General features: G+C 32.8%; 11 protein-coding genes across 13 annotated transcripts in view; 6 read left to right on the forward strand and 5 right to left on the reverse strand.

The window, feature by feature from the left end:
- The first annotated feature begins 2575 nt into the window (after nucleotides 1-2575).
- LOC133173924 (uncharacterized) lies at nucleotides 2576-5574 on the forward strand. Its single transcript, XM_061308989.1, has 8 exons — nucleotides 2576-2595; nucleotides 2835-3077; nucleotides 3493-3710; nucleotides 3833-3906; nucleotides 4118-4225; nucleotides 4332-4380; nucleotides 4506-4750; nucleotides 4883-5574. The coding sequence occupies exons 2-8, from the start codon at nucleotides 2901-2903 to the stop codon at nucleotides 5200-5202; spliced, it is 1191 nt and encodes a 396-aa protein (XP_061164973.1). The 5' UTR covers nucleotides 2576-2595; nucleotides 2835-2900; the 3' UTR covers nucleotides 5203-5574.
- A 6995-nt stretch (nucleotides 5575-12569) lies between these two features.
- LOC133173925 (variant surface antigen F-like) lies at nucleotides 12570-19561 on the reverse strand. Its single transcript, XM_061308990.1, has 2 exons — nucleotides 19535-19561; nucleotides 12570-13067 (listed from the first exon to the last, which is right to left on the reverse strand). The coding sequence occupies exons 1-2, from the start codon at nucleotides 19559-19561 to the stop codon at nucleotides 12570-12572; spliced, it is 525 nt and encodes a 174-aa protein (XP_061164974.1).
- LOC133173163 (protocadherin alpha-1-like) lies at nucleotides 19276-61796 on the reverse strand. Of its 2 annotated transcripts, XM_061308107.1 has the most exons (8): nucleotides 61778-61796; nucleotides 61053-61142; nucleotides 37536-37660; nucleotides 24452-27286; nucleotides 22113-22157; nucleotides 20850-20970; nucleotides 19830-20537; nucleotides 19276-19729 (listed from the first exon to the last, which is right to left on the reverse strand). In XM_061308107.1, exons 4-7 carry the CDS (start codon nucleotides 27146-27148, stop codon nucleotides 20098-20100), a joined length of 3303 nt encoding a protein of 1100 aa, XP_061164091.1. In that variant the 5' UTR covers nucleotides 27149-27286; nucleotides 37536-37660; nucleotides 61053-61142; nucleotides 61778-61796; the 3' UTR covers nucleotides 19276-19729; nucleotides 19830-20097. The 2 variants fall into 2 exon arrangements, with proteins under 2 accessions (XP_061164091.1, XP_061164092.1); XM_061308108.1 differs by lacking the exons at nucleotides 61053-61142; nucleotides 61778-61796 and adding an exon at nucleotides 42758-42984.
- A 10794-nt stretch (nucleotides 61797-72590) lies between these two features.
- Nucleotides 72591-77165, reverse strand: LOC133173176 (COMM domain-containing protein 6-like). 2 transcript variants are annotated; one of them, XM_061308127.1, is made up of 4 exons: nucleotides 77131-77165; nucleotides 76406-76452; nucleotides 73464-73616; nucleotides 72591-73081 (listed from the first exon to the last, which is right to left on the reverse strand). In XM_061308127.1, the coding sequence occupies exons 2-4, from the start codon at nucleotides 76430-76432 to the stop codon at nucleotides 73031-73033; spliced, it is 231 nt and encodes a 76-aa protein (XP_061164111.1). In that variant the 5' UTR covers nucleotides 76433-76452; nucleotides 77131-77165; the 3' UTR covers nucleotides 72591-73030. The 2 variants fall into 2 exon arrangements, with proteins under 2 accessions (XP_061164111.1, XP_061164112.1); XM_061308128.1 differs by having other exon boundaries at nucleotides 77141-77159.
- Nucleotides 77166-77471: 306 nt separating this feature from the next.
- LOC133173174 (ceroid-lipofuscinosis neuronal protein 5-like) lies at nucleotides 77472-82957 on the forward strand. Its single transcript, XM_061308125.1, has 5 exons — nucleotides 77472-77573; nucleotides 78556-78733; nucleotides 79275-79494; nucleotides 80324-80413; nucleotides 81758-82957. Exons 1-5 carry the CDS (start codon nucleotides 77482-77484, stop codon nucleotides 82141-82143), a joined length of 966 nt encoding a protein of 321 aa, XP_061164109.1. The 5' UTR covers nucleotides 77472-77481; the 3' UTR covers nucleotides 82144-82957.
- Nucleotides 82958-87990: 5033 nt separating this feature from the next.
- On the reverse strand, nucleotides 87991-95075 carry LOC133173175 (uncharacterized). The gene is made up of 5 exons (XM_061308126.1): nucleotides 95010-95075; nucleotides 90113-90271; nucleotides 89790-89871; nucleotides 89323-89507; nucleotides 87991-88650 (listed from the first exon to the last, which is right to left on the reverse strand). Exons 1-5 carry the CDS (start codon nucleotides 95010-95012, stop codon nucleotides 88561-88563), a joined length of 519 nt encoding a protein of 172 aa, XP_061164110.1. The 5' UTR covers nucleotides 95013-95075; the 3' UTR covers nucleotides 87991-88560.
- A 760-nt stretch (nucleotides 95076-95835) lies between these two features.
- Nucleotides 95836-97909, forward strand: LOC133173172 (GTP-binding protein 4-like). The gene has a single exon (XM_061308122.1). It carries the CDS (start codon nucleotides 95889-95891, stop codon nucleotides 97797-97799), a length of 1911 nt encoding a protein of 636 aa, XP_061164106.1. The 5' UTR covers nucleotides 95836-95888; the 3' UTR covers nucleotides 97800-97909.
- Nucleotides 97910-104989: 7080 nt separating this feature from the next.
- LOC133173926 (leucine-rich repeat-containing protein 24-like) lies at nucleotides 104990-106558 on the reverse strand. The gene is given in 1 exon segment (XM_061308991.1): nucleotides 104990-106558. A coding segment is annotated over 1 exon segment (1569 nt).
- Nucleotides 106559-118679: 12121 nt separating this feature from the next.
- Nucleotides 118680-122310, forward strand: LOC133173927 (cytochrome P450 2B9-like). The gene is made up of 5 exons (XM_061308992.1): nucleotides 118680-118771; nucleotides 118935-119101; nucleotides 119226-119750; nucleotides 119956-120396; nucleotides 122129-122310. The coding sequence occupies exons 1-5, from the start codon at nucleotides 118680-118682 to the stop codon at nucleotides 122308-122310; spliced, it is 1407 nt and encodes a 468-aa protein (XP_061164976.1).
- Nucleotides 122311-134741: 12431 nt separating this feature from the next.
- Nucleotides 134742-136363, forward strand: LOC133173928 (immunoglobulin superfamily member 10-like). The gene has a single exon (XM_061308993.1). The coding sequence runs from the start codon at nucleotides 134765-134767 to the stop codon at nucleotides 136361-136363; it is 1599 nt and encodes a 532-aa protein (XP_061164977.1). The 5' UTR covers nucleotides 134742-134764.
- Nucleotides 136364-143375: 7012 nt separating this feature from the next.
- Nucleotides 143376-144179, forward strand: part of LOC133173173 (leucine-rich repeat-containing protein 24-like) — a 1614-nt gene continuing 810 nt past the window's right edge. Inside the window, exon 1 of the mRNA XM_061308123.1 lies at nucleotides 143376-144179. This exon is cut by the window's right edge and continues 810 nt beyond it. Within this exon, the coding sequence (XP_061164107.1) occupies nucleotides 143376-144179 (804 nt within the window).

A 144179-nucleotide genomic window follows, 5' to 3' on the forward strand; every position in this document is an offset into this window, starting at 1 on the left:
GAGGGAACCGGGGGAGGGAGGGGGGCTGTCCCCTACTTTTTTTCCATGCAAACATAAATTTTTACTATTGAAAATGGGATTGTTCATTGAATGAGCGGTTGCCCCCCTCCCCCACTTTTTGCTTCAGTATTATCAAATAAGGGTATATATAATATAGTAGTGTATGAATAAAAAAGGTACTGAAAGAAGATGGAACCTACCACCACCTCCACCTCACCCCAAACAAATTAGGATTTTCGAGTTTAGACAATTTTTTTTTCTCTCTCTCTCTCTCTCTCTTTTTTAATTTTTTCTTGTCAAGTATTTTTCAGTTGAATTCTTTTTTCTCTGGCTGCCCCCCCCCCCTCCCACTTTCAAAAACGATGCTACGCCCCCTGTCTTTGCCATTAATTATTATTCATAATCAAAGTAACATTACACTAAGAGAAAAAATAGTTATAACCAATATTGTAAGCACCGCAATCTATATTTATAAATACAGAAATCACTAGTCAAGATGTGTAAAATAAATTTAAAATAATGTCGAGTTTTACGATTAATAGAAATAATTGTCAATGTAGATCTGTTTTGGAGACCCTAAAACAATAGTAAAAGCTGAGATATGCACCTTAGCATAAAAAAAAAAATGAATAAATAAATAAATAAATAAATAAATAAATAAAAAAAAAAAATAAAAAATCGACATTTAGATACTAGTATATCGGCGACGTTTTATCAATTAACAATAGTTACATCCATTCATATGTCCACTCGATATATCCAAGTTAACTTGAAATAAAAAACACCACAGAGTCTGACACATTTGTTTCATATGGGATGTTTTACTCACGTTTGACGATAAAGGCCAACTAACAACTAAATTGTATGACAAACGAGATTACTTCAGCTTTTCCACTGTGTCAATTTTCCTTATTTATTTTTATGGAGAGAAATTTATTTTAAAAAAATAGGTAAAGGTATTTGCCAAGTCTTTAATGTTTCGAAAATTGTATTCTTCTCCATATTGTACAGCATATCATAAAATTAAGACATGTTTGAAAAATTGCATTAAAACTGAGAATAAAATAGAAAGGTATTGCTGATAGTTGACAGTTATAGTTTTTGATGCTTATGACACGCCAAATTCACAAAAATTAGAAGAAAAAAAATAGTGTAACAGTTGCTAGTTGAGCAACTGTTACACTATAATATTGACATACTATATATATATATATATATATATATATATATATATATATATATATATATATATATATATATATATATATATATATATATATATATATATATATATATATATATATATATACACACACACACACACACACACACACACATATATATATATATATATATATATATATATATATATATATATATATATATATTGAAACAGAAAAAAATCCACAGTGCTCGATAAATCACAGGTAAATTTTTTAAAAAAGAAACACGAAAACCTTTAGTAAAGCTTATTAATTTTTATTTATTTATTTTATTTATTTATTTTTTGACTAAAGGTTTTCGTGTTTCTTTTTAAAAAAAATTACCCATATATATATATATATATATATATATATATATATATATATATATATATATATATAATCCTGCTTCTTATAAACTGAATCACGGAAGTAATTTCTCGTCTTGCATGATAATCTTAAATCTATAAGTCAAGCTTTCAGCAACTCTTTAGATACCAGCGATGTTCAGTCATTTTTGTTTTGTCAATGCAAAAGGTTGGAAGGACGGCATGCAGGCATGATGAAGAGAATTTTGATTACAAACCGTCAACATGCATTTTTCATGCATAAAAAATAAACTATAATAAAGAATTGTCCCGTCATTTTTTCTTTTTATTTCCAAATAGATTTGCTTTCAAATGATAAAAAATTATTTTTAATGTCAACAAGAAATATATATATATATACATTTAACAACCAATGAAAATAATCCTTGCATAGCAAAATCTTATCATGCTGTAATTTGGATTAACCTATCAATAATTTACGGATAAAAGTATTGTTAACTGTAGTTTTGATTGTAAACTATACTTCAGAGTCGTAAAATATAGTTTTACATAAAATTTGCATTGATACTATCTAGTTGTTCCTCTGTCAATTTTATTTAAAAATTTTGACAGGTAACCATGCACATCATTATTTTTTATTTCTTGCGTACGACAGGCATGTGGTTAGATAAATGTACATGTAATAAATATTGTACCTTTCTAAAGGTTGTCTTATGGCCAGGAATTAAATGTTCTTGATGTTTCAATAAAATATTGTACATGAAATATACTAATTTGAAGAAATGTTAATAACGACTGAGTCAGATCATGTGATCTTAAACTAAACAGCGTTTAAAATCAAGTACTCTTCACATGTATCACTATTTATAATACATCCCAGGATTAAATCAACACAATGTGTCAAAGGATGCACTAAGTAATCTTTTCCATAGCGGGACAGTGCAGAGTCGTGTGACGTTACAGGGTATACGAGGAATTTTGGCATATATCCAGGGCGGATATGATTTTGATCGGTTAGTTCCTCGCTGACTGTGAAAGAGGATGGACGTCATATGTCTCAGAAAGTAAGAGAATTTTGAATTTATACAACAAATTACAATCGATCTGCAGGACGAATTTTAAAAATATATTTTGTATTTTGTTCTACATAAGGAAGGTTATCATCCCTTTACTAAGGCAATGTTTCATATGTATTTGAATGAAAATACTTGAAATTATAATATATGTGTTAATTTATAACCCTAAGTCCATTCATAATCAAAACATTCTTAAGATATGTAATGAATCAACAACTGATTTTCAGAAGGAGTGCCAGACGGGACAGTAAATATACAGGGGATTTCCCATTTTAAATGCTCGATAAGGCAAAATGAAATGGATTACAAGCATGTTGTTTACCCTGGCGTTTACGATCCATCCAAGTGAAACAAAAAGAGATGTATTCTGCAAACCTAGAAAACATGAGCAGTACATAGAGCAGTTTAAGGGATGTAAAAAGTGTGACAGGTGTCCAGCTGGGTGGGGATACGGATTAGATGGGAGTCAGGTAAGAAGTGTGACAGGTGTCCGGCTAGATGGTCATGCAGATTAGACTGATTGATTGATTGTGTGCTGTTTTACGTCCCGTTCGAGACTTTTTCACTCATATAGAGACGTCACCATATATACCGATGAAGGGCTTCAAATTTAGACCTTTACTCGGCACTCAGGGCCATTGAGCAGTGAGGGTTCTTTATCGTGCCAACTGCCAACGCCTGTACCTTGATACGGGGCCGCGGTTTTTAAGGTCCTATCCGAAAGACCCGCAACTTTCATTTTTAAGTGCCGAGCGCTTGTCGAAGGAACAGTTGTAAAATTTGTAAATGATAATTATTTGATATATTTATAAGTTTTGAATCGCAAACTTCTAAATTTATTTTAGTAAAGTTTTAGAGCCTTTTCTTTTCCCCATTTGTTCGTAGAATGAAGTGGAAATGGATCCTGTACATGGTGCGACATCTTGTCAGAAATGTATCAAATGTGTTAACGGGGTGACATTTAGTAAATATATCAATCATCGACCCTGCAGACTGTGTAAAAACTGCACAGCAATTGGAAAAGTAGAAGTCAGACCCTGCACTTTGATAGTAAATGCTAAATGTGGAGAGATTCCTCCACCCTCCAAAAGCAACCTGTATTCGTAAGTCGACTTCATTTGCTACAGAAATTATATTCTATTTTTGTTTCTTATAATCTAATATCAGAAATTGTTACAATGTATCATTTCTCCAATAGTCTTATTTTTAAAAAAATTAATTTTAGACGAGATGAGAAGGCATATACCAGACAGAAGGAACAAAAGGAGCGCGATCCCTACCAGTCTACTGCTACCAAAGGTTGGTGCTCTTCTGATGGGTAGTCACAGAACCCTTAAAGCCTGGATGTCATATTTTAAAGTTTTAAGTATAAGATAAAATAATAAAATATAAATAAAAAATAATATTGGGAAATACAAATTTTACAAGAGCCATCCTTTATTTTTATTTAATTATTTTTTTAGAACATGTTGATTTATTTATAAAACCCTGGACTTTTTTGTTGTTTTAGATTTGGTAAATTTCAGAAGTGTTTTTCTCTGGACTACGATTGTTCTTACTCTCATTGTGGGCCTTTTTGTTATGATGCTTTATGTAATGAGGAGAAATGCAAGAAAGAGTAAGCATAAGAGTGTTATTTTTAAAAATTCAAAATTAATTAGTGATTAGTAAGCTTGAATCATTGTCATTCGTTTCTTTACTTTTGTACCGTATATTTATAAAAGGAATCAGAGCCGTTAACAAGCTAGAAGAAGTGACACCAAAAACTAATGGGTATGTTGTCATTTTCAACAACTTCTTAACATTCTTCAGAATTAATGAATAACACTGTATTCTGTATACATTGTTTATGAATTTGTTATTTTCAAACATTGATAATATTTATCGCCATGTTATAGGGGTGAAGACAACGAAATAACGATAGAAACAACGACTTTGATGACTGAGGACAACAGGGAACAACATTCTGAAGAGCTTAGAAACTTTATAAGACAAGTGTCAAAGACTGACTCTGTTCCGTATCTGGAATCCAATTTTACCTACGAACTGGATACAATTCCATCTGTTGAGAAGGACATGGAATGCGATGGAAATAGACTACACTCTTTCAAACCTGCAGATTCTCATCTTCAACATCTTCAAGGTAATCCCCATTATTGGGTACTGGCTTAGAATACTGCTCTGTAAGGTGTAATATAGACATTTATTTAAATTATACCGAAATTGTGTATGAGTCGTAAAACTTAATTTTTCAATCAAAAGTAAGGTATAAAAGCTTATCTTCAATACACATACTGCAATTTCTATGTTTCAGAGTCAGAGTTGAAGAGTGAGATGTTGACAGATGCCCAGTTACAAGATCTTTGTCCAGAATTGGCCGCAAGCAACAACTATCGTAGGGTCGGACGCATGCTTGGTGTACGAGACAACGACATTGAAATTATCAATGAGCAGAATCGAGGAGATCCCAAGGAATCTGCCTTCCAAACATTAAAGAAATGGAGAGAACTGAAAGGTAAACAAGCAACAAAACAGCGACTCAGGGAAGCACTGTGCTCTACTGATCGTCAGGACCTTGCAGACAGAATCAAGTAAATAGACTTGCATGGAAAAGATTATCTTACAAGTGAAAGGTGTTAATCTTGAATTAGAGAGCTGATCATACGACTCCAGTATATCACTGAGTCCTCCTTGATAGAGGTTGCAGCTTAACAAATGCCTGAGCTCCGGTATGCTGCAATACTAACATTGTACGTGTTATCTGTCCATAGTGAATTGGTGAGCGAATAGATCATAAAATGCAGTATGAAAAACGCAAACAAACGATTTGCCAAACATTGTTACTATTTGATCTCTTGCTCATCGGTCGCACGAACTCATTTGAGGACTTTAAGGTTGAAAAAATTGCAACAAGAAAGCAATGAGTGCAGTACCTTGTTGTTCTGAAAAATAAAGTTTGGAAAAATATTGTTTAATTCTTATGTTTTAATTAAAAATTGTTTTGTATGTTGACCATTGTGATCTTATTTTACATTAAATGATTGCAAAAACAACAAACAAACAAAAAATGAGCAAGTGAAATGCATTTTTGACAAGCAAAAATTAAGGAATCACGAAGCTTGTGTTTAAAATTATTATTATACAATTAGAAGTATTTCATCTACAAATTCAACCAAAGTGTAAATTTTGTACAGCAATTAAAAAATTCACACGATAGAAAGTCCTTATCACAAAATGTTTTTCTTACTTAGTGAAACAGCGGCGATTTTTTTTAACTTATTAAGTTTAAGAACAATGTTAAAACATAGTCTCTAAATAATACCACATGTCAGTGACTTATAAATTGACAAATCCACCATAAAAGACAAACAAAAACAACGACCTAAATGACTGAAAACAACAGAGAGCAACCTTCAGCAGAGCTTAGAAGTTCTTTATTTCTTTGCGTCATACGACACATCAAATTACATATAGTAATAACTAAGCATATATAAAATATTATAAAATATAACAATATGAGAGTGAGCATCTGTAATAATAAAACACTAAAAAATTACAAATGTTTCATTCTTCTAGTGGAAGCTTGATATAAATATTTTCCAACAAAGTTCCTTTATATTTTGTACACTTAGAAGTTGAATTAATTTCCAAACACTGGATTTCTTATAATAATACTTTTTCAAATACTTCGATCTAAGGTCATGATAAAAAGAACATTGTAAAATAAAATGAAATTCGTCTTCGATAACATTCAAAGAGCACATTTTACATAATCTGTTTTTTTCCCCTAATTTTATTAACATAATTCTAACAGTTTCAACATTTAGATTATGGGCAGATAGTCTAATTATATAATATAACAGGCCCGTAGCAACGGTTTCAAAAGGGGGGGGGGTAAATTCCCCAAAAAGTTTGACAAGCCAAAAAAGGGGGGGAAAAAAAGAAAAAGAAAAACGTAATTCTAAACTGTCCAAGTCCTGGAATTTACCAGTGCTCGACCTTACTGCATCAAAAAGTGGGAGGCCAACCAGCATATAATTATTTTTTCTTTTTAAAATAAATGTTTTTGCCTGCTTCCTTCATAGTAATACACCTATTTTAATAGTTCACAAAGCCTCAATAAAAACTATATTATATGAAAATTAAATATGCAATACAATCAATGATGAACTTCACACTATATATATATATATATATATATATATATATATATATATATATATATATTAAAGTTTTCTTTTCACTCTGTGTCTGGTATTACGTTTAATCAAATAGTTCAATATACGTTAGTGAAGATTTATATTTTGATTTTTATGTCCCCGTATCGAAGATTCGGGGGTATATAGTTTTTGCCTTGTCCGTCCGTCTGTCTGTTTGTCTGCAAAAACTTTAACCTTGCCCATAACGTTTGATTGGTTGGAGTTATGGCTTTCATATTTCACATGTGTATTCCTTGTGACAAGACCTTTCTTTAGGTACCACCATATTTGACCTTTTGACCTTGACCTTGGATTTTTACCCAGTTTTGCAAAATTTTTCCAAACTTTAACCTTGGCCATAACTTTTGAACAATTGGTGCTAGGGCTTTCATACTTCATATGTGCGATCCTTGTAACAAGACCTTCCTGTGGATACCAACAACTTTGACCTTTTGACCTTGGATTTTGATCTACTTTTGGAAAACTTTAACCTTAGACATAACTCTTCAACGGTTGGTGCTAGGGCTTTCATACTTCACATATGTAATCCTGGTGACAAGACCTTCCTTTGGATACCAACAACTTTGATCCTTTGACCTTGGAGTTTGACCTACTTTTGGAAAACTTGAACTTTGCCATAACTTTTGAACGATTGGTGCTTCGGCTTTCATATTTCACCTGTGTATTTCTTGGGAGAAGGCCTTTCCTTGGGCACCATCAATTTTGACCATTTGATCTTGACCTTGATGTTTGACATACTTTTGAAAAAACTTTAATCTTTACCATATCTATTCAATAGTTGCTGCTAGGGCTTTCATATTTCACAGGTTTATTCCTCGAGACAAGACCTTACTTTGGGTACCAACATATTTGATTTGCACTTGAGAAAGTTTAACCTTTGCTATAAGTTGCCATACGGGGGCATCAGTGTTTCACAAACACATCTTGTTTTTCTTGAATAATGACCAAGTACCCGAGCACCCGATCGGAAAGGCTGGCGAGTAACCGGTTATTAAAAATTGATTGATTTTACAATCCTAGAATACAATTGTATACATATATATCTTTTATACTATTTATATTGTATATAAGAAATATACACCGATTTTAATAATTTGTAGGGGGCTACCTTGATGTTTATCGAATAAATACAACGTTATTGTTAGTGTTTGAGAAATTAAAGACATCAATAACAATTGAGGTGCGCAGGCACTTTAACACGTTGAATAAAATCTTTCAAATCTCTTTATTTATATCTATACGTGTTATATTTAGCTAACATAGGTCCCATTGACACATTGTGAGGCTGTCATGGTGACATCAGCTTACGTCATTGGAAATAACCGCCACCACACCCTGCACATATGAGCCTTGACCTTTTAAATAGATAAGTAAGGAGTGTTCTCGAGTACATTTATCAATGAATACAATGGTAAGCGATATATTCCGATATATTCCACATGCACTTGACGTTATATATCATATTTTTCTTATTAAAAAAGAAAAATATGTACGTCAAGTGCCTGCGATAAAATCATTTTAAATTAGATCACCGGAAAGAAAATACGCAACATTGAAAGGTAAAAACGATTATAAATATTGACAATTCCTCAAAAACCCTCAAGTATGGTAGAAGAAAAGTTTTTCCTTCTTTGATTTTATCCGGGTCGATTTACGAAAGCATGTCTCAGTTATATTTTCTATTCAATAAAGCATATTTAGTATGCCATGATGTGCATCATGTCTCGAGAAACCCGTATGCAAATTTTGATATCAACTGATCGAAGAAAATAATTTTAGGGATGTAAAATGCTATTAATTTTCTCTCTCTCTGTATATTGCAGATAGTACGGTAAAATCACAAGAAAAGATCATTTGATCTTTGTCTGTCTCTCTGTTAGTTATATGACTTTTTTATAGTTAAGTCGCACATTCATTGAATTACAAAGCTTAATTTTGTCGCACATTCATTGAATTACAAAGCTTAATTTTGCAGGAAAAAGATATGATATTTGTATGTTTATACAATTACGATGTGATGTACAAATAATTTAACCAAACCGATATCCACGTAATGATAGCTTTACTTATGTATATCTGGATTTTGCCCTGATCCCCATTTCTGTAAATTGGTACAGATGATTTTAAATTGCGTGTTCTGTTATGTTTAAGGTCAAGACATATTCTGGAATATGTAGCTATTGAATGAAAAATAATATTAATATTAGTCTAAATATATGCAGGAAAGCATGTGTTTATGAAAATGACTTTTAGCATACTTTATGTCCTTTTCATTACCTTGACACCAGTTGACTGGATAAAAAAAAACATGAAGATGGCGTAGAAAACAGTAAAGGTTGTTAGGACTACCCTTAAGAAGAAAATACCCACACTTACTTTTGTTGTATACTATACTGCGTCATCGGCTTTTTTTAAAATCTTTTTTATAACTTTTTATTCAAATAAAAGATTACATATCACTTGACTAAGTTCTGATCAGGTTCCACGATAGAAAGTTTTAAATCGAGTACTAAACGTCATTCAAAAGTTGTTTCTCTTGTAATTTAGCACAGGTTTATAAAACCCCAAAAGATCTACCTGTGATAAAATTTACCATGTTAAACCTATTTTTTAAAAGTCATAAAAACATAAACAAAACACATGAGGATCGATGGCCATTCCAGTCTCTATTATGCAACTATCACGAGTTTGGCAAAATGACAAACTGCCTATTGATGACATCGCACTTTATCCGACATAAAAGTAATTTTAAGCTGGTTATCTGAAAATGTATTTTTCGCTTTTTCGAAAGATTTAATGCAGGAACGTAGTTACTGTATCGTTTTTGAAAGGAGGGTAGCCCCCCAATATACATAATAGAGAGAGAGAGAGAGAGAAAGAGAGAGAGCCCATATATATTTTTCAAACAAAATGAAAAATAAATTAAAATAAATAAAGAAATTTAATTTAATTAATTAGTTAAAAAATATGAAACTTGAAATATTATAAATTTAGTCACGATCAAATGAAAAGGGAAGAGAAACCATTACATCGTAGTTCGGAGTAAACGCGATGGCTTAGTCCACTTTTTACATCAAAGTCTGATCGGAGACTATTGATCAGTGATCTTCCCAGTAGTTCTTTGAAATGTTTATAATAAACACCAAATGAATATCACTTATACATGTATTATAAATAAATTGATTTTATCTTACCTACAAAACAATTATTATTAAGATAAGTATGTCGCTTTGAAGTGTTTTAAAAATATATATTATAGCCTATAATTTATAGGTCATCAAAAAAGGAGGGAGATTTTTTTTTCCTTTGGACATCATCGCAGTAAGTTTGGTTCAAATCAAATAATCTTGATTTTAATCATTGTCACTTGGTATGGCTTCATTCACTAAAATGTATTTTCTTTTTGTTTTTGCAAGTTCTTGTAGGTGTACGCATTTTAGGAAGATATGACTTGGCTATGATTGTGATGGTGAAAGCATGAATATTGTGGGAAGTTCGGTAACTCGCGAGTCGTCGACAACCCAGCAGCAGAGACATGATGTATTTCAGCCATATTTCGGCGGTAAAGGTGCTAGAGCTTGACATTTCTTCAGTTTGATCATAGTTAGCTCAAATATATTTTATAAAATCAAGTTTTAATAAAAAAAAAATTTACAACGTGATCTCTTCATTAAATATCTTCCAGCTCTGACGAAGGATAATAATTTACTAAATAAATTAGTATAATTTGTTATGATGTTTTTTTTTCTTCAGAAGTGCAGAATGCCTATATAAAAATCATATTCAATTTGTGAATTTAGTATTAATTTAAGTTCTTACGATCGAAATTTATGAAATTATGACAAACAAAACTTTTCTGCGGAAAATTTTCTCGGCAAAAATTATTCTATTATTAAAAAAATAATATGGTATAATATAATATTCTTGGGGTTCGAACCCCCTGGCTTTATAAAAGTCCCGAGTATTATGTTCTTTTAATTTGATACTAAAATGCCGACAACTACTTATACTTGACAAACCATGGCATTTAAATAATGTTTGTGATATGACTCTTAACTAAATGGACCAAGTATTTCTCGGAAATATACGAATGTTGTGTCATAAAAATGTATTTTTAAGGTAGAGTGGGTCTTTGCTCCATGTTTTTGTTAACCAAAAAAAAAAGTATATTATTACGCATACTTTGAGGATAAACTTTCAAAAGAAAAAAAAAGAGCGAAGACCCAGTCATATGGAAAAATTGTGTTATAATATGAGAAAATGATTCTTTTTTCCCACTTTGGTGTGCGTATGCTATTTCATAGAAAAGTTATTTCAATCTTTGTGATATTTTGGCAAATTGTGGAGACTTTACATATAAAGTATACTTAAATGTTAGATGAAATATCAAAAGAAAATTTTGTTATAATTGAGATTTAAAATTTCACCGTAATATTTGTCGCATCATAAGCATTTCGCTTGCCATGTTCGTCCATCTTCTTTGATAATGGAAGCCTAGGGAAGCCTATCAAAAATATTTTTGAATTCGATATAAGGAATTGTCGAATCTGTTATAACAAATTTGTTGAAATCGTTATAACGATTCAAAAAATTGTTATAAATAAAGTCTATACCTGGGTATTGGCAGAGATTTGTGTTGCCTTTATTCTGATTGGGTATTGACTTGGGGTTGTTAGCTTCATTCTGATTGGGTATAGGCTGGGGATTGTGTTGCCTTTGTTCTGGTTGGGATTGAAGATTTCATTGCCTTTATTCTGATTAAGCATAGACTTTGTCGTTACCTTTAATTTGGGTATTGTTGTCTTCATTCTGATTGTGTATTGACTGAGGTTTGTTGTTGTCTTCATTTTGATCGGATATTCACTGACAGAGGTTGTTCCTGCCATTCTGATTGAGTATTGACTGATATTTTTTGTTGCCTTCGTTCTGATTGGGTATTGACTGAGGTTTGTTGTTGCCTTCGTTCTGGTTGGGTATTGACCGAGGTTTGTATTGCCTTCGTTCTGGTTGGGTATTGATTGTGGTTTGTTGTTGCATTTATTTTGATTAGGTATCGACCGAGGTTTGTATTGCCTTCATTCTGATTGGGTATTGACCGAGGTTTGTATTGCCTTCGTTCTGGTTGGGTATTGACTTGTGGTTTGTATTGCCTTCGTCTGGTTGGGTATTGAATGCGGTTTGTTGTTGCATTTATTTTGATTAGGTATTGACCTAGGTTTATAAATGCTTTCGTTCTGATTGGGTATTGACTGAGATTTGTTGTTGCCTTCTTTCTGGTGGAGATTAATAATGCTATTGTTGTCTTTATTCTGAGTATTGACTGAGGCTTGTTGTTACGTTTATTCTGTTTTGGGTATTATTTGTTGCCTTCATTCTTATTAGGCGTTGACTGAGGTTTGTTGTTGCCTTCATTCTGACTGGGTATAAACTGAAGATTTTTTTGCCTTCATTCTGATTAAGTATAAGCAGAAAATTGTGTTGCCTTTATTCTGATTGGGTTTTGCCTAGGTTTATTTTTAACTTCATTCTGATTGGGTATTGGCTGAAGTTTATTGTTGCCTGCATTCTGTTTGGATATTGGCTGAGGTTTATTGATGCCCTCAATCTAAATAGTTATTGGCTGAGGTTTGCCGTAGTCTTCACTCTGATTGCGTTGAGGCTGAGGTTGAGGTTTTTATTGCCTTTATTCTTATTAAGCATAGACTGCGGTTTGTTGTTACCTTCATTTTCGGAGTTTTGCGTTCATTCTGATTGTTTGTTGTTGCCTTCCTTCTGACTAGATATTGACCGAGGTTTGTTGTTGTCTTCCTTCTGACTAGATATTGACTGAAGTTTGTTGTTGCCTTCCTTCTGACTAGATATTGACCGAGGTTTGTTGTTGCCTTCCTTCTGACTAGATAGTGACTGAGGTTTGTTGTTGCCTTCCTTCGGACTAGATATTGACCGAGGTTTGTTGTTGCCTTCGTTCTGATTGTTTATTGACTGAGGTTTGCTGTTGCCTTCTTTCTGACTAGATATTGACCGAGGTTTGTTGTTGCCTTCCTTCGGACTAGATATTGACCGAGGTTTGTTGTTGTCTTCGTTCTGATTGTTTATTGACTGAGGTTTGCTGTTGCCTTCTTTCTGACTAGATATTGACCGAGGTTTGTTGTTGCCTTCGTTCTGATTGTTTATTGACTGAGGTTTGCTGTTGCCTTCTTTCTGGCTAGATATTGACCGAGGTTTGTTGTTGCCTTCGTTCTGATTGGGTATTCACTGAGTTTTTTTTTTCATTTGGATATTGAATGAGGTGTCTAGTTGCATTCACTCTGACAGGATTTTACCTGAGGTTTTTTGTTGTCCTTTTTTTGTTCGGATATGGATTAGATAGTGTTTATGGCACTGAGTTTTCATATATTTATCGAAAAATCTATATACACTGTACATATTTATTACATAATGATTCTTAAATTACTAAAAATTTATTTGAATAAAATACTCGTAATTATTTTGTAATATCACACGCTCTTTCATTATTTTTTTTTGCACCGGGTAAATGGAAAACTTATTTGGAAGAGTAAGACAATAATCATGTCATTTGACCTTTTCTTGTGTGTTTAATGATTTAAATTAAAATTGATAACATTGTGAAGCAATAAATATTCTATATAAAAAAAATTGCTTGTTATTTAATCATTTATTTATTTGTTTATTCTTAACATAGACCAAAAGATTTAGGTCTTTGATTTGAAGAGTATTGAGCGAGATTGTTATATCGAAAGAACAATTTATGGCACCCCAGTGATACGCTTAAATGCAGCTCGAGTTATCACGCTTTCGTTAACGATCCCTGTTTACCCTAGTTTTATCCCAATTATTCGGAAATAATTTTTCATTTGGCTCATATTTCACAAGATTAAGGCTTAGTCGGGTATTTTGCTTCCTTCACGTCAACATTATTACATTCACATTGATCTGACTGTCTGGAAATTATTTTTCGGGAAAAAAATTTCTTTTTCTTTTTCATTGTATAAAGATCAATTTCAATACAGTGTACATTTATTGACTGGGTTCGAGGGCAACAATGATTTTAATTGGACGGAAGAACCAAAATCGTTATGCCGAAGGCACATAGTTTAGCTTTTTTTGGGGGGGGGGGGGGTAACCTTGTGGTGGCTTCCATGATGTAAATTTTATTTACCTGCACTGCAGTTTAATCTTGGTCAAACTGTCGTACACTAACGAATGCATATAAGATTTAGCTGATCCTGCCTACAGTGTGACGTAAGCGGTCCAACATCTCATCAACAGGTCCAATATCTTATTTTTTATGCCCCCGTATCGAAGATTCGGGGGTAAATAGTTTTTGCCCTGTCCGTCCGTCTGTCTGTCTGTCTGTCTGTTTGTACGCAAAAACTTTAACCTTATCCATACCTTTTGATTGGTTGGAGCTATGGCTTTCATATTTCACATATGTATTCCTTGTGACAAGACCTTTCTTTGGGTACCATTAAATTTGACCTTTTGACCTTGGAGTTTGACCGAGTTTTGCAAAATTTTACCAAACTATAACCTTGGCCATAACTTTTGAACAATTGATGCTAAGGCGTTCATACTTCACATGTGTAATCCTTGTGACAAGACCTTCCTTTAGATATCAACAACTTTGACCTTTTGACCTTGACCTAGGAGTTTTTGCCTACTTTTGTAAAACTTTAACCTTGGCCATAACTTTTGAATTGTTGGTGCTAGGGCTTTCATGCTTCACAGGTCTAATCCATGTGACAAGAACTTCCTTTGGATACCAACAACTTTGACCCTTTTACCTTGACCTTGGAGTGTGACCTACTTTTGGAAAACTATAACCTTGCCATAACTTTTGAACGATTGGTGCTAGGGCTTTCATAATTCACATATGTAATCCTTGTGACAATACCTTCCTTTGGATACCAACAACTTTGGTCTTTTGACTTTGGAGTTTGGCCTACTTTTGGAAAACTTTAACCTTGAAGATAACTTTTGAACGTTTTGTGCTAGGGCTTTTATACTTTACATATGTTACATGTATCCTTGTGAGAAGCCCTTTCTTTGGATTTCAACAACTTTGACCTTTTGACCTTGGAGTTTGACCTTTTGAAAAAATTTAACCTTGGTCATACCTTTTGAACGATTGGTGCTTCGGCTTTAATATTTCATCTGTGTATTTCTTGGGAGAAGGTCTTTCCTTGGGCACCATTAATTTTGACCATTTGTCCTTGACCTTGATGTTTGACATACTTCTTAAAAAAAACTTTAACCTTTTCCATATATATTCAATGGTTGCTGCTAGGGCTCTCATATTTCACAGGTACATTTCTCTAGATAAGACCTTTGGGTACCAACATATTTGATTTGCATTTGAGAAAGTTTAACCTTTGCGATAAGTAGCCATACGGGGGCATCAGTGTTTCACAAACACACCTTGTTTTTTGTTGTTGTTGGTTGTGACCGTATTGAAAATGTTAGACTTTTTTCAGTATAGATTTATATTGTACGGCGTAATATTGGAAACAATTTTTCAAGGTAGATGAGCACGGCCAGAGGAAACCGTGTACTAATTATCGGGTGAACATAACATTGTTTTATTTAAGGTACATGTAATATTCACTCATACATGTATGATGTCATGCCTTCTTGCAAAATCTTTCATTAATTTAAGTTAGTGCCCAGTAACATATATCCTTTGGAAGGATTTTTCTAAAATAGGTGTATAAAAAATATTATTTGATAAAAGAAATAAAAAATAATATTTCCTAATGATCCGAGGGTGTGTCATGGTCTTGACCCAACGCCATTCCAGCAAGTCAAGACTTCAAGGTCACTGGAAAAAATAGCAAAGTTTTGTCCAAGCCATTTATTTGTAAAAGAGAATCACTGGGAGCGTTAAATTGATTATTTATTCTTTTTTTAAAAAAAGATTTACAGTGATTCTGATGTTATTTACCACAAATGAGGTTTTTTTAAATCTGTGTTTGACAAAAAAGTGGCAACCTATAATTTTTCATGATTATAAATTATTTTAAACTATATTCTGTGGAAATTAATGCAGTTTTTTTCAACCTTGAACCCATAAAAGTGTGAGTATAGAATCACCTTAATTAAGGGCATAACAATGGTTATATAAGTGCTGCTATTTTATCTTCAATGTTTGTAAAGTAAAATCTCGGAACAAAATTTTATAATGTTGATATCTGATTTTTTTTTAATGGAAGCAGCATGCAGTATCTTAATAATGAAGATCATGCAATAAAAAAAAATTATATGCAAGTTCAATACAAAGTCATATTTGACAACATAAATGTTGATACAACTATTTATAAATTGACTTTTTAAATGCAGTTCATTTACCCCCCCCCCCCATTCCTATCGTTTACGTCATTTCATTATGATAATATAGGCCCGTAGGAAGCAATTTCACTTTGAGGGGGTACAACCGTACATTTTCAGTTGGGGGGCACCATCCACTACCCAAATTCCTTGACAAGCAAAAAAAAAAAAAGAAGCTTATTAGACGTTATTATTGAGGGGGCACAAGCATATAGTAACTATGTTTTCCATAGTATTCTATATATCGGCAAATTATTGAGGGGGGGGGGGGGGCACGGCCATGTAATAACCATCCTTACAACGTCAGGGGTCCAGAGTCAACGCGTTGCCGTTTGACGTCGTGTATGGAACGCCAAATTAACATATATTCAAATATTTGTACCTATCTTCAAATAATTGTACATGTACCTATCTTCAAATAATTGTACCTATCTTCAAATGAATTAAAGATAGGTACAATTGAATTAAAGATAGGTACAATTGAATTGAAGATAGGTGTAAATAATTATACCTATCTCTAAATAGTTATACCTAGGTACAAATAAATTATACCTATCTTTAATGGAATTACACCTATCTTCAATTCAATTAAAGATAGGTTCAATTGAATTATACCTATCTCTAATTCATTTGAAGATAGGTATAATTGATTTAAAGATAGGTACAATTCATTTGAAGATAGGTACAATTGATTTGAAGATAGGTACAATTAGAACATATCCACAAAGGATTTGAAGATAGGTACAATTCAATTATACCTAGGTTCAATTCGTTTTGTGTTCTTGAAAATAATGAACGCTCCCTAGGAGACAATATTGAACATGGAGGGAAACATACAGAGCCACGACAACGAGGATTGAAAGGAGAAATAAAGGTATGTTAAAATGTGCAAAAAGCATTATATACTTATTAAAATACACATGTATGTCAATAAGTGAGCGAAAAAATATATACATGACAAGGAGCACACGGCGGGTGTGACCGGTCGGCAGGGGATGCTCACTCCTCCATGGCACCTGATCCCACCTCTGATGTTTAGAGGTCCGTGTTTGCTCTGCTCCTATTTTGTATTGTTTAATGGACTTTTGAGCTTGAATACTGTTCGTTATCTCCATATATTTCGTATACCCGAGTACCCCGGAAGTGTCGGAGATCGGTAGACGTAACGGAAATGACGTATAATGAAGGGAGTAGTTATTATTACCAATATCTTAGTAATTAAAGATAGGTTCAATTCAATGGTACCTATCTTTAAATCAATTATACCTATCTTCAATTCATTGCATTTGTACCTATCTTCAAATTTCAAATGAATTAAAGAAAGGTATAATTGAATTATACCTATCTCTAATTCATTTGAAGATAGGTACAATTGATTTAAAGATAGGTACAATTCATTTGAAGATAGGTACAATTGATTTGAAGATAGGTACAATTATTTGAAGATAGGTACAAATATTTGAATATATGTTAATTTGGCGTTCCATAGTCGTGTCGACTCTGGACCCCTGACGTTGTGAGGATGGATAATACCCGATAACTGTCACATATGGACTCAAATGGCGGAGTAGATACAGTAGTTGTAGACACCAGACTGAGAATTCTGGATATCGTACCTCAACTTGGGATGAAAGAGCACAATAGTTTATCCGATTAATTTTTTTTTCTGAAGGACTTCCTGTACTAATGGAAGATGTTATCTGCTGACCTCAAGACCATAAACCGAGAACAGTCTTAATACATGTCTGAAAAGTTGCAAGTTTGTCAAATATTCAGAAACAAACACTCAATGAAAAATTGGTTTGATTTTCTTGATCATTTCAAAAGTTACACAGAATTGAAATTTTGACTTTAAGTAGTCTGATCTCAGTTTATGGTTTCGGAGCCTGGACATTGAGAAAATTGTATTGTATAAAGGTGAAATACTTAGTTTACTTATTTAATTTTCAATACAGGGTACTAGCTATTTACGCCCAGGAAAAATGCTCTCAGACAAAAAACTACTGATCAACAGAAATCATTGTTGCTTATTTATGTGGGGAAAATACAGTACATGCAAATAAAGTGTTCAATTGATCTTGGCCTGACAAAATGCTAAGATTTCTTTAAATTATTTACAAATTGAGTAATATAACGTAGATTCCAATTTATTTCATTTTAATAGCTCTGACGTAACTGCACAAAGGATGAATTGTAACTCTATAGTGTAGTGCAAAAAAGGGTCCTTAAAAAGAAAAACCTTGAAATGGGGAGGTGGTGTGTGTGTTTTCTTCTTCTTTCTTTTTTTTTTATTCATCTCTTACAAATTATAAAGAGGAACTTCAACATGTTCAATGTTTTGTAGTTGGATATGGAATTTATTTCACGAGTAAAATAAAGTCCATATCCAACTACAAAACATTTAATTTTCTGTTTATTACATTTTCTTTGATATCCCTTTGTCTCTGTTTTTCTTACCACATGTCATAGGCTGAGACGTCATAGTTGAGCGGTTTAGACGTCATAGCTTAGCAATTGTGAGATTTAAAACATTTCAACATGGATTTTAGCAACAACTTTGCGAAAAAAATGGCAGTTTTAGTCTCTATCAAGATGGTTTAGTTTCTGTCTCTATCTATGACGGACAGAAATTAGTTTTACTTACGTTGATATCCTTTCACACAACAACAGAATATCACTTTGGTATCCTTTCACACTGTGACAGAATATCATCACTTTTATTCAATAAATAAATCACAATATTTCACTGTTGAAAATGTAATAAACTGGGTTACCTACAACAAACATATAATTCTAACTTTGTTCAAGATTCTTTTTACATACAACTATATACTTTTTATTTTCTGCTAAACACTAGATATTGCGAACATTAATGTGTGTACATTAATTTTGCGAATATTCTCTGCTCGTAAATTTGCCAATCAATTAAACTTTCAATCTCTCGCAGCTTCTCGAAAATTAAAAAAAAATCAAAATATATTTTCCACCTCAAAATTAAGAGCTAAATTTTGGTCAATATCTTTTGAAAAATTCACATAAATGTGTGCGTCCTTTTTCCAGTTAATTATAGTTGTAGTGGTATAGTATAAATCCAACACAGTAATAATTTCTCCGTTCTATTCATTTTATTATTTTGATCATTTTAATAACATTCAAACGCTGCCATTACTATTAACATTATGCATACGTTTTAAATAAAATACATAACAGGATTTCACAAGCTCGGCTCTCATCTCTATTAGGAACAAAAACAAGGAGAGATCAAGTCGAGGTTCAGTCAGCACGAACAAATTATATTGCTGAAGTTAAGAATATTGCAATAGGACACATTTGCTATACAAAGTTTATGAGATCTGACATACAAGTTCATTACTGGGGTTATTTTTCATTCCGTTATATATACAAATTGATATATAATGAACACAATTTTTATTTTCACTAACTTATGCATTTTTTTCTTATTTTTAACAATGTTTAATACTGGCATATTAGATGTCTGGTAATTATTTCTTGTGGCAGACCCTGTGTTTGTAATAGAACCACTATACTTCTCCAGCCTGAAACAGAACAAAAGATTTGTCAACAAAAATATTAATGTTTGATGTAGTCTAATTGTACAATGCAAAATTCACGGTGAATACAGTATAATAAACTCACCACTTTTGGCAATGTCCAAGTCTCACGGAGGTTCTACAGAATGGTGTGACTTAACCCTGGTCAGGAAATCGTCACCACAATCCACTGGATGGGTCTCGCAGTCTTTTTTATTTCTCTCTATAACTGTTCATGTGTATTGTCCACATTAAGTTATGAGCACTTTTGTTTCATTAGTATAACTTGTTCATCATAATGAAAAAAAATCTTTGGTTACACAATTATAAATAAAGTTAGTGATACATAAATTTTGATATTCAATGCAAACGCACTAAACAAACATATCTCTTGGCCTGTTATCAAAACTATCATCAATATCATCGTTAATTGTGTAACTTCCACTGGTTGTTGTACATTCATCGTCATCACGGCTGTGTGCACTATGACTTCCCAGTGTTGTGTCTTTGGAATAAAATAATAAACTGTCGTTCATTCTATCACTCGTATGATATCCCGTCCAAGCAGGAATTGTGGGTAACTTTTGCACATTGTTACTATTTTGTCTGTTAATTGTGTGGTTATTATCTGACCAAAGTGAATTAATACTAGAAGTTAATAAACTGTCATCCATGTATTTAGACACTGGCATGTTGGATGACACTGAATTTAAGCGTCTCTCATTTGGGAGAGTATTTGTCTGATTGCTATGGGCCTCTTGCATCACAAAGACTCCATTTTTCAAGAAAGTTGGTTGTAGGGGAAGTCTTTTATCTGTAAAGAAAATTAGTAAATATTTAATTCTTGAATTATTTCCAAAATTTCTCTAGAAAATTTTAAGAGATTTTTGTCTATCAATTTCCAAATTTTTTATAAGTTTATCAAAAAAATGTAATTAATTTATGAGAAATTTCAAGTCTTGCATAATTTTTCAAAAGTTTACACGTATACAAGTCTAGATGAATATGTTGAATTTTTCCATCTCACTACTTTTTCACATTTAACAAGGACTCATTACTTATATACTTTTTTTCAATTAAAATATTTTTTTCTGCTAAGATAAGAGAATAAGGAAAGGACACTAACCAATATTGTTATTGTGGTTATGACTAGTGAAGTCTTCCTCAGATCCCCCGTGCCCGCTATCTGATGGGATTGTCTCCCCTGACGTTTCACTTGGACTCTCCTCTGTGTGTGACTTGGGATTCTAAAGAGGAAATAAATATTTATATTTAGTGCATAATCAATTGCTTGTTACATTCCTTTTTTAAATTATTTCAATGTGTGTGCATGTGTGTGTTTTAATTTTTTTTATTTTACAATACTTTTCTTTCCCTTTCCTTTTTTTTTTTTTTTTTTGTTATGAAATTCACACTTCTACCTGGTAATATATTTATACCCTTTTCCTTTGAAAAAAAAAGTTCAAAGTAAAATGGTACAATTAATCCCTTTTAGCTTCATCATATATATTGTAAAATTACAGACAAATATTATTTATTTATCTCTACCTGTGAAGCTGTTGATTTATATCAATTATCCATTTTTTTAGTTCTACCCTATCAACTCTTTGCTATAGGTCTTCAAATTTCTATTGGGTTTTTGCATAAAAACTTAATGTGTGATATAAGGCACTAGTCTGTGTTGGCATTATCTCTCATAATATGGTGTTAAATTAAAGTTGGATTGCACATGGGATTTGAACTTCTCATCTTGTTCCAGTCACTGATACTGGTGCCAGAAATATGTTACAGAACAAAACAAACTGAAATATTAAAAGCTCTAAAATTGAATTTTTTAAATTTGATAATTGAATCTTAACCCATGTTATTCACTTTTCTTGGAATGCCTCTATGATTTTCTAAAGAGATCAAAATACCAAAAAAAAAAAAAATCTGATGGATAGATAATTTTCAATTTTATGACCAAGATTTCATAAATCAGAAAAAGTCATCAAATGCTTATACCATGTCTTTTTTTCCACTGATACCTGTATTTTTTATTCAATCTCAGTTGTCAAAAGGATGAGAAAATGCTAGAATGACTTTCACTTTTACTCTGAAAGGGCATTTTTTAGGGGCAGCACCTGCTATGACAACAATAAGCCTTTTCTTGAAATTCAAGAAAATGGACTGTATTTTCACATCTATCCAAGCATGTGATACCACCATTGAAAACCACTGAATTATATTCTAGTCATTTCTGATTTATTTTGGTGTTTGTGAAATCAATACTGCCCCCTTTCAAAACATCTGGTAATTTTTTTTTATCCAAGGCTTTATTAAAAAAAAAAAAAATGCAAAACACTGATTTAAACAATATTCATAAAATTGTAATCATTTCAAGATATACCTGTTGACTGTGACTCATATATTTTCCTGATTCTATTCTTCCATTCTGAAAAAAGAAATTTAAATATATATATATATATATATATATATATATATATATATATATATATATATATATATATATATATATATATATATATATATATATATATATATATATATTTTAAATTGGTATAGAAGTAGATGTCCTTCAGTTATCTTCACAATCTCAATATAATAGTTTTCAGTAATTTGAACTTGAATTATTTTGATGCATAATTTTACTTCATATCCAACATACTGTATTAATTAAAAGTTTAGTCAATCTTATAAAATCATAAATACGTAATGTCTAATTATCAATAAATTTCAGACTAAATGTTTTTAAAATTTCTGTGAATCTGTCATTCCAGCTTCTCCAAAGATTCCTAACTTAGCAAACATGTTCATCACTCCACACCTAATGTTTATCATTGAGCCGTTGGTTCAGAGAGCCTACCTATCTAATTAAGCAAACATCTAAGACAAGAGAGACTTTCTACACATCAACCAAAGTTGAGACCATTATAGCGTTACTTGTTGTTGTTGGTAAAATCGGTATTTTATGTCATTAATTTTGCGACATCTGTCTAAATGTGATGGTTTTCCGACTGTGAAGTTTTATCTGTCTGTTCGTGAATCAAGTGAACAAATAGAAACAGTAATATTCCATGTACAGGTGTTTCATTTTTCAAAAATTATATTTATCTATACCCACTTAACTTTTACTCAGTAAATAAAATGATGAACTTATTATTTCACCTTCCAGTGAGATTGCAATTTTGAAAAAAAAAGTACATGTATCTTTTCTGTTTGGTACTTGGAAATAAACAGATTTACAATGCAACAATTTATCAGATAAATTTAAAAGCTATCTTTTCTTTTCGTAACTGCGGTATAAAAAACACCATTAACCACGTAAATTTTATCTACTGCATTATCAGCGAGTGGAAAGGGATGTATTTCAGTGTTAAACAGAAAACTACCCAAAACGTGATACCAATGATAAACCCTTTGTTTCTCTTACCAAACTCAAAGAAATTTCTTTCAAAGAAATCAGTATCACATTTCTGGTAAAAGAAGAGCAGATGATTCTCTGATAAAATTAGTATACAAACTGTTTTGTCAAGTGATAGTTTCTTTTCAAAACTGTGAGTAACTCTGTTTTTTAAAGTTTGCATGACTGTGGTAACCTTAACAGTTAAATGATAATCTTCTTTGTTTCAACTTTTCAACAGATTTCAGATGATTATTTTTGTCTTAATTCTTCCGTGCAACATGGCTTGGGCAAGAAAATGCACATTCATAAACAAGAGTACTTTTTGCAATAAGTATTTGACGTATTGTTATGGTACTTAACAAATATTATAAACCACTTTTTTTACTTATATAAGAACTGAAGTATTTTTTATATATTAGATTAAATTTCCTTGCCTTAATTTACAATATATTATTTTTTTAAAACAGTCTACAAAACAGCTTTTTTTAAACTTGCCTATAATTAACTGGGCTAGTTACCTAATAAAATATGACTTTGTCCTTATCAAAATAAAACTCGTATAAAAAAAACCTAGTTTTACTAGGCCTTTGTGTTCATCTACTGATTGGAAAACCATTTTCTTAATAAGTCTCCCTTTCAAAAACCAAGCTTTGTTTCCGAGTGTTTTAAAATTTAAATTTAAACAAAACTGAATGTCATCTGGAAGTGGAAACTTTACAAAACTACAATGTCAGACAGTTGTGACCAAACACAAAGACCACGATTACGGAAAGAGATAGGCTGTGGGGGTCAAATGCTCCTTTGTCCCCCCATTTCACTGCAATCTTTGGAGGGATCTTGAAGTAAATGGGACACTGATTCACACGTTGTGATCTCTTAACAGGAGAAATGGTGTGATTTCAAAAATACAAAGCTAAAAAAACTTGTACCTTTTTCTTATTTAATAGTGACATTACAAATATCCATTTGAGGATTTAAAGTGATATTGTTTAGCATGCAGATAGGTGTAAACTTTTAATGAAAGTTTATTACAAAAAAGTATCACTTCATCAGTTTTCTTATTTATTTAAGCAATAAAATACTTAGTTTGTTTGTTAGTATGGGAATTAACACTGCAGCTTTTGCAGAAAAAATACATGACCTACATAAGCGGTTCTGTAAATTTCTTTTGCAATAGCTGCAACCATTATTTCCCATACTTATAATGAAAGACATTTTATTGCTTATGTTTATATCTCTATAAATAATCATATAAATACTAGTAATAATTTAGAAGCAGGTTCTCTTGACACATCTTTCACTGTTTGTTATATTAGACTTACCGCATGACCTGTCATTTTCTCCATCAGTTGCTGTTTGGTGAATGTGTCATTTTCTTTGGAGAAGCTGACCCGTGGTCTGGACTTGTCTCCCTGGGTCACATTCTGGTAGGCTGGGGGTCTGTCATAGAGAGTGGAGGTAGGAGAGCGTGAAGCCAAGAATGGAGGCCCATCTTCCTTCATCTTATCCTCATTCTTTCGCCGAAGCATGCAGATGACGGCAATGAGTGCCACAGACACAACAATGGTGACACAAACCACAATAACTACAATTAGAATGTTCTTGTCAGAGTCATCCTGGTTATGCAGAGGACCAGCAGTAGCGTTCATGTACTTTACAATAATGTCAAGATCTCGCCTTGCTTCCAGAGCCTCGTTACCATTATCACGGGCCCGTATTTTCAGGTGGAAGGTATAGTCTTCAGCCACACCAACAGGCTTTCTGTAGTGAAGACTGCCAGTATCATGATTCAAATAAAACACATCTCCTTCATTTCCACCATCAATGTAAAAAAGAACTTTCCCATTTCCATAACCATTAGAATCCTCATCCAAATCATAGGCCTGAATAGAAGCTATAATGGATTCAAGGGGAGTTGTGTTTGGAATGATTATGGTGTGGTTATCAGTGCTAGGGAAAATGAAAATGGGTGCATTGTCATTCTTGTCATTGATGTTGACTGTAACATGAGCCGATCCTTTTAAAGAGGGGTTTCCTTTATCCACAGCAATGACTTGGAAGTCATATCGGTTCAGCAACTCCCTGTCGAGAGGCTGATAGGTTTTTATCTCTCCTGAGGAAGACACAGTGAAAGGAATGGCAGACTTGTTGGCATAGTCCTCTGAAATGGCAAAGATGAATTCTCCATTTTTGCCTTCATCTTTGTCCACTGCTTGAACTGCTCCTACGAATGAATTTTCAGGTAGATTTTCATTCACAGAAAAGACAAAGTTGGCCTTCAGAAAATTAGGTGGATTGTCATTAACATCCTCTATATCCAACCAAATGTTGGCTGTTGTATTTTGAGGTGGAGTTCCATGGTCAGTAGCCCTTACAGTGAATGTGATATGCACAGATTGTTCCCTATCGAAGTCGACATTAGCTGTCACAATTCCTGTATCATGACCTATGGAGAATCTATTGTCTGTTGGAGGGTCGATAAAGTAAGAAATCTGTCCATTCTCTCCGATATCTTTATCAGTGGCTTGAACTTGAATGATCTGTTTCCCCCTGTTATTGTTTTCATCCACTTTGGCATTGTAGTAGAATTCGGAGAACTTTGGTGGATTATCGTTGGCATCCAGAACATTCACAGTAAACTGTTCCACACTCTCTAATACTGGAGTCCCCTTGTCTGCACAAGTGATCCTAATGGTATGTGTGCTCTGAGTTTCTCTATCCAAATAATGCTGCACGATGACTTTGTATCCATCATTCAAACTCTGTAGACCAAAAAAGGTGTTATAGGTGCGACAAGTCACTTCTCCATTAGGACCAGTGTCAGTGTCTTCTACATTAATCACAGCGATTGCCTGCTCCAAGATGGCTTCCTCTGAAACACTCACTGTATTGTTGCCAAGATCAGAGGATAAGAAGTTGATGTTTATTTTAGGGGCATTGTTCCCAGAATCCTTTACAGTCACATCAAGTTGAGCTGTAGCATATCTAGGTATATCCCCTTTGTCTATGGCTTCGACAACTATATGGTATACTTTTCCATGTTCATATTTTAAGTTACCAATGACTCTAACTGTGCCAGTGTCATTCTCAATGGAAAACAATGATGCAATTTCCTGGTACTGCTCTTGAAACTTTTTAAATCTAAATTCAATTTTACCATTATTTCCAGAATCTTTATCACTAGCATGGAAAACATAAAATGGTGTGTTAATAGAGGTGTTCTCCCCAATGGTCACATTTGCTCGAGATTTGACGAAAATAGGAGAATTATCATTTTCATCTATAACATTTATTTCTAGAGTAAAAGTTCCTGTTTTTTGTGGATTTCCACCATCTCTAGCAAGGATGTGATAAACATAAGACTTCTGCCGCTCGTAGTCCAGAGAAACATTCGTAAAGATGTTACGAGACAATCCTTCAGAGGAAGAGATGATTTCTTCCATTCTGAAATCCATAGATATGGAAGGTACTGGCACAACTTGAATGAACTGGTATGACTGCACTGAGTTATTACCTCCTTTGTCGAGATCTTGTGCTGGCTCAACTCTGTAAACACTCTTGTTAGCAGTGGTGGACTCTGGTAGATTGAGTTGGAAAAGATTTGGATCAAATGTTGGACTGTGATCATTAACATCAGTAACATTGACATGAACACGGATTGAACCAAAGTAGCTGGAAGCTGAACTAGTCACAACAACGTCAAAGTCGAACACACACTGTATTTTATACTGGCACACCTTTACATTTTCTCTATCAATCACTTGGTTGGTAAAAAGCTGACTAGATTCAGCAAGACGAAATAAAGAGATTATTGGCTCTTCTTTTTTCTTGAGATTGAATTTTAGATTGGCGAGTGATTCATTTATTTTCTTAGAGAGGCCGGTTTCCTCTTCCAGGCTTCCTATCAGAGTGTTATTTGGCTGATCTTCCATCAGATGGAAGGTAACATCAAAGCCCTGTGTCGAAATGCATGTGAAGAGGAACGTCAGTGAAAGCAATGAAAATACGATGCCCTGCATTTTTTTTCCTGAGGTATGAAATATAGATGCTGAATTTGGGAATGATTTTATTTTATGAAGATCTCCAATTGTCTTTTTTCCTCATTCTTGAAGACAGGTTGACCTAATTCAGCACCCGAAAGTTAGGAAAATTTTTACCTGCAAATAAAGAGAAAGAATTGCAATAAAACTTAATAAATTTATCTTTTAAATTCTGTCTTATCATCTCTAAATGATGGCAACAGATTACCTGCATTACCAATTCAGAACAGATTTTCTGACGAGGATTGAAAATACGATGTTTATCCACACAGGAGATATAAAGCTAACAGTTGGTCAAGTGATTCTGATAAAAACGAGGTCCATTTTTAACTAGGTATCTACCAGGTGACATGTTATATTGAACTAGACTTGTCAACAAACTCATCAATACAAGCTAGGACGGAGGATTACCTCTCACCAAAATAGAGAAACATTACACAGCATGGATATTAAATCTTCTACACGTTCCTGTCAGAAATTTGTATTTTTGCCTCTTTAGGAGGTACACTTGTGTATCGACTTTTTAACCACCTGGGATGGAATTGGAATACAACCAGTCCTGCCTACCAAACTATTGCACACTTTTAGGTTTTCAGACCGGATTCACTGATATCTATTTAACTGACTTGAAAAACCCACTTCAACAGAACAATTCAAAGTTCAGCAGAAAAATTGTCTCATTACAGAAAATCCTCTATCCCCAAAATGTATTACAATTTTTTGCTACACAAGTGCCGAGGATGTTTGTTCCTCTATTTGCGTACAGAAAGCAAACAAATCATTAGAAAAAATTGGACTCGGCAGAGTTTTGATCCTTTAATATGACATTGAGAAAAGTAAATAGATGCGAATTTTTTTAAGTGGAAACATTAACAAAAAAAGTAACAGAACAGAAAATGAATGATTAAACTTGGCCCAGTGTCAACAACAAAAAAATAATTAAAACCCACCCGAGTCATCAAAGGCAAATAAAACTAGTTATAATTGTAACGGGGACCGTTACAGATGTTCCCCAAACGCTCCCCAACACCCTTTTGGTGTCTCATTTCCTGTAAGCTTCATTAAATAAGGCAATGAAGTATATTGGTCGTTTTTCGCATTTCACGCGCACGCACGTGCATGCATGTGCAGGATGACCATGTCTTCCCCTCTATACTATTAATGCATCTTTACATTCTCAGTATCAAAACATTTCATCAAAAATATATAAGTTCCGGCTATATCAAGTATATTGGTCATCTTAGCATTGCGCGCATGCGCACCTACATGCATGTTCATAATGACCACGCCATCTTGTCTACACTTATAATTTGTCTGTTTATTCTTAGTATCAAAGCTTTTCATCAAAAAATATAAAAGTTACGGCTATATTAAGTATATTGGTCATTTAACATATTGCACACGCGCGCATGTGCATGCATGTGCGTGATGTCCATATTATCTTGTCTACACTTTTATTATATCTGTATATTCTTAATATCAAAGTTTTTCATCAAAAAATATAAAAATTACGGCTATATTAAGTATATTGGTCATTTAACACATTGCACGCGCGCGCACGTGCATGCATATGCATGCATGTGCATGATGACCATGTCATCTTGTCTACACTTCTAATATATATAAATATTTTGAATATCAAAGCATTTCATCAAAAAGTATAAAAGTTACGCTTATATCAAGTATATTGGTCATTTTACGCTTTGCGCGTGCGCGCACGTGCATGCATGTGCATGTTGACCATGTCATCTTGTTTACACTTTTAGTATATCCTTATATTCTGAGTATCAAAGCATTTCATCAAAAAATATAAAAGTTACAGCTATATCAAGTATATTGGTCATTTTACGCAATGCACGCGCACGCACGTGCATGCGCGTGCGCGCAAAATGACCTTCGTTCCGCAAATCTACATAACATTCCTATTAACCCTAAAAAGGTTTCACCTCAATCGGATGTGTAGTTTCGGAGATCACTCACGGACAAAAAAGTACCCAGGAAGAAAAATAATAATAATAATAATAATAAGAAACAGAGTAAAAACAATATGTTCCCAAACTTCGTTTGGGGAACATAACTATCCTACTTCATCAAGAAGCATGTTCTATGAATATATATGATAGCCATTCAACATTAAATGAGCTTGTTTATAATAGAAATAGTACTCAATAGCCATAATGATAAAAATGAACCTTGTTGAGATAAATTCAACACATCATAGTCAATTTCATCAATTCAACACAAAAATAAACCTAGCATTTTCTAACACAAGAAAAATACTTACAAGAATATTTAATAAACTTATTCTGGATTCCATAATGAAATTCAGATTCAAGACGCAGCTCTCTTTACTGTATCCAGCCATGTTATTGCAGTGCACTATTTACTGGGGGCCTACTAGTATTAAATGTTGTGCTACTCATCGCAAGGCTGGCCATGAATTAAAGGAGAGCATGACACCTCTGATAAAAAATTAACAGTGCATTCATCCCTAATGATCACAAACAAGGGACAAAGCATTCACAAAGAATTGTTGATAGCTCTTTAAATTTTCAACCAAGTGTTTGAAACAATGAAATAAAAAAAAAAATCATTTTTTTTTTAAAATTTATCTGTGAAATATCATAAAAACTTGTGTGCCATGTGAATTTGTCTTTTGATGGTCAAACCACTTTTTTTATTTCAAAATATATATATCTCATTTTTTTTAATGCTAATCTTGTTGAAAATTAGCTTTGATGATTTATTTCTTTCCAAACATAAAATAGATATTTGTTTTGCTTTATTTTTGGTGTATTTTTAAGTTTGTTGAAAAATCATTTAGAATGACCCTTTTCTTATATTTAAGATGAGCAGTTTATTTATCTGAAAAATTACACACTCCCATTTTCATTTTCTCTAAAAATTTATTTTTATTGAATAAATTATAATAAAACTTCCTCTTGACAGCTTGAAGTTAAACAAACTTGTCTGTTGATACTTGAATTGTGTAAATTTTGTGCTGGGATAGGAACACGAACTGCCACTTGAAAAGCCATCTGACAAACAGGTATATTGAGCCACCACTATTTCCCTGTATTTCAATGCTTCATTGGAAACGAAATGATAAGAAATTAATGTGAAAACAAAACAAAGAATCAATAGATATCTGTGCGATTCTGTGTCATCAAGGAATTGAAGTCTTCTTCATGCTAATGAATTTTGTTTTCCACCTTTTGCCTGGTTGAAATTGTCCTTTTAATTCTGTATAATGCATTTTTTTAAAACATAGAGAATAAAATTCAATCCATTTTTAAAACAAAATTTCTTAAAAATAAAAAATAACATTGGTCAAATGCTCTTGAATCTGTACAAAATTTTCAACAAAGAATTTTTGTATAGCTTTATGAAGTTAAAGCTGTATTTAATTAGAAGTAAAAATAATGTAGCGTAAAAAGACAAAAACGACGCAGGACAACTTTCCCTGACAGATCATAATTGCTGCACTCTACTGAATCCAGGGCAAGAACTATTTTGAAACCGGAGACATACATATATTAATTCAGAAATCACCAAACTTATAAAGGGTACTTGAAATTCTCAGACCTCCCTGTTTTGAAATCAAAATCAATATTTGTCAAGACTGTATACTAAATCTGTCATTTGTGACAACTTCTAGCTTTATGTACACTATGTGAAGAAGTTCCTACAAAATCAAAACTCATGCTATCAAAACTTTCTTGAAATATTATCTAATGACTGTTTATACTAACAAAACATTTAGGTTAAATTTTTTTTTGTATATTTGTTTTTTTTTCTTGTTCTCTCTTCTTTCTAGAGATTATTAATAAAAAAAAATTATATACACAAGCACTTAGAAAGTTCGTTATATTTCGTACTGTTGAACAATTATGAAAAACTGATCTCATATGAAATGCTACATGATGGTAATTCTCCAATATAAAAAAAAATTTAAAAAAATAAATTTATATCATAAGCAGGTGTAAAAGGATATAATTAAAATGTTTTTTTTTAAAGATAAATTAAAAAAAAAAAATTTTTTTCATGTCAAAAAATTGAATAATTTTTCTATCTCCCTGAATTATAAGATAATCCTACCTCTTAGTCAAGTTTAGAACCTGGAGAATCTTGGACCACTTAAGTTGTCTCGTTTGCTAAGAATGACTTTTGTGCTAGGATGCCCACTGATGTTATCCTACCCATAATCAGTTAACACTTTTCTATGCCATCCTTAGATAAACTAGAACAAAAGCCCAGCTATCTGATGACGATTTGACCCATCCCCCATTTTGTCCTCCAGGGGTTTTTTCGTAGTTTTTGACCTGTAACAGTTCTGCTCTGTCCACTTCATATAGTAGTATTATCAAACTTGCGGCAGACAGTGTAGCATTTCTGTAGCATTGATACTGGGGAAAAACAGGTTTTGTATTTGGGGCTCCCCAGGGATTTTCAAATATGTATAACCTTTTAAAATTCTTTAAAATACATGAAAGCATAGAAATATGGAAGTATGAATTATATCTTCCAAACTGAGTCATACATGTAAATTTTTTTCATGGTACTTCTAGAAGAGCTAGGACTTGCAATGTTCAAGATTTTTTTCCATGTTCGTTTTTAACATCCCTTAAAATCCCTCCTGGAACAAAGCAAGCTGAAAATATATTGTTTTTTTTTTTACAGAATGTAAAGATATAATAGTCAATGTTTTATCAGTTTTGGAAAATCTTAACCAACAATATATCATGTTTCTATAATGTGGTGACAGGCATTTCAAAAGACGTAGTACAGATACCAACACTTCTTTGTTTTGAAGAGTGTAACATTATTACAATTTTTTACCATGCTGAAAAGAAGCAAAGAGGACACATGCATCTTTTGATATTATCAAAACAATCAACTGACTCAGAACAAAGACCTGCTGAAGGCTCAACAAGGTGTTAACATGACTCCAAACCCAAGACAAAAAAAAGCAGAAGCTAGCTTACGTATTTTTATTTTATGAACTAAACATAACAACCTTGAAACAAAGCCCAAAACAAATAAGACAGTTTTTGGAAGTCATTGCTAGTGTGTTTAACAATATTAATAATTATGTACTAGTGTAACCTTTTAAAAAAATCACCATTAAATAAAAAAAAAATCCCTATTGCTCATTCTATAGTCATAAAATACTGGCACTCAAAATTCATACATCCAGAACATTTTATGAACCTGCTCTAAAAGGAATCTATTTACAGATGAAAAAAGAGGAAGTAAATATTCTAAAGACACTTACAGAAAAGTAACTTGTGACACCCACTTGTTGATTTCTTAATTCTGCTGGACAGCACCCGTTTAACTTTTTGACATGACCATTATAGCTCATCCATGAATGGGGATGGTCCTTCTAATGTTACAGACAATTTTTCCTCATGGCTGATTTAAATTATCCAAATTATATGTTATAATCCTGTCACTTCTTTTCATTTCCTGGCTGCAACCACTGCTTAAACTTAGTCTTAGATTGTCATGCTTTGGGGAAAAAAACCATTTCCTTTCAGATCTTCCAATGACCCATGCATGAAGATGACATTATGTTTTAACGAGTCAGTAACTTTCACTGGACATTGAGTTTAGGCATTGATCAAAACATGTTTCCCCAGTTAAAAAAAAATAAAGTTTCTCAGGAGGGTTATCATTTTTTCCCTTTTATCCTCTTACTTACAGCTGGTTTATTGAAATGGTTCTTAAAATACCTCCCATTACTAATTAGTAATCAAATGCATGGAAATATGTCTCCAATCACACAGTAAAAAGTAATGTATAGCTGCACAAGTAATACTATAAAAATAAATCCTGTTTTTGAAATTTAACTTTTACATTGGTTTAATGGCCGAAACAATGCAATGTTGCCAACAATACAACTGATTTCAAACAAGATTTAGATTACTGTTAAACTCTCTAAAACCCTTAATCTATCTCTTTCATTAATCCCATTACTTAAGTGGAACAAAACTAATTTCTTAGTGAAGAGGATTATTTATGTAACTCAACTTATACTTTGATAGTTTTCAATAGGGTGAGATTTTTTTATTCCCTCTACCAAAAGGGATTGTGTTTTTATTCCTAGTCAGAGTTAAAAGCAGAAAAGAAATATTAAAACTAAGTGCTAGTTAACTGTCAATTAAGGACAGATTAGAAATATGCCAGGAAGATTATGTCTATATTACAGCAGATGTCAACACTTTGGTGTGACAAGCCCAGGACACAGACTGGAGCTTGAAAATAACTTCATAATTTGTGATTACTCCTTAATTATGAATTTACATACAAAATAATAAATATAAATTTGTTGAAGTTAAAATATTTTATTTTTAAATTCATTTTGAAAAAAAAAAACATCCTTTATGATTTGGAAAATTTTTCACTTTTAGCTAAAAGCAAAGATCTTACTTTTCTAACAGACAAAATTTTTATTTCCAATTACCAGAATTTATAAGCATATATATTATCTTTTCATCCTGGTGAAAAATTTGTTTTACATTGATGAGATCACATTTCAACTACTGGAAATACAATATGACAAAAGAGGCCGCGACTCTTCGAACGGACTTCTCAAATATCCCAGCAATGGCACCACATTGTACCATGCCTCAATAAATAAACAAAGACACACTTAACAAATGATAATTTTGTCTGGATAAAAAGGGTCTTTTTTTGCACATTGATTTTCTCCAAAAAATCAAATTACAAACACAACATAATATTTACAGGGAAAATATTGGTTTTGAGGAATAATGCAGTTTAGAGCATATAAAACTTAATTAATAGTGAAACAAGGATTCAGTGAGAATGCTGATTGGTTGAAATGATTTATTTAATCAGCATCCCAGATATTTTACATATTCAAAGCTTCATGAATCATTTACTAACCCCTCCTACTTCCCATATGGTGTGAAACATATAGATTGCCATCTACGAGATAAAAAATTCTGCAAAGCAACTGCATGACTGTATTATTCCTGATGTTGACTAATTATTGATCTCAGTGTCCCCAACTTTATCAAACAGTACAATGTTTGGTTTAGCTTTTACACATCGCTGACTTTTATAAGATCTATTAAGCTCAAATTTCACAGTTTTCTGAAAGTTCTATAGGAACACATCTTGACCAGTTCCTTAAGCTCAGAATGGAACTCTTAGGATCCCTAGGTATATACAAAGAATCGGATATGAAACCCATTATCTATTCTACTACTATGGCACCTTGATCTCTAAATCTCCAAGTGTACCTACTGAATTATCAAATGACCAAACAGATGACCCAAATATAGTGAAAATTTCCATCAAAATCATGAGAAAATCATCTCAAGAAGTTGTGCATTTACCAAATAATTCAGATAAAATTTCTTAAAATGAAAGCAGTTCCTACAGAGTAAGTAAATGTATGTGGTTTACTATATAAGTAAAATGTATGTGGTATACTATATTTTAGTCTTATGACTTATAAGGTATTGAATATTTTGATACAGACATGCTAACTACTAATGAGGGAGGTATAAAACTTCTGGTATGTGGCCCTCTCAGTGAATAAGTGTACTTAGTACCCATAAACTGCAGCTATTAGTGATAAGAAATTTTCAGGCTTCCAGTTGAGCTACTGTTTCACAATTATAGTGTCTGAGGGAAAATTGTTATCTCTGAATAAATTTACAATCAGCCCATAACCCCCCCCCCTTTCCAAAAAAAAAAAAAAACAATTAACCAAGTCTAAAATTTTAGCATTAATGTAAAGATTACAAATAAAAAAAAATACTAATTAAAAAATGAAAATAATGAAGTGTACATATGTATATTGACCTAATTTAAACCCAGGGCTTAGTACGTACCTTGCCTTAGAAATTCCATTATGCTAATTGATAAGTACATGTGCAGGTAATTGGCTAAGTACTACATATATTAAAAGGCCTCAATGTTTCCACATGTTGTAAGATGAATAAATAAGTTCAAACCTCTTCATAATGATCCAGTGACATTTGCCAGTCAAATTTTGTAAATGAAAACACTATCAGCTACCCGTCATTATTTCAATGGTGGCTAATCAGCTGTTAGGTAATAGTTAATCTACTTTCACTTATAATCTCTGTTAGCAAAAGTTCCCATCAAAATCTGGGTGATTTGTGTGTTTGTTGAGGGGCTTTGTGGTGTATTAACATGATGAGTCTTTGAGACCGCCCAGTTTGTTAAGTATTCTCAGAAAATTACTATATCGGTAACTGTGTAAATGTAATTTTGGGAGTTTAGATAACATTTTAAAAAGTTCCATCTATGAGCAAATATAAACAAAAATGATTGACAGCATTCAATGAACAAAAAAAATCCTTAATTTGAAAATAGTTTTTAAAAAAATTAAACTTAAAATTGTCAAAAATCTGTAAACTTCATTCCAATTTATAAAAGAAATTCAAACAAATTATGAGATTAAAATAAATTACCAAAAAAAAAAAAAAATACTTTTAAAAAATATATACCTGATTGTAAGTCTTCTAAATCCTCAAAATTAACTTTTACAAATTTCCAAATTATTGTACATAGTAAATTCCATAATTCAGCTCCTATTAAAAATGTTGACAATATATAATTGCTGTTCCCGTAATTATAGGTTTATGTTTCCACAACTTTAACCTCTTTTTAAAAGTTAAACCAACTGAAAAAAAAAGAAATGCTACCATAAAATTGCTGAAAATTTATACCTTGACTGCCCTTAATTTGGACAGGTGTCTGTTGCCACTACTTTCTCTAGCAGAGGTGTTATGATTGAGATAATTAAAAATTAACAAACAATGTCCTGTAAATGCCATCTACCCAATTAAATAGTCAGTCATATGTACATAATTAAAACTGAAATATTTGGCAGATGAGCAATTTTCTAGAATAAAGGGTAAATGAATTAAATTTTCTGAATTAAAAAAACAAACAAACAAATAAACAAAACAAAGAAAAACAATTCAGTATAAAAAGTTCTTTCACATATGAAATAAGTAAGAAAAAGTAGCAAAATGATAAATTTAACAGTTCTTTGATTTTTTCTTATAATGGCATTACATTTTTTTTCTCCTAGATTAAAAAAAAAATCATTGCAATACTTTGCAACTTGATAATTAATTTTAACTAACCTGACTATAGATCTTGAATATTCCTGAAGTGAATTAAATTCTACGCTTAAAGCCATGATATAAGGATATGCTTTGTGAATTACTTTTTGAAGATTGCCCTAGGAATTATTCCCCTTGAATTTAAGGTGAAAGCTCCCCTTACAAGCTGTTGTAGACCATGCTGTGCCATGTAACAGTTCCTATTGATGATCACTGCAATATAGCTCCCCCATGTTTGTTTGTTTTCTATTCCAAATTTAATCCATTCATTATCAACCTTTGATCTAACTCTGCATTCTATCCATGTGCTTGGTCATACCATAATAACTAACTTTCCAAATTACCTATGCAATTAATGATCTGGCTGTTGAATATCTAAGTAGCCAACCTTTGTGAATAATCTTAATTGAGTAATGATGGTCAAGATTAGAGATCAGGTCATGTTGTTTGTGATCCAAAGGACCACATCTAAACAATGGGGTAGGTTATGCAGTCCTGGTAAATATTTGTAGAATCAGTACAAAGAAATGTTGACACAAGCTTTCTCTTCTATTTGCCTACATTATAACAACTTTGGGTTTTGGCCTGAAGGTGAGTAAGAAGTCCAACAAGCCTCGGTCCACTAATCTAAAAACATACAACAGGGTACCAGTATAAACAGTGTCCACCATCACTGCACTGAAAAGTTCTAAAGCCATCCGCTACACCAAAGGGTTGGGAACCAGAGTAACAAACATTAGCTAAAATCAGGGATTAGAACAGGGATTACAGAGAACTGTTGCAATTTTTACACAGTAACGTTAAGTCTTTGAGGATTCTGTTTGCAGTTCTTCCTTTAAATCTAAGACAAATTTGAGAAACTGAGTGACTTTCTTCCTACCAAACAGAGCATTTGTCTCCCTCTGAAAGGATTGTTTACTTTTTGAATCATGAGAAATTTACTTTGAGATTTTTACACCCTACATCTAGGATCTTAATGACTATTTTCATGTTAGAAATTGGAAAATCAAATTAAAACTGATCTATTAACCTCTACATCTAATAAGAGAAAAAAAGACATGCTTATCCCGACGTACATTGTCTGGGTACATGTATTTTGAAAGTGAGACTAAATCTGAGGAAGAAAATTAAAAAAAAAAATTACCATGTATACACTTAAACTCCTGATAGATGGAGACTAATATTTTCTTATTTTTCAGTAATAAAATGGAGGCATTAAATTAGTTACAAACCTGAGAGTGAGTAGAATTTTGTGGTGACAATTTTTCTTGCATGCAGATAATTTTGTCAGGGAGGAATTAATCTTGTCCTGTTGTGTGTCAAGGCCTGTCAGAAGATGTGGCACATGCGTGGCTACCTGAAAAATGGAGACAGCCTCAATTTAACCTATACACTTCACATTTACGCTTAGAAAATTGAGGACAGGGAAAATCTGACACATTATTAACGATGGAAGCAATAAAAATTAAAAGCAAGGAAAACTGTCATGTCATTTGCACATGAGTTGTTCATAGTCTTAATTTTTTAATGTAAATCGGCTAACATTCACTCCCCAACATTTCCGCAATATAAACCTTTAAAGGCTTCTTCTTTTAGAAGTTTAATGGACTCTTGACATAATATTGTTTCAAACCTTACGTATTCAAAGTTTATCCATTTCAATACTATTCTAAAGGATTTCCAAGTTTCTACATTTTTTTGAAATAGATGTATTTTACATACCAGATTTATTTATCTATTTTTACTCTATTCCATAAAGCAATTCCTTAACTAAGCATGTAATTAGTAATACACAAAATAATAAAAATATGAGCTGTCATTTTTATATACATGAATGAAATAATGTCATTTTTCATGTCCAGTGTATATAAAAATTCTTAGTTCTAACCAGGGCCTAATACAGAGAATAAACTAATAAATCAACAATGTGTTATTTACAGCATTTATTTATCTCAAACACTATAACTTGTTCTAGTTCTGTTCATATTCTAATTTAACTTTTAATTTCAAAGAAGTAAATAAATATATTGAACTCTACAAATATATTGATATATATACCTATTATGTTTCCTTTTAATAAATTTAAAATACACTGAATAATATATCACTGTCACCAAAAAAATACACAATCCATAACAGAAGTCAAAAGCTGAAACTCCTAAACATCCAAGAGCACACTGTACTTACTCTAAAAACAAACAAACAAACAAACAAAACAAACTTAAAATCCCTCTAGTTTAGCACTTCCAAATTATTTGTAATAAACAGCCACAGCTGCCCATAAATATTTGGGCATATAGCCCTTGAAACATATAGTGAGACTTGACCCAACATCATACACTGGTGACATTAGGAACACCTTTTGATCTTACCTAGGCCTGAGTTCACCCTGCCTTAACCATCACCAACATATTTGACTACTCATTTGTTTTACACAGACTTAGTGGTCATTTGAGACAGCCCTAAGGTCAACTATTGCTGGCCACTCAAAACTGGATATAATTGTTCATTTTACACAATTGAGTAATTGTTTCAAAGAAACTGTCAGAATCAATTATATACAGGTAATTCAATTTCCTTTAAAAAACATGTAGTACAAATGAGGTAAATTTTTAAAGAAGGGTTAAAAGAAGTTAGGCCAAAAAAAAAAAACATCCCGATGCTCAGGGACAAATAACAGGATAGTTTGACATTGTGGTAATGGTCTATTTATTGTTCCTGGTCTGTTAGGGCCCCACTGCAGGGGAGATAACAATAATTACAACATTTGTATTGTGGTCGGGAGATGTGAGGGTCAGTGGTGTAACTTAATGGGTAGGTGTCCATGAAAACACCACAGAACAAAGTAACCAAGATTAAAATCAGATAAAAACAGGCAATTTTACATGTTTCCACCAGCGAAAATTACACAGTAACATACAGTTATTGGTGTCAAGGACTCGCCCACTGATGTTCATAACAACCCCCCAAAATTCATCTTTTAAAGACAAACAAATTTATTAATTTTATTTCCAATCTGATGAATTTTTAATCAAATCCAAATTTATAATACTAATTATAATGTAACCTTTCCTTACATTTATATAAATGAATATTTTTTTTTTTTTAAATCTGAGTCACTCAGTGGTGTCCTGAAACACAATTACAGGTTGACTGAATGGACTCCCCATGAAGCGCAGTTTTTGGTCATCCAGCAAACACAAAAGTTAACAGAAACTGTAAATAGCTTTCAGAAATATACCCATTTCTCCTATTCACACACTGTCAAAACACTGATAGGTATCTTAATTAAGACATTTGCGATCCTTTGATATTTTTTTTTCACCTCCATTGGTCTCCTTCTAACTACAAGTTTGTTTATTAGTTGAAAATAAAATTAACTTTCAACAAAGTCTTTACCATTGCACTTTAACAGCTACCATATTAATTTATATGTACTCCAACAGGATTAATTTAAAAAAAAAAATATAGTAAACATCATATTTCTTTTTCTTCTATTTTAACATTGAAATCAACATAATCATTTTCCTTTTTTTTTCTGTTTTTCTTTTTTTAAAGAATTAGAAAAAATTATCTTTTCAAATCCTTCTACAGTCCTTGACTTAGCTGATAACCCCCTATAAGTTCTTGAGAAACTATTGAGGATAAGTGTTTTATAGGTTTAAATCTGTGGTCTGTTTTTATGTCATTACATATACTGATGTAATTCATGGCTAGCCGCTGGTCTCGACAGCCACTAGATAACAGATTCTATTTTGTCAAAATATTTAACTCATTATGAGTGGGAAATTCTTAAAGTCAAACAACAAATTAAATTGGGTAGTCAAATATTTTGTGAAAAGATTTTTGATTAAATGCACTATTCCTATCTGAGTAGATCACTGAAATCAAGTGGCATCGTTTCTATACACCACGTTAGAAAAAGTACTAAGATTAATAAAAAATAATTCCTTGCTTTGTTATTTAATAATCACTGTAAATTGACCATAATATTTTTCATTAATTTCATAAAAAGACCTTTATAAATCATCAAATACACCTATCTGAAGTTGAGCTGAATGGTTTTCTATCTGAAAACCACCAAGGATCAAAAGTTAGAAATATCCATATATGTTTCAACAATGTTTGCCTAATCTAATACCCAATATCTCACCATTATGAAACTATAGAAATCAAAGACAATAATTGAAGTATCTTGCAATGTCAAATTAAGGGCCAGGTGAATGGAGACATTGTACTCTGTTCATCATTTCCCCATTAATGAAAACCCAAACCAATTCTTTTCATAAAATTCCAGACTGAAGTGTTGAAATAATCCTTAAAATATTGCACCTGGGTTGTTGAAGAAGAAAAAATAAGTCTTGTTTCACATCTCGCTGAAGACATGTCAAAATGGAAATGATGAGTAAATCAAATATCCACTGAATACAAGTAAACACGTGGGCCTTCTTCAGAGAAGGAATCTGTATGACTTTCTTCTAATTGTGCAATGATCTAGTTTACTCTATACAGAGAAATACTCCTTGAACCTTGAAGAGGCAATGTTGCCGCTATTGTTCATAACTTCATTTTTTTCTCACTTGAACAAGAAAAGATATCCTAGTGGTTTAATATCCTTTTTGGTTCAGGAGGGCAAACTAATTAAAAATTTAATTAAAAGGACATAAAAACCTCATTATTCAGATTTCTTACTGTAAAATTACATGGGAAGTGTGACCCAACAAAAATCTCAAAATCCACCAAATGACATAACAATAAAATTTTCAGAGCCAAACATTCAGTAATATTTGACACTGAGCAGCAAATATATACTCAATCTCTTAAATCTCTGGGATCTAAAAGACATTATCAATATTTCTGACATAAAATTCATTTCTTTTATGAAGCGAAATAAGATGACTTACCCCTCAAAATTAAAAACCACAAGACGAAATTATTGTAATCCGACAATCCATTTAAATACAATTTCTGACATTTAACAAATAAGCAGCAGAAAACACAACATGGAATACTTATAAAGCGGAGAGATAGAGGAATGAAGGTTTAGGCTAAAGATTATTATCTCAAGCTTATTTCTCATCAGAAATGATCAATTTCATATCTCAACTCATCTCTCCATTGATTTTTAAAGTGAAAAACTTCTGATCCAATGAAAAGACCTCATGACAGGTGCATTGAGTTTGGTTCTATGAACTTCGTCCAGTTAATTATACGGCGTCCACCATTCTAGATACATTTTGTTCAATGTTTAGCAAGCACAAATATTGATGAAGAAGGCATTTTTTAAGAGCCTATTGTGTCACAATTCTGAATATTTACACAATCTTCCCCTGAAATGAACAACAATAAACAAGGACGAAAATCAATATGACAGTGTTGACAAAGTTTAGTTTATTTAGACCCTAAATTCTAAATGACCACTGAAAACTAAACGTTTAGTTAAATGCATGTGGATTTTTCTCAGACCTTAATTCAAATGAAAATATAATGAGTGCTTTTCAAATAAAAGAATTTATGTCTAACAAACAAGCAGGTGGGATTTTAGTCTGATGATGAAGTAAACATATAATTTTGTATGCTATATATCTTTAAGGTAGATAGCCTTTTATATATATTGATCAAATGTATACTTGTATTTCAAATGAAGGTAATGAAAAAGATTCCCTTAAGCACTAAGTGAAATGATACTGTTAACTAAATGAAACAAATCGGCAATTAAATGTTTTAGCATACTCACTAAAGAATTGAAAAGTTATATGGCAATTCTGTTTTCCTATTTGGTACAAAAAAAAAAAATCAGGAAAAAATAATACACCTTTCCAAAAAAAAAAACCCTATAATTTTCCATGTGACTTATGATGAAGGTCAAATATTAATATAAAATGAAGAATTTATTGTTTATCAAATTTGATTGTAAAATTTTTGACAGAAGTGATAAATTCACACATATTCAGTGATAAATCATAGTTATAGCAACTATATAAAATATTTAATAACAAATATTCCATATAAAAAATATCAAAGCGTTGACTCACCATACGATTCCTAATAAAACTGTCTTCATAAAAAATGCAAATAATGTTGGAATAAAACTAGGACTTCCATTTTCATGCCACGTTATCAAAAGGAAAAATCAATTTTGAATCAGAAAAATGATGTCAACGTCTGTCAAACTTTCAGACATTTAAAGAAGAGAGAAGTTTTGCAGTAGGCCTAATTACAGGGTAATTTTCCATTTGATATTGTGGATATCAAACTTCACATCAGCACAGTGGACAAAACTTACTTTATAGAGTTAAATGTATATCCTTCTAAACATTTCAATACATCAATGATCCACAAAAACTGTAAACACACACAAATCAAAATAAGAAACTGCGATAAGAGTTTGATAAAATCAAATCAGTCGGCATTTTGTGTTGACATGTTTTCAGTTAGTTTTTTTTAACCTTACCTTCTGACATCAAAGAACAAATGAAAAAAAATCCAAATCCAAATTTTAAATCATACTCATATACAAAGTCAAATTTCACTATCTCTGTAGATACTTTAGTGATTTTTTTTTTGGTCCATGCATGTACTTCACAGCTGCAAGTATGTCAGTTTAGTTATTTTAACTCAGCAATATACTGTTTTAACACACTTTTCATCAATTAATGAGCTAATGTAATTCATTTCCAAGTAAAACGTTTATGTTCTTTCCTCCACACTGACAACAATACATGATAGTAATAAGAATTACAATTTACTCTCTCTGACATTTGAATTGTCATCAGAGTGGAATAAGCTCCGCCTCTTCGACACACACCACTTGTTATCCGCCTATGGCCACAATGAGCTTTTCCCCTTACATTCAGGACTTTACTATGGAGAGTCCACCTTTCAAAAAAAAACTTCCAAGTCACCAGGGGGCAGAAACTCATCCATTGACCAACAGACACGAAGACTATCCCTGGGATCACATGTGACTTACAGGTCAAGCGGTAAGAGAGACATTCACTGAGTCGTGCAATGAAACCCTAGGATGACAGAGAGCAATAATAGTATCCTTCTTGTCCTGTCAAATTCCTAATCCCCCAATCTAATAGGATTTTGTTAACAAGACCAATCTAGATTGTGTGGCATCAAACGTCCGTTATAAGCCTTCCTTTTATTGGAGTCAGGGTTTTAATTTGACTTTCCGACATTCTAAAGTCACTTCTTCAACTAGAAAAACATAGAATTTAATGTCCTCTGACTTGAAATACTATGACGAATGTTTAGGACTCTGAAATTCTAGATGACCATCAACATCCAGATTAAGCTGTCAATATCTTACAGCAGAAAAGACAATCTGAATCTATGCATAAAAGTATCCAGCAAAATGATAAACAAATTATCTTTCTGGCAATAAACCTTAATATCAAACTTATCAATTGATATTTCAATCCAACATTTTTCTAGAAGACAACTGTTCTATTGTATGAATTTACAATATCAAAACATGACAAGTGACAATTAACCCTTCTCTCTCTCTCTCTCTCTCAAACACATACACAGACATGCACTGAAAAATCCATCTTGTCACCAAAGAAGCTATTTAACAATTCAGTCAGCTGTATAATTGCTGGGTATTAAAATATATCAGATTATCTTCTTAAATGTTGCCTCATAAATATCACTATTTTAAAGCAACAGATCATCAACATTTCTCCTTTTCTTACATAAATCAACCAATTTGTTATTTCATCATGAAATCAAGACATATTACTCCTATAATACAGGCTCCAAAAAGCAATTAACTGGTGCAGTCAAAATTAAAATGGCATATCTCAGAAAATACAGACATGCCTGAAATGCATGTACATGTACCTATATACATATACATGTATTTGGTAGGTAAAGAAAACATTTGTTCCTCAAAAATAAATAAATAAAAGTTTTTTAAAAGATAGGAAAAATAAATATATAAAAATCAAATTGATATATAGCCTCTGTTTCTATTATATTTCTTTATAGTGAGAGATTTGTCTAGATAATCTGACATTTCCCAAATTTTTATCAGTGATAAAACCTCACATGAAAGAAAAAATTACATGATTGTGTACACTCAATTATTCAATCAAAACAATGGCATTTAAAAACTACCTGCTGCTACAATATGTCAACAATAAACATTTTGTGTGTAGAAAACATCAAAAAGTCTTAAATTATGTAATGATGCTGATAAAAGATCTTCTTTACTTATATACAGTGAAAATTTTACTGATCAGGGGGCATTTAAAATTTTATGAACCAGACAAAATCCAAAGATGAAAAGAAGAACATGTTATGGGTAGAATTATCTCCCTTGGACAAAGGTAGATAACCATCTACAAGTCTGCTAGAGGAAAGGCCTATTCAATAAAAGATAAGTATGGACTAGAACTTTAAAACAAATCAACCTAGAGAAACCAGGACTACATTAAAACACTTCTCAGACAAAATGATTGATTTTTATCAATTCTAAGTCTTTTCATGCAATATTACATTAATGAGACATGAAAAACAGTGTTTTCCTCCCGACGTTATTGGTTTATGATTGGTTACGAGCAAATGTAGCTGAGTTGTGCCTTAATATGCTCACAAATTGAGAACTGGGCAAATAATGTCGTCTGAATGAAGCCTTTTTATGCCTTAGTAATGTGTGGTATAAACCCAGGTGGAGCAATCAAGACATTGCATGATAAGAACACCTCAGAGGACACTGGGCTCTTAGCATTTGGTTACCCTCAAAAAATGATTTGACAATGTTTAATGAAATCAATATGGATAGAAAAGACATATCTCCACTAACACATTTTTACACAATTATTAAAGTATTTCTTAATCTATAATATTTTTAGCTGAAACCAGTAAAAAAAAAAAAAAATAAAAGGACTGAAAAATGCAGGCATAATGATTTTTTTTTTATGTGAGCTTCTTTTAAATACCATTTCATATTTCAATTTCTCAACACATTATGTGTAGTCTGACAAAATCAAGCTAAATGAGCAAACGTTTAAAAATACAAAGAAAGGGGGAGTTTCTGTAAAAATATCTGCAAATAAAATAACAATATTCCACAAAAAGTAACTGGAGAGAGACCTCCACACATGCTCTCTTTGAGGTAAACTGGTTCATTTTATTATTGAGTGTTGACACAAGATACTTGCACCTCAGTGGCTAGCACTTCTCTTTCATTTTCAAACTATGACACATCTAACAGTGTATTTTTAATTGCGAGAAATTAAAATCAAATTTTTTTAATTGATAATGAAGAATGACAACTAATTTTGACCAAGTCAAGATTAATTTGAATTTTCTCTTATCAATCGCAATACAGCATAATCCTGCTCTCAAATTTTCTTTTCTTTTTGGCTTTTAAGATTTTTGAACAATTCAACAATAATAATGATATGGAGTTGTTCAATGAAAAAAATCAGTCATCTGATCTGAGAAATTGATGTGTCATTCATATTTTCTTAAAGTGTAATTTATATTGCATGGTCATTTTATAGTTTAATTTCTTCAAAATCTAGCTATATAAACTATCCATATCTCTTTGCAGTTACTTTGACAATTTGGTCTTTCAATATATTAATGTAACATACTAACAATTAATACAGGATGTTAGCCTTGAATCCAGGTATCTCCCAATGGAGCCATACTTATAAATGTCCAGTAGCCATCATTTAGAATCCCCTTCAGTAATGGCCATCAAGAAAACAGAGAAATCCCTATTTATTGTAATGTAGAAATGAAGCCAGCTGATTATAATGTCAATATGCAATCAGGGTAATGTGTTTGACACAGCAACTAAGGACATTTAGTCTCTGGTAGACAAATAGACACAGCAACATTAGTCACACTAGACAGGGCTGCTAAGTAGTTCACTCACTGCCTAATCTTCTGTGTTGTAATTGATTTAAAGTACCAATCTATTCTGTTACAGTATTCTTTGTTCATCGCAAGACTTTATTTTATTTTTATTTTTCTGAAGTCTAACTTTTATCAACCCAGTGTAAAACATAATATACTATTTGCTCAGAATTTCTACAATACATACAACTACTATATCTAAATAAAAGGAGTGTTGAAACAGATGTTGCTGTATCCAATAAAACAATACATGTATCTTAATAAAGCAGCAAAAAAAAAAAAATAATAGCATACATGTATGAGCGGAAAATATGAATCACATGTATTGGATCTCCCATAGTTTGTGGTTAGATATGACTTTTTTATCCAAAGGGTTGCATATTTTTATCCCCCAGCTTTGGCGACACAAACCATGGGAGATTCTTTTTATCACACATTTTACACATAGCTGTTCAATGTTTTACACTGTTTTATATATGTACGTCCAAAAATATTTGACTTGATCAAATTCGTGCATAAACCAATGCGACGTCACAACCGTGAATATGAAAACGATATCCTATGAGCTATATATATATATACCTACTGTATAAAGGAGTAAACGTGATTAAAATGTTTTTCCATCTTCAAGTACTAGATTAGAAAAGGTTTTACTTGTGTATAGAATTTGTTATCTTCACTGAAACAATTCAAACAAGTATAAATTACTGACTTTTTATTACTCTGCAAGTCTTAAAAATGTTTTTTTTTCATAAAATCTATGATTAATAAAATATATTTCCACCTACCAAATTCTTAAAACTTTAACTCCATCCATTTATGAAAACAAATTTCTGTTCATCGTTAAAAATCCAAATTTCCTAATCTTTAATTTTGTTAACTAAATGCATGATTGTTGAAGCTAAAAGAAATCCCACCTGACTCTGAGTAGAAATTTAGTTCCTTGAACACTTCCTCTTGTCAAGCAGTGATGGCCCATTGTAAAATTGTTCTGAAAACCTCTAAGGGACATAACAACCTCTGGCAAAGCTGGCTTTTATTTGTTACAAATATGTGAAGCTGATCTTGGTCAGATAGCACTGTTTTCATCATGGTGACACTATGTCAACAATTTAGGAGTTTTGTTTTCACATAAATATATATATAAAAAATTATCTTGTTATCAAGGAAATTCAACATTCTAGAACAATGCTGTTGACCAATTAATTATTAGTTCAACAAGTTTCAAATGAAAGAGTACAAACATTTCAATTTCAAGCCAGAAATGACACTAGTTTGGGGTTTCTTTTATGGACTTGAAAGTTGATTTGAGGCAGCTTAATATGTTGCAAATAAAAATGAAGAACATTCCTTTATCTTTCAACCCAAAAACTCAATTATACACGAATGCACAGTATGTGACACTGTGTTTGAATTGGCACCAAATGTTGTGTAACATACATGTTACATTGAGGAAATTGATAATTAATGTGAAATAAGGGACAATTTTATGTTCCTCTCACTTAAACCACTGTACAAAACACCCAGATTCATCAATTATCCTAACAAGGGTATACAACAAGTTTCAAATTAATGAACATAGCAATATCATTAGACAGTGAACCAGTGAAACTGTCCTGTAGATCAATTTATCTATGTATTCCGACAGTGACCAGTGTCCAGCTGATAAAAATCACTACCCTGGGGCTTGTCAAGTTTGACCATAGCAGGACTGGAGAGAATATACCTGTACACACTGTACCATCAGGGCCACTAATGACTTTGTAGACTTAAGAAATAAAAACCTATAATATAGAGTCATTCAGTGCTTAACTTGTGACACCTGCAAACCCAGTAGAGACTCATCGTTCCCAGGGAAAACATCACATTCATAAATGAGAATATATATACAGAGGCTTATATTACTTCATCATAAGGTCAAACTGACTAATGGAAAACTCCTTGATTTTGACTTTGATATGACAATCTTCTGAGAGGTATCAAGTAAAACACTTCAAACACCCCCTAAAGCAACTCGCCTATAAAACACACCATAACAAATCATAACAATACAGATAAGTTTTGGGTTTCACTTTGAATCAAAATATACCCCCCCCCCCAAAAAAAAATTAAAAAAACTATGATGTACCATGCAGTGTGTTAATTCATACAATGAATTTAAAGTCCACATCCAACCCTGTCTGTACTTGATTCAATGAAATATTGCAGATTAATAATGCAATATAATTATTGACAGAAGACCAGCATTAATTATCAATGATATTAAATCACATGAACTGATAATTTATTCCAATATAATCAAGAAATATTCAATTCCCCTTTAAAAACTTAATATTGTACTGCAAAATTATGTCTGAAATCCACAATATCTACAATATGCTAATTAAAAAATAAAAAAATGTCATACATGACCTTTTGAGGAGAATAATGTATAGATTCATTTTCAGCCCCCTTAGGCTGGTGGATGCAGGTTCTGCACCCTGCGTGAGGCACAGCAGCTGTTGCCCGAGGGCAGGGATCTATGGCACACTGTAACCCTCACTGATGACAAGATTACAAAGGTATGATCTGTTGCCTAGCAAGTCATATTTAATTAAAGGGCAAATCTATCAAGGTGATGTAATTAAAAACACACTGTGTCTGAGAATCAGAAAGTTTTATTTTTATACCACTGGAAAAAATCTTTCATATTTAGTTTTCACTTTGAAAAACAAGTTTGCACACTGACTGTGTACCATTAACATGCACCCTTCAAAGAGAAGGAAACAGAAAATATTTCAATTTTACTCAATCATAAGTAAGTTCAAAATGGACATAATTTGCAAGTCAAAGTGTTCCCATTAACCACAGCTCTTTATCAGATGAAAATCAGAATCAAATATGAAGCCCCTTGGTCAAAATTTCATTTACCACATGGTCAGATGGCCAAAGTCATGAATGTCATAGCAACCATAAACACAGTAAACCTAAAGATAAGCTAAACCTACACATTAGGTGACAGCAATGACCAATGGGCTGTTTACAATTATCATACAAAGTAGATTTTTTTAAATAAAGAGAAATATACATATATATTTGATGCATCCTTTCAGCCTGGGAACTTCAATATGATTGACCTACATAGCTTGGATGTTTGTATCAAAAAATCACATGACACTCAACTAAATGCTTTGATTTTCAACAAGATTATATGTATAGGTTTATATATATAAATTTAAAAGAAAAAAAAACAAATAAGACACCAGTAAAATATGAATCTCATCAAAATATAAACATATGTCATCAAACATAACCCAAAACAGTGAGCATCCATTGCAATGTTGATTTTGCTATTGACATTTTTTTTTTAAAGATTATCTTCATGCATTCCATCCTGCTGTTTTATTGCATCCATGATGTCTCTTCAACATAAACTTCTCAAAGCAGTCCTGTATTACCTTAATACCTGTCATCTCCTACAGCTGAATAGTTCAGTTGCTTCATTTACTAATTCACATTCTGCATTATTTACCTTGAAAAGCTTGACTCTAACACAATTCTATTATTAACCTGCTTTAATCCACATTTCCTCAGCAGGAGTTTCTTTGGCCTGTCAAAGACTCCCAGGAAACGTATGGAGATTGAAACACCAGGTAACCAGCTTCAACCAAGTCTCGCACCAGAATGAACCAACTGAGTATATGACAGAAATAATATGCACAGTAGGTGTTCAGAGCAATTCTCATAGATAGCTGTGGATGAAGGAAGCTTAATTTGGAGGCATCAGCTGGTTACAAGTTACCAGACCAACAAAAGGGGAAAAACAGTCACATGCTTATATCTGACATATTGCATTTATTAGGCTTAAGATTTCAGAGTATAAACCCTGTTCTATAAAGGCTTGTTACTGGCACAAAAGTGATTAATATTTAGAGACTCATAAATAATTAGTTTCACTGTAAAAAAAAAGTTTTTCTGCAAAACATAGATGATATCAATACAATATTACTTTTTATTGGATCCTAACAAATCATGGAATTACTAGTGGAGGTGCTTAATACGTAAATTGATCTTTTTTTTTCACCTGAAGCCCGAGTGACCCTGGTCAGTGAGCTGGAAGGCTAGGGAGGCAGGTAATGGCTATTACCTCAAGATTGATGTCTTTGTTTAGGTATTGATATCTCATCCCTGAACAATGGGTCAGTATTTAGATATAGGACACAGTAACCAGACCAAAACAATATCACATGGCTGTCCTCAAATTCACATTACATTTGTACATTGTAAGGGAAATGCATGTACCAGCAAAGATCGGAAATTGAAAATAAATCATCTTTTAAAACGCCTCTTACAATCAATTTTCACTAGAATTGATTTCTTATTTCAGGTTAATGTCTGTGCAACAGCTATGAAAGGAATACATTAATGTACAGCATAGAAATCATTCTTATAAACCCCAACTGCAGAAATTTTTCATCCAAAAAAAACCCATTTGAGAATGTTGAAAAACAGTCACACATTTAGACATAGACATATCCCATAAAATACCAAAAATTATTAAAGAAGAGAAAGTAAAAAAGAAGTAATGTGCCATGTGTTATGCCCAAATTGCTGGCCTTATGTTGGTAAATAAATGTAAACTTCAGCAAGTTGGCCATTTTCATTTGTCAAGAACACCTTTAAATGAAAAGATCAAAGTGGTAGTTCATCATTTTCTCCATTATTAGTTATGATAGATGGATATCTTATCAAAATCCTCACACAATTTGATGCTAATTTTAAGCTGCTCAAAAGGGGGGAAAGCTTGTCCCAAACAAGTCGAAATTTACATGAAAGTGAAAATAATTGAATGAAAAAGTCCCATGAAAAGAAAAAGGGAATTTATATAAACACTTTCATTGAAAATGCATCTGAATAATGAATCAGATAAATTTCATGGAATATCCTATCATTCAGATGGTAAGCTCAGATTGGGGTGATATTGGCCCTACACCTGAATGCCTCACAATGCCAGCTTTTGACTTCTGCAGATTTACACTGAGCTCCTGACTATAGGAGGAATTCAGTTCACTTAATGCTGGTCCAACACAAAATGATTCACTGTGCGTGTCTGACTGAAAAGATCTTGTTTGGTCTTCTCTTAATTTCAGTTTCTTCTAAATTCTAAAGATGAGGGATGAAGGACCAAGTGTGACAAAGCAAAAGACATGATCAATTTGAGGAACAATCCCTCTTCCCTTGTCCTTGAGTAACAAGTGTTTGCACAAGATAATCAAACCCTCTCTTTAATGTATGTGCAAGCCAGACCCTTTGTTCAAATGTAATGTATATTGTTCTTCAAAAACAGATCAAAAGATTCCCAATTTTTAAATTTCACAATCAATAATTGTATTTTGATTTGAAAAATCGGCAATGCTTGATAAAATCTAATTGGCCTTGATAAATTAGTGATGTTCTGATTATAGCAACACAAATAGAGGGGCCAAGATAAAGTTGAAAGAATTGCAGCTGACACCATATTAATCTTGTCATGACAAGAAAAGGTCAAATCGTTTTACTTCAAACCACCTAATAATGGTAATTATTCAATTTCACAGGAAAAACTACATCTCAACTGCTTTGTACAATGCATGTTTTGGGTGATACAAACAGCAGAGTTGTCAATGACAACAGGTTCCATTGTCAAACAGAACATCTTTAGTTGACAGACTTGTATTGCCCATCAGCAATCACTAAAAACAAGGATTTGTCATCAGTCTGCACATAAATTTAAATATTGTCACTGGGAAGCGTCAACCTTAAGGACTGGGTGTTTCTCTTGTCCATTAACAGAAATTATACACAATCTAATAACAATTAAAATTAGACCTTGACATTTTTCGATTGTTTAATAATGAACAACAGTTTCTACTTGTGAGCAAATGGGAAAGATGTTCTAATACTTTGTGTACTACATAATAAATTTACAATTCATCATGTCTCTATACAAATATCTGCTTTCATTCAGGATTGTTCATGACCCACAAAAATTTGACCTTAAATTACTAGAAATTCTTACTATTCCAACTTTATCCAAACACTAAGGAAGCATAGCAATAAAAAAGTAACAGAATTATTTATAATTCAAAACTGACCAGTCAAACAGAAAAACAAAAAATACCTCCCTCATCCAATTACCATACCACAGCCTTGAATAACTTTCTCCATTGTATATTTTTTGAAGACCAATTAGTGGATCTGATTTCCTGATAATGGTAAATATTTAGTGTGACAAAAGATATGTGTAAAATTGTTTGACCTCCCCCCACAGTGAACAAAGCCTGGGTTGGGACTATTGGTAACCCTGTATTAATGCCATGAATCTGGATGTCAGTGCACTCGACTGTAAATCGCTACAGAAATCTCCCTTAAGACAGATAGTTTACAGCGTGGCGTGCATCCCTCCGAACACCACTATCATGCCGTGACTACTACACAACATCGTACACCATTTCTTATTCTTATCTGACATTAATACTAACAAAAAACCGCAATGACACATGCTGGCTAATGTTAAACTATACCTTGTGCATATACTGTAATTATGTGAAAAAATGGAAATTTTGAACAGTAAAATTAGAATATGAAATAAGAGTCTTTAAATAAGTGTTCCTGATAAGAATAACATTCTGCTGGAATGACACTTCTTTTTATCCTATGCCATCAAACTGTCAGCCATTTCTTATTCTGAAGGAGGCTGGGTACACACTTTGTACAGTCACACAATGCATTCAGTGACAATTGCAAAGTGTCAAATTTTCATTAAGTCTTAATTACCTTAAGTTATTTTTAAATGTTGCCATCATAGCATTACTAAATATCTTATTTAATAAATAACATCTGTTTCTGATTTTTTAAAAAATAAAATTTCCTCATATAGCTAATAGAAGGCTTAACTTAGCTACATGAAAATATTTTCACTTTATTCTACCAGAGGACAAAACAATAAACTGCAGAGTAAATTCTGGATATCGAAAAAATAAGCACAATGCACATGGGTTTCAATTGCCAAATTGAAGCTCTACATTATTTTCTTAGGAATAATTTTTTCTCCTATAAAACTGTTTTGCTACTTTTGTTGTTGATCGATAGGATCCCAGTGCATGTTTAAATCAAATATGCAGTCCATGAAAGAAAAAAATTCTGAAAAATTTAGGAAATGTACCATTCTGGATTGAACTCTTATCCATCAATATGATTGATAAACATAACCTGGTGCCTGACTTCATTTACATTTCAAATTCAGTATTAAATTGTGATAAGTATCTTAGTTACTGCATAATTATAGAGATCATTAAATACATAACTTTTTCAGCTAGAATCATTATATTAAAATATTATCACTTGTGAAATCTTGTTTTTGCCCTGGTAGAGTATGGTTGGCTGCACTTTAATAAGAGTGTAAAATATTATCAACATCAAAATATAATTAACCCTTTAGTTATATTCCATAACATACTTTCTATTCTCTGAAGTACATTTACTGTTATAACCATGTGCTATCTAAAGCTTTAATCACAAAATCTTTCACACTTTTCTCACTTTATCAACCATATGCTACTGGTACTTTGTAATATCAGTCATGAATCCCAGCTCTCCAAAGCAAATTCCTAATTATGGATCGATCAATCAATATCTTCTACCAAAAGATTGTCGTAAAATTTGCATACAGATCAAACCTATATTTTTTAAAATTTTCTCTTGTCTATAAAAGGTAATCAATCAGAAATTATCAAAGACAAAAGGCCCACCATAACTTCTTCTGTAGCCACCAAAAGGTGTGTTTTTACGACCATGTAAATGAAGTAGTGAATCATAAACTACTCTGCCTGATGAAGGGGATTCCAGACTGACACTGCTAAATGTATTTTTCTTGACACGGATTTAATCAGTTTCGTTTCTTTGTGTTTACACATTTTTCTTTTTGTTAAAATTATGCAAATTTGGGGAAAAAATCCTTGTCTCAGCCTGTTTTTCTGTTGTGGCTACCATATACACGTCAAACCCAACTTAAAATGGACGACGGGCAATGTTCTTCGAATATAAGATAATCAAACATTGCTCTTGTACGTGATTTAACCTTTTTGTAATTTTTCAATAAATTTTACAAAATAATTTGAAGTGACTGCCAAAAACTTGATAAAAAAAAAATCACAATGACTTCCTCATTCAACATTCATAAGCCAAGTTTGCATTATATATACTATATATAAAGCCTTTTTTCTTTCTCTACCAAAAATTCTTATTCTTAAGAACTACCGGTAAATGTGCTTAAACAAACAGGAAAACAAATGTCATTATAATGTATTCAGATAAGATTTTCCAAATAATCTGGTTTGACTAATAAAAAATGGAAATGAAAAAGATTTCACATAAAGAATTCAATGATTTAAGCAGTGAAAAATGGTGAGAACAGATTTTTAATGTGTACCTAGGAGTTGTTCCAGCAGCAGATCCATACAAGTAACATACATCATCATAAAAATGCCAGTGCAACAAAATTTTATATTGAAATCCAAACCAATAGGACAATTCTCTAATGACACTGATATTTTGTAGCATCTGATTGATGTGTAGACCAGTCTGGGTCATTTATTATTACTTTTCCAATTTATATTTTGAACCTGGTTTAATTACTCTTCTTTATAGTAATAACAACTTTTAAGCAAAATTAGAGTGTAAACTGGAAAGTGAAATCATAAAGTAAGAATTTCAAACACTGGAAATGTGGGCCAAGTTATAGCCAGACTTTAAAAAGAAAACTAGCATAGAATATCTGCAACATTTCAATTGAAAGTGAAAATTTATGATCATAATTCTTCAAAAGATCACAAGTTAATCGACTTTTTATCCATGTAATCTTTTTTAAAGTTCACTAAATTTAACTACTATGCTTTGAAAAGTGTCAACTCAATCATGTGTCTGGTCAACCATTGAAAAAGTGTGGCGACAAAATACTCCAATGATATTTATCAACAAAAATGATTGCACCATTATACCAATAATTTGTCTGTAAATTTTAAATGACATTTTTTTCAATGGAATTTTATTTTTTTTCTTCGTTTTGCACCCTTGACAAATACCTAAATCAAATCCTGTCAAAAAATTGTTTTAAAGACAAACTGACGAACCTATGTGTTATATCCTGTGGCTGAAATGACCAATACCCCATTAGGTTTTAAGACGATATCTCCTTGAACACTGTCCTGTTTTTATCACTTTGATTTCATCTCTAACCACCACCATACTGTTCTCCAATCATCACCAAATTCACCATGATTCATAAAAAAATACATCTCTATTTCCTATACCTTTGAATTTGTAAATTGTTTGGACACCAATTTTTTTTTTTACCTTAACATGATTGTGTATTAAACTAAAAAAAATTTAACATGATTGATGAAAGTTAAATTGAATTTCTAACATGTTTACATTTTTCTGCAGATTGGATGTACACTTTGCAATTTTTTAAAGCCTACTTTCAATTCAATACAATACTAATGAGCAAACATCAACTCAATCCTCTTCAAAGTTAACTTTGAAAAAAAAAACATAGGTTTTTGAATTCAAATATAAGAAGTTAAGTGGGTAAACCATAACTTAACATTTTTTGTGTGAGAGAGGCAAATAGTTTGCTAAATCTACTTGTTCTATATGTACTTCTAATTGTCCTTTTTTCTAAAACTTTTAGAAACAAACATTTGCTTTTTTCTCATGAACTAAGACTCATAATTCAATGTAAAAAACAGGGAAAAAAAACTTGTTTATAACAGAAAATAGATTTCTTTTGAAATGGGAAAATCATAAATCAAAAGATTCACATAAACTTTTCTTAAAAACAAAATGTATGAGTTTCCCATTGCACAAAGATCAAAGCTTAGCCAAAGACAAATCTTAACTAAACTGTATAATGTATTAAAAGCCAAAAACAAAAAGCTACCTCTAAATACGAAAGAAAAATCTTACCAGCAATAATAAGCAAAATACAACTCCATTTAAGCGCGAAACTTGTGCTGTTAAACTGAGCCAATGACAAATCGTGTTTAATATCCCAGGGGACCTTCTATCTTTCGCTCATCACATTACATTGTAACGACAAGCCGTCACACATCAGTAAATACATTAATTCTTAACAAATTATGCTTTCAGAAATCAATATCATATCTGTATTATGAGATTAAATTAAACTGGAAAGAGATTATGAAAATTTGTGAGGGGACAAAACTCTCTCAAAACGTAAAACTAGGACCAATATGAGTGAATATCAAATCTAATTTCCTTGTCAATAAAAGAGAAATTTAGAACCATTTCAGAAGAAAATGAAATGCTTAATTTGTTTACTGCATCATCAAAAAGCCACGAAATTCCCTGCTGGTTCAATTTACCCAACAAAAATAGTGAAATTTGGTAATTGCATGGAAGCTAAACAATGTTTTTCCCCATTTGTCAGGCACATTGAATTATTATTGTCAAAAATTTGATATCTTTCCTGTGATTTAATGAAAACACTTTTTTCTTTACCCCATTACAAAGAAATTTCAGAGTTTTAGAGTGCATCACTGATTAAATATGTGTTAATTATGAAAATGAATTCAGATTAAATGGTTTTGGTCTGTAAGTTGATAGTCTGAAGCACTAGTAGAAGTCACACCTCTCTGAGACATAGTTCTGGTCACCATTATTTCAGATACTCAAAATAAATGTTTTAACACCTTAATATATATTTAATGATGTCTATTTATCAAGATAGCCTTTCCTCATCTTTTGCAAGGTTGGAATACAGAGGACTTTAAAAAAAGCCATTCTCAATGTGACATTTTCCATTATTCAATCATATGAAGCCTCTGTACCCAAAAGCTGAATTATTCATGGAGTGTTTTTTTTCCTCTTCAAATCACGGGGGCTAAATGATATTTTGTTTTGAAATCTTTTTGTAATGGACATGTAAGTATGATGAAATGTAACCCTAGATCAGAGGGAATAGGGTAGGACTTAAAACACAAAGGCTTACAAAACCTCCAACGGATTTACATCTCAATAAATCAGCAACACCAACACACAAAATATTTTGTTTCTTGTCTAGATATACATCACATATGGATAAAATTTCACCACAATGACTTTTGCAAAAACTGTCCAAATATGTCCTTAGTTAATCAGTTTATGAAGCCTACAATATAACAAGGTTGTGATTTACTATAAACTGACAAACACAGGTTGTTGGTAGGACAACGTTCTAGCAGACTGGATACATTTGTACCACATGGTGTCTAATGGCCACTTGGGTGTCAGAACTTTTTATGATGTTATGCTCTTCATAAGTGGGTTTTTAATTTTCCAGCTGTTAATAAGTCATGTCTACTAAAATTGGACATTAGGACTGTAAGACAAAAGGTTAAAAACCTCTGCTATGTACCACATTAAGGTAATCAAAGATCACCAGACTAACCTTTAACATAGCAAGATATATACACATGGGTTACATTTCTGAACATTTTTACTGAGGACAAAAATTCAATAGTCATCAATATACCAGCTAGTTTGAGGAGAAAAAAAAATTTTCTTGCCAACATTCATAACTATTTTAAATATTTCTTTGAAGAAAACTATATAACAAATAAGAAAAACTTTGTGCAAGAGTTAAGAGTGTGCATGTTTTGTTGCTGTTGTTGTTTTTTTTAAATTATTAAAGTAGGTCTGATGTAGTGAATAAATAAACGAACCATTTGTGGATATGAAAAGTTCTTGTGATATGTGATAGGGATGTATGTACATGAAGTTCAAAGATCCAACAATTTTCCAAAACTCCAACAGAAGATTCACAGCTTTAAACATTCATATTTTTGTTTGCTATGGTTCCTTTGGTACTTTGGCACCAGTAAAGTTAGAAAGACCGGAAAATTTTAATAAAATAAAAATCAATTCATATTCAACTCAAAACTACATTAACATTATCGGTTTATTATCTGTAGATGAGATTGCAAATTTACATCCCTAAAATGAATGTTCTCACAGTCAACAATAAAGTTAACAGTTAGCATCATAAATTATGTCCCTAGATATGGTAACTATACAGGTTTTCAAACACCTTGAAATTTGATGTGCAAAGCTTGTAAAGCCTAGTCCCAAATGATCTTATCTTCAAAGGGAACAAAATAAAACACGAATTCAATTATGAAAAAAATATATCCCCTACTGTCAAACTTACATCAAAGTTTTAAAACACACACACATCTTTCAGATGTGGTTATAAATCATGTCTTATTAATGTTTTTTTTTTATGTTCAATAACAAAGTTATCTATAAGGAAATTATATAAGCAGAATCTCATTAAGGAGACATTAATTAAAATGATTTTCTTTTAAATTTCACAAATCATTCTAAAAATACCCAAACAATGAACTTTTTTAAATTACATCTCCAGAATTTACTTTTAAACTAAATCCACTAAAAAGTTGACAATAAATGTCAAAATCAATCGGTCAAAATTAACTGCCAAAAAAAATTGAATGTCCCCCAGTCTCTCCTGTTTGCCAAAACTCAATTGAGCATGAAAATAGCCTTCTGCACCCCAAATCAGAAGCCTTCCTGACTAATCTAGCAGAAGATATTAGATCTTTATCGTCTGCTCCTATTGATTTGATGATTTGTCAATCTGATTAAATGACAGAGCCACCCAAATTAAAAATTTTTAAATTTAAGAATAATTGGAAGGCAGAAGAAACATCTAAAGCAAGGAGAGGAAGCCTGGAATAATATGACTGTCATATATGGCCATGAACAATAATGGAGGTCACACTCTCCAAGGCTGCCATGTGTAATATTAACCAGCTATAAAACCCACATAAACTACGGATACTGTCCTGTTGTCCATAAAATCAAACAGGTGGTCAATTTTAGACATAGACTGGACTCCAAATAAAGACTCAAGGGAAAAAATAGGGTTTCTGTAACATCATCTGCATTGAAGAGAATTATGGCAAAGTACCCTGAAATAGTACGAAATTTTATTAAAACGTGATGATTGGGTAATTAGAATATCAAGTTTCTTTTCTATGTTTACACTAATGGAAACATACCTATATTTCAATGAATAATTTACCGACTCTTTTTAGAGTTCTCTTAAAGATGATATAAATTATCCCAAGCAGAAAATATTTAGTAAACAATGTACAGAACCAAAATAAAATGTACCCACAGCAGTCGTAACATATTTTGGTGTCAATTTTTTATCCATTGGGCATATTTTGACGCTTTCTTAAAAATGTTACTTTTATCATGAATATTTACAATTCTTTATTCATACTTGCAAAAGAAATAGCATTCAAAACCAGAAATGAAGGACACAAATTAGAGAAACTGAATCTAACAAAGGCATCTCTCATCAATCATAGCCACAATGATTCCTAAGTATGTCTCAAATGACAACAAAGAAGATGAAGTAAGAAAAAGTGATGACGGCTTGATATTTTAATTCCCATCTATCACACAGTGTGTGCTTAATATGCCAGAATCTCCCACTGGGAAGTAATTAACACTGTTGTGTCATCATTACATGAGGACAAGCTCAGACAGTAATCTTGGATGATGACATTCAGGGAGAAAAAAAAATATAAAGTCTGATGTCTATCATACTTGGGAAACACAAAAAATCGAAAAGAAAAAAATATCTGGAAAAAATGGGTTTACTTCGACAACTGTTTACTCACAAGAGATGTGAATTTTCATAATTCTACCCAATGAATGTTCAACAAGAACCTCTGGTAAAGTTCTGCTTTACATCCCTTTTATTAAACATTAAGGAAATATATATACAGCAAATGCTGCATCCAAAGCAAGGCTGTTATAAGCATTCCTAAGTGCATCATTCATGCAAGTTTGGTCCTTGAAGGATTAAACCTACTTGTGAACGAACTGCTCCAAAAACTTTGACCTGAATTAATTAAGTCTAGTAGTATGCATACTTAGATAAAGCACCTGTGAATTTTGGTCCAGATAGGTATATATTATTTCTGAACTGAACATCCTTCAAACATTAACCTTGCCATTCATTTAGAAATTATAAGTGATACAGCATCTATAATAAATTTACTGCACTGAGAGTCACTTAGAAATCAACATGCTCAAAAAACTCTAATTCGGTACACTGACATGACTTCAAAGAGGGGAAACAATTAAGAAAGGTTTCTGATTCCAAAGAAGCATATATTTCAGGAAATACTTATTACCCTTAGTTACAACAGGATGCAGAGAACAAAAACAAGTTTCAGGTAACTGCAGAGCGGTGTAGTTTAAAATTTTTAATTGTCCATTGGCCAAAAGAGAGTTGTGAAATACAAACTATTCCCAAAATATAATGCTCATGGTGAATGTGATTTTTTTTGTCAGAAACATTCCAGTTTGACCACTTATCAATAAGTATAGCATTACTACAACTTCTCCATAGTCTCAATACTGTGTAGTTTTTGAAAGCCAAAATTTCTTGCATAAACAGACAAAACATTATTTACAGTATTAATGCAAAGGGTATCAGAAATTGATTTTTAGAGATATTTCTGTGAAGAAGTTGTTCTCTGAATACTTTTGTTACATCACATAAGCCTCATACTAACAAATTTTGATAACCTCAGTCTGTACATGTGCCAGCAATGAACAAAACCCAGGGAATCACAAACTTAAGGCTTTTCTGACATTAATGAACATGAGCTTATATGATGAAATGGTTCTTCATAAAATTGAATCAGTTACGAGTGTAATATACAATGAACTTCAAAATCAACTTATTTTTGACACTGGAAGATTTTTCAAACCTGAAAGTTAAAAAAAAAGTATCATATAACTATTCAACATACCAGGAATATCTGTTTCTGTGTTGCCAAGTCCCCTGTTTATTGTTGCTGTCTTTGCATGTTTAGGCCAAGCATGGTCCACTTCTCGCACACCTGAAATTAAACTAGAAATGCAGATCAAACCACTCAATTAACTTTCTAAATCACAATTTTGGTCAGTTTAATTGTAGGGCAGAGACAGGAAAGATTCAGCATTGCCAGCTTACTAACAAATTACTTGTGTATCAAATTCTTCAACACAAGGGCTGAAACATTTAGAGTGTTGAGGAGAAAGCTATCAGAGGATGAAATTTCATCACAATGACAGTTGACAGATTTCGAGTTGAGCTTCAGTCTAAATTTTCTTCTTTCTCAAATACATGTACATATGCAATGTGAATGCAATGGATGGCACACTGCTCAAGTGCTTCTCTAAATGTGTGCCATTTTTCATGCATTTAATTGCCTTTAATCATGAAATGTGCACCTACAATATGCCCAATCTTCCTTAAGTTCTATATAATTACACAAACTGAGTAGACATTCATTTTTAATGATTAAGCCTCAACTCAGATATATCAATTTAGTGCATTTCTAACAGAAAAGATGAAATAAATCCCACAAAGAAAAATACTTAATCATTGTATCAAATCATTTAATTTACTGAGATTGTCAATAGCTTCTTCATAAAATATTGAAATTTTCATATGAGCAACCATTCTGTTAACAGCATTTATTCAAATACAAACTGCAGAGACTAGGAACAAAATTTCCAACAATGCATCTGTTCTATGGCTTCCTGGGTACAACAGCCTCTTGACTGAGCAGCTTCCTGTACAGAGCACCCGCTTCCCTACAAAACAAGCCAGAGATTTATTCAATCTTGTCTTAAAAAGTTCTATACTGGCAGCTTAGTTCCTGCACACCTCATTAGCAATCAAATCTGTTGGAGCAATGGCAAACGTTACAAACATTGATTTTAGATTCATCATTTGTCAAAACTGACCACTAACAATGTTAACTTTCACTGATGGGACTAATCTTATGATTGTTTGTGACAAATCTCCCATGAACTTTTCCTGATTAGAATGATTTAAAATGAAAGATTGTATACATAATTTTGACTGTGCATGCATTGTTTTATTTCAAGCACTGCTATCTATTGGAACAATGAAAGAACCAAAAGAATATCAATACATTTTTTTTTTTTTTTTAAAAAAGCTACTGTAAGTTGAATTGTTTTGATATTGACCGATAATGGCTCTGCAGAGAAATAAAGTACTCTGTCATTTTCTTTTTCCTCCACTAATAAGAAATATACATATATTTCTTCAGCAAAAGTTTGACCTGTAAAAAAAAAATGGCAAAAAAGATGTCTTTGAAACACATATCACAAAAAAAAAGACATTAATGATTCTAAATTTAACCATTTCAGAAACACTATCATCAGATCAAAAGAAAATGCATATCAAAAGGCATAGAATTTATGGAAACTTTGGCAAAAAATTTGAACGTCCTTAAGTTAGAAAATTTTAAAAACAAACTGTGTAATAAATTTTGTTTAAAGTTCTTTTGATTTCTCTGAAGACTTTTAAAGTTAGTTGGTAATGTGATGATGGTATCTGTGTATACAATCTGGGGTGGGCCAATGTGACAATGTGCCAGGGCTTCTCTTCATTGCCCTCGGCATGCAACACCAACATTATCTGTAAACAGAGACTGTATCCAGAAAAGTAAGCCAAAATTTCCCACACATCCATAAAACCTTTATACAGGATGCTAGATTTGTGATCTTATTCATCTATGTCCCATCTTTCTTATATTTTAACAATTTTTTGTCATGTCAGTTTTCATGGATATGAGCAGTTACACCAATTTTGCAGCATACACTCATAACTTCTGTTTTATTGCATAATATCAGTAACTTGGAAATGACTTTAAAATTAAAAAAAAATATATGGAGATGGGCAAATCACTGATCAAATATTCCCCAGAAACTTAAGGTAATTGGATCAAAAATGAAGAAATTAATTTAAATCAAAATCTCTAATAAATGCAGCATATAGATTCATATGTATATTATCCAGCAAGCAAATTCTTGGCCTTTATAAAACAAGTGACAAATTCTACACCCTTTCATTTAAACAATAATTGAAATGTTACAGTCTATAATATGCATTTTTCCCTAACCTTTATATTGCTAAGATTTATGGCATATGACAAAATTATTCAGAAGACCACATCTCTACTGTTGACAACTAACTTTTCAAATGTCACTAAACTTGTGCACCTTGAGGTAAATTACTACCTTCCATATTAGGGTGGCAGTTTTTGTTACAAATTCAAAAAAAAAAAATTGTCTTTTAAAACCAAAATTGACTTTGACATATCAATTATCCTTCCTTTGGCTTTGTGAACTTCAGATAAGAGATATTTAATGTAATTGAAATTTTGAACAAAGATGGACCAGTAAACAACTGTTCAATACTGATGTGAACAAAGCGAGAGGTAGCCATCCAGTCCAAGAGTAGCCCCACAGAGCAGAAGGCCTCGCAGAGACTGGTGATTAAGTCCAAACCTTTCAAAAAGATAATCATCTTTGAATAATGTGAAGGGCCACCTTGAAATCAAAGGAAGGAAACATGCCACACATGCATGTCAACTTCTTGAAATTGGTCTTAAGACATGCCGCGAATTACCTCAAAAGACAGGTCGACTGCAGTTTATTAAGAGATAAGAATCTAATATCACTGGACGGATTTCATAAACAGGGCATGAGCTTTACATAATACTCCCTAGTTATGACTTAGATACTGATATACTCAATGATTCTTTAATAATACCACATAATTCTAATGCAATATCCTGTTCTCCTGCAGTTTTTTAAATTAACAAGCACACTTCAAATCAATAAATTTGTATTTAAAACCTTCACAACATCAATATTTTACTTCAATGTTCTGTATAAGTACAAGAGTAAACTAATACACTACAAAATGAATAACATCTGACCAAATGAACATGTCTTGCCTACTTTTTGATAATTCTGGAACAAATAAAGACACTGATTTTTTGAACAGGAATACTAACCATTTCAGATAAGGAAACTGATTTATGAAAATTGGAGACAGAAAAACACATAGGGCAGATTTAACACACCACTGTCAATGTCTCCAATCCAGACCCCTGGTGTTTTAAATACCTCCTGGCATCAGTACGGGTTCTCATCTCTGACTTCAGTAATGGGAATCACTGCCTCCACAAAATGAAAGGCTATAATTGAGGTCCCCATGTGAACTGACCCAAGCAAAAAGGGGGAGGAACCTCCCTGCAGGGGTGGGGGTATTTAATGCTTCACCAAAAGTAACTTATCTTAAAGACCAGGCACTTGATCAAAGGGGACCACAGTGGGGTAATTACATTTCAAGACATCGTTTCTCATTGCAATTCTTTTTAACTGAAATATTCTTGACTATATTTTAAATAAAATGCATTACAAGTCTCAGTTAAGTGTCTCCTATGCCTTTATCTCCATTTCATTGACTTGCATGTGTGATTTGCTCTTTTTGATGTTTCATCTTTGAAAGTTACCTTTTCTTCCTCTTTTAACACCCCTGAACCTCGATGGATGACAATGAATAGATAATTAGGTAATGTCATCTTCACATAAACGCCCTCCAAGACAGCCTCAGTTAGACTCCATCCAGGAACTGCAGGACCTGAAATTTAAATCGAAGGAAAATACTAACTCTCTTTAGGATAATAACAGTATTTTTCCTGTTTTACACTTCTTTAATTCTAGATCAATCTTTGTTCAAACATCTATCCAAATGTCCTCAGTGCAAAAAGCTTTAATGAAGGGAGGAAAAAAATCTTTACTGACAGCAAAAAAAGAGAGATTTTTTTCTGTAAAATGCCAGGTTTATGAAATATAAAACTGAAATTGGCAACACAAAAAATAAAAGTTTGAGGATGTATATTAACCTGATTTTTCTGTATGTTATGAAAATTCAAAAGGTAAAAGCCATGAATATATTCAACAGATGACTATCACAATCTACAAAAGATGGTACTTGGGGCATTTGGACCTCGCAGTCATGCTATAATGGGATGGTAACAAAGCTTTGTTTCTTTATCTATCATGTTTCTGCCCTTGCCAAATCCTGATAGAAAATACATTATGCTAAATAACCTGGACCCCTGCCCAAAGTAAAAGCATTATTTGTGTATTGTTTAATATTTTTTATGCTTTTAGATATATATTTTTTGTTTCTTGTACGTTTTTATGAGAAAAATGACACACACCTTGGACATATCTGGTCCTACGGCACAGAAAGAGAGGGTGTAATCAGTTCATATTTTGTTATTGCCAGCAAAATTTTATGGTGATATTCTTGTTTTATTAACCATAGATAAAATTACAGTCATGCACTTATTGTTTATGTCAAAAAGTAGAGATGATTTCATGCACTATTCACCTTCGGATTCACTACCAGGTAACTAAAACTGCCTATAGATATGTTTGACTAAACATATAACAGATATCATGCAATATCACTTTTATTTTCATCAATAGGATGAATTTTATCTTTAATATCCATTTCAACTTCCACTGATACTGTTTAACATCCGGCAATTCTAGGTTTAAGGACATACATAACCTTTTGTTAACTTTACCCCCTAAATTGACAAATCTATCAAACACTGACAAAAAAGAAATTCAAAAGTTCCTATCAATCAAAAAAATCTAACTTTGTGTCACAGTCTTTTCATCTTAATTTATTTATTTGCATTTAAACATTTCAAGCACTTAAGAATGGAAATATCTGATTAAATATAATTTCCCCAAAGGTATGGTAATGAATATAAAGAACTCCCTGCTAACAAGGCAAATCTCTCTTCTGTCAAGATGTCATGTTTTAAGAGTTCCAGTCATGTTCAGAATTAAATATGTTAATTTCTTTGTCTTAAAAAGGTTATATGCATTTCATCCATTAGGTAAAATTGTGCCATTTTTCTTCAGGAACATTTACTTGACAATTTTACATCAACATGATCTTTTTCTTTTCACTGTAATGGAGAAATTCTTATTTTGATAATACTGTTATTAATTCACAACATTTGTCTTTGTCAAAATGGACATGACACATATAAAAAATTCTAAGCAACACTTTAAATTGAAGTTTTAGGCAACACTTTATATTGAAGTTTCAAGCAACACTTTATTTTGAAGTTTTAAGCAACAGTTTTAATTGACGTTTTAAGCAACACTTCAGCTCTTTAGCATGACAATTTTGAAAAATTCAAAGGCTATCAATTCAGCACAAAATCTACTATCCACCAAAACCATACTCTGTTAAGCCTCATTATACAGACTGATAGAAGCTTAGAAAATGTTAAAGAGTCCAGATCCTGCCAAAATGTTCAAATTCACTGAGGGAGGAAAGCTTAATCTCCTTAAGAAAGCAAAACTGTTAATTAAAGCAGGAGAGAGCACGTCAAACAGAGCCAATGTGTACCAGACAAAGGAAAAGACTCTGGTCTTTGGTTCTAACTGGTTTCTGGCCGGTGCATAAATAAACTGATGGCAGATGATTTCCATCCTTAAGCCACAAAAAATTTCTACTGGGCTCTGCTCATCTGTGAAAAGACCAATACAAAACCGATCAAATTTAATAAACTGCTTATCATTATTTCAAGTAGTTTGGCCAAACAAGTGTGATTGTGATTTTTTTCCATTAACTTGACCATTTTAATACAGAGAGCTTGGTTTCCATTCTTGTTCTCTCCTCTTCTTCACAGGTGAATTAACATTTGCTTTGACCCAGTAATCAGCAAACTCTGACAGCAGAAATAAGAATTGGAAATTTTGAGAAAAAAAAATAATTATTTTTACAATGTATGGCATTAGAAAGGACTTTGTTTCAAGGTTTAATGTGACACAGCTTAGGGGACAGAAACCAACATATCTAATAATTCTAAAATAAAAATCAATAAAATACCCCAAAGGATAAAGAAACCTTTATTAAAATACAGATAAAACTTGTAATTGTGTCTTTGGAATAGTTTTCTACATCCGCTAATGCTCTGAGGTCTTTAGATCTGCATTCAATTAGCCTAGCTAAATGAACTATGCTAGGAGACCCTGGACTTTCTAATATCAAATTATCTGCTTTACTTAAAGACCAAATGTCCAGTCCCCTGTAGCCATTGATGACAAATAAAACAGTTTAATCCTTTGTTTCATTGGAGAATCATACCCTCTTCCATTCTATTTTAAAACTGATTTCCTGCTGGATCTAGTTTTCAAATTGTTCTACATTTAAAAACTTATTGCCAGCTTGACATATTAAAAAAAAAGCATTTTAAAATTTTCAAAATGACCTGCAGTAATAGTTAACATCAACTCCCTGTGACATTATGCAGTCAAATTTTGATTTTGCTACATGGAGGGTACAATTATATGCACAATCAATACATTTTGCAAAGCTAATAAATTTCATTCAAATTGTTTATCAGTTGTATTGTTTACCTTTCAGGAGAAATAACTGAAATACATGATGGTACTTAAAAATGTTTGCTTAGGACAGTGATAAATTTGTTTCGTGTGAAGTAACAGAACTTTTGAATATATCTTACAGATTTGTATAAAAAAAAAAGGACCATCCTTATTAGCAGAAGTTTTATGACACTGGGTACATTTAGGTAAAATCTGCACCAAATCCAACACATTAATACTACAAGGCTATCATTATCCAGTCAGTTTTACTGCAGTTTAATCCGAGTCCTTATTATGTTTAAATTCTATCTTTTATGACCATCATAAATCTTCATGTATCAGAAACAGACACCGCTAACAACAACAACCAAACAACTAAGATACAACTTGAAAGAAACTTGCCAAATATGAAGAGAAAGTGTAACACACGGTTATATACAAACACAGTGTGTCTAATTTTGTTGACCAAATTCTTATATTATTATCTACATATATATCATATTCTATTCCTTAAAAAATTTAAAACATTTAACACACACCATATGACGTTAATTTATTCAAATTACCAGACAATTTACTGCCATCAAATACAAGAATAATCATTAATGCTGAAGTTCATTATCGCATCAATTATACCCGCAAAAGAAGCCGGACAAGGATGGGCGAGTTTTATGGTATATGGTCCTTACACCCCAGTTTTGAGATTCAATTTCCCATGCAGATGTGTAAACTTTCACAATAGAAAACCGGGTGCAGAAAAACCGTATAAAACACCTTTATTGAATTAGCTCAAATTTCATCCTGAATTTATGAGGAAATATCGCAAGACCTGTCATTCGCTCTCTGATCAAATGAATTTAGATTCTGAACTTTAAGTCTAATTTTTTTTATTGTATTGAACCAGAGGTAATTGACCAATGACTTTGTTACCCTCTGTAATGTTGTAATGATAATTATAAATGTAGCTGTACGGTGACAATAACTTACCTGGGTTGTGGGGGTCATATGTGGGGGATGAGGAACGTACTAGAGAAAGTGAAGGAAGTGCTGAGGATGACAATATACAGTATCAAATTACCAACATTTATTTGTCATCACCCTGAAATGCACAAATAAAATTCTGCAAATTAAATTACACTCCCATCACAAATGTACCGTAGAGACAAGGTATGTATGTACATGCAATGTTTTCCTGGTTAATATTTGAAATTTCCTTAATTATTAGACTGATAAAATTGATGCTTATACCTTGTTCCTGTAGGTCTAGTAGATTAAAAAAGAAAGACCACCAGAACTGTATAAAATAATTTATCAGAAATTATCACAGGTTCACATCCTAGCCAGACACAGTCCTTCACAAGTGAACCCCAAACAACAACCTGTACCCAGTCTGTCACAAGTGAACCCCAAACAAAAGCCTTTACCCAGTCTGTCACAAATGAACCCCTAACAACAGCCAGTACCCAGTCTGATACAACTGAACCCTAAATAAGAGCTCATCCCCATTCTGCCACAGGGGAACCCTAAACAGGAGCCTTTATGTAATCTGTCACAGGTGAACCCAAAATAAGGGCCTGTACTCAGTCCCTCACAGGTGAATCCCAAACAAGATTCTATATGCAGTCTGACACAGGTGAAACCAAATCAAGAGATGTCACATGTGAACCCCAAATAAGGGCTCTGTGCCTTGTTTATAACAGGTGAACCTCAAATAAGTACCTGCAGTTTATCCCTCACAAGTGAACCACAAACAAGAGTCTGTACCAAGTTTGTCACAGTTGAACCCTAAACAAGGGCCCTATACCTAGTGTCACAGGTGAACCCAAACATGGACCTTCAATCACCCCATCAATCACAGGTGAACCACCGTTCACCAGCGAGAGCCTGTCACAATCATGGCAGGTTAATCCCTGCACCCATTCATTATCGATTAATCCCAGGCAATAGCAGTTGAGATAATACCAATCAAGTGACTTGTCTGAGAAACCAACATGAAGTGCTGAACATATCTGGGTTCAATCTGTTAGATACTGAACTGTCAGACCCTTGAGACCACTAAATCTTTCCTCTAGTAACAATTTTTTTTAGAGAAATATGACAATTAACCTACATTGTTATTATGTCTTATCCTAATCTGTATCTTCTGATTTTTTTAAATCTGCAACTGAAGTTCAGTGATAACTGCATGAATTTCTACAGTTTAACTTTATCAACCTCCACTAGTTTTTTTCCCCTTTAAAGTCTAAAATGAATGCATATAGTACAGTGTATGATAACCATTCAGTGATATGATAAACATTACAAATTAATTAATAGACCCAAAGTATGTTGACTAATTAAGGCTTTGTAGAATTGTTAAAAATATTCCATTCAAGGAGCTGATGATGACAGAAACAAAACTGATTGAAGAATAACCAAAATAGATTCTCTATAGCTAAAGCTAGAACCAAAAATTATCAATCCACTCACAGCACTGTTCTTGAAGAAAGGTATATCAATAATTAATTTAAAAATATTTAAATGAACAGGCGTAAAAACTGGCCACATCAATGGAAATAGGAAAGAGAGGCTGACTGTTGCTATGAGAGACACGTACTCATTAACTGAGAAGTTTGTTAGATGAGTGACATTTGAATAGTGCAGATCTAACAGATGAAGCTAATTTTTAAATCGATCCTGACAATGTGATTGGCAGGAACAAAGTCACATGAATAAAGAATCTAATTTCATTGGTCCTTGCATAGGATCCCCAGGTGCTTGTAATTGGGAAATGTTAATACTGTACAGTCAACTTTAATTCATCATGTGAAAGTAACATTATTTATTTATATGAACTTTCTCATATTTGAACACATTTGTTAAAATCTGCCTTTTTTATAGGCCTTTTTAATATCATGTGTAAATGTTTCATCAGAATCAAATTCAATGTCACTTAATTAAAACAACATTTTGAATACATTTCTCAGAACTGACTACAAGTCACTTTTTTTCCTTTAATTTCATATTTTTTTTTAGGGATTACCATACATTGGATTGCATGAAAAGGCCTCCTCTGCAAAAAAAACTTTTCTAAATCTTGATTGACAGATCTTTGTCCCATGTCAGTTTCATCTGCCTCACAATGGCATTAGGTTTCATCCTCACTTTCCACGGCACACAGGTGCAGCTGTTACGGAAATCAAACACCCTGTAAAATTTGTCATTTACAAGAAACATGACATTGTACAAGGAGAGACAAATTAAGACATGGACACTTTAACAAGGGAGAGTACTTCAAAGACATGAAACTTGTCAAAGTTAGTGAAATTGCTATGTCAATCATTTCAGCTTTGAAGCATTTCATCCATTTTTACTTCATCTGGTTCTACAACAGAGGGCTTTGATTTTCTTATATTGTAAAAATAAAAATCTCTACCATACTGGTTACTAGAATCTTGATCAGATCTTCAAATTGTCTCTCCCATAACTCATTGATTGGTGTCATCATTAGGAGAGATCAGTACCTTCAACAAAAATAATTATCAATATGCTCTTACATAGGGAAAAATGATATTACCATAGCAGAAACTAAATGTTACAGCAAAATCAAAATTAACACTTCTAACAAGCCAATCTAGAGATTTGGCTGTATAATATGGTATATTGACAGTACATGTACTGAACACCTCTCTCTTAGCCTAAAATCACTTTCAGCAAATGTATGGAGGATTCTGTTAAAATTTATCTTGGGATACATTTCTTTTTTACACTGCCAATCTTTTTCATATTTTAAGGGATTGTGTCTGTTTTTGGAGTTTTTGAGGATTCCATCCATGTTGGCAACATGAGTAATTTTTCATGTAAAAGGCAAAACAAATGATGCAAGGATTTTCTGTTGGTTATCATAATCATCAAATTCTCCATTCCTTATATTTACTATTTTACATTTTTAAGAATTCCTTTTTAATGTCTCCCACCTAGTCTTGCCTATGTGCAGAGTGACATCATGCAATCTTATTTCATGGATCTGTACTGGTGAGGTTTATACAGTGTATATAATGAAAAAAAGAATACAAAAAAATAAAGAAGATTGTGTGAATAATACCTGTATTACTAAAATAAAACTACAAAAGAAAAGGAGAGGCTCTGGTAGCAAACTATTATTACTATCTGAAATTTATATTAAAAAATTGAAAGTTTAAGACAGGACCACCTGTTTTTTTGAATGTCAGGAATATATGATTTCCCTGTCAATTTTAACACATTAACCCTTGGAAACAAATACCTAAAACAACAGGAAACATTAACCACCTCTTGTGGAATTGAATTATGCAGCAAGGCAAAAATGAAAAGAAATTTTAGTATGATAATATCTCTGTCCAAAAGAAATATGATAGGGAAGAAATACATATTTATTGACAAACTGTGCAACCATATCAAGATTAAAGATGCACACATTGTAACTGAATCTTTCACACTAAAGTTGATCGCTTGGAAGCGTCTTTATTTCTAGACAGTTTGGAGACGTGCCAATGTTATTAACTTCCATCCTTTTAACTTTAAATAACAGATAATCTATTAGGAAAAAAAGGAACAAAATAAATAAATTTTTCTCATAAAGAAAATACAGCATTAATCTAGTTCAAAATCCATGCGACTACTGGACTAAGGGAGACAATCCAAGAGTAAGAAAACTTTTTTTACAACTGTCAAAAGTTTTATTCAACATGTCAAGAGAACTAACTCAGTTAATGATTCTTAACATGCATTATTCATGCTAATTATGCCTTAACTCAAACAGTTAGTAAAACATAACAAATAAACTAAACAACATAAGTGCATGAACAGAACACAGACTTACAGCATGAGATGACAATTACCTGAAACTAGAATAATGTAAACTAGTAATTTAATTATTCATTAAGAAAATTTCAGAATGATAGAAATGTATTGCAAAGATATCCGAAGTATTTTTTTTTGTGGGGGGTTGATATATGCCAACTGTTGGTTAATTTAGGAACCAGTAATGACACAGAACGTCAGTGATATTTCTCCTCTCTTCTCCAAAATCAATCAAAAAAACATGAATTTATATAATTTAATAAATAAACATTTTAATATAGAAGTAAAGGAGGTAAAAGGCATTATATGCACTGTATGTCTTTCAGATCTATGATTAAATTTTAAAAAAATATGCACCAATAATTCTCAGAAATAACTGGAGTACATCCAAGAATTCATTATAAATTGCTAAAGAAGTGGAAGTCTTCAGAACATATACAATAGTATGAAGTAGTAGATAAGTCTTTTTCAGTTAGTTTGTATGGTTGATTCAATATGTTTTTGTGCAGATTTTGCTTCAGAAGAATTATTTATTTCAGTGTTCCTTTTTATTAATGCATGTAGTCCAATTTAGTGTTGTTTCTTTCCATTACATAAGAATGCATTAACACAGTCTTTTAAGTCTAAATCTCTCAGCCTTTATCTTCATCTCCTTGATCGCTAACTGCTACGTCTTGTTTTCTCAAACCATTTCCATCTTATTGGCCATTTCCTTCATTTGCTTTGAAAAATTCTACAAAATACAAATGATGCTGCAAAATAATCACTGAGTAACCCAACATCAGCTGTTGTGGTATGATTGTTTACATGTAAATCATGTACAGCTGAACTGCAGTATCTGGAACACTGATATTTCGAATGCCATGAATATGTCAAAGTGAATTGGAAGTCCCAACCACTTTTTCTATAAGTATTTAACGATCAATATCTAATATTTATTTCTCGGTCCCATTGAGTTCAAGATAATGAGATCTGACTGTAATCATTGTGTAAAACAGACACTGGTTTTAATTTTCAGTGATTTCTATTGATTTTGATAATGAAATCATAGGAATCAAAATAAGCACACTGATCAAAATTTAATTTTAATTGATCATCTCTATAACACAACAGACCTGAAACTGTGAAATTGTCATCTCCATAGAGTGAGTGGATATTTTTCCTGAGGAATCAGCAACTTTGAGTGTCATGGTAACACAAGGTGAATTCAATGATTTACATTCATCACTGCTTACAGCCACTCCTAGCTTCCACTTCATGTCAATGAGCTGTAAACAACAAACCAAACAATACTGTGGAATCATTTTAATTCATGGGGGTTGATGTTCATGGGTAACCAGAATTTTACTGGTTTTTGGTAGGGGTGAAACGATACACCTCCTTCACGGTTCAATACGTATTGTATAATTTTGTCTCGGTTCGGTTATTTTCGATACGATACATTTTGATAGAAGGAAACAAATTCTACGTTGTTTTATGCTTTCTTTTTCTAAATCTAGTCACATATTTTACAAATTTTATTTGCAAATTGACTAGAAGAAATTGATTAAAATCATTTGACTGTCAAAAATTATTTTACAAGCTATCAGTCATCAAAAATTTATGTTTTCTATACTTATTTATTCTGAGTAACGTGTTATACCTTATGCCAAACCCAACTGAATAACGATCCCGACCGAAAAATGAACCGAACCGAAGATTGGAGATTTTGCACCGTGTATCAAACCAAGAAAAAATACCGCGGTGCATCGATACCGCGGTGAACCGTTTCACTCCTAGTTTTTGGGGACATTATTTCATGAGTAAGCTGTATGTAAAGAAGATTAAATGAACAATACTTTGACAGTTATTTTTCGTAGGGATGTAAATTTGTGGATAAGTGTGACCCACAAAATCCATGAGCATTGGCCCCTCATGAACACTAATGACACTACAGTAAAAGAGATTCTAAAACTTTGAACAAACTTCAAATTCTTTCCTTTAGAATTTTAAAAACTCTGTTAACAGTAATAATTGAATAATCCAACAATATCCAGAGGTATCAAGTAATCTTGAAACCAGACCTACTTGTAACCATGCCAACTAAAACCCAAATTACCAACTCTTTATCTTCAGGTAAAAGTGCTACCATAATGGTGTTCAGTCGATTCGTACACAAACTGATTCGTACACAAGGGGTTAATTCATACATGAAACAGAGAAGTCAATTCGTACACAAGGCTTTCCTGTATACAAAGTGAGGAGTCAATTTGTACACAAAAGTTTTTCTTACAATATTTTGTACAAAAATGAGAAGTCCATTTTCTATTTTAGCTAGAGTAACTCATATCTAAGAATTGGATTAGATTAGAAAGAATTAGAAACAGATGGTGATGCATATTCAGTTACTAAGTTACCATATTTAATGAATAATTACTATGATGCATACTGATAGAAATAGCCGGAGTAATGGAAATTCATGATTTACATCTTTTGGGAATGGAGATGTTTTCCAAGCATGGAGTATCTCATAATTAGTGAAAAAAATTAGCGTTTGTCGCAGATTCAAGAAACCGCCATGTGTTGGTTTAACAATAATTATCTGAATTCCTAAAACCGAAAGATGTTTAACCATTAACCATAAATATTTCTGTTTTTCAATTTTTCTGCATTTTATTATATTTTTATTTAAATTTTTTACATTTACACAACCTTAAAAAAGCCCTGCGTACAAACTGACTTCATTTGTATCATGTTCACAAAACATTAAACCTTGTGTACAAATTGACTTCTGTGTTTCGTATATGAATTGACTCCTTGTGTACGAATCAGTTTGTGTATGAATTGATTGTAAATCGTCATAATCACCTATCAGAATTCTATCACTTGACCCCCTCTGTAATACAGTTGAGCCTTCGGTATCTTGAACACCAATATCTGGAAATTCATGGATATTGAAGCAAGCTGGAAGTCCAAACTCCTCTTTTTCTATGTATTTTAACCTTAACATCTTGAATCCTCTGATATTGCGAATTTTTTTCTCAGTCCCATTGAGTTTGAGATAATGAGGTTTGACTGTAGTTAACACAATATTAGTCATAATATAAGTTAATAGCTAGTGCAGCGAGCTCAATAGACCAATGTGAAAGAACACAGAAAATTCGATTTAAAATTTGTGTATTAGTCAAGCAAATTTTTCTGCGAAACATTTTTAGAATTCCTTCACTACCACGATTCCATATGATGATGGTGAATAAACAGTCCTGCAGTTGAGTTTTCAAGTATTAAGATTAAGTTCTTGCAGAGAGCTTAAAAAAATTAAATACATCTACCCTACAATGCCTTTCTTTGTCATGTGATATATATAGGATCTCCCATGATTTGTAGTTGGATATGATTTTTATCCAACGAGTTGTGTGTTTTTTATCCCCGAGCCTTGGCGAGGGGATAAAAACACACGAGTTGGATAAAAATCATATCCAACTACAAATCATGGGAGATTCTTTTTATCCCATGTTTAATACTTCTCAACCAATGTTTTACACCTTTATATAGGACTCAACTTTATTTTACTTCTTCACGCTAATGCAAAAACCATTGTGACGTCACAACTGCACTTAAATGTGGATTATGAAAAAATCATCCAATGAGTCATATCCATGGGATAAAGGGGTAAACATGGGATAACAAAGTCTAAACTGTCTCTCGTACGGTTTGAAGTTTGAAGAGGCGGATCAAAGTTTAAAGGTTTCATATGGTATAAAACTGCGCTCACCCAAACGGTGGCAACGTAAAACATATTTTAAGTTAAAATTTATTTAACATTTCATATTATGATTAAAATTTTGCCAATGGTAAACTTCACTTCTCCCCTCCAAAACAAATTTGTAACCATGGTAACAGGAGTCCTGGTTATGACTGAATCTCCATCTGTTGGTTACAAGTTAATAAGGGTTAGAGTTGACATGGTTATAGACCAGTCAGGTTATGGATTGTCCTCTTTATATAAGTGGACAGGCATTGAGATGACTAAAACCTTTCTAGGCTGAATATTTGACACCCCTGCTTAAGTTTTTACCTTTCCAGCAGTTAATGCACTGTCCATAGCTGGGCATTCTTCTTTCTCTAATAAAATGAAGTAACAATTGAAACAGCTGCATAATCTGACAATTACAATCTACATTAACTCGTTTTGCATATTATAAATAATGTAAGGGTATTCAGACGCGCTTCCTCTCGCCTTAGCAGTTCCCACATAAAACAGTAAAATGTATTTTAAAATATAATACAAAATACTGAAACTGCAAGCTTTCACCTCATATTGATTAGGCCAAAAAAAATAATTGTCTTGTTTCCTGCTACCCGACCTACCCTATTTTTTTGGCACCCGACCCTAAAGTTTTTTTTATGTTTTGGAAGAAAAAAAATCGTGAATTTCTGGAATTTCATCGTTCTGTCACCGTAATCGGTTTCCGTGTTAACACAAAACAAGCATTTCATCAAATTCTTGTTTTAAATATGGACTTTCATAAAATACCACTTGAGTTGTGCATAAAAAGACATGATCAACTTTAAAAGACAATATTGACCTGTGACATGTTTAATTTTTATCTTGTATTAGTTCATATCCAAAAAATGCTGTCGGAAAAAAATAAAATAAAAATATAAAATAATTTTCCTACCTACCTACCCTATTTTTTTCAGGCTGGTAGCAGCTAGGAAACAAGACTATTATTTTTTTTGGCCTTATTCTACTTTTTTCTATTTTTCATTTCATAAACTAAGTATAATCATTAATCATACAAGCATTAACAACTTCAAGATGTAAATTTGTCGACGCTAAATAGCAAATGATGAGAAATATAAAACCGTGTTATAGATCTAACATTGCTGTGTGCAAAATTCGAATTTCCTACCTTCCAAATTTTTATTAATGCTTACGTATTTTACTCTGAATTTGAATATATATATTTATTCAGTTCTTCTACATTTAAAATACATGATGATATTCTGGCTTTGGTATGAGAATACATTCAATGAACTGAAAATAATAAAAATGAACCACAATACCTATATATTCAATTATAATATGTAATAGATAGTGCGTACGTTGACTGGTCACATGACTGGACAAACTGATCACATGACTCTAACATGGCAGCTTCCGTGAACAGAAGCTTTTTCTTGCTTGTTTTATTTACATGTTTTTATCATACTGCACTGGGACAATGGCCAATTCCGTATCGGTGAGTTAATGACAGGGCTTGGATTGGTATTTTATCTATATTTTTGATAGATTTTTTTAAAACAAAAATTATTACAGCCTGACAAAAAATAAAGAGTCAAGATTTGGCAGTTTGTAAGAATGAGACTCAGTCCCCGAAAAAGAAAAAAAAATAATGCATAAAAATACGTCAACCCTTATAGAAATATTTCCTTGAATACTCAAATAAATTTGAAAGGTCATCATGCGAAAATTTCTATTCTACAACGTAAAAGTTGCACATGTATACAGGGAAGTTTTCGCTCCTGTTTTATTTTTGCCCCTTTCGCCCTTCTCACAGGTGGGCGATTTTCAAATGGGGCGATTTTAAAGAACACAGTACATGCTTCCTTAAACAGAACTGTAACTGGGTGAATTTAAAAATGGTGCAAATTGTTTGCAAGTGCGAAAGGGCGAAAACAAGATGGGACCAAAATAACCCTGTATACAGTATTGCATCTTCTCCATTTAGCACTGAATTTAATAGCAGCTAAAATTACACTGTTTAACCTGGGTTGGACGATTTTCATTTTAAACTGTACAAAATTTAAATATAAAATTTTGCACATTTATTTTTTCAAGGTGCGTTAATATGGATATTAACGCACTTTGAAAAGAAATATATTTTTTTTCAAGGTGTGTTAACTTGGTTCCAAATTTAATGCACTTCGAAAAAAAATTTCAAAGTGCGTAATTTTGCAAAGTGTGTTGTAACAGGGCATTTCTTTTTTTGTGATATGACTGTCAGGTACCTGAATTAAATATCTTAAGGAAAGAGAGAGAGAGAGAAAATTTTGCGACAGTAACATATTTCTCATATTGTTAGTCCTTGCTCCATGCTTTTGTCAACTAAAAGTTGTGTTATCGCCTTTAGAGAACTAGAAAATCTGCAGTTTCTGGTATAGTTTTCATGTGTATAAATTGATCAAAGTATGGTATGCATGTCTAATGATGACATGTTTCAGGCGTTTCAAATACAGACCAATATCAAGTACATACTGCAAGGCAGGAGTGATTCCATTTTGTCCAACAGGACAGTTACCAAATTCAATGCCCAAATTTAAGCCAGATGACAAAGTCCAGTTATATGCAATGAAAAAACCAGTATGGCAGTTCAAATTTGGAAATCTTCTTGGGAAATTTGTGAGTAAAATATTACTGCTACTTTAGAAAGGATTACTGATTTCTTACAGATTGATGCATGTCTTTAAAAAAATGGTGATTTCCAGCTAGATTGACATCATTTAAGAACTTAAGGAAGCTCTAAACACTGCTCACTGAAGAGTTCTTATTTCATGGTAGCTTTATGCAGTTAGATTGTATTGCCTTTTTATGCAACATGAAAAAATGGAGTCTACAGTAAATGATGCAATTTGAAATAGAGTAAAATATTCCTAACATTATATTAGACCAAGATCATGTAATTAAAAACATTATTTTCATTTATTTTCCCAATGTAAGTAAACGACAGTGATTTCTGTTCACTTATACTTCATTGTCTTTGAACATTTTTCCTGGAGAAATATATGGCAGTTACCCGATGTTGAAAATGTCTGTTCAATTAAATAAACTCAATACCCACACCTTTATATAATAAACTTTTCTTAAAGTAAAAAAAAAACATCTTTCATTCATGTTTAAACCTTCCTTAACTAACAACAGGAAACTACTTTACTGTTTGCAGCATATCATTCACGATGCTTTGGGAATCAGTAATCTGAACACAGGCCTGAATTATACCATGGAATGGTATGAGTTATTTCAGCTCTTTAACTGCACATTTCCCCATGTTGTAAATGAATCACTTCTCTGGTGTAATCAGGGAGCAACTTGTATCTATGATGGGATTGAAGACAGACTGTGGAAAGAAAACGGAACACTAAAACTCATAGCTACCACTAATGGTAATTCTTTTACTATAAATGTCCATTTATTGATAATTCCCTCTTGTGTCTGATTTGAGTGATTTATTGTAAGAGTAATTTTACTATCATTCCAATAATTGCATGTCAGTTCACTTGATCAAGTGTGCCAAACTTTCACATTGATTACTAGATTACTCATTGATTGGCTGTTTGGATTCAATAAAATACGTACTACTTTGCATATAAAACACAGAACCCCCAAATGTCACAAAAGTGACCAATCGCATCAAACATGTTGAATGATTGTTTACTGCAGCATTTGCAGAAAACAGCAACACATGGTCAGTCAAAGCTTGCTTTACTTCCAATCATACTCACTCATAATCATTAAATACGATTGGTCATGAGTGCTGTCAGGCCCGGCGTATTGCTGTTTCATATGCAAAGTAGAATTCAATTCAGTGAAATCAAACAGCTGATTGATGACCAATATAATGAACAACATATGAAACTTAAGCAGGCTTAATCAAGCAAAGTGACATGCTGTTATTGGAATGATAGTGATCTACTTCAGATTATTTTGCACTTGTTTTGGATGATTACAGTCATTTTATTTTGTGGTCTTTTTCCTGTTTAGTTCAGTATCAACTAATTCAATTCAACAATATTCAACTAATGAATTCCTTTGCAATTAGAAGTATAAATGGACACCTGATCACTACCCTATATGGATTAACGTGCCATCAATAATTGTAGGGAGCATATCAGCATATCTTTTAATTTATATTGTGCAGTATTTTTCATATCGCTCTCAGTGATGTGTCTTTTTTTGTGTATACTAATATGAGTTATTTTCCTTTGTTTTCAGGTGATGTGTTTAACCAATTTGCAGAATGGGTTTTGTGGGATAACACAACTGGACTTTATTATGAGACTTGGACAGTCAGAGACAAACCAGGTATTTTGTTTTAACAAAATTCATATACATGTTTAAATACTTTAGTAGTGAAAAAGAAAATGGAAATAAGAAGGGCTTCTTTATTGTTTTTTTTCAAATGTATTCAAACTCGAAGGGCAAGGTCATGAGGTCAAAAATGTTGGTACCCAAAGAAAGGTCTTGTCACAAGGAATATACATGAGGTATATGAAATTCCTAGCACCCACTTTTAAAAGTTATGGTCAGGGTTAAAGTTTTTCAAAAGTACATTAAACTCAAAGGTCATGGTCAAAAGGTCAAAGATGTTGGTACCTAAGGACACATGTGAAATATAAAACCTTAGCTCCAATCTTTCAAAAGTTATGGTCTGCAAGGCTGAAGTTTGGTAAATTTTTGCAAAAGTAGGCCAAACTCCAAGGTCAAAAGGTCAAATTTGTTGGTACTAAAAGAAAGGTTTTGTCACAAGGAATACACATGTGAAATCTGAGAGCCCTAGCATCAAGTATTTAAAAGTTATGGGCAAATATATTAACAGACAGACAGACAGATGGACAGACCAAAAACTACATGTCCCCGAATCTTCGATTACAGGGGCATAAAAAGGTTTTAAAAGCTTTGACAAAGAAGAAGGCATAAATGCATGTCTAATTGTGTATGATACCTTTTTTACCTACATGTAAAGTAAAAAATTCTCTATGAAAGAAAAATCTTCAACTCTCTTTGAAATGTTTCAGTACATGTGTATGCTCAATGATAACATTTAATCTACTGAGAACAGTTAAACATGTATAAAGATGTGATCAAACATTGAAATCAATAATGATTAGTCAGTGCAGATGGTAGATGCAATTTTTTAGTGTTCAAAGAGTTAACCTTGCCTATAACTTTTGAATGCATGGTTGCTGCAGAGACTTATAAGAGAATACATTGTATTTCACTTACGCACTTCTTGTAACAAGACTTTCCTTTCGTACCATTGTTTTTTGTCCTCATGACACTGAACTTGGAATATGACCTTCTTTTTGAAAAAAATGAATTTAACCTTGGCCATATTTATGAATGGATTGGTGCTAGGTCTATTATATTTTACATGTGTAAATCCTTTGACAAGACTTTTCTTTAGTCTTTTTTCCGCATGGTATTATTTTATGCTATGTAGACGTCACAAATTTTTTCCTTGAAAATTTGTCCCAGTGTACTTAAAGAATATAGGTAAGGCATATATAGTGTCTATCTAAGAAACCTGCATAATTTTCTACCAATGCATTAATTGTGATTCCACGGAATTATGACCCATTGGAAAAAGTTCATTTTAGTATACAAATTTGATCTATGTGTAATCAATATATGTATTGCTTATTACAGATGGGAAGTTGTGGTTTGATTCATTTGACTGTGCCAGTTGGGTTTTAAGGGCACTTCAAGAATTTGGAAAGCTGGGAGTCAAGTTTGACCAGAGTGTAAAACTAAATTACACCCGCATAAATTTGTTCTCAGATACCCCAAGGTATCTCGGAAATGTCTCTGTGGTGTTTGCCAACAAAACGCTGAAGACCGATATTATGAAATTCTACACCAAATTTCAAGCACACGTGGCCAGCCCACTACTGATAGAGCATCTGATATCTGCTTTAGAGGAGATATTTATTGACAACAAATTTTATTTCTTTTATAATGAGGAGTACTGGTTTTTGCCAATGAAATCTCCTCATGTAAAATTAACATATAATGAAATACCTCTGCCATCCTGAATGGTTTTACCAGGTTAATTTTATGTTGACCTTGTGTTCTATCATAAATGCTTGATATTGTCACTAAAGAACATTCCATACAATATACCGGTAAGATGTTCATGCAAGACGATTTATAATTTATTCAAAATATATTAATTTTATATATATTGCACAAGCTAGGATTCAGATGATTATAATAATACTCTGTTGATATTTTATTAACATGCAGCCAGACTTCATTTATTATCACTCAAAGGTAATCAGAATGTGAAATATTTATACACTTGTTATCAAATACAGTCATGCAGCAATATTTAAGTGATATGCTTGGTGAACTGGTCAATCAAAAAAAAAGCTCAATTTTTTTTCATATCAATCATTTGATACTCATGTTGAGTATACTCAGAGTGGGCATTTATAATGTAGCATATATTAATTTTTTTTTTAATTGAACCATGAATAATGCATGTGTATATGTAAATGTTAAACTGAATGTTACGGGTCAGTGACAGGTGACCATAAGATAACTCACCAAACGACAACTTGCCAACACTTTTTTCACCGACACTTTAAAACTTGTCAATACGACATGTCCCATAAGACAAATCATCGACAGAATATAATACACCGACATTTACAAAATCAAGAGAAAATTGTGTATGCGAATGTATGTTTTTATTTTTTTTTTTTTACATGAACAACTATCAAATTTTATAATTAAAGTTGTGTGCCAACATTAATTTCTGAAACAGTGTCTATATAATTAATTTGTACCATTATTTACTAATTGTTTAATCAACGAATCTGTGATACAAATGTTTACAATACTGGTGCTCCACTCTATTTATTATTTCTTCACTGATTATTGAAAATAAAATAATTTAGATAAATTAAATTTTAAAGAGTGCTTTGTTTATACATGTACTTGTTTTTATTAGCTCACCTGAAATGAAAGCTCAAGTGAGTTTTTCTGATCACCCATTGTCCATCGTCCGTCCATCTGTAAACTTTTCACATTTTCAACTTCTTCTTAAGAACCACTGGGCCAATTTTAACCAAAATTGGTACAAAGCATCCTTGGGTGAAGGGGAGTTTAAATTGTTACAATGAAGGTCCAAGCTCTCTTCCAAGGGAAGATGTAATCAAGAAAAGACAAAAATAGGATGGGGTTATTAAAAAATCTTCTCAAGAACCACTGGGTTAGAAAAGCTGAAACTTATGTGGAAGTATCATAGGGTAGTGTAGATTCTAAATTGTTCAAATCATGACCCCTTGGGGTAGGACGGGGCCACAATAGGTATTACAAGGGGGAAATCAGGTGAAAAACAGCAAGGCCAAAGTTACTCAGGTGAGTGTTGTGGACCATGGGCCTCTTGTATTTAAACATTTCAATACTGAAGTGACTACAGCTTTTTCCTAGCCAAAGTGCAGAGGTGAGCGATGTGACCACTGCGCCTCTTGTTCATTTTAACAAGGATGATTTTAATGTTGAATATCTCCATTGTTATTGTAGTTTTTAATACCAAAACATTTACATATTTAGACATATATATATTATATATTAGCACAGGAGTCTGAAGTTTTTATTGTAAAAAAAAAAATCGGGAAAAGATATCCCACCCTCAACTTGAAGTTGAGGGTGCGATATCTTTTTTCCGGATTTTTTTTTTTACAATAAAAACTTCAGACTCCTGTGCTTTAAATGAACCCATAGTAAAAATGTAAAAATAAACATTTCATAGATTGTGTTATTAATCAAAAGATATATTTCTCTCTCGGAGTCTATTGGTCACTTGGGTGACACACTGTTATCTGTGTCCATCTGTCGTCTTCCATGGCTATTATTGCTCTTTTAATAGACTTTGAATATTTTCAGCTTCATTTGGAAACATTTTGTGAAATGCCTGCATGAACCCTATCAGCTCATATTTATAAAACAGTTTGATAGATGTCGAGGAATAAGGAGAAGAATTTTGAAGTTTGGAAACATTTTGTGAAAAGACTAATCCCCGTGTGTTAGTTCAGTGAGCTAATACCTGCTTTGAAATCACGCTATCTGAATCCTCTAAATTTTACGTTTGTATCGGTATAATAAAACAGTTAAAAGTATATTATCATTGCGGGAGTTAGCAAGATTCCAGTTCCCCTCGACCAGGACTATTTCCATCGGCTTCGCCTTGGGAAATAGTCCTGGCCCTGGGGAACTGGAATCTTGCTAACTCCCAAAATGTTTCCAAATTCTTCTCCTTATTCCTTGACATCTATCGAACTGTTTTATGAATATGAGCAGATAGGGTTCATGCAGGCCTCGTCTGGAGAGGGGAAAGGGGGAAGAAGCTTAGTATAGAGTTAAAGTATATCATAGAGGGAGTTAGCAAGATTCCAGTTCCTCAAGGCCAGGACTACGAGGCAAAGCCAATGGAAATAGTGCTGGTCGAGGGGAACTGGAATCTTGCTAACTCCTGCAATGTTAAAATCTTTTTAACTGTTTTATTATACCGACACAAATGTAAAATTTAGAGGATTCAGATAGCGTGATTTCAAAGCAAGAATTAGCTCACTGAACTAACACACGGGGATTAGTCTTTTCACATATCATACCAATGTAAAAGTAAAATCTAGAGGATTACGGATAACCGGGAATTGGCTTTTGAAGCAGGGATTAGCTCACTTGACTAATGCACGGGGATAATAGTTCATTTATAATGATTTCTAGGGAATTAGTCACATCTAACGATCAAATGTTATATAGGGAAACATGCCCATGGGCCACAATGCTCACGTGAGTAACTTTGGCCCTGCTTTCTTCACGAGATTTTCCCCCTTGTAATACGTATTGTAGTCCCATCCTACCCCAGGGGGTCATGATTTGACGAATTTAGAATCTACACTACCCCTGGATGCTTCCATATAAGTTTCAGCTTTTCTGGCACAGTGGTTCTTGAGAAGAAGATTTTAAAAGATTTTTCCTAGTATATATCGGAATATTAACTTTGATTCCCAATTATACCCTACCCCCAAGGGTCATGATTTGAAGAATTAAAAATCTACACTAACTTCTTGAGAAGAAGTTTATTAAAGATTTTTCGTATATATTTCAATGTAAAACTTTGATTCCCCATTGTGGCCCCACCCTACCTCCAAGGGTCATGATTTGAAGAATTAAGAATCTACACTACCACAGAATGCTTCCATATATGTTTCAGCTTTTCTGGCCCAGTGGTTCTTGAGAAGAAGCCCGATTTTTAAAAATTTTTCCTAATCAATGTAAAACTTTGATTCCCCATTGTGGCCCCACCCTACCCCAGGGATTCACAATTTGAACAATTTAGAATCTACACTACCCCAGAATGCTTCCTTAAAAGTTTCAGCTTTTCTGGCACAGCGGTTCTTGAGAAGATTTTATAAGATTTTTCCTATATATTAGAATGTTAAACTTTGATTCCCCATTGTGGCCCTACCCTACACCCCGGGTCATGATTTGAGCAATTTAGAATCTACACTACCCAAGGATGCTTCCATATGAGTTTCAGCTTTTCTGGCCCAGTGGTTGTTGAGAAGATTTTTTAATAACCCCACCCTATTTTTGTCTTTTCTTGATTATCTCTCCTTGTAAGGGGGCTTCGTCCTTCATTTTAACAATTTAAACTCCCCGCTTTGTACCAACTTTGGTTAAAATTGGCCCAGTGGTTCTTGAGAAGAAGTTAAAAATGTGAAAAGTTTACAGACGGACGGATGACAGACAACTGGTGATCAGAAAAGCTCACTTTAGCTTTCAGCTCAGGTGAGCTAAAAATCAGTAGAGGTATAATAAATATAAATAACTCTATGTCAGTCGAAAGATCAACCTTTGGATACTTATCAATGACTATAGTTTTATACTTATGCTTAAAACATTGAACAAAAATAAATCTGCATGATATGAATGGGATATTACCATGCATGCAGTCACACGATTTCAGTAATGAGGTCAAAGAAACCTTAAAGGTGCTTGGACACAGATTTGAAGTTAATATTTTTTCAAATTTTCTGTATAATTTCATAACTTATATGTTGCTATAGCATTTCATACTAAAATAAAATAAAAATTTTATTTCATCCCGAATTTATTAAAACTTCAAATTTCTGGACGCGTTGGATTGACACATCCTTGCGCTTTCACATATTTTAATTTTATTCTTAATACCTAAGAAAAGTGGCAATTTTGTTGTGTATTAATGAAAAATATTAAAATTATAACCCAGAAAATTCAGAGTAGAAATGTTTGAAAGCAAAACCCACTCACAGTATTGTAAGTCCGTGCTCAGTGGTGTGTGCAGAGTTAAACAATTGAACACACCCGGTGAATCGTATACATAAACAATAACAAAGCTCGTGCCCTGTTTACAAAAACAGTTTACGTTTCACGGGTGTGTTCAATTTGTTAAACTCAGTACACATCACAGAGCACGGACTGACAATACTGGTCAGTTGGTTTTGCTTTCGAACAAATCTACTCTGAATTTTCTGGATTATAGATGTAATATTTTTCATTAATACATAACAAAATCGCTTCTTTTCTTAAATATTAAGGATAAAGTTAAAATTTGTGTAAGTGTAAAGATGTGTTAATCAAACGTGTCCCGGAATTCGAAGTTCCAATAATTTCCAAATAAAATAAGTTTTTAATTATATTTTCGTTTGAAATGCTATTGCAATATATAAGCCGTGATATTATACAGAAAATTTGAGAAAATATTAAGTTCAAATCTGTGTCTAAGCACCTTTAAATTAATAGATACTTTTGGGTCTTGGCATTACAGTTTACATGCAGGGTTATCTTCACCCTTTCACACTTGTAAAGAATATTTCACCATATCTTAAATTCCCCCAGGAAACAGTTGTGTTCCTCATCTGTAAGTGGAATTTAAATATATTATGATAACGTTTGATTACTATATCAGATTAAGAGTTTTGGAATCAAGTACCACAAACAATAATGAACTTTTAGTATCTGCCTTCAATGAGGACATTATGCAGATTTATATAGCTTTGAAAAAGAGCTTATATATGTACTTCATGGCAAAGTAGCTTTTCAATCTTCAACAAAAATTAAACCTGATCTAATTCAAATATTTCTCATAAAGAATTTAGACTAAAGTTAGATAAAAATTTTGAAGACATGATCAATAACAATTAAGCAACACTCATTGTCTAACTCAGGAAAACTTGGTTTCTATATCAAAGTCTTACATTGTACTGAATATGAATTGCAGGATTACTTCAACCTTTTCTTTAATTGAAATAGTGTGAATGATCACAGCTACAAAATTCAGAATGAGTGCACTATTTAGAGAAACAAGCAGATATTGTAAACCAATAATCCCAAAGGAAAATTGTACATGCCATACTCGTAATTTGTATGTTGAAAACAAAAAAAATTTGTACTTAGTCCTGTTTATGATGAACTTGGAATTGAATATTATATATTAATGATAAACTACATACTGTATTCTGTACTGATCCCATTAAACTGTTAACCCATGTGATTATTACAGTACATTCATGCAACTAATTTTAAAATTTATGCATAGAAGTCCATGGACTTCAAAAGAATCAAGTGAATTTTTCTTGCATGATGTAGCCATTATGTTATCATTCAGTTCAATGAATTAAATTGATTTCAATTCAAACTGATGCTGACTGGGCAATCTTGTTTATTGACAATTTCATAATCATTCAAGTAAAGATAAAAACACATTTTAATTTAAAAAATATAAAGGTTCAACAGAGTTACAGATTTGACTGGTAGAGTTAAAACAAGCACAAACGGACAATATCTGACAGTACTGTTACCCTTTACATCTCAAATCAAAACAAGATGGAGGCATTAAATAGTTTATTTTTATGGCAATATTAGATACTGTAAAAAAAAATTCTGAGGGTTCACAAAACAAACAACTACAACAGAAACAGGGATAAATGCTTGGAATCAGATCTATATATCATCAACACATAATTACATATGTAAACATCAAATACTAGTATTCTTAGAGTACGTCTTAATAGTACATTGAACAATTCAAGAAACATTCATCATTTACCAACAGTTTTACATTGAAAACTGTTTCTTTACCAAGGAAATGAAGACAAAACATTTATCATTATAAAGACTGGAATGAAGACAAGATACAAAGTTGGAAGAATTGAGGTATCATAATGATTTAACTATATTACAATTTTAGTCTTAATTTCATGAATGTCTCAATTTATCACAATACATAAATAATCTAAGAGTAATCTACCACTCTTCATCTTCATCCACTCACACAAACACCGTAGAATGTCTCGCTCATTCTTTTCTGTCAATCAAAAAAGCTCCACCTTTCTGTGGTCCCAGACAACCAATGAGAATGTGGTTTAAGAATGTTTGAGATTTGAACAGTCTAGTGGTGGTTAATAAAGACTTGTTTTCTTCATTATCTTCAAGAATTCTTGTTCATTGATTTCACCATCACCATCCCTATCTGCTTCATCAATCATTTCCTGTAAATCAAGAGTAAATTTGGAATTTTCAAGCAAGGATATTTTTCAGTGTTTTAGCATTTAGAAGAAATAACTATTTGACACAGATATTGCATTTATTAGTTACATTAATGCTCTGAGAACATACAATGTGTGTGCAAAGTTGGAATATTGTATGACAAATACATGTATTGTAAATCTGTTGCAGCTGAGGGTACAAAAAATGAAGATACACATGTACCTTTGCATGTGTCAGACTGTGATAAACACACACAGATGGACACAGAAACATAATTACTTTCAATAACAGTGTAAATATTTCATAGTTAATCAAAAATCCTGCATTTTGGATTAGACTAATTCATTCAGTACTATGAAAAAAAGACAGATTTGAGTGATTCCCAGAGGAACTGCAGGTGATACAAGTAAAACTATTGACCACTAAGGACACTTTGTGTAAATGGCCTAAAAATGTGAAATCAGTGTAAATGGCCTTAAAAATGTGAAATCAGTGTAAATGGCCTAAAAATGTGAATTCAGTATAAATGGCCTAAAAATGTGAAATCAGTGTAAATGGCCTAAAAATGTGAAATCAGTGTAAATGGCCTAAAAAAATGTGAAATCAGTGTAAATAGCCTAAAAATGACAATATTAAAAGGTGTTTTTTATTCCATGTTAGACTTAATGACAAACCTGAAGTTCTTCATCTGTTAGGTTTTCTCCTAATTCTTTTGACACCCTCTTTAAGTTCTTAAATGAGATTTTTCCAGTGTCATCATCATCGAACAGTCTGAATGCTTTCTGGATTTCTTCTTTCAAATCTTTTTCACTCATTTTCTGTGTCATGATATTTTGGAAGTCATTGTAGTCAATGGTACCTTAAAACATAAAAATGAGCTTATTCCTTACCAATCAATGGCAATCTATGCTTGTTGCCAATTTTAAGGGTAATTGCTGTCAATGACAATTATGAAATCTTGATACATACACACATTCAAAGAAAGACTAGTGTGGTATATCTTGCTGATACCATGATTTCAAAAGGACACCCATGTTTCCAATCTTAAAATACTTTCTGCTCAATTTTACAATCAGTGAATCACAATCGTACTCATAAATAATGTGGTAACTAGAAAGACATAATTCAGCAAAACAAATACCAGATCCTTCTTTATCAATATCAGCTATCATCTTTTTGATTTCCTCTTTCTTTGGTTCAAACCCAAGGGCCCTCATAGCTACCTATAAAATTAAACACAATGAATCAGCTTTGCTGGGTGGAAATATTAAAAATCAATATTTTGTGGTGTAGATTTCATTTTCACAATGATGGTACAGTTTAATGCTATTAATAAACTTGCGCACATCATCTTTTTAAACTAAAAAGTCCAGTACATTTATTATATTTGCATATGCCATGAGAAAAGGAAGATTTCAACATTAAATCCTCGACCTGTCTATTTTGAAATACTTATTTACATACTTTCAATTCCTTGGCATCTATGGTACCAGATCCATCTGTGTCAAACAAATCAAAAGCTTCTCTGATTTCCTGCCTCTGTTCATCTGTCAGTTCTGGTTTGGGACCTCCCTTCTTCCGAGCTCCACCCCCTGCTAATGTTGTCTTCTTTCCATAGGATGCCTAAATGATCAATGAATAAATGTAAAATTTGTTACATGCTCTAGAAAACATCTCTGTACTTTAAGTGGCATAAAATAAACAAGAGGCCCAAGGGCCTTAACGGTCACCTGAGTATGATACAATAATTTAAAGGATGCATAGAGTATAAAATGAACTGAAAGGTGAAACTTTGTTGCCCAAAAGAAAAAAAAAAATAGGGTGATCATGATCAACAAAATAATTGGTCTTAATATTCATTAACAGTTCATAAATTAGGTTCTAATCTGTTCCCCATTTATCACTATCACCATACAGTATATTAACAAATTATCAATGCTTCTGTACTATTTTAATCCCTTATTGAAATCTCTTACATTGGCCTCTCTTGGTCTTTGATGAACATTTAATAAGAAAAATTATTTTTGTCTCATTTTTATTTATCTACTACTTACAAGTCTATCTGATCATTAAAACAATGAAAGTACTTTTTGTATTATACAATAAGAGTTTTTGCATAATTCTGTTATTCTGTTTACCTTTCAAGTACATTATTTACAGTGATAAATTATCAAAAGTAAATGGCAAAGGGGAATAACTCCTCTCAGTAGAATACAAACTAATAGAGCCCTGGCCAGGACCGGAACACTTGACCAAATGGTCCAGATGTTCAAAAACCTGGTAAAAAATCCCTTCCTTATAAAAATTTTTACTCTATTTGCCTCAGATATGCCCAGGTGTGAAGAAGATTTTTAAAGAAATAATGCATTTTTACTACAGATTCACTATATTATCAATAGAGCCCCCCCCCAACACCAGAGCTTCTGACCCTGGAACCATAAGTTTGCTCATCATAACTAATCACTTTGTTTATCTGCTTAACACTAAGGAGCAAACAGGATTATTTAATAGAATTAATGCATTTTTACTATATTATCAAGAGCCCCACCCTCAGACCAGCACATCTGACCCAGGGGTCATGAAATTCACTACTCTAAAAGAAGCATTCTTGCTCATCATAACTATACACTTAGCTTCTTTGCTTTTTTAACCAGAAGCAGAAAAGAATATTTTCAAAGAAATTTTGCTTTTTCACTTTATAATCATTAGAAGCCCCCCCCCCCCCCCCCCCTCACCAGAACCCTTAAACCTGGGGTCATAAAATTCATAATTTTGGAAGAGGCATCCTTGCGTATCATAACAATGTACTTAGTCTGTTTAAACAATACCCAGGGGCCGAGAAGAAGATTTTCAAAGAAATAATTCACCTTCACTATAGGATCTATATAGCCCCACCCTAGCACCAGAACTCCTGTCCCCGGGGCCATGAATTTCATAATTTTGGAAGAGGCATCCTTGCTTATCATAACAATGTACTTAGTTTGTTTAAATAATACCCAGGTGCAGAGAAAAAGATTTTTAAAGAATTAAAACATTTTCACTTTATAATCAATAGAGCCCCGCCCTAACACCAGAACCCCTGATCCAGGGGCCACGAATTTCACAATTTTGGAAGAGGCATCCTTGATTATCATAACTATGTATTTAATGTGTTTCAATAATACCCAGGAGTAGAGAAGAAGATTTTCCAAGAATTAATGCATTTTCACTATATAATCAATAGAGCTCCACCCTAACACCAGAACACCTGACCCAGGGGCCATGAAATTCACAATTTTGGAAGAGGCACTCTTGCTCATCATAACTATGTACTTAGTTAGTTTATCTAATACCCAGGAGCAGAGAAGAAGATTTTCAATGAATTAATTCATTTTTACTATATAATCAATAGAGCCCAGCCCTAACACCAGAACCCCTGCCCCTGGGGCCATGAAATTCACAATTTTGGAAGAGGCACTCTTGCTCATCATAACTATGTACTTAGTTACTGAATTTAATAGCCAGGAGCAGAGAAGAAGATTTTCAAAGAATTAATGCATTTTCACTACCGTAAATCTGGAAATTTTTACGTCGATTTATTTTTGCGAATCTGGGTCAAAAAGCTGTTGATTAATTTTTTTGCGAATTGACATTCATGGTGCTTAAATTTAAAAGTGCTTAAAATTTTCATAGCAGTTTATAAGTTTCGCATACGCATGTACATTGTACATACAATATTAAACAATGCCAACATTCAATAATCGGATTATGTACTTTCAATAAATTACACGTGTACATACAATACTAAACAATACAAATGTTCAACAATCAGATAAAAATATTAGAATTTACGAGATAAAACATCTAAACTATTTAAAGTTTTCATAACATTTTAAAAAATCACGCATGTACATAAAATTATTATATAAAATGATGTCAGCTTTAACAAACCTTCAGATAAAAACATTTGTTCTTAAACAACTGGCCTCTCTTAGAGAAATAATTTAAAAGAGACATACTGCCTGTCAAACCAACGGTGAAGTGAAGGCACTCTCATGCAAGGATTATGACGGGTAATTAACTTGTTAGTATAAACAGGTTTCTTAAAATGACCACTGCTTACGAACACCTGTTCATCTTGTTAAAAATAGCAATTTTTTTTGTTTTTATTTTTTTTGTTGTTGATTTATTTTGAAGAAATATATTTTTGCGAATGCAATGCACGCGCAAATTTGCTAAAAATTTATCTACAGCAAAAATTTCCAGATTTACGGTATATAATCAATAGAGCCCCGCCCTAACACCAGAACCCCTGACCCAGGGTCCATGAAATTCACAATTTTGGAAGAGGCACTCTTGTTCATCATAACTATGTACTTAGTTACTGAATTTAATACCCAGGAGCCCCCTGACCCTGGGGCCATGAATTTCACAATTTTGGTAGACTCAATGCTTATTACAATCATGCCAATAGTTTGACTGCTTGACGTCCAGGAGTAAAGAAGAAGATTTTTAAAGATTGCATTAATTTTGGTGGTTTTAGCTCCACCCCTCAGGCCCCAGGGGGACAGGGACCATGAAATTCACAATTTTTGTTCCCCTTCACCCATAGATGCTATAAGCCAAATTTGGTTGAATTTGGTTGAGCGGTTTCAGAGAAGAAGCTAAAAATGTTCAAATGTTAACGCACATCACACGACGCCGGACAAAAACGGATAGCAATAGGTCACCTGAGTGACTCAGGTGACCTAAAAAGAAAAAAAAATTCTGGGAATAAGTGTTGTCAGTGAGAGCAACGTTTGAAATATACTTGTACATTCTAAGTAAAATCAGACTTCTTAGGTCTGTGCTGTATACACTCTGTAAACGATGCAGATCTAAGAAGTCTGATTTTAATTAGATTGGATGGGCATGCTTATAATTGCCACTGAATGGTCACATATGCACACTATCTGATGAATTAAGAAAAGAGATATTTTTTATTGGAAATTACAAATAATTAAGCATTTTATAGCATGCAATGATTAAACTGACTTACTTACCTCCTTGACCCCCCCCCCCCCAAAAAAAAACTTGAGCACTTGAGCCTATCATTTCCCAGATAAGTCAATGGCCATACCAACATTTAATTAACAGAGGTAATACGGTCTATTAATTAGCTGTAAAGCTGTGGAGTCATTATTGTATGCGAGTGCATTTTATGGCATGGGTCACCCTTACTCGGATACAAACAAATTTACAATTTTACATTTTATGGCATGGGTCACCCTTACTCGGATACAAACAAATTTACAATTTTACATCCCTACAAATGCTAACTTTGTCAAGTAAACAACAGTAAAGATTTATAGCTATTTCAGAGAGCAGTGCAAAGCGCCACCTGCACTGTGGGCTCTTAAGACATCTACGCAAAAATAAAATTTAGACAATAAGCACATTGCTCCATCAGAATTTTTTTCAAAGTAAACTTGGTACTCACAATCCTCTATAAATTACAAATGGCTGCCAAAACTATGTTCTTGCAATAACAAAACAAGTCACAAATATTTGAATAAAAGAGAAAGAAATTCACTTATCTTCAATGTAAATGGTATATAAAGAGTAGATTAAACACACTACATTAAAATTTGCACTTATTGCACTCTGTTATGGAAATAAAATTAACATGCCAACTCATGAACGGACTTACATAACAGAGACATGTATGTATTTCCACTTGGGAAGGAAACTGGACCTGTGACATGCCAGTTCAGTGCTCTGTCAATTGACTAAAGGGTTATCCCACTAGCCCAAGCTAACAGGAAGGCAAGAATCGGACACTACCACATCTACACTGAGTGTACCCAACCATCAACTTTCCAAATGATGATCGGGGTAGTTTGAACAATGCACTTGTCCAAACTATAACATCTTAGTTTATTTGACTATCAGAAACAGCTTAATTAATTCAGCAATTTTGACACCTTTTTTCTTAAATGTAATTTTTTTTAAAAAAATACCTGTATACAATGAATTGCAACTGTAATATTTTATAGTTTTCTTATTTCCATTAATAATGTTCTTAAAAATCATTTTTCAAATGTTTCTTTTACAATATCAAATAAAAAAGAGTTCTACTACTACAAAATGAAGTAATTATCTATGCAATTCATAATATCTGTATTTCGTTTTTTATTTCACGTGTTTCTGAAAATTTCCCTCAACGCAAGTGAAAACATGCACTTTCAAAGCTCTCTTTTGTTATTTTCTAACTGTCTGCATTATTATTTACTTGAAATGGTTTAACAATTGGCTGTACTTTCTATGATTTTGGGATATTCTTTTCCAAATTAGACTCACTGCATAAATTAATTAAAATAAGCATAATTATCAAGTTTTTTACCATGTCTGTTTTGTTGATCTTCGAGACGAACCGCTTAAAATGCCCGGATGAAAGCGCTGCAGTGATTGCGATGACTAACTACACCAAAAGAAAGACTACTCTTTTGAAACAAAAATCAGGGACCTATATACTAAGTTAGTATATAGGTCCCTGCAAAAATCCTTCATAAAAAAAATAATCTAATACTTTTCAAAGTACTTAACATAAATAATAGTTTCATCTATGGTAGAATCGTTTCAGTACATTGATATTGTTCACTAATAAAAATACCATATTTATTGTTTAAATCTTTTTATTAAAAAATTTTCCTTTTTCATTACTGTGATCTAACAATTTTAAAATATTAACAAATAGCCTATTAAAAAATAAATTTCACTTTTTCATATTATTATTAAGCCCCAAAATATTTTGTATTCAAAGTGAAATACTTTTTTTTATTTTTAATAAACAGGGACATAAATAAATGTAATGTATCTGATAAAATAATGAACAGCTTATATTATTCTCTAAACGTAAAAAACATTTATTTTATAAATTCATTTACTAAATTTTCGGCATATTGAGCCTTTAAACATAGCTGACTTGTGTATATGAAAGTGTGGTGTTATTACTACTTTTCTGGTAATTAGTGTCCTTCAATAAAAAATGAAGAAAAAATATTAAAAGTATTGTGAGGAATATGTCTCCATATTTCCTTACTATCATTTAAATTTTTCTGCGAATATATATATTTTTAAATTTTCATAATATAAAAATCATGAGTGCGCTTTGAACATTGTAATGTGTACTTTAGTAACACAAAAATTTTCAAGACCATGATGAAAACATTTCGTCACTTCCTTTTTACGTCCACATGTGATCGGGAGAACATCAGACAGAATGGCTCATTACAATTTTAAGAAAATAACTGTTGTTCCTCCTGCAAAGGATTTTGTGGACATCGTCTTGTCGAAGACGCAGAGGAAAACTCCAACTGTCGTGCATAAACATTACAAAATCAGCAGAATTCGGACGTTTTATATGCGGAAAGTGAAGTATACACAGCAAAATTTTCATGACAAGCTGACTCAAATCATAACAGATTTTCCCAAACTTGAAGATGTCCATCCCTTTTATGCGGATTTAATGAACGTACTGTATGACAAAGATCATTACAAGCTTGCTTTGGGTCAGATCAACACAGCCAGGCATTTGATTGACAATGTTTCGAAAGATTACTGCCGCCTACTCAAATATGGAGACTCGCTCTACAGGTGTAAACAACTTAAGAAAGCTGCCATGGGAAGAATGTGTACCATTATGAAACGTCAAAAGCAAAGTTTGGAGTATCTGGAACAGGTGCGTCAACATCTTTCCCGTCTGCCTTCAATTGATCCGAACACTCGTACCTTGTTGGTGTGTGGTTTCCCAAATGTTGGGAAGTCCAGTTTCATCAACAAGATCACTCGAGCTGATGTTGAAGTTCAGCCTTATGCCTTTACTACCAAATCATTATATGTGGGTCATACTGACTACAAGTATCTCCGGTGGCAAGTGCTTGATACACCAGGAATTCTAGATCATTCTTTGGAAGAGAGAAATACCATTGAAATGCAGGCTATTACTGCACTGGCTCATTTGCGAGCAGCTGTTTTGTATGTCATGGATCTTTCTGAACAGTGTGGATATTCAATTGAACAACAAATTGAACTATTTAATAACATAAAGCCTCTCTTTGTGAATAAACCGCTGATCATTTGTACCAACAAGATTGATGTAGTCCGCATAGATGATCTTCCAAAAGAAAAGGCAGAACTAATGAAAGAATTTGAAGAAAATGATATACCAGTTCTACCCATGAGCACATTGACAGAGGAAGGAGTTATGGATGTCAAAATACAAGCATGTGAAAAATTACTTCAATACAGAATTGACAGTAAAATTAAGGGGAAAAAAGTCAATGATGTTATGAATCGACTGCATGTTGCAATGCCAGCTAAGCGTGACAACAAAGAAAGACCCCCCTGCATCCCTGAAGCTATATTACATATGAAGAAAACCATGGACACTGATGTGAAACCCAAGCGTAAGCTTGAAAGAGACATTGAATTGGAAGAGGGAGATGATTATGTTGTTGATTTGAGAAAACACTGGGACCTCTCAAATGAAGAGGAGAAATATGATGTTATCCCAGAGATCTGGCAGGGACACAATGTCGCAGACTTCATCGATCCCGACATCATGAAGAAATTGGATGAGTTAGAAAAGGAAGAAGAAATGAGAGAACAAGCTGGTTACTATGACAATGAGAGTGAAGAAGAGGATGAAGAGATGAAAAACATAAGGAAGACAGCCAGAAAAATCAGAGAGAAAAGGAAAATAATTATGCTGGAGTCCAGAGAAAAGAGAAGGATAGAAAAACCTAGACTACCTAGAATGAAAATGAGTACAGAGAAAATGAGTAAAGAGCTAGGGGACCTCGGAATTGAAATGGATTCAGAGGAAGATACTCACCTAAACCAAATGCGATCAAGAAGCAAGAGCAGGAAGGCTCTGAAACGAAAGAGGGAAGAATCAATGGATGTAGACAAACCAAGGTCCAGGAGTCGATCCATGAGTAAAGCACCACGTGATCAGTCAGGAGTTAGAGATGCAAAGATGGCCAAGAAGGTGAAAACTATTGGCAGGAAAGCTCAAGTTCCTCGAAACCGTGAGGCCAAGAAAGGAGAGGGAGACCGTGTCATATTGAACATGAAACCTAAACATCTGTTTGCAGGAAAACGCAAGGGTGGAAAAACCGACAGGCGATAAATTAATTTGATTGATAAACTGAAGTTCAGCATTGTTCTTGAATTCTTAACATCAAGTTCTAGCATTATTGTGAAATTATTTACAGTAATATTAAATTGTTATGAGCCATTTCTTATAGTTTTTGTTTACACAGAGACAGTTAGTCAAGAAAATGTGATGTATGAATTGATTCTCTCTCACTTAAGATAAGATTTTATGGATGAAAGTACCATTAAATACATTGGCGTGAATATCTTTGACAACAACAATGCAGTATTATATACATGTAAAGAAGCAGGAAATAATATGGATATAATACTGTCATATTCTTTGCAATCAAGTAAAAAATGCTTCTCGTCTTCATTTGCATTGTTACAATTATAACAAAAATGTTTATCATGAGGAATAGTTGGCTTCTGATATTGACCAGTGTAAATTAATGTAGGATAAAAACTAATGCTCAGTTTTGTTAACTTTGAACTTGGATATTTATCATCAATCTCCTATGCAGAGTTGTCGTTTGTTCCTCTCTCAGACACGTGTGAGCCGATGGTAGAGAGTGATTTATCATTAGAAAATCTCAAGTATGGCTGAATTTATATTTACCATAAAGAAAACTAAAGAAACAGAGTTTACCCTCGTTAATTTACTCAAACTTGTTTAATAGCATAAAAAACTTTTTATTTTGACATGTAAGCCATTTGAGGAAATTTTCAACAAGTCAATTTGAAGCAAGTCCTTTAGTACAAACAAATTTGTGTACTATGTAACTATGTATTGATAGAACTTAATGATTTTGAAAGTATGCGATAAGTCCTTTTTAAATTAAATATTAATTCTCAGTTATGGATATGTACAAATTTCTTACCTAATGGCTGAATTAATTTATTGTGGTTTAATGTTTTTCAAGAATTTAGGATTTTTTTCAAAAGATCTTTAAGTCTTTAAAATCAGAGATCCCCTATTTCAATAGGAATTATTAAATCATATAATAAAACATAATGGTCAATGGTAAAAAGATACACATATGAATGCTAGTAGCAATTTTAAATTAAAACACGTTGAAATTATTCTAAATTGCCTCTAACACTGGAGATTAAGGGTAAAATGACAAATTGACAATATGTTACAATTTTTATTTTAGAAGGGGGGCAAGTATATTACGATGATAGTCCAAAATATCTGACGTTTTCCAGGCGTTTTTCACGATCTTGGAATTTTACGTGCCACGTTTCCACTTATCATAATGGCGCCGTTACTGACATTTTCCTATCAAGTCAAATATCAAAATCGTGAAAAACCCCTGGAAAACGTCAGATATTTTTGGACTAATTCTGATGAGAGATGAGAGTCAGTTTAATATCAGTTACGGTGACTTTCATTGTCTGTTGGCATGACCGTAGGAACCGGGGGGCCGAGGGGGGGGGAATAATTTTGCCGATATATAGATTACTATAGTTAACATAGATACTATATGCTTGTGCCCCCTTAATAAAAACGTCTGATGACTTTTTTTTTATTTGGTTAGGAAATTTTTGGCAATGCCCCCTCAACTGTCAACTGAAAATGTATGGCTGTGCCTCCCCCCCCCCCCCTAACTGAATTTTCTTCCTACGGGCCTGGTTGGTAATATGAAGTTTTAGCTTGGGAAGCTGATGATTAGGAGTTTGATCCAAACAGGGTTAATTTTTTTCTCTTTGTGATTTTGCTTTAAAAAGGCTTTTTTGTAACTAAGTAATGTGATAATTTAAATTTTTACTACCATGAATTATCATATATAATACACCCCATCACTTTACTTTCTCCTATTTTGATATATCTTTTCACGGAGGTGTAAACCACTATGAAGAACTAAAATTATAAATGGTTTAAGGTAGTACAAAACAAATAGGCCAAATTTCCCCTCAAATTCAGTTTGTTTGAAAATTTGATAAAATGCTGTAAGACGCAAAATAACTCTCTTTATGTGTAATTTGAACGAAAATCAACGATACAGTTTCTTTGCCCACATAGTTTGATTTATAGCCTACAAGACTCCTGTAAGGAGAGGGTGAAATTAGACATTCAACATTAGTTGTTTAGAAAGGTGACCTTTTTGTTACTAGTATATATTCATATACCAATATATTTGAATGCACTGTGATGTAAAAATGGAACACACATGGTCCAGATTATTGCAAATATGCTACACTTAGAAGATCTCTTAGAAGAAAATGTATAATTCAAATTAAAAAAAAATTAACAGATTGATTGAAATGAAACAAACTAAGATTAAATGTGTGAATTATGATGACGGAAATTGAACCGTGGGTTTCAGATAATTTGGAGATTTAATAATAAAAAAAAAAAAGATAAGGAACAGTGATTAATCTAAAAAAAAAACTACAATCAGTACAAATCTGTGAGCAGGGCATAAAATACGGATCCCCGGAAATTTCAGATGGGGGATCAGGTACCTATGAGTAGTAAGCATCCCCTAGCTGTCGACAAGTCACACCCGCCGTGAAACCTGTGTATTAATCAATTAGGCGGAATATTCCGTTGTCAGATTTACTAATGTCATTATAACGACCACAGAATGTACGAAATGCTGACTTTAAACTGAGTTGTTGAACTCCCTGTAACATCAACTTATTTGTCAGTAGCCTGCCTCGATTAAAAAAATGGTCGTACGCATGCAGAGCATGCGCATGAGTATCGATTAAGGTAGGAGACATAAACATCATACGCAGGTGATAGTAGAATATTACTACTTGAATCAGAAAAATTGACGATGGAAAAGCTGAAGTCATCTCGTTTGTCATACAATTTAATTGTTAGTTGGCCCTCATCGTCTATAGTCAGTAAAACATTAATTTCTAGTTCACTGGGTTATATCGAGTCGACATATGAATGCAAGTAAATATACACGTCGTCGATATATCAGAATGTCGAGTTGAAGGCCACAAAAAGTGCTTTCTTTTTCTCGTTTAGAAGTTTTTGAATGAATTCTACTTCACAGAAATATAAAAAAAAATTCAATGCAAAAAAAATTAAAAAAAAAAAAAAAAAAAGAATAAAAAAAAAAAAATTATAAATAAAAGAATCAGTAGATGCCATCATAATATTTGACGTATGGCCTCTAAATGTGGCGTTGAGCCTTAATGTACATAAATCATGGAGACTCTTTATATCAGGTCTCTACTATAAAGGAATTTAAAAAAAGCACTTTTAATTAATTAATTAATAATAGATAGCTAAATCGCGTATAGATGACATAAGCACAATCCTAAATGTAGCCTCAACAATGTCCAATATAAGGGATATCTCTTCTTTTTTTTTTAGAATACGTGTCACAGGTTGTATTTTTCCTTCCATAGATAATTGATCATTGACATTAGATTGATTTTTTTCCGGCGTGTTTTAGAAGAGATGAATTAAAACTGATTTCACGGGTGTTTTGTTCTACCTATATACAATTTTGGTTTGAAAAGTTAAAAGTATAATATATAATTTAGCAGAAAAGTCTTTTTCCAGCATGATTTAAAAATGAGAGATAAGTTATGAGCAATGAGCTCACAAAATGATAATCCCCGTTCCCATATAAGTATAATTGCAAAATACATTTCTTTACACCATGTGAATGAGATTCTTTGAAAGTTCCATTGAATTTCATTCAGGGGTTAAGGAGGAATTGCGTTTACAAAATGGTTACTATCTTTATCGAGTATAATGACAAAGTCCATATTTTGCTATGGGAAACCCCTAACATCTGTCCCATCAAAACATAGAACAGAAGGTCTACAGTGGCACTATGTAATAAAGGTTCTGTGAAAAAAATCTTTCAATTGCATTCAATGGCGTATGAGGAGTTGCAGATAAATTATAGAAACCCCCGAGTGTACCAAGGATGGCAAAGTCCTTAATATTTTTTACCGATCGAAACGTAATAGAAGGTGCACAATTGCATTATGTATAAAGATTCTGGGAAAGTCTCAAAAAATTTTACCCAGCGGTACACATGAAGGCGGAGTTGACGATAAGAGATGGGTAACCCCCCTCCCCATATTATATTCAGATTGGCAGTGCCATTGTTTTGCTATGGGAAACCCCAGATATTTATCCGATTAAAAGTAAAATGGGACCTGCACAATGCCACTATATATCATAAAGATTTCGTTAAAGTTTCACTAAATTGCATTCAGTCGTGGAAGAGGAGTTGCGGATAAGGGATAGCTATCCCCAAGTATAACGGGCGGATGTACGGAGACCCCCATCACTATATATCTCTTTTTATTAAGCGGGGAGATAAAAAAAATCTGAAAGTTACAACACAACATGTGAATGCTTTAAACATCTGAGTTAATCAGATACACAATACAATCTGGACAAGCTAGTAATTGTAAATTGACGAATCTTTCATTAAGGAGGGATTCTTGTCTGGTTTCTGACTAGATGAAATATTCAAAGTATATTTGCTTATATGTTTTATATATTTAGATGTAAGAGATTTAAAAGATCATATTTTCCCTTCCTCATCACAATTGTACAACTTTAAATAGAAATGGTAAACTGAGTTTGAAATCTAGCAGGGACTATATTTTTGGCGGAATGGCAGCGTATGAAAATTTCTTCTTTTCTGCCTCTCAAAATAATTATAGAACAATGAATTTAGTTATAATTTTTACACAATCAAAGACTTAAAGAAAATTTTTAAATGTAAGTTAAATTAATGATAAGGGACTAAAGTTTTAAAATATATCAAATAAATATGATTTTCCAAACAAACTACAATTATGTTAGCTTTTAAAAGCTTCCAATCTAAGTTCAGATTTGAGCCAAAAATCCGTAAAAAGTGTTTTTTCTCTCTTAGTAAACGGTCAAAACTTTTTGTTTTTACATCATTTTGTATCTTTATGTGACAACTTTACCATATGTGAAAATAAGAAAAATTTAAATATAGGAAGCATATAAAAATAACTAAAATATCTTGAAATTTTAAGAAAAATAGAGAAAATTCGGATTAACCAATATCCATTTTAGTTAAATTATTTATGTCAATTTGGTAATACCATCTTATAGACCCTATATGGTAATATCTCTTTATGCAAAAAGACAAACATTTAAGTTATTGAATTAGATGTAGGCATCGCATGATTGGCAACAGTGATTTTTTATTCTTAATGTTCAGGGAAAAGGTACTGACCTTGACCTGACCATGCCTCTAATATAAAACGGTCAAATTTATAATCTAACTGATACCATCACTTAGTGATATTGTCTTCTTGATTCTGTGAAAATTTCATTGATTTTTAAATATAAGAAAGAAGTGTTCTTATGAGAAGAATCCCTCCTTAAGCAAAGGAGATGGGTGAACAAGGCGTGCAGAATACCTATATCTTCAGATATATAAAAAAACATATTCACTTTGTGAATTTAGTATTTAGAGTAAAGTTCTCATTATTGAAATTTATGAAATTATGAAAGACAAAACTTTTTTGAGGAAAATTTTCTCCTTCCGGGTTCGAACCCTAGCAATAAAAGCCCTGGGTATCATTTTCCTTAGAGACCAAAACACTAACCACTGTGCTACAAACTCTTGATGAATAGAGGCATTTAAATCATCTTTGTGATTTGACCCTTGACTAAATGGACTTAAAGTATTTCTCGGAAAGATACGAATGTTGTGTCATAAAATTGTATTTTTAAGGTATAGTGGGTCATTGCTCCATGTATTTGTTAACCAAAAAATGTACATATTTACGCAAACTTTGAGAATAAACTTTTAAAAAAAAATGGAGCGAAGACCCACTCAGATCCAAAAAATTATTTTGTAGTATGAGAAAATGATCCTTTTTGCCCTCTTAAGTGCGTGTATGCTATTTCATAGGCAGTACAATTTCAACCTTTGTGAGATTTTTGCAAATTGTGGAGATTTAACATAAAGTATACTTTAATGTTAGGTGAAATATCGAAGAAAATTTGGTTATAATTGAGATTTAATTTTTCACCTTCATGTTTGTAGCACTATATGGATTTCGCTCGCCTTGTTCGCCCATCTTCTTTGTCTTTTCTGGTTGAGTGACTCTTGAGAAGATTTTAAAAGATTTTCTCAATATTTTCCCATGTTACAGGCTCATAGGAAGCAAATTCAGTGGGGGGGGGGGGGGGGGGTTACAGCCATACATTTTCAGTTGACAGTTGAGGGGGCACTACCAAATATTTCCTGACAAGCAAAAAAAAAGGTCATCAACTACCAAAAATTCCTTGACAAGCAAAAAAAAAAAAAAAAAAAAAAAAAAAAAAAAAAAAGGCATCAGACGTTTTTATTGAGGGGGCACAGGCATTTACATATAGTATCTATGTTTACTATAGTAATCTATATATCGGCAATATTATTGGGGGGCACCCCCCCCCCCCCGTGCCCCCGGTTCCTACAGCCATGTGTTAAACTCTGATGTCCTCACATGGCATCATCCTAACCACAGGGGCCAATTAAAATTTTTAAAAATAGAATCAGCCTTCAGCTCAATTAAGTATATCACTTTCATTTCCAGACTTTTGACCGATTACGTTTTATACACACCTAGTTTCTTAATTTCACATGGGTAGGGGGCGGATAGGATCCTCCGATCTCCATGCCTCAAGATCCACGCGTCCATATCAAGTGCCCCCTAGCTACGTGCTTGAAAAGGTAGAAGGAGATTGTATTGGGGTAGAACGAGGGAGAATAGCAAGAAGGAGAGGGAGAGAATAAACCCACTGTCTATACCTTCACGTCTTTATAAGTATAAAACTATGTACTTTATAAAATGCGTTTTGCCAACCCCTCAAACTAAATTGTTTGCCTGAGGCCTAACGGCATCAGGCAAGCAGTTCGGTTCTTGGATCCGACAAAAGGCATGTTGCCCTGGAACCCAGTCAATAAATGTAATAGTATATTAAGGTTACCTTCGAATTTAGTTAATGAATCAGTGATTTTATACTAGAGTAATCTCATTGCAAATTTTCCACATAAACAATTTTTTTAGATAGCTTTTTTTTTTTAATTTAAATATATACACTGTACTAGTACACGTAAATAAGCACATTTTGTTGCCATTCTATCCAAGATAAACACCCAAGTTTGTAGTTTTGAAAAACTACAAAATTAGAATCTCCTATGTAGTGATATTTTTGAGATTCATTGCTCAGTCCCTGTGCTGTTTGTTTTAAGCAAGCACAGACTTAATTCAATTTCCGGTGAAGTTAATGTTGTGTACTCTTTGAAACTTTCTGGAAATCCACATCCTGATATTTTCAACAAGGGTTTGATTTTCGTTAGATCTTTCTTTCTTTTTTGTGCAGTAGTACATTTTGAAACAGATTATCAGAATAAAAACAGAACATCCTAAGACCACTCCTATCAACCCGTAAATAATGTTATTTATATCCATCGGTTTAGTCTTGTTGACAGCTTCATTTTGTTGTCTTGTATTTGTTGCTGCAGAAAAGGTGGTTGTAGTTGTAATAGACGTAGACAGTTCTGTGGTGTTGGTAGGAGTGGCAAATGTGGTGGTAGGAGTGGTGGTTTTAGTAGTAGTGGTAGTTGTAGTGGTAGTGGTGGTCGTTGTAGGAGTGGTGGTGGTGGTGGTAGGAATGGTGGTAGTGGGAGTTGTTGTGGTTGTTGTGGTGGTTGTCGGGATGTCGGTCACAGTCACAGTCAGACTCACATCGTTCTCTTTTTTCACGTTATTGGCCTTTAGCGTCCATTTTCCATCGTCCACAACATCCAGAGACTTTATTGTAAGGACACCGGTTTCAGACACGACATAATTTGTTTCATTGTAGTTATAATATTTCAGTGCTGTTCCATCCGGTCTTGTAAAGATGATATCTGGAAAAGGATCCCCTCCAAATGTGCATGAAATCTCCAGCTGAGTGTGATATTTACCGGTAAACGAAGATGATGTACAGCTAACAGATGCAGGTACACATATTAACTGTGAAGATGGAGCATTCACAATTGAATAATACTGCAAAGACTTTGGTGAGGTACATACTACAGATTCTGGCATCGGACTTGGAAGTACTTTTACCCATTCTAAAGCTCAACTGCAATGCCATTCATTACTGTCTAAACGCAGAGTTTTAAGTTTAGGCAATGGTAACATGCTTGAATTTGATAGTTCGGTGAACAAATTCCCAGATATATCTATGTACGCTAGGTTATTACTGGTCGTGGTAAAACTCCAATCTATGCGTTTGATATTGTTTCCGTGAAGATCTAAAGTCTTCAACATACCTAAAGGATTAAGCAGGCGTTTATCCAGCTTTGTCAAACCCATTTCTGCGAGGTATAGTTCTGTCAGATGGGTCAAATCCTTGAAAGCCGAGAGAGCTATTTCAGTTCCGTTATTTCCAGACAAATGCAATGTTTTAAGCAATCTCAATCCTTTAAATGTGTTTTCCGAAATTTCACCAAGTTTATCGGAGGAAAGGTCCAGTGTAATCAATGATGACGGTAAAGAGCCATCTGCAATGGATTCCACATTGCTAAAAGCAATATAAAGCCTTTCCAAATTCAGTAAAGACGAAAACGAAGCACGTTCAATAGATGGTAAATTGTTTTTAGAGGTAAAAGTACCGCTTAGGTGTAAATTGTTAATTTCTGCTGGTAGAGCAGACGGGAATCTGCTTATTACTGGACGGCAGATAGCAGAAATATTGGAACACTGGCATTGAGACGGGCAAAAAGATTCAACACATACACATTTCACAAAAAATATACAAAAAATGGCCGTAATAATTTTACTTTCCATTATTGTCCATTACTGTTTGTTCAACTTTTGAAATCTCCAGCATCACATCACTTGCTACTTCTCAGTCTGGACAAACCATGCCAGCCTACAACTTCTTTTTCAAGAAAAATGTGTAACTTTCGTAAAAGTTTATTCACCCAATCACCATGCATGATGGTATTAAACGGAAGAAAGAAAGAAAAAGGGAATATAACCCTGGACCCTTAGTCCAGAGGTTTAATAGAATTCGATAATTCCTATATAAATTTCGACCAATACAACAGAGATATAAATAAGCAGTTATATGTATGTTTCTGATTAGAACTTGACATTTACCCAATACATGGATTGGCTATCCTTTTACTTCATGTCTTAAACTAAGATCACCCGAAAGAATTTCCTTCAAATCAGCTTTCATGACCACAGGAAATCTTATTAGAATAGTCATAACTCTTTGATTTCCGCGAGTTCTAAATTCCTTTAAAATCGTTACAGACTTGAGATATTGGATGGATAAGGCTTGTTTGCAGATCTATTAAAATGAGAACATTATTTCGACGTTTACTTAAAATAGGAAAATCAAGAAGAAAACTTCATAAAGGGCCACCTAATTCTCATATTACTACTCCATAAATATATGTAAGCACACCCCCTTTGTGCAAAGAAAGCATATAGGGAAAAAATCATGAATTATCCGTGAATATTACAAATTATGATTTATCAATCCTCACAGCTATTCCAGTATTAACGTCCCTATTTATTAAGCAGGGTTCATGTTTCTCAGCTGAGTCGGTATTCTGATGACGACCAATTTTCAGACCGAGGCTAACTACTAAAAAATAAGTTGCATTGATTTTACAGGGTTTTCACCCGTTTAAAGTCAGCATTTCTCTAATATAATGACCTTCTCTGCAAATACAGACTAGCATTGGGTTGCATTTTGACTGAAGATTTCATATCAATTGTTAGGCCATTTCATACAAATCTTGATTTCAGAATACTCCGTCAAGCTGATCAATACAGAGATATGGCAGGTGTGACAGATTGACAGGGACTTGCTTCGCTTATGCATCTGATCCCAGCTCCAGTGCGTATTACATTTCCGCAAAATTTGAAAAAAAAATCATTTTTACATTTCCGCAAAAAGTTTTGTTACGTTTTGGAAAAGTAATATAACTTTACTATTATATCTTTAAGCAATACGTTTCCGCAGTTATACCTGTGGTGTAAAGTGACAAATGCAAACTTGACATTTGTGTAAAAAAAAAAAATGAAAATAAACGAAGTACAGAGTTACCAGAACTGAATACTGACATTCTGGTACAAAATCGGTGCCTGAACATACATGTATATGCACTATGTTTTATAACAATAGTTGTAAAAAATAAAATCTTAGAGATGGATTTGGTCTACATTTGCCCCAATGCACTATACACATTTGAGATAACGTTAGCGCTATAAAATACGTTATATATTAACGTTATTTTTCTGTTATTGATACTTTTCTTTAAATACAATTTAATACTATTTTAAATCTTGAAAACTAGAAATGGAAGTAAATTTTATTACTTATCATGCTTATACATATACATTGACTGCTTTAGTCAGGCAAGCTTTTTGAAAACTATTACTTGTTGGGCTTATATACATGTACCATCTCTAAATGGAACGTATGTCGTGTACATTTGAACCTTTACTTATTTTTTTATGTTTACAAATTTAAGAAAAAGGGACCATAAAAAAACTAATTGGAAAAAATTATATTTAATTCGTTGGCATATTGTAGAAGGCCCTAGTAAGTTAAGTAAAGGTTCAAAAACGATGCTAGTCTCAAGCCTGTCATGATAGAGAAAAGTGCATACAATTTCCCTTGTTGAAGTGGATGACTATATTGAAAAAAAAATACTGTCCGTCTGAAGAAAGATGTCCATTTATTGTCTTAAAATCAAAAAAACTTTAAATCCAAATAATGCATTAAATATCTTCAGAGAAATGAATACGGAAATTATTTACAAGAAACACGTTAAATTGTTATGATACACACGCAAAATGTGTTTACACATCCATCACTACTGCAATGTATCAGAATTATCATGTATATATTTGGCCAGTTCTTCCTCTTCAGAAGTTTTTTTTTCTTACATTTTAATTATTTTAGATCTTTATATAGCATGTGATTTCTATCTACACACATTTTCGTTCCCGACATCACTTGTTGAATGGTGTTTTGTTAATGATTTACATGTGTAGTTAAAACTAATTGACTTGTCCACTTATGAGATAAACCGGGAAATAAAATAAGAAGGAAAACTTAGCAAATTCATTGCTTTAGTGTTACCTGCCCGTATACGACGTTATTTAAAAGAAAAAAAATAGATAATAAAAATTCCAAAACTCGGAAATTATGTTAAGAGAACAAACTTTATTTAAAACCAGTTATCAGATGCCCCCATTCAGAAGAACGTTCCAAGGAAAAGGCGCGAAGATTTACTCGTGACATTTGGCGCGAAATGATTGTGTCATCCCGACTGATCCAGTTGTCTCGTTCAACTAGACACTCGGCTGTTTAAGGAGACAGACGAGTGTCTGGTTGATCGAGACTACTGATCCAGTGGTATAGAACCCCCCTCCCCAAAAAAGGTTACACTGACATGTCCATTTATAGGGAATCGCATGGAATAAAGAGTTCCATTCAAAAAACGAAGTTTACACATCAAGATTTTTCATCAATAATATGATTAATTCTTCTGCTAACTGTTGTTGTTAAAAAGCAGGTAACAAATTCCGATTTAAATCAGCCTACACAAAATATAACTGGATAGCTGTTAACCCTTAGTTTCGCACCATGCAAAAATTGTTCCTTAACCTGCCTGACGTGGCGTAAGGCAATAACTGGAATTTTTTTGTTAATAGTACTAAAACAATGTTGAAGTTTATTACAAAGTGTAGCAAAGAGAAACAAAAACAAAAAATAATTCAGAGTAATGCGGTGTGTTTTCCGCTTATGGTGACGGAGTTTGGGATATGAAAATTTCAAAATGGCCAACGTTTCCATGGAAACAGCAATGAACTTCAAGTCTTGTCAAGTTTCTGCTCTTTTCTTGGCTTTAACATTGTTTCCTTTCTTAGTAAAGATGTTTTAGAGGCAAAGTATGACAGTTATTATGTAACCGCATCCTCCCCTACTCGTGTCGACACATAAGTTCATTTTTACACCGCTTTGAAGGGCCCCTTATATATACATATAACTTTTCATCACCGTGTCCTGAAGCAGGATCCTGCTTACAAAGTATATGGATAACATTTGAAAATGTTTTGTGGCGGTTTATTATATATTTGCTATATGTAGTTGTATGGGCATCCATTGTCTTAGTAGGATTTCAAAACCCAGGTGTTAATTTAGTAAGTATGAAATTTTTTACAATTATAATAAAACATATGATTTATTAATCAGATAAAAACAAAACGGAGAATTAAGCGGGTGCAATTTGGGTCAGTTTTGGTTGCAGGATACTAGTTAGTGAATTCGAATTCAGTACAACGCCCTTTTCGACTCTGTGGATCGTACCAGTTTTCAATTAATACAAAATGAAGGAAGAAAATAACAATATATCTCGGATATTTCTGACAGATCCATATGTCGAATTATTAAAAATGGTTTTGGATTATGTAGGGGAATACCTACAGTGTATTTGCATAGTCAGGGAATCCGGAAAGAATACAGGTACATTTTCGCTGCAAATATTATATTTTCGCCGGCGACAATGTGTACCCACTCGGCACACCTCGGCCGATTCGTACCTCATCAAACGAACGTTTGATGAAGGTGACGGAATCAGCCGAGGTTTGCCGAATGAATGTGTACCTACCCTCACTGCGCATATTGTCGTTCATCAGAACATGTCGCATGACAATGCACGGGAATGCTCCATATAAATATGGCCAGAGAAACCAAAAAACTTCAAAAATAGTCATATACATTTAATTTGATCGCCGAAATATGGCTGAAATATTGCCGACTTGGCCTTAAACAATAATAATCAATCAATCAATCCATATAAGTATGACTAATCATTGCTTTGCTGTTTTTGAGAAGATAATTTTTCGAAAATTTTCCCATATATTCCTATGTAAAACTTTGATCGCCCATTGTGGCCCCACCCTAGGCCCGGTTTGATTTGAAGATACTTGAGTCTGCGCTACCTGAGGATGCTTCCATATAAACATCAGTAATCACGGGCCTACTGCTGTTCTCAGCGGTGGATCCAGAAATTTCAGAACGGAAGGGGGGGGTTCAGAATTTTTTTTTGATAGGCAAAAAAATTTATAAATTGAGAGTATATACAGGTTAAACAAACAAAATTTACCAAAGCAGACAAAAAAAATCAAACCACGGGGGGGGGGGGCACCGGTGTCTGGTTTTTAAGATTTTTAAAGATTTTCTGCATATATTCCTATGTAAAACTTTGATCACCCATGACTTGAACAAAACTGATTTTGTTTTTTGTGTATTTGTTGTTATAATGTCTATCTGGAGAATTTTTCATTCGTATGTAGACATCACCACTTGCCGGTGGAGGGCTGCAAATTTAGACCTATACTTGGCACTCAGGGTCATTGAGCAGTGAGGGATCTTTTTCGTGCCGGCACCTCAAAACTGAACTTACCCAGTACTTTTTGAAAAAAAAAATTGAAAGAATTTTTTCTAAGTATTCTATGAAAAACTTTGATCACATATTGTAGCCACACTCTTCCCCCGGGGGACATGATCTGAATAAAACTGCATGAATCTACACTTCATAATGAAGCTTTCACATAAGTTTCAACTTTTTTGACACAGTGGTTGTTGAGAAGAATTCTTTACTACTTCCCTTTAAAGACGACATGGCCCTTCATTTGAACAAACTTGAATCCCCTTTATCCACGGATGCTTTGTGGCAAGTTTGTTTGAAATTGACCCAGTAGTTCTTGTATAGTGATATACATCAATCCTGGACACGATTTTACTGAGCAAAAAGTTTTCTCCCTATAGTATTGCGAGTAATCTGTCTGTCTCCCTCAGTGTGTGTGTGTGTTTGTCAATCTCCCTTTCCTTTCTCGAGTAAATATTTGTCAAAACAATATATCGATGACAATATATGCCGACCTTGATCCTTTTGTGAATCGCGATTTTCAGAGATAACTCTGAAGCAACGCTAAAGGAAGATAGTTGCTACGAAACATACATCTTATCTTAATCAGGATACATCCTGTTACACTGCACTTATACTTTGTGCGTGAATAAATAATCTAATTTGCTAATAAGAAGTTAACAAAATTTTGTTAGACGTAGAGTGTATTTACTACGAAAGAAAATAACGAACCTGATTTTTAAATGAACGGTATAATACAGAAACGCTAGCAAGGGATTCCGAATGCAAAAATAGGTCAGGTATGTTGCAGAAATAAAGTGTTCAATTTATTGTTTTATCTATAAATTAATGTAAACTAAATAAATATGTACATATGAATGAAAAAAAATTCACTTGCCCTATCGGACAAGTGCATCGACAATTTCACTTGCCCGAACTGATGATTTACTTGTCCCGGGCAATCGGGCAACCGTTAATGTCGATCCCAGACACCGTTAATGTCGATCCCTGACTTGTCGGTGTCTTCCCACTTAGCCAACATTTTGAAAAAATACAGGTAAAACAAAGGTAAATGTGTGTTGGCTAAGTGGGAATGGGGTGCAGATTGAGAAAAGAAATAAATTACAGGTAGGCTATAGTCTGTTTTAAGCTACATGTATAAGCCGAATAAAACATTTCTTTTTAATTTGTAGCATGTACATAAGAACACCATGATGAATGTAATATTTTTGTGATGAATTGAGTTTCAATGCAAGTACAAAAATATATTTTCTTACAAATATAATAATAATTGATATATTAATTACAGTGTGATTTAATTAATTATTTTCAATAATTAACAGTTTTATTCTTCTTTATTGCTGTGTTGTATCATAATTTGTCTTTTTGTTTATTTGTTTTTTTTTTTTAATTTTCTTTGTCACATTTGTAACATCTTTGGCGAGAAATGTTTTTAGATATATTTATTATAAAATAAATATTCAAAAATCGATCCTTGAATATATATTTAAATTATTAATCATTATATCCTTCTTTTTTTAAAAATAAATTAAAGCTCAAATTGAATCAAGCCTAAAATTTTAAAGTTTAAATGAAAAACACATAATATGCTGCAACATAGAATTAAATATTCAAGCTGTATATGAATTTTTTTTTTCAAATGTACAAACATTAATCCTTTAGTAAATTTATAGCTTTTTAAACATTTTCCATGGTAGAGTAAAAATAAAACAAAATGACAGGAACCCCCCCCCCTCCCCCCAAATGTTTCATTTTTATAATAAATAATAATATATAGGCCCTAATAGAATCATATATAATTAAAAAAGATAGGGTTGTGAATATCAAGTATGAAATTTTCTAAGTTGATTTTTTTTAAATCAGATAATGAATCAGTTTGTATCAAAAGATTCTGTTACTGTGTTCATTATCACAGTCACTGTGATTTATCACAGATAAATATTTTTAATCACAACTGATAAATATATTTTAAAATATTCAAAATTGTTTCTACAATGTAACATACACTTTTTTTTGGTATCATTCAAAATACTTTTTTTCTTAATTAATTTTCAATATTTTCTTTTATCAATATTAAATTTTTAATTTAAAAAAATGCAGATTTATATTTATTTTTTACTACATTTATATAAATTAATTCTTTTTTTTTTCTAGAACTTCATATTTCTTTTTAAATTTAAATTTTATTTTTATGTTTTGACTGAAGTTTTCATTTGAATTTATTTTTACATTATTTTTTTCAAAGGTAGTAATTCTCAGGTAAAGCACATATACCTGAAAACAGACTATAGCCTGTTGATCACTCAGGTGTAAAAATCAAAATGTTGGCTATGTGGGAATAGGATTTTTCAAAATGTTGGCTAAGTGGGAATAAAACTACTTGTCAAGTTTCTGCTCTTTTCTTGGCTTTAACATTGTTTCCTTTCTTAGTAAAGATGTTTTAGAGGCAAAGTATGACAGTTATTATGTAACCGCATCCTCCTCTACTCGTGTCGACACATTAAGTTCATTTTTACACCGCTTTGGAGGGCCCTTTTATATATACATATAACTTTTCAGTTATCCTGCAGGATCCTGCTTACAAAGTATATGGATAACATTTGAAAATTTTGTGTGGCGGTTTATTATATATTTGCTATATGTAGTTGTATGGGCATCCATTGTCTTAGTAGGATTTCAAAACCCAGGTGTTAATTTTGTAAGTATGAAATTTTTTACAATTATAATAAAACATATTATTTTTTAATCAGATAAAACAAAACGGAGAATTAAGCGGGTGCAATTTAGGTCAGTTTTGGTTGCAGGATACTAGTTAGTGAATTCGAATTCAGTACAACGCCCTTTTCGACTCTGTGGATCGTACCAGTTTTCAATTAATACAAAATGAAGGAAGAAAATAACAATATATCTCGGATATTTCTGACAGATCCATATGTCGAAATACTGAAAATGGTTTTGGATTATGTAGGGGAATACCTACAGTGTATTTGCATAGTCAGGGAATCCGGAAAGAATACAGGTACATTTTCGCTGCAAATATTATATTTTCGCCGGCGACAATGTGTACCCACTCGGCACACCTCGGCCAATTCGTACCTCATCAAACGAACGTTTGATGAAGGTGACGGAATCAGCCGAGGTTTGCCGAATGAATGTGTACCTGCATATTGTCGTTCATCAGAACATGTCGCATGACAATGCACGGGAATGCTCCATATAAATATGGCCAGAGAAACCAAAAAAACTTAAAAAATAGTCATATACATTTAATTTGCTCGCCGAAATATGGCTGAAATATTGCCGACTTGGCCTTAAACAATAATAATCAATCAATCCATATAAGTATGACTAATCATTGCTTTGCTGTTTTTGAGAAGATAATTTTTCGAAAATTTTCCCATATATTCCTATGTAAAACTTTGATCGCCCATTGTGGCCCCACCCTAGGCCCGGTTTGATTTGAAGATACTTGAGTCTGCGCTACCTGAGGATGCTTCCATATAAACATCTACTGCTGTTCTCAGCGGTGGGTCCAGAAATTTCAGAACGGAAAGGGGGGGGGGTCAGAATTTTTTTTTGAGAGGCAAAAAAATTTATAAAAAGTTTTGTTTGTTTCTTTATTGTTTAACGCTCTAACCACTGCGACTTAAATCATTTGTATGTAAAGGTGTGTTACTGTACACATGCATATGTTAAGTAAATTATTTAATTATGAAATTTTACCTGTGGACTAAATTGAGAGTAAATACAAGTTAAACAAACAAAATTTACAAAAGCAGACCAAAAAAATCAAACCACGGGATGGGGGGGGGGGCACCGGTGTCTGGTTTTTAAGATTTTTAAAGATTTTCTGCATATATTCCTATGTAAAACTTTGATCACCCATTGTGGCCCCACCCTACCTCTGGGGTCATGATTTGAACAAAACTGATTTTGTTTTTTGTGTATTTGTTGTTATAATGTCTATCTGGAGAATTTTTCATTCGTATGTAGACATCACCACTTGCCGGTGGAGGGCTGCAAATTTAGACCTATACTTGGCACTCAGGGTCATTGAGCAGTGAGGGATCTTTTCGTGCCGGCACCTCAAAACTGAACTTACCCAGTACTTTTTGAAAAAAAAATTGAAAGAATTTTATCTAAGTATTCTATGAAAAACTTTGATCACATATTGTAGCCACACTCTTCCCCCGGGGGACATGATCTGAATAAAACTGCATGAATCTACACTTCATAATGAAGCTTTCACATAAGTTTCAACTTTTTTGACACAGTGGTTGTTGAGAAGAATTCTTTACTACTTCCCTTTAAAGACGACATGGCCCTTCATTTGAACAAACTTGAATCCCCTTTATCCACGGATGCTTTGTGGCAAGTTTGTTTGAAATTGACCCAGTAGTTCTTGTATAGTGATATACATCAATCCTGGACACGATTTTACTGAGCAAAAAGTTTTCTCCCTATAGTATTGCGAGTAATCTGTCTGTCTCCCTCAGTGTGTGTGTGGTTTGTCAATCTCTCTTTCCTTTCTCGAGTAAATATTTGTCAAAACAATATATCGATGACAATAAACCGGTATGCCGACCTTGACTGTACATATTGTCGCCGACGACAATATGTGCTGGTGCTTGATACATTTTGTCGTCCATTATGCAGGAGGAAAATAAGGCTCGTCTAGGTACATATTGTCGCTGGCGACAATATGTACCGATGGACGACAATATGTGCAGTGAGGGTAGGTACATATTGTCGCCGACGGCAATATGTACAAAACGACAGTATGTACCGTCACACTTGCCAATTTTTAATTTGGGGGAACTGTGTTGCCATGCCTACTGATGATAAGAAATTATTATTTTTTTGAAATACTTATCCTTCTTTTAATTTTTACTGATTTTAGTAAATCTTCACAAAGAAGTAGACCAAATAATACAAATAATTTTGAATACTGTTTCATTTAATGGTGTTCTAATTACCATCGATACTGGAAAAAATATATTTGATAAATTGGTTCGCTTCTTCTCCTACAGTTTCCTTTAATTTCACATAAGCAGAATCACGGGCACTTGTTTCGGTAATAATTTTTTTAACCCACAATAAAATAATTATTATTATATTATAGTTTAAAAAAATATTATCGAAACAAGTGGCTGTAGTTAGCACATACCATTTCATGGTGTAAGCCGACTTTTCCACTCGGCGAGCAGAGTTTTGACGCTGTTTACGGAGATAAAAGAAAATAAAGACAAGCATGCCATATAATACAGAAGCCCATTTAGGACCTATCAAAAATATTTTTGAATTCGATATAACGAATTTTCGATTTGTTATGACGAATTTAAATCGTTATAACAATTTCTTTGAATTCGTTATAACGATTTTAATTCGTTACAACAAATTTGTTGAATTCGTTAAAACGAAATCAAAAATTTGTTATAACAAATTAAATTTGTTTGAACAAATTCTAAAATTTGTTATAACGAATGAAATTCGTTTAATCAAATTCAACAATCAGGGCCTATAGAAAAATATATATGAATTCGATATAACGATTTGTCTATTTCGTTTTAACGAATTTTAATCATTATAACAAATTAAAGAGTTTGTTTTAACGAATTTAATTTGTTATAATAAGTTTTAGAATTCGTTATAACGAACTTAATTCGATAAAACAATTTTTTGAATTCGTTATAATGAATTCAAAAAAATGTTATAACAGATTAAATTCGTTTAAACAAATTCTAAAATTTGTTATTATGGATTAAATTAGTTAAATAATGCCCTGTTCACATGGAGAGTTTAATTCGAATTAAAGGTAAGTTACTGCGAATTAAATTTGATCCGCGTTCACACGGAGAATTTAATGCGAATTAGTTTAATTCGAATTAGTTTACTGCGCATTAAATTACTTCGCATTAGCTCCGTGTGAAGGCTAAGCGAAGCTAATACGTTCTATTTCCATTAGTGAACTCTTTAAAATTAGAGGCGTGTTTGGTCGTCTGACTGCGACAGCATGGCGTTGCGGATAATAGCGAGCGCAGCGAGCGGCGCGAAGCGCCGCTCGTCACTGCGAGCTCTAACGACAACGCCTGGGCGAAGAGAAAATTCGGACTACTGCACATTCATTCAATAGAATTTTTTTCCGCAGTAATTCTGGACCCACAATGCATCACTTCTTGTTCTCGCTGCTAACTTCGTTCGCGCGGTAACAACAACTAAAAATTCACACAAAATAAACCCACGTTAATTTAATGGATATTGCATACAGATAGTAGATTAAACGTTCTTTGTTAAAATCATTGCACTTTTTAAAGTTTGTTTATGGAAATGCAGCTAACATACGACGTCATGTGACGTCACAGTCTAGACGTTCCAAATGTCTCGTGCGGGTTGAAAAGGCGAATTAATGAAGTGAACAATGCGCTCGCCCCAACGGTAGCACCGTCAACATATTAGAAAACATGCCAATCTCAATCCAATTTTAAATGTTAAATGTATTTGTCATTCCAATTAAAGAAAAGAAGAACTAAAAGACATATGTAAGAGAGTGAGAACCTTAAATTTATCACCCATAAATAAAAAATACGACATTTCCGAGGCATGTATATTGTATTTAGAGGTACCAAACGGTAAATAGATACATACGATCAACAAAAGATATAAATTGATATCGTTGTCATTCCTACTCTTGATGTATATAAAGTTCACAACAATAAAATATTTCATTTGCATTTTCTTAGGATTTGTTCATCGACATTCAACATATTGTTTACATGTTTATTTTACGTTTGCCCCAGAAATCCCGCGAGATTTGTACATTTTCCGACTTTTTCACAAAAGAGCGCACTAAGAAGTATAACTCTTCCATAGTGGAAATAGAACGTATTCGAATTAAATTTTGACGCATGCGTAAGGGCAGAATTAAGTCACAGGCCACATGTCGATGGTCAAATATAGGTACTTGTGCTATTTTTGAGTGGAAAACAAAGGAAAATTATGTTAATCACTAAAATGTGTACAGACACTATGACATTATGTCAAATGTATATATCTGCTCTGCACAGTATGACGTAATTTGTAAATGACGTCATAATAGTCTTACTGAGCCTTGTTGTAGAAATAAATTTTAATTCGCATTAGTTTACTTCGTATTAGCTGTCGTGTGAACGCAATTTAATTCGATTAGTTTCATTCGCATCATTTTACTTCGCATTAATTTACTGCGAATTAAACTCTCCGTGTTAACAGGGCATAAAATTCAAGAACGAGGACCTATAGAAAAATATATATGAATTCGAATAACGAATTGTCGAATTCATTTAAACGAATTTAATTCGTTACAACAAATTACAGAATTCCTTTCATGAATTTAATTCGTTATAACCGATTTTAGAATTCGTTCAAACGAGTTGAATTCGTTATAACAGCTTCTCATTAGAGACTTTAGGTTATGAATTTAGCTTATATTGCGTGTATATTTTTTTAAAGAGATGAGTCGAAGAGAGACAAACTTGCCACCACGGGAACCAGGTCGTTTCTTAGTAGGCAATACTGACTTCAAACCGGAGATTCCAATTGTTCTGTAAGTAAAGAGTGGGTCATTTCTGAACTGTTTTGGTTGGGTAGGTATTGTTCTTTCTCTCTCTCTCTCTCCTGAAGAAACAAAAATTGATGAATTACTCGGCATTTAATGATCTTTAAACTTTTAACCGAACAGATATGAAAATATGTGCCTTTTATTTAAGGAAATTATGGCAGAAACATGGAGATTTGTTCACTTTGAAGATATTTGGTAAGACATTGGTAGTGGCTTGTGGCTATCAGACGTTATCGGACCTACTGGAGAAAAATGGAGAATCCAGTCGGGAGCATCCCCCGGGTTATAATTACAATGAAATATGGCAAAGGACTGGTGTGTTAACTTTTTGACTTTCTTATAGCTTTTGCACGAAAAAATGTATTAATCGACAAAAAGTCTACTCATGAATAATTACAAAAAATAGAGATTAAACTAAAATTATGCATTTTTTCTAAAGGTTTTTTTGGTGCGTTTGGTCAGGTTTCTAGTAGGCAGAGAAAATTTGCACACGATACATTGAAAGAGATTGACTCTGGAGATTCGGACATAGAATCGCACGTCGTCACTGAAGTTTCACACTTTATTAAAGAAGTGGAAAATGCTGAAGGACAGCCGTTTGATATCAAAGAGTTAATCAAAACTAGTCATTACAACATTGCCTCATCCCTGTTTTTTGGAGAAAGATTTGAATACAGTGACCCAGATCTGAAACACCTAACAGAGTTTGTCTACGAAGCAACAATGATTGTTCCCGATCATGCAATGCTGGCTTTCTTTGAGTGTCTGAAATATCTTCCAGGAGATAAATTTAAGATCAAAAGGAAAAGATACCTTATTGGCGAGATCCTTAAAATAGTACAAAAGGCTGTAGACGGTCACAAGAACATTCCAGAAAAATCCAATTCTACAGACTTTATTTACAGTTTTCTAAAGGAACAGGAACGAAGAAAGCAAATCGGTGAAGATCTAGAGGGCTTCAAAGGTATACATCACTCCAATTTCTACTCTCTACACTCCACATACAACATTTGTAGCATTAAGCGATTAATCAACCGAAAAGATAAAAACATACTAAATGAAATTATTGTGGCGCCTCGATAATCAGGAGGCTTCATCTTAATTTCTTTTCTTTCTTTCTTTCTAATATTTCTGATACTCCAATAATTAACATTGAATATCTTTATCAGATCGAGATTTACTGTTTATGGGGTATGGGTTCCTCTTTGGTGGAATCGGAGTTATCGAAGCTCTCGACTGGGCCGTTTTATATCTGATGCACCATCAGGAGGTTGTCTCCCGAATGCAGGAAGAAATTGCACAGAACATCGAAAGTAGCCACTCCCCCACCCTTGCAGATAGACCAAATCTTCCGTATTGTCATGCTGTAGTGTACGAGGTTCTCCGAACGGCGTCAATCATTTGTGTTGCCCCTTCTCATATCCTATCTTCCAGTGTAACAATTAATGATTATACAATCCCAGAAAATACCTGGATACTTCTGGCCCTGTGCACAGTCAATATGGATCCGTCCATCTTTCCGGAACCAGATAAGTTTAAACCTGATCGCTTCATCAACAGTGATGGACAATTATTTGGTTATGAAAAAATCAAGGCTTGTTTTTCTCTAGGTTTGTAGTAATATATATGCATGCTCTTGAACGAGGATTGTCTCAGAAAATGCGAACTTTTTAAATAATTCATAAACTACCTGACCAAAATTATTTATTTTATGTACATTGTTGGGGGATAGCAATACCGGCATTTTGACAAGTATTATGAGGTTGCAATGTACTTTGCATGTAGAAACGGCATTTAACGGGTTTAGGTGGTCGGCGCATCGCAATTTTTTGACCGGCTTTTAAAAATAACATTGCCATCGATGTTTTCTTTACCACCAAGTACATCCATAAAATCTCTATGATCTTCAGTACTTATGTAAGAAAATTCATTAATTTAGACCAATAAAAATGACGATAAACTTATAAGTCAGAAGCTGGACGTGATACTGGAGACCGCCGTTTACCTACTGTAGAATCACATATTTTTCAAGGGGTCAAATTTTTGTGGTTAAAGGGAAAACTCATCGACGGATACCCACGGGTGATGAGTAAAAGACGAGATCACACCTGTGGGTATCCGACGATGGGAAAAAACTATAAATGGGATCGTTAGGATTAGATTTAGTGGATGAATAATTGTTTAGTAGTTATGTATATGACATTTTACGTTTCATGGTTAATATGAATTCGTGGGTCTATTCATCACCTGAGAACAACAAAAATTAAACCCCCACTAAACAAGAGATTTCAAAGTATGCAGGAAGTTAGGAATATGGTCGGAGTTCGAAGATTTGATCATAACCTTTTTTGTTTTGTTTTGTTTTGTTTTGGTTTTTTTTTTGTTTGTTTGTTTGTTTGTTTTTGACCTGTTTAAGGTTCAGATTAATTTGATACATGCTAAAATTAGAGTAATTTTATGTTGATTTTGGTAGATTATTGCACCAATAGGACGGGGCTGCTCTATACATATAAGTTTAAGTTTTGGTGTATGGAATTGAGGTGGGAGAAGTTATTCAGAATTAAAGGTTAACTATACATTAAAAAGATTATACACCAGAAAGTTCTTTCCCTTTATAAATTACGACATACACAATAGATTTACTTTCATGAAGTACATCTTTAAAAATGTATATGTTTTTCATATGTATTATACAAAGTTGCTTATCATTTACTATCGACAAAACGACAGGTCCCTTTTTTTTTAGAACGTTAAATTTTACTTATCGCATAAAAACGTACGTTACACAGTTTGTGTTTTATATATTCATTAAGCCAAATATATTTTTTATGATAGGTGATACATGAATCTGATTCTGATTTATATTTTATGCAGGCAACAGTTACTTGAGGAAATGATAAACTTTAAAACGGTATCGTTTGTGTTCGATTTTCATCCGATTAGAAGCTTTCCGTAAACTTTCTCGACTATAGTCTCGATCATTCAGACGTATTCCTTTATCACACAAATCGAACCGGTTTGATGATCAAGATGTTACTTCATTAATTTAATTTCCGGGTGATAATTGATGGTAACATCAATGTTTTCTTGTATTTTATTCATTTATCTTTATATTGAATTTCAATATAGATTTATAGGAATAGATTTAGGGAAGTGGGAAAAGTATTGCTTTTAGATATAGAAATTTCGTGATAAATGTATGTTTTAGCAACAATCAAAGTTGTACAAACTTATCCTATACCCCTCCAGTATATAATGACATAAGATTGCTCTTTTTAACCGCAGAACATAAATTTAGCTGTTTTGTAAAAATTTTTGATTTTTTTAAAACATCTTTTTAAGGACCAAGAAACTGTCTGGGTCAGCACATTGCTGAAATGGAAATGTTCCTTGTCATCACAGCTTTAGTGCAGAAATTTGATATTAGAAAGGATGAGAACAATCCTCTCCCGTCTCTGGAAGGAGTGTATAAAGGGGCGCGTCTGGCAAGTCCATATAAAGTTTGTCTGAAAAAGAGATTGTAGTTTGTTATTCCACAGTGTTCCATCATCTCTAATAATATGACTCTATGTTAAACCGAACTTTTATGAAGTATATATGATATATGATTTGTATAAGATATATTTGTGTTATTATTTATAGGGTGTAAAACGTTGCAATAAATTATACAAATCTTGTGTTTTATATATACAGAACAGGGCGTAGCTGCCTATACGCAAATACGCAATTGCGTACACATCATTTTCAAAAAAAAAAAAAAAAAAAAAAAAGGAGAGAGAGAGGGGGGGGGGTTATTCTAAGAAAAAATCTCCGTTCTGTACCATCCAACAAATATCTGTGTTTGTGTCATACTGTTTCGATTTGAATTTTATCACAATTATATAATAAAATTTGAATTCCTTTATTGAATCATTACCAAATCCAAATAAATCATCCATTAATTTTTAATTGTTCTTTAATACACTGATTATTTATTTTTTTTAAAGATCTTTTAGAAATTAAATTTCTAACACATCGTTGAATGCTCTGATCTACTAGTATATGATTTATATTACGATATTTTTTGTTAATAATTAACTTTTAGTATACGTGTTTTTGAACGTTAAAAAAGAGTATATGATACCAATATATCGGTTAAATATTAAGCCTAACTACATGTACAATAAGATTCCAAGGAAGTATTAATTTTGCGTTAAAACAATAAATATTAATATAATGTCTTTTATTTTATAAACAAAAGCTAAATGACAATATTTATATTTTGCAAGAAAATGAATGAAATATTTGGTAAAACTCGGAGCTTCTGGGCCCTCACCAGCAGGCACGTAGTATAGGGGGGCAGAGGGTGGCCTGCCCCTACTTATTTCCATACCTAACCTATTACTATTGAAAATGTTTATTGAAAGGGTGGTTCCCCCTTTTTGTTGTAGTATAGTTAAATCATGGCAATTTGGTAATGTATAAATAAAATTTTGATTTCTGAAAGTTGGACCCCCCTTCCGTTCTCTGCGTACACTTTATTTCCATGCTGGCTACGCGCCTGCAGAATTTTCAGGAACTATGATGAATATAAATCGAGTGATTTCTATGATAATTGTTATTCATATATGTAAACTTGTGCTTAATATGTGAATTTTCTTGATTCATACTGAAAAATGAAAACATTATTTATGCATGTGCACATCTTTTTTGACTCATATTCGATAATTGTGTGATTTATACGCAAAATCTTGTGATTTGATATTCTTAAATGTTTTATTCATATTTTAAAACCTGTAATTTATATGCAGAAACTGGTGATTCATATTCAAACAAGTTTTTGCATATAATAGAAATTGTTGCACAAAAAGTTTTCAATTTCAAACTTCATTTTGATTTTTTAAAAAATTTAATTGAAAATTGTAAGAGTTACATGTACCATTTCAAGTTCAAGGGGGATAACTGTCAAAAACCATTGGACCACGACCAAATTCTAGCTTGACCTGTATATTCTAGTAAAATACCTGCATATACAATTTCAACCTTATACATACATCCCTACAAAAGTTAGAGAGCGAAAACTGAAAATTTCTTTTCTTTTTTCTAAGTTCAAGAGGGATAACTCTGTCAAAAATCATCGGACCAGAACCAAATTACTTGACCTGTATTTTTTGGTAAAATACGTGCATATGCAATTTCAACCTTATACATACATCCCTACAAAAGTTGGAGAGCGGAATCTGAAAATTTCTTATTTTTTTCTAAATTCAAGAGGGATAACTCTGTCAAAAATCATCGGACCAGAACCCAAATTCGAACTCGACCTTGCATATTCCTATGACGTATCCATATATCAAATTTGAGTTGAATGTGTGCAATTAAGGAATGTTTTTAAGTTTTGTGTGAGTTATTCGTGTGTAAATCACACAGACTTGTCACGTAGGCATATTTCATGAAGCGCGCTAGCGCTTCATGAAAAATATGCCTACGTGCAGGTCTGTGTGATTTACACACCAATAATTCACACTAAGCTTAAAAACATTCCTTATATTTACATTTTACAAGTTTAAAGGCACCAATAATATACTCAATATTTGAATTCCTTGATGCCCTATATCGTTACATTTTTGTTAACGTCTCTGTAGCCTCATTGTGACGTCATTTTAGCGCGACTTTCACTATGTATATTTCTACGCGTGAGTATACACAAAAATGACTTTCAAATCAATTTCACATTTGGCTTAGTAGAATAACACAGCAAATGTAAATATCAGTTGTTGCCGAAATAATGAACGGAAAGTCAATGATGACGGAACAGGGTAAAACTATATGCCCCCGGCCATTTTATGGCGGGGGCATAAAAATTATGAAAAAATCGTAAAAATTGATTGAAAGAAATGTAAAGAGTGAAGATTTTAGACATTATGCACAAAATAATGTTTTAATAAATTTAAGATAAAAAGAAACATTACAACTGCTTAGTATTATCTCAGTCACTTTATCCACGAGCTAAATCACATTTGGATTTAAATCATGTTTTAATACAAAATTAATTTCTTATTTTTCATATGTTTAATGACTTTAGACGCCAGTAATAATAATATTTACAAAGCAAATTTGTTTTTAAAATTGTATATCAGAAATGTTATTCATTATTGTCCGTAAGTAAACTTATACATGTGTTTAAATATTCAAACGCATGCAGAAATTTCAGCCGCGGATCAAGGAATTGAAGTTAGAGGGGGCGCAAAATGTAGGCAGGGGGTCTGGGGGCCGCCTTGAAGCTCCTGGATTCTAGAGATTTTGTAGGGTAAAAATGAGGTCTACCAAGTAGACATTTTCTCGACGAATCTATGATTTACGCTAACTTTGACAATTTTCCGCCACTGAATTTACAAATTATATAAAGTGATCTATAGGTCCAACGGCCCGATGGCACATTGTTAAATTTCATAACCCTATTACTGTATCTTAAATGTCATGTATGCAAAATGTCACTATAATAAACAATTCTTTACTTACTAGTTACTTACATATTTTACAACCTAAATATTACTTTGTAGCTGTGTAACTTACTAATCAGTTGAGCAATATGTAATCAATTTACACTTATTGTTTTTACAAAGGAATTATCAAACTTTCCCATTTCGCCTTGGTGCTTTTTAACCTTTTCTTACCGGTATTTCAGATGGGAACACACCATATAACGCAAGATTTATATAATTTTTCAGCATTTTGCAAGCCTTAATTATTGTAATTTAAAGGGTTTTCCCCCTTTTCTGTTTAACACAGTTATACTAGAACACAGAACGTTTTTGAAATCATGTTCGTTTTTATATATACGAGTTACCTTTCTTCCAAATGTATTTCGCCTTAACCTGGTACTTTAAATAGGGGAAAATCCAAATAACAATGTATACACAATAAATGCTCGCAAGTCCTAATGTTTTACAAAATTTTATAATCTAAACATATACTTTAAAAAGTTTCACTTCCACGTCCCAATTTTTTTTCAAAAGAAGATATCATACAATTATTGCATGTTTTTGAGGTCAATACGATGATTTAGACACATGAGGAGTACAATATTCACTGAGCCCGAAGGACGAGGTGAATATTGTACTTCGAAGTTGGCTAAATCATCGTATTGACCGAAAACCCAGCAATAATTGTTTTATTATATGATTGAATTCAATGATTAAATGACACACACACTCATTAAGCAATCCATGCCATCTTACTTGTTCTGAAGTACTAGCCGAACATAATGAGAGAAACGGGGTTAAAAAACAACCAGCTGTATTATTTTGGAATTTTTAATTCTAGTTTAGGTTCAATGTAGAAGAAATAAATGTCAGGCACATATATAAGATTGATTTTGAAAAAGGGGGCATAAAAAAGGAAAAAAATGACAACTTACCTGAAAACAAATCTTTGACTAGCCCCCCCCCCCCCCAAGAGAAGAATTCAAAGGTCCATAAACGATTGGAGGGGGCTTTGATTTGAAATTTTTTTATCCTTAGAATTTAAATTAAAAGTTTACATTCTCAAAAGGTGGGGAGAGGGGCAGGCCTCCTGCAACCCCCACCCCTCACCCAAGAATCTATGTGCCAAGCTTAATGTTGTGTTCATATGAGTGGAAGTCAGGTGCAAGTGAAATAACTTTCCAAAACTATTTGCATCAATCTGGAATTTCCCTATCTATTTTTGGTCCAATGTAGAATAAAAAATTCCTTATACTGACCTGGAAGGTCACGTGCAGGTCAATATAAGGTAGTATTTTTCTCATATGTTGGATCTCAGCCAATCAGAGAGATGGGAATTATTCAATAATATAATAATACGTATTATATTAATGTGACATTAGTTGCTGGTCTTGAGAAGCCGCAAAATGACATATAATTATCTAGATATTTTTTTTCCCATTCTTTATTATTTATTTTCTGCTCCCTGAGCTCTATGTAAGTTATTTTTCTATAAATTATGTCGACATGCAAGATAATAATGTCAACATGTAACATAACTATGTTGACATACAAGAAAAATGTAATCAGATACGAATTGGGAAAAATTTTCAAAAATCAAATATCGCCCACGTGTGACTACCAACTTGCTAGGTGGAACTTTACGTTATGTCGGCAAGCATTTTGTTTATATGTTGACATACAGCTCAATTATGTTGACATGCAACTTTAATATTTATGTTGGCATGCGAAATAAATATGTTGACTAGCAACTTATTTATGTCGACATGCAACTAATTTATTTTGACATGCGATAAATATGTTGACATGGAACTTATTTAAGTTGACATATAACTTATTTACGTTGACATGTGAGATACATATGTTGACATGCAGTTTATCTATGTTGACTTGATAGATAAATATGTTGATGTAACTTATTTATGTTGACATGCAACTTATTTATGCTGACATGCAACTTAGTTAAGTTAGAACCTGAATGTCTATAGTTTCAATGGAAAGCATGCGTAAGTTGCATTTTAGCATAAATAAGTTTCATGTTGACATACATGTAAATTTGTTTGTCAACATAAATAGTTGCATGTCAACATATATAAATAATTAAGCTGCATGTCAACATATTCCTCACAAGTCAACGTAAATGTTCCATATCAACATAAATACATGAATAGGTTGCATGTCAACACATTCATTTCTTCTTGCATGTCAAAAATGGCTCTATATTTAGAAGCTGTGCTTGAATATGGATTTCATATTTTCAGTAAGATTATTGGAATTTTGTTGTGTATTTCATAAGTCACACTACAGCATAATTATGTTTACTGTTTTCTTCAACCACCTATACACGTGCATCTATCAGATGTACAATGTATATTTAGTTTTGTACATATTGTAGAATTGAAAAAGATTCTCTGTGTGTGTGTGTGTGTGAGAGAGAGAGGGGGGAGGGGTATGTGTGTGTGTGTGTGAGAGAGAGAGAGATAGAGTGTGTGCGTGTGTGTGTTTAACATCCTGAAGGAGATATTCCTCATGGTCTTCTTTAGAACATGAGATACAATATTAAAACTCTTCAAAATGATAAAAATTTTAATACCTTTAATTCTATGAATGTTCTTACAATAAGTAATATATGAGAAAATATAAGTGACACTGCCTGATAGTGGGCCACATCAATATCAAAATTACTGTCATAAGCCAGTCTCCACTAGTAACTCTAGCAAAAAACAACTTTTAACTCCACATCAACCAACAGCAGATTCTAGTCGCAGAAAGTGATGGAATTGACTCTCAGTGAAGACGTTTGCTTATACACGTAGCTTATAATTGTCTAGGCCAGTGCATGTGGACTACTTCATTGAATTGTCTTTTCACAAGACAGAAAAGACTCAAATACCAAGTCACCAATATCTGAAAGAAATTCAAATAAGTTCACTACTGGAAGTAAAAAAAATTAAAAAATCAAAACAGAATAACATTTGCCATTACAAAGACTGCTACTAGTGAATGTAAAATGCTAAATAATAAACCTTTTCTTAGAAATAAAACGCATATTTTAATTCTTGATTTACTGGCTTTGTAATTTGTACATCACTGACTTATACATTTTTTTTATTCGCATGTAGTGATTTATCTTGATTGAAATTACATATATTGTCAATAAAATAATTAAAACTTTACTGAAAACGAACAAAACATATACATGGTTCAAACAAATGAATATGCAAATGATCTAAATATATTTTAGTTCCAATTTCAATTTTTGATTCTTAAAAGAACTACATGTAACAATGGCGTTTTAATTGTTGAGCAATTTACAAATTAATCAAACACGTTACAATCCTCTCCATACTAGATCCGCCATACTTTTTTTTGAATAAAAATATTCAGTTATTCTCTCAAAAACATGTAAATGATACAAGAAGTACAAAAAACCATATATACATATAAGACATACAATACAATGGGTCAAATTAAGTGTGAATCAAGCCTAGCAGAGGGAGATGAGATCAAACAATTAATTTTAGCAATAAATGTACACAGCATTCTTTTTTATTTTACATCTTTTGGGTACATAATTTCACAAAATTTCATAATATTTAGGCTTCAACAAAATTTCCGGGGCAATTTTTTTTTCCTCAAATATCCTACAGTATTACATTCTAAAATAAAGTGGTACTGCATTTATTATATGATACCCAGACCCTTCACCTGTTGGTACCCCCTTTTCAAGAATTCTGGATCAGCCACTTCATAGGTGATTTATTGATAAATTTTGATAGCTGGATAAGTCACATTTGTTCAAGGCAACTTTATAGAAGCATCATGTCACAGCTAGAATAACTTTTCATCTGTTTTACATTCAAAAATAAGTAGTATTGTAATATGTGCATAAAAAGAAAATTTTGAAGGTCATTTATTGCATTTTTTTTAAATTGCCAAATGTACATGGACCATTTCTCTTTAGAGACTGTTTGACCCTCGCATTTGAGATCATTTTTTTGTCCCACATCTAATTTTTATCGAAATAGTGTCTGATTTTCAAATAAATAGCTACAAAGTTTTATTCATTGAGTATTAAAAGGGAATGTTTCCCCTCCTTTGGAATCTTTTATCTGTGATTTCTTTTCTTCATTAAAAGCTTGTAGTATTCATTTTACTCGTATTTAGATACGTCTTGTCACGGAGAAAAACCGTATCACATCGTTAAGGACTTAATTGAAAGACTCCCTCTCAAGAACAGTCAATACTGCGTGATTAGGGAAAATAAATGATTTCATACCAAAGTGGCAAAAATCCCAGGTCACATGGACCATCAGGAAATTCATATCAACTTTTTTTCCTTCCAAAGTAAAAATGTAATATTGGGGGGTCTTTATAAGGTCTATAATGGAATTTGACTTCTTTGATGATAAGAAAAAGTTACATAATCACATACACGCACTAAAAGTACGTTTTTCCAAATATCTCAGTCTGGGGGTTCCTTTGTTATAGAAATATGGGAAATAACCGATAGGCACCCAAAGTGAGGTGCACGTCTATTAAACATACTTTGCCCCACTTGAAATATTAAAAAATCGACGTGTCACAAGTCAATCATCTGTACTTTTACCTGCCTCTCGTTAAAACACAACGAACTCACCAATGGCAACCTCCCAAAATAAATCTTATATTTCTATCACTTATCTTTGTGTATTAAATTGGAAAATAACTGTTATGTTTGTAAAGAATCTTGATCTGAATGAAATAGACTCTGATTTTCAGATGAATAGGAAGTACATCTCACTTTCATTTTTCAACAATTTTTAAACCATATGGGAAAAAATTAGTGAATCAATGCATAGTAATTGTAAAACTTGTATGTTTTTGTATCATAACCCCTGCGTCATATTCTATTGATTCATTAGCATGAATAATATGTAACGAATATAATGGAAACTTTGTGGGTGTCAGTTTTCTGAGCTTTTGTTCACTTTTTACTCCTGTATCTCATTATTTCATGCTTTTTATTACTTTGGAAACTTTACATACTTTGGCATTAAAAGAAACTTTTATTTCTGGACGAATATGACACAAAACGTCGTACATATCTAGACAAAGAAATCTTTTAAAAATCACCGTAAAAGTTGTCAAACATTATCAAAATTCTATTTATCTAGTTCTGTAAAACTGCATGTTTTATTTTTAATGTGAATTAAAATGCAAGGAAAAAACGAATTCGGGTTTCAAAGGAGGATACAATTAATGATAATTTATATCACATATGTATTCAACTGCTAAATCATGGAACTACATGTACTTTGTCGGGATTTTTCTACGTCACTATCTCTTATATCACAAGCGAACCAGCTTTAAAACATTCCAATATTTGTCAATCATTACTCCTCCAAGCACACACCTAATATACTCCACATTCCTAAATATTTTCTGTCTATGACGACTTTAAAGGAATTTCAAATTCGATGAAGGAAATATAGTTATTACCATTATGCAATAGATTGTCTATGTTTATAAAAGCTTAAGGGAACAATTATACGTGACTTTTGCACGACTTAATATTTGAAGGGGAAACCCATTAATAATCGAGGGAAAACTAAAGAAGAGTTATTTTATACTGAACTGTGGGGTCCCGTCACACCGGAAATTTACATAAGTATTAACGGATTTCTTTTGCAGCGCGGGATTGGAGTATACATGGACTGAAGGTGTCACACCTTTCAAACAATTTCAACAGACGATAGCTTTTTTTTTTTTTTAATTTTCCAGGTAAATGATGACAAATTGAATATCTTTCAATTTGTCTTCATTTTTCATTACCTGGAAAATTAAAAAAAAACATATCAATATTTGTTTCGGAAAAAGTTTTTATCAAAGTATAATTTTTCATCACTTTGGAGAATGTGCTCTTTGTGTCCTTTTACTAACATAGCATTCGTTATATCAAAATGCAAAACACTTTTTAATGCATGTTACGCAATTTATTTTTCTAAGCCACATAACGAAGGACAGTGCACATGTAAATAACAATGCAATTTCTTTAAAAAGAAAATCCTTGCCACAATAAGATTAAAAAAACAACAACAAACATTTGGACCCAAAGATCTAAAATTCAGAACAATGATTATGTTTAATATACAGACTCGTTCTATAGATAATAATAATAACAACAAAATGGTTGAAAAAGATCTATAATATATGTATGTAATCACAACTTAACATATTCTACTTTAAGTATACAATTGCTATACTCTATATTGTTGTAAAGACACATGAATAAAATCAAAACAAGCAATGCAACAACTAGTTTTAAGCTGATTGTAATATGTCTTTCCACAAGGACCACTCCTTTTCAAATTTTCAATAGCTATACATTTTTCAAAAATATATTCCAATTCAATATGACATAATATTCCCCCAAAATTTAGAATTTTATCTTGCATTAAACACGTGAAAATATACTGTTTTGTATATACATGTACATGTATTAATCCCTCTTTCTACAAGTACAATTAACAAGTGAGAGTACACGTGCGTAGATGAAAACTAATATATAATACACAGAAAGAAAATGTTTATACATTTATGTATAGAAAGCACAAAGAAATTCACTTTTATAAGGATACCCACTTTCGCCCCACCCGGGGTTGAACTCTCGACCTACGCCTACAGAATCTCTCTCCTATCAGTACAGGAACAGCGCGCTAGACCGCTCGGCCATCTAGGCAAGTCAAAAAACCCTAGCTTTCGATGCCGATGGATATTCTCGTGGCGTCGCCCTACACTACACGGTCATTAAGAATGGAAGTGAGATACAGTTATTTGAACATAAGTTTTATTAGAGGATACACATTGTAATAAATTAATTTTGTTTATAAAGCACATTTCTATGGAACATAGGTAGATTTAGAAACCTACATTCAAGTCCGAGTTTCGTATGTAAATCTTGACCAAGCCTACTCCCATCAAAAAAAAAAAAAAATAATTGGGTAGAATCTAAGTATGATTTAAAACTCGAAATTAAAGCGAGGAATTTTTCTGTATCACCAAAGATAACTTATTCCAAATACGTATTGTACTGGGAAAGAAGATAGTACAGTAGAGTTCTAGTTTGAATTTCTTGTAGTGAGTTTTCTTGTCTGGTGTTGTAACATTGTCTATGATTGCCGTAATCGGAGATGATATTTACTAAATATTTTAAAATAGTCTGATTTTGTATGATATAAAAACTGAGGTTAGTCCACAGAGTGAAACTTTTTTTTACAACCAATGAAAACACGCTCAATAGTGTCTACTTCTTGTTTACAGAAAGAACTATTGTCCAAATTTTTAATCTCATTTTTTTTCTTCAAATAATAGTGAACAGGCAGAATCCAAAATAAAGTTCTATATTGTAACCATTGAAATACAGAGTCCTTTGTTGTTTTAAAACAAATTTTAAAGACATCTGTAACACAAATTCCACATGAAGATAACTCCACATTCCACTATTTAGAGATTTTAAAACAGAACACTGCATGAAAATTGATAAATGATGAAAACCTTCTATATTTTATATTTTACATAGCTTGTAGAATTTAAATAATAAGAATCAGATATATTCATAACCGATCTGTAATTACGAGAGCAATTTAACGGGCCTAAAGTTAAGGTTTGCTTTTTTCAAACTAATATCAGAATCCTTGTACAATTTTCCTTTCAGGAGAGAGACATGAAGAACCTACATATTTGAAAATTCCTTCTGCAAATGCTCATTTGAGTCCTTGCATATTCATTTTTAGATTACAATTTCGTAAACAGCATCGCCTCCCTGCACCTAAATCTGATTACCTCATATAGTGAATATCTCAGTGAGTCGAGGAATGGCATACTATTTAGTGATGTTCCTCCGGATTTTCATAATCCTATGTGTTTATAAAAATTGTCTCATTATTTACGACCTAGACCGTAGCATGGGTACTATACATCATCAAAATAAGCCTAAAAATTATCCAATATCCCTTACACGTAATTCCACTGCCTACGTCCTAGGGATTAAAGGGAGGTTACAACTGACGAAATCTCTTGTTTCTCTCCCTTGATTTATATTTGATTATCTATTTTCTCAACCACCGTATGAGGAAAAAAGCGACAATCTATCACGGCATATTACCACTGACGATATTTCAATATTAACTGACCCAAATTACATTACCGATAAAAACTGTCTCCATTTCAAATCGAAGTGTCATAAATTTTTTATGCGATATTGTCAATGAATTCGACGTAGTTTACAAATGGTTTTTAAAAGACTTACATATGCCTTTTGGTTATCTCTTTATGAAATCCCTTAAATTTCATTTTACAAACAAGATTTATCAAGATATATAACGCAGTGAATCAAGGAGTTGAAGGATTTCAGAAAATATTTCGAAGACCGACAAAAAAATTAAAATGAGAAAAAAAGTGACAACCAAAAATTTGCAAAATGGCAATTCTTTATGTTCATGATGGATAATGAATGTACATAAATCTCAACGTCTGTAAAATTGAAAAAAAAAAAAACAACAACAACTTTACTTTATAGATTTACATACAAATGTCCATAATTTTTCGTGAAGGACTTTATTTCTCATTGTTTGTTTTCGACCTAGTTACTTTTAGTCTTATTTATAAATATATGATGTATAGAAATCTTTACGGACGACACGAGGGTCATTATACCTTGTACAGAACCCAGAGGGCGCTCTCTTATCCCCTTAAAGTGTTTGTTTATTTATTAAGCATGCTCCCTACACCTAGTTATCGTTGTATGTTTATGTTTAATCCGATAAATTGAAATGAGTGCTATGATTGATTAAACCTTTGATTGACATTCCTGTCGTACGCTGAACAAGAATAATAAGGCTGATAAGTTTTATCATCATCTTTTGTACTTACCCGTAAATGGTTCCATCAAAGCCACCCGCCAGAATATAGAACTACTGCACAATCATTACACTACATGCTTATGTCGAACAATATATATTGTAGAAAGTTACAATCCAACGGACCCTGGATCTGATATTTTCAATTGCAAACTTTTGAAGTTTTCTTAAGTAAATGGAGCTGGAGTTTATAATTCATGTCTGTTGCTTAAATGATTTTTTAATTCATTTTTTTATTTCAAGAGATCTAAGATTTTATCATTTTGCTATAATTTCGGTGTATATTCAGTCGTCATCGCATTGCAAAAAATTCTACAAATGTGCTTTACGTTCACTCTACAGACCCCGCCCCCTCTAGTAAAAGTTGAGGTCCTATATCATAAATCTAATTCTCAAACACGGCGATAAGAAGCTAAAAATTCTTCTAAACTTTGTGCCTGTTGGTCAATCCGGTTTCAGAAAGGGAGGGATTAGGCAAAATACCAATTTAACATCAATACCGGAATACAAATCGACGAAATAAAATATAAGATGTTAATTTACGATATATTTAACACTGTGAAAAAACTAGGACCGGACTGAATTCGTTGTCATTTCACACTTTATTTCAAGTGATGGGGAAGAATACTGTCTCGATTATTTGTGCTTGTTTTCTTCTCTTGGAAACCGTTCTTGGAGGGTGCCCGTCTGCATGTCGGTGTACATTTGGGGATACAGTTGTACAATGTTCGGGAGGATTATCATCGATTCCCAGGGGAATTCCGACCACCGTGAAGGTCTTACATCTGTCTGGAACAGCCACACAGACAAATTCTATCACTGGCCTTACAAAGAATGATTTAGCGGGCTACTCCTTATTACAACGCCTGTATTTGTCGTTTTGTGGGATTGAGTCAATCGAAGATGGTGCTTTTGAAAGTCTCTCGAATTTAAGAACTTTGGATCTATCTTATAACCAACTAAAGTCAGTAAGTGCACATACATTTCGAGGAATATCGAAATTAACAAAACTTGAATTAACAGGAAATGAAAATTGCATCATCGAAGAAAATGCCTTTCATAGTTTTCCGAGTCTTCTTGAGCTATTTCTTGGACAAATGAAATTGATCGACGTTCAGCCATACTTATTTTATTATTCTCAAAAACTGGTTCATTTAGATTTACATGGAAACGAACTTGTAGAACTAGAGTCGGATATTTTCAAGAATCTTGCGTCTTTAGGCAGCTTAGATTTGACAGGAAACCGTTTGATTGCCCTTCCATCCTTTACTTATCAGCAGATGGTGCACTTAAAAAGTCTCTATATGGGTGGAAACGCATGGCATTGCAACTGCGAAATGAATGCCCTGAAAAAATGGACGAATTTAAAAGAACCAGTAATTTGCAACGCGCCCAAAAAGTTAGAAAACCGGAATTTGATGATTATTCCAGACAGTGAAATGCCCTGCATCCCTCCTTACAATGCCACGTGTGACAAGAAAACTGTTACTGTGAATGAAACAAACCCCATTCGCGTTAACTGTCGCTTTTATGGCGGAGATCCGCGCCCATACCCAATGTGGACCAAACCGAACGGAGAAGAATTGCTTGTTAAGAACTCAACGAATTCTTCTCACGTAGTACTTCCGGACGGAACTCTCATAATTCCTGCTTCTGTGGAAAGTGATACAGGAGACTGGATTTTAACGATATCAAACACGCACGGTAACGACATCAAAGTGGTTGTTCATATTGAAGTGAAAATTGTAACCACAACCACCACGACTACTACCACCACCACGACTACTACTACCACTCCAACTACCACCACTACAACTTCTACTACCACCACCACTACTCCTACTACTACCACCACCACCACTCCTACCACCACCACAACACAACCACCAACGACGACAACCACTTTGAAAACAACTACCACTGCAACAAATCCAACCACAACCGATAATTCACCGACGACAAATACTGGCGACTCTCAAGGAAACTTACAGAGAATAGGTATAATTCTAACTATAGTCGGAGGCAGCTCGCTGCTGATAACGTCCATCTGTATTGCAATTATGTACTTTGCATTTTGTAAGCACACTCCGGTACAAGCCTACTCCGGTCCGATCAAGAATAACAAAGTGGGACGGAAACCAAGTTATGACTTCCGGAGAGCAGAACGAAATAACAATGCCTTTACCATTATCGAAACTCTCTCAGAACTATGAAAGTCTGGAAAAACAGACATTGCAAATGGCCAGTCCTTTATTAAATTTTCTCAATCAATTATAAATTAAATGGTTTGGTCTGCTGTTTGATTATAATATGATGAATACCATTTGTCTTTGAAGATAATCGAAAATAAACAGGACAGTTTTCTAAGTTTTACTATATATTTTCTAAAATTTTGCTTTTAACAAATTGCATCAAACAAATTTGCTCAAAATACGTGTACATGCTAGTCGTTTTTGTATTTACACAGTTAACATTTATTGTTCATTTCACAACACAGATGTATCAACATAAATTTTATGACTACATTTTTCCACATCATGTATTAAAAAAAAGATAAAGAGGATTTAGAATATAGACTTTACCATCCCTAGGTGTGAATATTTTTGTATCTATTTATTTACATGTAATAATTGTTAAAGTGTCATCGATTTCATGTACATAATATTTTTTTGCATCTTTTAGTATTGTAGCTGTATTGTATGAACAATTAATCATCAAATTTATTGACAAATAATTACATGTATCAGGGCCATGTACTGATATTACATGTATGTCTTACAGTTGTTGATTTTTGAGATTGTTTTTGGTAATCATTGGCGTTATTTATTGACTAAATGAAACATCTCAAATGAGTGGTACGTGCAGTTTTGTACCAGTAATGTGTTTGTTTATCAGTTGTTGATGTGATTTGAAGAATTAAAACCTTTTGTTTTCTAGATTATTTTTCTTTTGAATATTCAACAGCTTACGATATATAAGAAACAAACATTATCAATGTGGTCTAGAATTAAAATTTCAGGACTATTTCTACAATTAATCTAATTTAAGAAAAAATAATCTACGCGCACGGATTTTCTTAAATCTACAATGTGGAAATGCTTGGCTCGAATTCGAAAACACGTAATTTAGTTTTATGAACATGTATTTAACAAAAGTCAAATAAAAGAAACTCCATAAGACCTTTATCTCGTATCCTTAAGTCAACCAAGAAAGAATGGCGCCATCATTGTGCAACGTCAAATTATTTAAACAAATATGGCAACGAAAGTGTTAAAAAAAATGATAACAGGTTGAATTTTCATTTTTCACAGATTGTCGAAAGAAAGACCTGCTTATTTATAATAGCATGCCACCTCATGGAAAGTCAACCACGCAATTCTTTGGGTATCTGAATTCTTCTGAAAGATGGATTTAAATTTAATTCAATAGACCTGCCTTTCACTTTCTCAACTGCCCCTTATGAATGATGTAAACTTAATGAAGGAAAAGTTCAATAATGTTCAAGTTCTTTTCTGGCAAGTTTGCTCGGAAAATATTTAAGAAATACATTAGTGCATTATTTTAAATGGGGTTGTTTGGCATTTGGAGTAAAGATGCTAAGTGATTTTTTTTTCCATCTATGGGAAAAAAAACCCAATAATTAACAACAAACATACAAGATATAACATCAATACTTTGGTGTCAGTTCTGTATATCAATTGCTGTTGCTTTCATTCCAAAATAAGTTCAAAATATTCATTTTTCTGATAAATCCATCACCCACCCACCCCCAATCCAACCCTCCCCCAAATCTTGCAATATTTTGAATCCAAAGGGAAAGGGAATGGATGCTGTATGCAATATAACTGCAGATTTAGAAGAAACGGACTAAGCTTTTTGTTTGAGAATAAAATAAAAATGATGGAATTTCAAAATTTAAATTAGCAACAGGAAATGAAGAAAATACAATAGAAATAAAATTTTCAGAAAATAAAATATACATAGATTTCATTGGGTCCATAACTTTGTATACATTTTAATGGAGAAAAATACTTTGTTAACAAATATTTTTGTTTCTCTCTTTTTAAACCTTAACATGGGGGGGGGGGGGGGAGAAAATCAGTTAATCAAAATGCCTGTTGGTGGTCTCATACGTCACATGACAAAACAATTATCAAGTACGAGGACAACCGTTATTACATAAATTAAAACAGGTATGAAAATACAGTAAATACTGTCTCATCCGACACATAAAATCCATTTCACTGCAAAATCCGATCTTTATATTTATTCCCACTTTTACAATTTTCAAAGTTCTTATACTGTGTATTTCAATATTCTGTCTATTCTGACCAAAAAATGTTTTCTATTGCATGTCAGATTAACAGGTTCTAATGTATGTTTCCTTCTTTCGACAATAAGGCGTGATCGTCAATTAAATTTCACCTAAATTCACGGAAAGCGTAATATGTTGACGGTGCAACCGTTAGGGCGAGCGCAGATACCTTTCAGTTTTAATTTAGATCGGGCTAGTCAAACAGCACGTGACATTTGCTACGTCTAGACTCTGACGTCATATGACGTCGTATGTGCATTGTGTATGTTGCATTACCAAAACGAAGTCTGAACAGTGCTAATTTTAATCAAGAATGTTTGATCTACTATTTATCTGCTTTATATCCATTATTTCAAGGTGATTTTATTTTTTGTCGAGTTTTTGTTGCTACCGCGAGAACGTTGTTTGCGGCGAGATGCAATTCGCTAAGCATTATGGGACCACAGGTAACTGCGGAAAAAAATTCATTTGGATCAATGTGTAAAGTCCGAATTTTCTCTTCGCCCAGGCGTTGCTTTAAGAGCTCGCAGTGACGAGCGGCGCTTCGCGCCGCTCGCTGCGCTCGCTATTACAAGTGGTCATTCCATCTTTTAAATATAGATATTAAACAAGTATAGTTTTTTCATTTCCATTAATCGTGAAAATTTAGAAAAACTTAATAATAATTGCTATAAAAAAATTAAAGTGTCAGTTTCATTTACTGCAATTTTCTTTTGTTCGTTTTGTCGATTTTTTAAGACTGAAAATCTTGAAAAATTGTTAAGTCGTACGAAATTTAGATTACCAGAAAATAATCTCCCTTGCCTATCACAGCATTTCAACCAATAAAATAATTGAAAATTTTCACATCATGCATTTTCTACGAATCACAGAAGAGAGGAAGTGCATGTTTATCTCATTTTTGTGAATTTATTATCAAAACTCTAAAAATCACAATGACTTCCAGTCGGAAAAAAAAACAAAGGATGAATGACTGCACAGTCATGCATCCTTTTAAAAGGTCTCGTCGAAAAGACCCATAAATTTCAATTCAAAGTGCCCAACACTCAAGGCAATCTTTAGACCTGTACTCGTCAAATTAGCACTATAGTAAAGGATATTTTTCGAGCCCACATTTACTGTGACACATATACGGTTTCATCCGAAGGAGCGGTCTCCACTTTCCGCAGTGGGATTCGAACCCACGACATAAGGATCAACTACTTGTGAAACGCTTTAAGTGCCTACTAAACTGCGCCTCACGGGTTACTTATGCGTCGTAAAACATCGGACAGGAGCAAAAAAAAATTATCAGCAAAATCAGGAAATTTGATAAAATTAATTTGCTATGGTAAATGATCTGAAATGATTTTCATCCAACTCGCATGTTTTCTTTTTTCTCTCCAAAGTCTCTGGGTTAGAAAAACACATAGCAGATTGGATAAAAAAAAATCAATTTTTAAAGCAACCATGATCCCTGGATTTATCTTACATGAACAATTGTAGTGCAGACATGACATTCTTGTCGTATTGACACAATCAATATTGCATTATATTTATAGTGTAGAAAATTCATAATGAACAGTGCAATAGTAAGTAGTAAGTCGGAGCAAAACTGGACCACGTTTAAATACAATTGTATTGCACAGCTCTTTCGATATTTACACGAAAATTTTATCAACGCAAGAGTTCAAATTTGAATATCCATTTAACGATCTAAAAGTGAAAATAAACACTTTATACCGTATAAAAACAAAATTATTTCTACATTTATATTTTCATGAATTGAAGTTTCACACGATTTCTAAGAGACTGAGCAGAGTGAAAACTATGTGTTTTTGTGATAATCCAAATCACAAAAAGTAGCTTTCACGTCAGCCATTAGTTTAAAGTTGTCCACATTTAGCGGCAAAACCGATTGAAAAATAAGTGTTGTCGCGGTGTGTCCCGTAAATTACTCCTAATTGAAATGTAACGATATCTTTATGGAAACGAAACGTCAAACATTCTCTCTACGATAACCTCGACAAATAGCCATTGTCCAATTAATCTGCAATTCCCGATTCCCGTGTCTTTAGTTTGGGGGTATAAGGGCCACTCAAGGGAACTATTTGGATATCAGTGAGATATATCTTATTTGTATTTTAGTCATTCTCTTCGCCACATAGGGGGCCTGTTATTGTACATAGTGACTGATTTATGTACGTCAAACACTATTTTTCTTCCGCTCTATCACAGGATTGTCAGATTCGTCTCCACCTGGGATATCTTTGGATATGTAATAGTTTATTACTTTTTTGCATGTCGTTTATAGGTTTATAGGTATGCTTAACAAGGGAAAAATGTATATGTTTATAAAATACTGCGATTAAATACAAGTCAAATTAGATGTATTGATGAGAAAATACATGTAATTCATTTTCACCTTGGTCTAACGATCTAGCATTTCTAGCTTGCGAGTTCTAGTTTTTAACTTAATCGAAATACATCAGTTTGTAATTCAAAAAAAATATTTTACGGAAAAATTTTACTTTTTAACTGTTTGACTTAACAGTTGTCCAAATAAAAGATATTCTATGTACAAAATAACAAATTTAAACGCTCTTAGCAATACCAGAATTTCATTTTTTAAATATTTAATTTTATTGCCTGTAATAAGAAGTTTGAAAGCTAGTTTGTACTTCAGACACATATATGAAATAAACTGAATACCATTTTGACACTGAATACTCGTGGCTAGATTTATTGAAAAATTTTGCATTTTAATTCGCTAATTTGTATGTATATCTCTTATTTGGAAAACTGTACCGGGTAAGCCTAATCGTCTACCTTTTGTTTGTAGAAATAGTTTTAAGAGTGTCCAAAATTTACTAATGTTCCTTATTGTTGTGGCCTTTGACTCCACCCCCCCCCCCCCCCCCCAGCAAAGGTATGAAGTTGACAAAGAACTAAGCATATTTTTTATCAATACAAAAAAAGTGGGAAAAATTTATTTTGAGGGAAAATAGGATGTATATATATAATATCTGACATAAATAATTACACCAAATCTTCAAGTGTGCATTACATTCTGTTTTCCTGACTAAACATTCATCCAAAAAAGAAAAAAAATCAAAAGAACGATATGTTAGAAGATATATACATGTATTAATATTACTCATATATTATAAATTCTATCTTTCAAATTATGACTTCAGAGTAAAAACTCTAGGAGATACAAATCTGATTAATGTGTTACTTTTTTGCGAAACGAAACAAAGTGTCCTTTAAATGTTCATGCAAACATATCATTATGTGCTGTTTTTGAAATTGCACCATCTTAATTATTGGAACCACACTAGATTCAAACCCAGTCCTTTTTCTTTAAACATGAAATAAACTTGATTTTTTAAAAACATATTCAGATATTTATAATAAGGAATTTATTGTGCTCACTCTGTCTTCTGAATCTGCTAAAAAGAAAGGACCGAACAATTATTCCGAATGAACTTAAGGCTCTCTAAACTGTTCTTTTATCACTGTGAACGAGTTTTTTTCTTCATATAAATGTGTGACCTTCCTGTAAGCCTTTTCAGGAAAAATCTTACGACTAAGTTTAAAATTTTACAACTCTGAAATTTCTTTGCTTAAAAAAAGTATTTTTCCCTTAAAGGATTATTCCCAGTAAATTTTATTGTAATAGAAATGTAAGATTTTTTGTGACTTACCATACCCTGGATACTTTTAAGATAATTGGGAAATTTTTGTCTCATTCTTTAAGATATATTATGAAAAGATCTCTAAAATCGTGCATCGTGTCTGTTGATATCTATGTTAAAGTAGAAGTTGGCTTCATTAACGGATTTACATGTGCATAAACTTGAGAATTTGAGTGATAAAACAATTTTACAATTTTTTCATGATGCTAACTTACGAACGCCATTTTTCAAACAATCACCTTTCCTGAGTACATCATAATGACCCACCTTATTCTGGTAGAAAACAAAATGATGATTCTACCGTTACTATTTATACCTTAATTTTAGTTCTTCTTTGATTAGTCATTAAAAAATTAACTGTAAATAAAATGATTGCAGATAATGTGGAAAAACCCTGTATATATTATTTATAACCTTTCTGTTTCAATATTTAGATGTATTTCATGTAAAATATAATCCAAGACATTTAAAAAAATTTAAGGTAACCTTTCGGCAAAGTACTTGTAACAATGATTCATAAAGTCCATGGTAGAACATTCTGCGAGCCAAAGTAATTGCCAAATTCTTTTTCCAGAATAATATACTCTCTACGTCAACATATCATAACTTTTATATAAAGTTATTGGAGAATAATTATGAAAGTCAACAACTCCTTTTGGGGGTAAATTAAAACAAGAATATGAAAGATAGGAAAGTAAAACGTTTCTTTCTAGGGGAGAATTCTATATAGAAACTGCTAGATTAGGCCTCGATTGTATTGTAATCACTCAAAGGACCTTCCATTAAAATCATGCCTCATTCTGATTGGCTGTAACGTAACTTTCACTTAACTCCTCTATCCAACCCTTTGTGTTACTGAAGACATTAAATTCCAATATGATATATTTGGGACATTCAAGATATACATGGGTTTGATTCATTACGGTATACTCTGAAAGCGGTCTAATCCGACATTCCTCTGTTTCGTTCATGTAAATTCATTAATTTTGACATGACGTATTATGAGAAATATCAAAAGCAAAACCATGGTTAATGGTTTACCAGAATTAAAAGTAACTCCCATCAATTAGGTCTATAACAACCCGTTGCATTCGTCTCCAGACTTTTAGAACGAAACTTTTGTGTCAATTTTAAGGTCGACAGGCGTCAGTGAGAGATTCAGTCTGTGAATTCAGGCAGCAACAGAAGACGATAGGAAAAATTTCAGTACAACAGAGGATTGAACAAACAATCATGGAAAACAAAATTGCTATAGGAATAATATGTACAGTAATTGTAGTGAATTGGGTGTTCGTTGAAAATGCTTGCCCGTCACAATGTCAGTGTTCCAATATTTCTGCTATCTGCCGTCCAGTAATAAGCAGATTCCCGTCTGCTTTACCAGCAGAAATTAACAATTTACACCTAAGCGGTACTTTTACCTCTAAAAACAATTTACCATCTATTGAACGTGCTTCGTTTTCGTCTTTACCGAATTTGAAAAGGCTTTATATTGCTTTTAGCAATGTGGAATCCATTGCAGATGGCTCTTTACCGTCATCATTGATTACACTGGACCTCTCCTCCAATAAACTTGGTGAAATTTCGGAAAACACATTCAAAGGATTGAGATTGCTTAAAACTTTGCATTTGTCTGGAAATAACGGAACTGAAATAGCTCTCTCGGCTTTCAAGGATTTGACCCATCTGACAGAACTATACCTCGCAGAAATGGGTTTGACAAAGCTGGATAAACGCCTGCTTAATCCTTTAGGTATGTTGAAGACTTTAGATCTTCACGGAAACAATATCAAACGACTAGATTGGAGTTTTACCACGACCAGTAATAACCTAGCGTACATCGATATATCTGGGAACTTGTTCACCGAACTGTCAAATTCAAGTGTGTTAACATTGCCTAAAATTAAGACTCTGCGTTTAGACGGTAATGAATGGCATTGCAGTTGTGCTTTAGAATGGGTAAAAGTACTTCCAAGTCCGATGCCAGAATCTGTAGTATGTACCTCACCAAAGTCTTTGCAGTATTATTCAATTGTG

Source organism: Saccostrea echinata, unplaced genomic scaffold, assembly GCF_033153115.1.
Source record: "Saccostrea echinata isolate AGI-Se365-2 ecotype Australia unplaced genomic scaffold, CSIRO_AGI_Sech_v1 ptg000056l, whole genome shotgun sequence".
Taxonomy (NCBI): Eukaryota; Metazoa; Mollusca; class Bivalvia; order Ostreida; family Ostreidae; genus Saccostrea; species Saccostrea echinata.

What these genes read in the sequence shown, in the direction of transcription:
- LOC133173924 (XM_061308989.1), top strand. Translation starts at nt 2,901, where the DNA reads ATGAAATGGATTACAAGCATGTTGTTTACCCTGGCGTTTACGATCCAT. An exon ending in GAGGAGAAATGCAAGAAAGA is followed by an intron (nt 4,226 to 4,331) that starts GTAAGCATAAGA and finishes TATTTATAAAAG; the next exon opens with GAATCAGAGCCGTTAACAAG. An exon ending in TCATCTTCAACATCTTCAAG is followed by an intron (nt 4,751 to 4,882) that starts GTAATCCCCATT and finishes AAGGTATAAAAG; the next exon opens with CTTATCTTCAATACACATAC.
- LOC133173925 (XM_061308990.1), bottom strand. Translation starts at nt 19,561, where the DNA reads ATGAAAAATAACCCCAGTAATGAACTT. An exon ending in ATAACCCCAGTAATGAACTT is followed by an intron (nt 13,068 to 19,534) that starts GTATGTCAGATC and finishes ATACCCAATCAG; the next exon opens with AACGAAGGCAACAACAAACC.
- LOC133173163 (XM_061308107.1), bottom strand. Translation starts at nt 27,148, where the DNA reads ATGCAGGGCATCGTATTTTCATTGCTTTCACTGACGTTCCTCTTCACA. An exon ending in ATATGAGTCACAGTCAACAG is followed by an intron (nt 20,971 to 22,112) that starts GTATATCTTGAA and finishes TTTCCTCTTTAG; the next exon opens with AATCCCAAGTCACACACAGA. An exon ending in TAACCACAATAACAATATTG is followed by an intron (nt 20,538 to 20,849) that starts GTTAGTGTCCTT and finishes TTTTCTTTACAG; the next exon opens with ATAAAAGACTTCCCCTACAA.
- LOC133173176 (XM_061308127.1), bottom strand. Translation starts at nt 76,432, where the DNA reads ATGGACAGTGCATTAACTGCTGGAAAG. An exon ending in GTGCATTAACTGCTGGAAAG is followed by an intron (nt 73,617 to 76,405) that starts GTAAAAACTTAA and finishes TGTTGTTTACAG; the next exon opens with CTCATTGACATGAAGTGGAA. An exon ending in TGACAATTTCACAGTTTCAG is followed by an intron (nt 73,082 to 73,463) that starts GTCTGTTGTGTT and finishes TGTATTTTGTAG; the next exon opens with AATTTTTCAAAGCAAATGAA.
- LOC133173174 (XM_061308125.1), top strand. Translation starts at nt 77,482, where the DNA reads ATGGCAGCTTCCGTGAACAGAAGCTTTTTCTTGCTTGTTTTATTTACA. An exon ending in ACTCATAGCTACCACTAATG is followed by an intron (nt 79,495 to 80,323) that starts GTAATTCTTTTA and finishes CTTTGTTTTCAG; the next exon opens with GTGATGTGTTTAACCAATTT. An exon ending in GACAGTCAGAGACAAACCAG is followed by an intron (nt 80,414 to 81,757) that starts GTATTTTGTTTT and finishes TGCTTATTACAG; the next exon opens with ATGGGAAGTTGTGGTTTGAT.
- LOC133173175 (XM_061308126.1), bottom strand. An exon ending in TATTGATAAAGAAGGATCTG is followed by an intron (nt 89,508 to 89,789) that starts GTATTTGTTTTG and finishes TTATGTTTTAAG; the next exon opens with GTACCATTGACTACAATGAC. An exon ending in TAACAGATGAAGAACTTCAG is followed by an intron (nt 88,651 to 89,322) that starts GTTTGTCATTAA and finishes CTTGATTTACAG; the next exon opens with GAAATGATTGATGAAGCAGA.
- LOC133173172 (XM_061308122.1), top strand. Translation starts at nt 95,889, where the DNA reads ATGGCTCATTACAATTTTAAGAAAATAACTGTTGTTCCTCCTGCAAAG.
- LOC133173927 (XM_061308992.1), top strand. Translation starts at nt 118,680, where the DNA reads ATGAGTCGAAGAGAGACAAACTTGCCACCACGGGAACCAGGTCGTTTC. An exon ending in AGATCTAGAGGGCTTCAAAG is followed by an intron (nt 119,751 to 119,955) that starts GTATACATCACT and finishes TATCTTTATCAG; the next exon opens with ATCGAGATTTACTGTTTATG. An exon ending in CAAGGCTTGTTTTTCTCTAG is followed by an intron (nt 120,397 to 122,128) that starts GTTTGTAGTAAT and finishes CATCTTTTTAAG; the next exon opens with GACCAAGAAACTGTCTGGGT.
- LOC133173928 (XM_061308993.1), top strand. Translation starts at nt 134,765, where the DNA reads ATGGGGAAGAATACTGTCTCGATTATTTGTGCTTGTTTTCTTCTCTTG.